Genomic DNA, 123302 nt, shown 5'->3' with positions numbered 1-123302 from the left:
CAGGGACAGCTAACACCTCCCAAAAAAAGATTCTCCCAGGCAAGAAGAAGCCAGGCCTTGAAACCACAGGGCCATTAAATGCTAATCAAGGTGATTAATTACAACATTCACACCTGCTTCAAAGAAGAGTTCTTTCTTCCTCCCTGGACCTTCTACAGATATATAAACCCCACTGACCTAGCTTCCAAGGTCCCACAGATCTCACAATCTCTGAAGGCCTCAAAGGCGGGTCCGCACCGGCCAGAAGGCCCAGCATGGGCACCAGAAGGCCCAGCGTGGGGCACATGGAGGAGCACGGGGCAGAAGGTCCAGCACCGGCCAGAAGGCCCTCCTTTTCCTCTGGGCCAGTGTGGGCCTTCTGCCCAGCACTCTGCCCAGTGCCCACACCAGCCCAAAGGAGAAGGAGGTGGGGGTGGCCTCCACAGCCTCCCGCCAGAAGTGGTGGTGCGCCACAACAAAAAGTTGACTTTGGGGCACTTGGAGGCACCTCAAGTGAGCACTCGTCAAGCGCACGTGCTTCAAGGCAGTCGCCCCACACTAATGCATAGCTGTTTGAGTCATATCTCGGTCTATTGTCAGGGGATAACACCAGAGTATTCTTCCATCTTTGAAGTCTCCGAAAGGGATGAAACTACAGCGCTTTCCAAAGATGAACAGAGGTTTTTAGAAATCATGAACTAGAAGAGAGGATAAATAACTTTAAATGGAGATTTAACGAGAAATCAGAAGATGATATTAAAAAAAAATAGGGAAATTTTGAAGGAATATTTTCAGCTGAACACGTCCCAGGAGACTTCGATTCAAGTAATATGGGATGCGAGCAAAGCTGTTATGCGAGGACATTTGATACAGCAGAATGCCAGGAAAAATAAACTGAAAAGAGAAAAATACGATAAAGTTACCGAACAATTAATTAAATTAGAAGCAGGTTTAAAAGCGAACCCCTCAGATGAGAAACTTAAACAAGATCTGGGTAACACAGATGGATTACTTAGAAACAGAAAAAAAGGATCAGGACATATTGAAACAATTCTTTAAATTTTACAAGAAATTATATACCAAGGATACAATAAATAAAGAGAGTATTATGTCATTCTTAAATAGACAGAATCTTGAAAAAATAACAGAGCAACAGCGGGAGAGACTAAATAAGGAGATCTCGGTAGAGGAAATAAAAAAGGCTATTAGAGCGATGGATTCAAGTAAAGCTCCTGGCCCGGACGGTTTTTCTGCCAGCTACTACAAGATTATGATTGAGGAAGTAACGCCACACCTCCACAAAATTATGAATGAGATACTTCAAGGTCAAAAACCTCCAGATTCATGGCAAAAGACGACTATAACAATGATAAAGAAAGAAGGGCAAGACCCAAAAGATGTGAGAAATTATAGACCAATTTCGCTTCTTAATGTGGACTATAAAATTTTTGCAAACATATTAGCCGGAAGACTTAAAAATTTTCTTAGTGATTGAATAAAGGAAGAGCAGGTGGGCTTTCTCCCCACACGCCAAGTAAGAGATAACGTTAGAACGATTTTAAACGTAATCGAGCATTACGAGAAAAATAACCAAGAAGAATTAGCATTGCTAAGTTTGGACGTGGAAAAAGCGTTCGATAATCTAAATTGGGACTTCCTAAAATTATTATTGAAAGAATTGGACTTTGGATATCAATTTACGAACGCTATAGAGGCCATATACGACCAACAGGAGGCAAAAATAACAATTAACTTGCAAGATTCGGAAACATTTAAAATAGGCAAAGGGACCAGACAGGGGTGCCCCTTGTCACCACTGCTTTTCATTATGTCATTGGAAATTCTGCAAAATGAGATTAGACAAGACTCTAGATTGAGAGGTTTAAAAATAAAGAACGAAGAATATAAAATCAGAGCCTACGCGGACGACGTGATTTGTATTATTAGCAATCCATTGGAAAATATAATAAATTGGACTGAAAAAATAGAAGAATATGGCAAATTAGCAGGTCTCAAATTAAATAAAAGAAAATCAATGGTTTTAATTAAAAATATGTCAAAAGAGAAAAAAGAAGAATTATCTAAACTTGCTGGTCTTCAGGTGGTTGATAAAATTCAATACTTAGGTTTAACAATAACAGGCAAAAATTCTCAGTTAATGAAAAACAACTACGAACAAAAATGGAAGGAAGTCAAGAAGGATTTGGATAATTGGAAACATCTAAAGTTATCTCTACTTGGAAGAATTTCAATCATTAAAATGAATGTTTTACCTAAACTGATATATCTTTTTCAGGCCCTTCCGATTATAAGGAATTTAAGCATCTTTAATATTTGGCATAAAGACATTTCAAAATTTATATGGCAAAATAAAAAACCTAGGATCAAAAGGATAAATCTAATAGACGAGAAAAAAAGGGGTGGTTTTGGCCTACCAGACTTACGACTTTATTATGAAGCTGCGGGCCTATGTTGGATTAAAGAATGGACGACTTTAAAAAGACGCAGAATCCTAACCCTGGAGGGATTTGATCTTCGGAAGGGGTGGCACGCTTATACATGGTACGATAAGTCAAAGGTAGAAAGCAATTTCTCTAATCACTTTATTAGAGCCGGCCTGATAAAAATTTGGAATAGATATAAATTGAAATTCTATACGAAAACCCCTCTGTGGGTTTCACCTTTGGAAGCCTTCCAAAGGAGAGAACTGGGTTGGCGAACATGGCCTACTTACGAGGACCTACTAACTAAACAAAAAGGGAAATTTGATTTAAAAGAGGAAAAAGATATTAAACTTTTATTTCCGAAATGCTCTTGGTTCCATTATAGACAGGCATATGATCTCTTTAGGCAAGACAAGGAAACAGGTTTTGCAGAAAGAAATGGTTTTTGGGACAATATAATGAAGACTGAGCACAAATTAATTACGAAACTATATAAAAAACTATTAGAGTGGGGTACGGAAACGGAGCAGATAAAGGAGTGCATGGTAAAATGGGCCCAAAACGTGGGTCATCCAATTCAATTAAAAAGTTGGGAGAAGGTATGGAATCAGGGCCTCAGGTATACTTATGCGTATGATATGCGCGAGAACTGGTTAAAGATGCAATATAGATGGTATATAACCCCCTATAAAATTTCGAAATGTTATAAAAATTCCTCAGATAAATGTTGGAAGTGTGAGCATCAAACAGGCACGTTTTTTTCACTTATGGTGGACATGTCCAAGAGCCCAACAATTCTGGAAAGAGGTAAATGAAGTAATACAATCAATTCTGAAGATAAAGATTAGAAGAGAACCTGAATATTTTCTACTCGGAATGTTAGATATAGAATATGACAAAGATAAAGAGATCCTGTTCAACTATCTGGTTATTGCGGCGAGAATAACTTATGCCAGGAGGTGGAGACAAAAAGAGACCCCAAATAAGGAGGAATGGCTGATTAAAGTCTTGGACGTGATGAACATGGATAGGCTTACGTACTGGTTATCTTCAAGTCAAGGTTTGCCTAAGAAAGAAACCAACTGGGACCTGGTAAAGGACTATTTAAAACAAATAAAATTTAATCCCATCTGCTGAATAAATTCAATCTTAGAATCTGATAAGGACGAAGGGGATATGGATTTGATTGACTATCAGAATTTTCTTGCAGAACCAGCCAAAGGAAGATGGAAGTCAACATTTTTCTTTTTTTTTCTTTTTTCTTCTTCTTTTTTTTTCTCTTTTCTTTTTTTATAAAAACACTATTTTTTATTAGCCTTTATTTTATTTTATTTTTTTTTCTCTCCTCTCTACTCTTTTTTCTTACTTTCTAACAAAAATAAATGTTCTCCCACTTTCGATGGAAAAACACTATTTTCTTATTAAGATATATATATAGATGTTTCTTTTTTCATTTTTTTATATATAAAACTTTGAATAAAGATCATAAATAAATAAAAAAAAAGAAATCATGAACTCTCAAGTTTCTCGGAGTCCAGAGGGAAATTGGATAGCCCCTCTGCCTTTTAAAGCAGAAAAACCCACTTTGCCAAACAACAGGCATGTGGCAGAAAAAAGACTCTGGTCACTGAAGAAGAAGATGCAGAAAGACCCCAAGGTAAAAGAGCAAATCGTTGGCTTTATGGAAGACATGTTCCAAAGTAACTACGCCGAGGTCTCTGATCAAAGTGAGGTCAATGAAGAACATTGGTTCCTGCCTTTCCATAAAGTCACACATCCCCAAAAGCCTAACAAGGTCCGGATTGTCTTTGACGCCAGTGCCGCATGCCAAGACATTTCACTTAACAATGTTTTGTTAAAGGGACCAGATCTTCTCAACAGTTTGCTCGGCGTCATCTTGAGATTCAGAGAGAAAGAGTTTGCTGTCATTGCGGACATCCACAAAATGTTCTATGCCTTTTTAGTTCGCCCTGATCATCGCAGGTACCTCAAGTTCCTTTGGTACGCGGACACTCAAAATCTGTGCGACGTTCGGGTTTTTCAGATGCGCGTACACGTCTTCGGAAATACCCCGTCTCCAGCTGTTGCAAACTATTGCCTCAAAAGAACTACAGATGAGTTTGGACACCAGTTCAGTCTAGAAGTTGCCAGCATAGTTAACCACAACTTCTACGTGGATGATCTTCTGGTTTCGTTCGAGTCCGTCCATCAAGCCATCCAAATAGTACGCGAGGTACAGTCTTTGTTAAAGGGTGCCAACATCCACCTGCACAAACTGTTGTCTAACAACAGACAAATTTTGCAAGCTTTCCCCTCGGAAGATCTAGTGGAAAGCAACGTTCATGAACTATTTAAAGAGTTAAGCTCCCAATCAAGCTTAGGACTTCTTTGGGATGTGAAGTCAGACCATCTTTCCTTGAGAGCGTCTAAATTTCAGTTTGTGAACACTAAGAGGCAAATGCTTTCTGCTATCAACGGAGTATTTGACCCCTTAGGCATAGCCTCCCCTGTCCTGATCACCGCTAAACTTCTGTTCAGGCAGGTAATTCAAGAGAAGATAGGATGGGATCAAGAGCTGACCCCATCGGTGAAAGCAGCTTGGGCAAATTGGACTTCTCAAGCTGAAGGACTGGAAACCATCACAGTTCCCAGACAATTTGTTCCCTGCAAGGCGATGATAGAACCCACCACAGAACTTCACATCTTCTGTGATGCATCGGAACGAGCCATAGCAGCTGTGGGATACATGCGGCAAAGGGACATGAATTACTGCCACGTTGGGTTCATCATGGCAAAAGCCAAAATAGCTCCTATGGGAACTTCAATACCCCAGCTGGAATTGTGTGCAGCAGTTCTTGCTGTCCAGCTCTGGCGCATCATCCAGCAAGAGATAGGAGACTTGTTTCAAGATGTCCATTTCCACACAGACAGTACAGTTGTGCTTGGTTACATCAACAACACAACCAAAAGATTCAAAGTATACGTAGCAAATAGAATTAACAACATTCTATCTAGCTCCACACCTAGCCAGTGGCATCATGTTGCCACAAATGACAACCCAGCCGACATCGCTTCTAGAGGAGCATCAGCTCAACGAGTTTTAAGATCCAGTTGGTTGATGGGTCCCCGATGTTTAGCGGATGTCTACTTCCCGTTGGTATTTTCACCTTCGGAAAGCATAGAATTACCAGAGTCTGTTCCAGAAATAACAGCCTGCAAGACCACCACTGCAATCAAGACAGGCCAAAGATCTTACCTGGACCTGCACCGCTTTGAGCATTTTTCAGAGTGGCGCAGTCTTCAGAGAGCAGTTGCTAGGCTCATACATTGCTTAGTCTGCAAAGATAGTCAGCCTTTGCAAGTTCAGGACATGCTGAAGGCTAAGGAAGTAATACTCAGGTCAGTTCAGAGGCATGAGTTTAGTCTAGAAATAGCCAGGTTAGAACAAGGGCTTAACACCCCCAGCCGGAGTTTCTTGCGTGAGCTGAACCCATTTCTGGATAAAGAGGGCATTTTAAGAGTGGGAGGGAGGTTAGCTAAGGCTAAACTCAAAGTGTGTATAAAGAACCCCATCATTGTACCCCCCCAATAGCCATATTGCTTTGTTGTTGGTTCGTCACTACCATGAGAAAATTCACCATCAAGGTAGAACTCTGACTGAGGCGACCCTTAGAAATGAAGGCCTGTGGGTGGTAAATGCTAAAAGTTTGGTCAGCAGTGTTATTTTTAAGTGTGTCAAATGTCGGCGACTCAGACGTAACTGTCAGAGTCAGCTGATGGCTGAGTTACCTCAGGACAGGACTTTGACAGACCCCCCTTTTTCCCACGTGGGAATTGATGTATTTGGTCCTTGGGAGGTTGTCACTAGGAAAACCAGGGGTGGTGTTGTAAATAGCAAGAGGTGGGCAGTTTTGTTTACTTGTTTAGTAATACGAGCTGTCCATATAGAAGTCATAGAAGGAATGGACACTTCATCATTTTTAAACGCATTGAAAAGGTTCATAGCTCTCAGAGGGCCGATTAAGTCTATTAGATCTGACTGTGGCACCAATTTTGTAGGTGCAACCAAAGAACTCAATTGTGTGTCTAGGTTTGGGAGAGACCCAAAGGTTCAGAACTTTATGAATACTGAACAAATTATGTGGACTTTCAATGTTCCCCACGCCTCCCATATGGATGGTGTTTGGGAGAGGATGATTGGTATTCGTTGCAAAATCCTTAATGCCATGTTTTTGAGTCATAGGTCATTGACGCATGATGTTTTGGTAACACTTATGGCTGAAGTTACAGCAATCATCAACAACCGGCCGCTGGTTCCTCTTACTAGCGACTCAGAGAACTTGCAGCCATTGACCCCTGCACTTATTTTGACACAAAAGGTGCCAGGATGGAAGGACATCATGTTGCCAGTTCCGGACGGAACTCACCGTGCCCTGTGGAAACAGGTGCAGTCCTTGGCCAACCACTTTTGGAAAAGGTGGAAAGCTGAGTACTTAAGCCAGCTTCAAGCTAGAAGAATCTGGCAAAGCCCACAGGACAACATTGAGGTGGACAACATTGTGTTGTTAAAGGACAAAGACTCGCCCCGCCATGCGTGGCCCATGGGCATTGCATTAAAGACCTTTCCTTGCCCGGACGGTAAGGTCAGGAAAGTTCAATTAAAGACTTGCAACAGAGGCAAAGTGTCCATTTTGGACAGACCAATTAGTGACCTCGTGTTGCTTATTGGAGATGTTTAAAGTTCTAGTGTTTGTATTGTCATATGTGCAAAGGTGTTTGTATTTTGGGGTGATAAATTCCCACATCCTGGGAATTTAAGCGGGGAGTGTTCCGTCCCCCAGGACGATGGTTTGCCTTACCTATTGGTCGTTTGTTTGTTTTCTCTCCTTTACATTTTGTTTCAGCCTCTGGCTGCAAAGGCCCAGGAAAAGTGGCTTGGAGTCTGCAAGAGCTGGCTGCAGTCTTCTTTGCAATGATTGGTCAAAGAGTACAACGTCTTAGGACCGCCCTTTTTAAACCAGGGTCTAGTCTCCATTTTGGAGCCTCTTTTTGGCTATAGTCTTCCAACGTGCTGCAGCTGTGCAAAGCTAACTGGGACAAATCATCCTCAAAACCAGGCCAATCTAAGCCTATCCAAATTAGATAAGTATTGAATTATACTGATCTGGAATAGAAAATCTAATTAGAGGAGCAAGGTTATTCCGTCGCTTCTAGAACTAATCTTTGCTGTAAAGATAGGGAAGGAAAGAGTTTCTCCTATTATAGACAGCGTGATTAGGGTGTAGTGGTTTTATAATCACCTTTGCCTTCTGGAACCAGGGATTATTCTGTAACTAAAACCTATAGAAATTTGTTTCATTTTCTGTAACTTTAAGATCTGTGCCAAGTTTACAACTTTGTATGAATAAACATCCTTTTTTTTTTTTTTGAAGTTTTCCAGACTCAGTCGTTCAATATTTTTAGGACAGCTTATAGGGATTTGCAGTTCGCCCGGATAAAGGACAGCACGTTTCAGCTTTATAGTTATTTTTTATTGTCTGGCACAAGTGGTAATGGTCAACAACAACATGGTGTTCAATTGTTCTAGAGGTTCTGGACATATGTCTTTCAATATACTGTACAAGAGTTTATCCATCTCTGTCCATTGAATCAATTTTTAAGGCAAAGCTGTTGTTATTTTTCCAGAAGTTGTGAATGACATTTGTAGATGGTCCATGTCTTTCACAGACGCACAATAGAGTTGGAAGGACAATAGCTTTATACACAAGCATCTTGGTATCCCCATGAATGTCCTGATATTCAAACCCTTTCTGTTTCATTTAAAAATGCTGCTCTCAGTGCACGGACATTGTATTTCAGCATCAACGTTGACTTTTGTGGAAAAGTGGCTGCCTAAGTAGCAGAAATGGTCAACAAAAGTTGATAGTGTCTTCAGCCTGCTTGGTTCCCTCAGAGAAGCAGACGGACACTTTCTTCCGACATGGAACCTCTCTAATTCAGTATATCTGGCCTCTTTATATCTGAGTTATATATGAGGTTTCTGCTGAGTGCATCTGGTTGTACTTCAATTACACAGCCAATTACACACCGCTGCCCCTCAACCCAAGAGTTCCTCAGCAAAAAACAATGAGTGACTCTGTGACATGTGAAAACCATAACATTTGGTATGAAATCCAAAACCTTGACAGGCAAATCCCTGGGAAAGGCCAAGAAAGAGGGCCAAATGCACTGCCCACTTACTACTGGAATTCCAGTACCTGGAATTATTGACTAAATATGAATCAAGATCTTTTATTCCCTCTTTGCTGTTGTCATTGTTGCTGATCTTTCCAGAAGGAATAAGTTCCTGACCGATCCATGGGCAGTGAGGAAAGCCTTCATCACTCACACAACAGCCTCCCAGTCGGTTTTTGGCAAATATGTAAGAGAGAGCAGAGGGATTCCACAATGAGAGGAAAGCGAGTTAACAGCCCCCTGATATAATGAGACAAAGCTGCTCTTGTGTCTCAGTTGGTTTGTGAGTCTTTGGACATTGTTCTCCATCTTTAGGGAGAGAGCTCCAATTGGGATTCAAACACAAAAAGAAGGGGGAGGAGGGTCTCTCCTGAGAAAGAGTCTGTAGGGAATTCATAGATCAGGGCTGCTGAGTCTGCATCGTAAAAGGCCACCCGACCCCCTTCGCAGTTCAGTGTCACTCGGACCCTCGTGGGCTCCTCTCGTAGAGTCAGAAGTGGGGACACACCGTTGTTGGAGTAGAACTTGTATTCACTCCCCCACTTTCCCACTCGCCAGATCCCAACCTCAGGGCCATCGGGAATGGAGCCCTTTCTCTGCACAGACTTCCTGGCAACTCCCACAGACCATCGTTTCCCATCCTTCACAAGGACTTCCCAGAAATGCCTGCCTCCTCTGAATCCCTCCTGGCCCAGCACAAAAAGGCGTTGATTGAAGCGCTCAGGATTGTCAGGAAGATTTTGCCATTCGTGTCCCCACGTCACCCGTCTGCAATCTTCAGAGAGGATGAGCCGAGGATGGGCTGTGTCTGGATCCAGAGTCACATGTGCTGTTGGTGGGGGAAAAACATCAGGGGTGGAAAAAGAAAGAAGGAAAGAAAGATGCAAATTGCTGGAGGATTCAGCTTCTATCTTGCATTCTTATAAAATGACAGGGAAATCCTCCCTTGTCTCCTCAAGTCTAGACAGGTTCAACATTATGTTACGTCCCTCTCCTTCCTAAGATTAACATTAGAATGTTTGGTGATCTGAGCATTGATTTTGATTCTGAGGACCAGGGAGCGATTCCCCGCTCAGCCATGAAACCTACGAGGGAGACACTTCCTCATCCCAGCTCTTACTCCCAATGGTATGGGGGAAGGAATTTGGACTTCTTACTTGGCATTGCAGTAGCCATGGTGGTGCAATGGGCTAAATCCTTGTGCTGGCTGAACTGCTAACTTGAAGATCTGTGAGATGGTGTGAGCTCCCATCTGTCAGCACCAACTTGTCATGCAGGGACGTGTGAGAAGCCTCCCAGCAGGATGGTAACACAAATAATCACGGAAAAACCATATACAGTAGAGTCTCACTCATCCAACATAAATGGGCCAAGCAAAAATGTTGGATAATAAGAAGGGATTAAGGAAAACCTATTAAACATCAAATTACATTACGATTTTATAAATTAAGCACCAAAACGTCACGTTTTACAACAAATTTGACGCAACCTGGGCAACGTCTCTGTAGAAGGCCGATTCTCTCACATCAGAAGCGACTTGCAGTATATTCTCAATTCGCTTCTGACACAATAAAGAAACCCTTGATATTGCAATATTATTGTATTCTAGCTAAGTATAACTAATTTCCATTAGACAGAAAGTTTTGTTTTCAGATCTAACATTGTGCAGCATGTTGTCTGACATGGGTAAAAGCTGAAAGATGCTAAATCTGAGATTTGGCTGGCATGCATACTTATTCTTTTTTTAAAGTTTTTTTTATTGTAAATAGTGCTACATAAAATTATACAAACGTTCAGAACATTTTCCATCGGTAACACATGTTTACATTCTTCTTCATTTTTCTCCCTCCCTCCCCTCCCCTCCCCTCCACAGGAACAGTTTACAAATTTTCTATATTTATTACAATTGTTCGATCATGAGGATAATCTTGTTTAATTCCTTATATTTGTCTTTCCCCTTTATTCTGTAAATTAAGTCTTTCCATTTTACCTCCCATGTCTTTCTGATTTGGCCTTTTCTATAGTAACTTTTCCTTTCGCTAATGTAGTCTTGGAGGCATGCATACTTATGATATGACAAAGTTAAAATAAAATCAGATTTGTCTAATAGTTATGTCAGTAATGGTGTGTTGCGAAAAAGGGCAAGATAAACTTCCAATAAATAAAATAGACAAACTCTCAATAGGATCCATAGAGAACAGGAAACCCCAGCTATATCAGGATATGTTAAAAATTGGAACAACATTGAAGAAATTGGAACAACATTAACAAAGATTGAGGACTTACTGAAATCCGATGGAACAATCATACAATTGGAGGAGATAAAAGATAAGTGCGGGCATGGTAATTGGCTACTATGGGGAGGGTTGTCTAAAAACTAACAGAATGGAAGAGTAAGGAAACTCCCAAAACAGATCTCGATAAAATAATAAAATGGAAAATAGAGGCCTTGTTTCCTAGAGAAACAGCTGTGGATCCGGGTGGGAGGCAGACTGTGTTGGATAATCCAGAATGCTGGATAAGCAAATGTTGGATAAGTGAGACTCTAAATTGGATAAAATCAATAAAAGAAAACATTTAAAGATTAAGGAAATGCAACGTAAAATACTTACAAAATGGTATAGACCTCCTGTGCGATTGGCTTATATAACGAGAACCTGCCCAAAACAATGCTGGCATAATTGTGGGGAAACTGGAACATACACCCACATGTGGTGGGAATGTGAAAAAATTCAAAGATTCTATAATATAATTAAGAAGGAAATGGAAGAGCTATTGGGGATAAAGATAGAATGGAACAAAACACAATTTTTGTTCAAAAATGGAAGTCAATGGGGAACGTAAAGAATGGGAGGAAATAATAAAGCACATGTTAGATGCAATTAAAGCCTCAGTTGCCCTAGGATGGAAGGATCAAAAGAAATGGGATACAAAAACTTGGTATAAATATTTAGCCGACTATTTACTTCAAGACTATATTAGTGAAAGGAAAAGCTATTATGGGACTGGACAAACCAAAAAGACCTGGGAGGCAAAATGGAAGAGTCTCATTTCCAGAATAAAGGAGAAAGCTAAATATAAGGAATTAAATAAGATTATCCTCATGATGAAACAACTATAAAAAGTATAGGAAAATTACTAAACTGTTTCTAGAGGGAAAAGGAAGGAGGGATGAAGAAAGAAAGCGGGGAAACAACATAAAACGAGATACAGGATAAGGAAGAAAATGAAATGAGTACTTTTAAGAACCTCAGACAGATGTATAATATTAAGAGCCTTCCAAGTGATAATAGAATAGCTGGTGAAATCAAGGGAAATGATTACAGGCTTGATCGTACTGAGGTATAAATATTCAATAGTATTCCTGTATCTTCATATTACGTAAGGGTAAGTCAAGGGTGTGAGTTCAAGGGGAAGAATGGGGAGGTGGCGGGACTGGGGAAAAATACTTGTACAATAGAGTCTCATTTATCCAACATTCACTTATCCAACATTCTGGATTATCCAGCGCATTTTTGTAGGCAATATTTTCAATACATTGTGATATTTTGGTGCTAAATTCGTAAATACAGTAATTACTACATAGCATTACTGTGTATTGAACTACTTTTTCTGTCAAATTTGTTGTATAGCATGAGGTTTTGGTGCTTAATTTGTAAAATCACAATCTAATTTGATTTTTAATAGGCTTTTCCTTAATCCCTCCTTATTATCCAACATATTTGCTTATCCAACATTCTACCAGCCCGTTTATGTTAGATAAGTGAGACTCTAGATAGATAAGTGATATTGTGGAATATCAAGATTGTATGTTTCTAGGTGTGTGTGTGTGTATTCCACAATAAAATAATAATAATAATAATAATAATAATAATAATAATAATAATAATAATAATAATACTGTAATGACAACAACAACAATGATGATGTCAGGAGCACTTTGCTGAGAATTTGGGGTAAATATATATCAAGATTATTTTGTTTTTATTTGTGTGCTGGGTGTTCCGTCCCCCAGGACGATGGTTTGCCTTACCTATTGGTCGTTTGTTTGTTTTCCCTCCTTTACATTTTGTTTGAGCCTCTGGCTGCAAAAGCCTAGGAAAAATGGCTTGGAATCTGCAAGAGCTGGCTGCAGTTTTCTTTGCAGTGATTGGTCAAAGAATGCAACATCTTAGGACCGCCCTTTTTACCAGGGTCTAGTCTCCATTTTGGAGCTTCATTCTGGCTATAGTCTTCCAACGTGCTGGAGCTGTGCAAGGCTAACTGGGACAAATCATCCTCAAAACCAGGCCAATCTAAGCCTATCCAAATTAGATAAGTATTGAATTATACTGATCTGGAATAGGAAATCTAGTTAGAGGAGCAGGGTTATTCCATCGCTTCTAGAACTAATCTTTGCTGTAAAGATAGGGAAGGAAAGAGTTTCTCCTTCTAATATAGACAGCGTGATTAGGGTATAGTGGTTTTATAATCACCTTTGCCTTCTGGAACCAGGGATAATTCTGCAACTAAAACCTATGGAAATTTGTTTCATTTTCTGCAACTTTAAGATCTGTGCCAGGTTTACAACCTTGTATGAATAAACATCCTTTTTTGAAGTTATCCAGACTCAGTCGTTCAATATCTATAGGACAGCTTATAGGGATTTGCAGTTCGCCCGGATAAAGGACAGCACGTTTCAGTTTTATAGTTTTTTATTGTCCGGCGGACGACACAGTTTTGAGGTAGATCAGCGGTTTTTCCGCTTGAGCTAGCTTGCACGGCTTATAGTTTTTTATAGTTTAGGAAGTTTAGTTTAGGCCGCGGCTTTTCCGCCTGAGCTCAGTCTGCATACCTAAAGACTCTACCAGCGTCTGAGGCAGTGGAGCCCGCTCTCAGACCTGAAGGAGTCAAATAGTGGGGCTCTATTTCCTTGCTATTTGGCTCGCGTGTGCGCACGTGGCCCAGTGGCTTTCTGGGTTTGCACAGGCTGTGCAGTTCCCAGCAACGTCCAGGGCTCCCTCGGCGGTAGACCTCGAGCCGCGGAGCACCAGCGACAGTTCTTTGGCTGGCTCTGAGGCGTGAAGCCCACCAGAACCAGGCTAGAACCTGGACAGGCCTGGCAACGCTGCTGCGAGTTCGGCCGGAGCACTCGGCCGGCTTCGACCTGCCTCATCGCCTGGCGGTGGTGACCTGCCTCATCGTCCTGCGGTGGTGACCTGCCTCATCGCCTGGCGGTGGTGACCTGCCTCATCGTCCTGCGGTGGTGACCTGCCTCATCGTCCTGCGGTGGTGACCTGCCTCATTGACCTGCGGTGGTGACCTCCCTTCACAGCGGGGAGGAGGCGTCTCTTCTCTCCTCCTTTCCAAAGCCAGCCTCGGTGCTCCTTCGGCGGCAGGCCTCGAGCCGCGGAGCACAAGGTGCTTGAAAATTTGGCGAAGTCGCCATTTTGGCAGTTTACGTCACTCGGGCAAGGGAGGTATCAAGTGGCAAGGTGCTGTCAGTTGGCATTTTGCAGCTTGCCTACCAAAGTTTGGTGCCAAAGGTCACAATCTTTGTAAAGTATAGTTACTTAGTGATATATATTGCTATGGTTAAGTGCTGTGAATTGTATTATATATTGAATTTGCTTTTATTGTAAATTTACTTGCAGGTATATTGCATTTGCCTTTGTTGTAAATTTACTTGCTATTAAGAATACATAATGTCTATGCAATTTCAAGATGATACAGATGGTATATCTCCTCCTGAGGCTGAAAGTAGGAATGAAAGGCCCCAAAGGATAAAGCACCCTTCAGCCAAAATGCTAGCCCGTCTAATAGACGAAAAGGAGTTCCTCCATGTGAGGTTAGGTTCGGCATGGGAGCGCATCACAACATTGATGGGCAGAATAGAGAGCTTGGGTATTACAAGGGTGCCATCCATATTACAGACAGACCTCGAAGAGACCTTCGGTCTTTGGAGGGGTTTAGTGTCTAAGATAGTCCAGGTCCTCGAGCGCATTAACGCCAAGGATTCAGAGTTAGAAATAGTGAGTGTTTTAGCTGACACTAATGAGAAAGAAAATAGGGTGAGGGCAATCCTAGCTTCCTTATGCAGCCATGAGACCAATCTTTTAAAATCACCTGCTGTGGCACTTAGTCTTAAGTCCAACCGGTCTAGCCAGGTATCTAAACTAAGGGAGCGTGCATCGTCTAAACACAGCCACTCTAGCAAGTCTTCTGCTGCTGGGAGTGCCATCTCTTCCCTAGCTGCCTTGCACATTAAGGAGGCTGCACGTCTGGAGCTACAGAGCAAGGTTGCGGAGGCGGAAGCTGATGCAAAAGCAGCTGACCACACTTTCCACCTTAAAGAGGAGGAACAGCGACTCCAAATAGAACAGGCCCAAAGGCAATGTGAAATAGAAATGCTTAGAATAAGGATGGATGCTACTGCCAAAAAGGTAAAAGCTGAGACTTTGGCCAAGGTCCTAAGTGGGCAACTCACAGAAGAAAATGTAAGTCAGTTGCCAATGCAGGACCCTTCCTCCAAGGTGCTTGTGCACCTTAATAGTTTAAACAGCCAGCTTTCTGACGAGGAACATGAAGACTTCTCTCTTCGGTCAGAACAGGGCCCTAAAGTTGCCTTCGGGTTGCCTAAAGTTCAGAGCATCATAGCGGGGAGCTCGTCTTTGCTCAGGTTGCCTGTGCCTCCTACTAAGATTCCTGAACAGTCAGCCAAACCATCAAAGCCTACCACCAATTGGGCCCTACAAGCAAGTCCAAAGGGAACCATCGGTCCATCTACAGACGATGTCATCCCTCCAAAAGACCAAAGGTCGACGCAAGGAGTATGGTGGGATTTCTCCCCACAGCAGCCAACGCCACACTTGTTCCCGTCGACGCCAGAATCCCAACTCGTCTCGATCCTTAGAAGTCCCAAAAGAGACCTCAAAGACAAGGGAGTTGAAAAGTTTTCAGACAAGCCTGAAGAGTTCCTTCTCTGGAAGGTTACCTTCAAGAGGGCAATTAGAGACTTAAAGTTGTTGCCTGAAGAAGAGCTGACCCTGCTAGGCGCCTGGTTGGGTCCAGCATCATCTTCTCAAGTTAAGAGAATATATTCAGCCCACGTAGCTGATCCCAACAAAGCCTTGGAAAAGGCCTGGGACAGATTAGACCAGCGGTATGGAGCTAGCACGGAGATTGAAGCATCTCTAATGGACAAGCTGCAAAGGTTCCCAACCTTAAAGCTCAAGGACTGCAAGCTCTTGTGGGACCTCAGTGATCTTCTTGCAGAGTTAGAGTCGGCCAAGGAGAATCCAGAGTTGCCTGGACTGCAGTGCCTCGATCAGCATCTGTCCCAGCGGCAGATTCTGGACAAACTTCCCTTTGCCCTGCAGGAAGACTGGGGGAAACAGGTTTTTAACTACAAGGAGGCCCATTCTCAGGCGTACCCACCGTTTTCCCATCTGGTCCAGTTCATCACCAGAGCGGCCAGGGAAAGGAATGATCCACAGACGGGCCTGCCCACCTTATATCAAGGGATCCATACAGGGAAGGCGCCTGAAGTGGACAAGAAACCACCTAGAGAGGCCAATAGACCTGTCAGTGTAAAGGCAGTCGAAACTCAACACAAGACTGATGAACCCAGGTCGGAGGTAAAAGAGTTGCTTTGCCCTATCCACCAAAAGCCTCACAGCTTGGCCAACTGCAGGGAGTTTAGTAGAAAGTCATACAAAGAAAGGCAACAGCTAGTTCAAAAGCAGGGAATCTGCTTTAGATGCTGTGGAGCAACTCCACACTTTGCGTCCAACTGCAAAGAAAACGTCAAGTGTGAGAAATGCAACAGCCTCAAGCATTGCACCGCAATGCACAACTCCAGTGTCATCTCCCACCCCAAAGGGAACGTTTCACCAAAAGAAAAGTCAGCAGTCGAAGACACCGACAAGCCAGTCGTACCAGAGATGCAGGTGGAGGTTTCAGCAGTCGCCTGTACAGAGCTGTGTTCTGACTCGCACCAGTACAGAGTTTGTCATCCTATCTGCCTAGCGGATGTATATCCAGCCAAGAGCCCTTGGCTTAGAAAGAGACTCTATGTGGCCCTGGATTCACAGAGCGACGCCTCCCTGGCTACTCCAGAGTTCTTCCGCATGTTTGACCTTAAAACCAAGATGGTTGACTACACTATGACTACGTGTGCAGGAAAAAAGAAGTTTCAGGGTCGCATAGCATCTGGCTTTGTTGTTTCCTCTTGCGACCAGAAGAGGCAGTTCAAGTTGCCAGACCTGATTGAGTGTTCCTCCATCCCTCGGAACAAAAAACAAATTGTAACTAGGGAAGTTGTGGAGGCTCATCCACATTTGCGACGATTAAAGAATGCCATACCTGCTTTCCGTCCAGATGTGGAAATTGCCCTTCTGCTTGGTGCGGACTGTCCGAACTTGTTCTATGTGAACGACCAAGTTAAGGGACCTCCAGGGGCGCCCATTGCTCAGCTGCTACCACTAGGCTGGACAGTTACAGGCCCAGTGTGCATAAACAAGATGCACCCACCATCGTCGTTGGACTCCAATCAAGCACAGGTGCTTAAAGGTGGACGTCCTACACTTGTGCGCAGTTGCCTAAGTCACATCTCAGTCTACTGCCAAGCAATAACTCCAGAGTATTCCTCCATTTTCAAAGTCTCTGAGAGAGACGAAGCCACAGCGCTCTCGAAAGATGAGCAAAGGTTTTCGGACATTATGAATGCTCAAGTCTCACGAAGTGCAGAGGTGAAAGCCTGCAAATCAACCACAGAAATCAAGATGGGCCAAAGATCTTGCCTGGAACCACACCGTTTTGAATGTTTTTCGGAGTGGCACAGTCTTCTTAGAGCAGTTGCTAGGCTTATACATCGTTTAGCTTGCAAAGATAGTGAGCCTTTACAGGTCCAGGATATGATAAAGGCTAAGAGCGTCATATTCAAGTCAGTACAGAGATCTGCTTTCAAGCAGGAAATAGCTAGGCTAGAGCAAGGGCTCAACATCCCTAATCAAAGTCTTCTAAATGAGTTAAACCCATTTCTAGACAAGGAGGGTATTTTGAGAGTTGGAGGAAGGTTAGCCAAAGCTAAACTCAAGGCGTGCATAAAAAACCCCATCATCATACCCCCTAATAGTCACACTGCATTGCTGCTCGTTCGGCATCACCATGAAAGGATCCATCATCAGGGTAGAACTCTGAGGCAGCCCTTAGAAATGAAGGTCTGTGGGTAGTTAATGCCAAAAGGTTGGTCAACAGTTGTATTTTCAAATGTGTTAAATGCAGGCGCCTTAGGCGAAACTGTCAAAGTCAGTTGATGGCAGAACTACCTCAGGATAGGACTTTGACAGACCCACCCTTTTCCCATGTGGGAATCGATGTGTTTGGTCCTTGGGAGGTTGTCACTAGGAAAACCAGGGGTGGTGTTGTAAATAACAAGAGGTGGGCAGTTTTGTTTACTTGTTTAGTAATACGAGCTGTCCATATAGAAGTCATAGAAGGGATGGACACTTCATCATTTTTAAACGCATTAAAAAGGTTCATAGCCCTCAGAGGGCCAATTAAGTCAATTCGGTCGGACTGTGGCACCAATTTTGTAGGTGCGACCAAAGAACTCAATTGTGTATCTAGGTTTGGGAGAGACCCAAAGGTTCAGAACTTTACGAATACTGAACAAATTATGTGGACTTTCAATGTTCCTCACGCCTCCCACATGGGTGGTGTTTGGGAGAGGATGATTGGTATTAGTCGCAAAATCCTTAATGCCATGCTTTTGAGTCATAGGTCATTGACGCATGATGTTTTGGTGACACTTATGGCGGAAGTTACCGCAATTATCAACAACCGGCCGCTGGTTCCCCTTACCAGTGACCCTGAGAACTTACAATCACTGACTCCTGCACTTATTTTGACACAAAAGGTGCCAGGATGGAAGGACATCATGTTGCCAGTTCCGGACGGAACTCACCGTGCCCTGTGGAAACAGGTGCAGTCCTTGGCCAACCACTTTTGGAAAAGGTGGAAAGCTGAGTACTTAAGCCAGCTTCAAGCTAGAAGAATCTGGCAAAGCCCACAGGACAACATTGAGGTTAACAACGTTGTGTTGTTAAAGGACAAAGACTTGCCCCGCCATGCATGGCCCATGGGCATTGTATTAAAGACCTTTCCTTGCCCAGACGGTAAGGTCAGGAAAGTTCAATTAAAGACTTGCAACAGAGGCAAAGTGTCCATTTTGGACAGACCAATTAGTGACCTCGTGTTGCTTATTGGAGATGTTTAAAGTTCTAGTGTTTGTATTGTTGTGTATACAAAGGTGTTTGTATGTTTTTGATTGGTAAATTCCCACATCCTGGGAATTTAGCGGGGAGTGTTCCGTCCCCCAGGACGATGGTTTGCCTTACCTATTGGTCGTTTGTTTGTTTTCCCTCCTTTACATTTTGTTTGAGCCTCTGGCTGCAAAAGCCTAGGAAAAATGGCTTGGAATCTGCAAGAGCTGGCTGCAGTTTTCTTTGCAGTGATTGGTCAAAGAATGAAACATCTTAGGACCGCCCTTTTTACCAGGGTCTAGTCTCCATTTTGGAGCTTCATTCTGGCTATAGTCTTCCAACGTGCTGGAGCTGTGCAAGGCTAACTGGGACAAATCATCCTCAAAACCAGGCCAATCTAAGCCTATCCAAATTAGATAAGTATTGAATTATACTGATCTGGAATAGGAAATCTAGTTAGAGGAGCAGGGTTATTCCATCGCTTCTAGAACTAATCTTTGCTGTAAAGATAGGGAAGGAAAGAGTTTCTCCTTCTAATATAGACAGCGTGATTAGGGTATAGTGGTTTTATAATCACCTTTGCCTTCTGGAACCAGGGATAATTCTGCAACTAAAACCTATGGAAATTTGTTTCATTTTCTGCAACTTTAAGATCTGTGCCAGGTTTACAACCTTGTATGAATAAACATCCTTTTTTGAAGTTATCCAGACTCAGTCGTTCAATATCTATAGGACAGCTTATAGGGATTTGCAGTTCGCCCGGATAAAGGACAGCACGTTTCAGTTTTATAGTTTTTTATTGTCCGGCGGACGGCACACTGGGTGCTGACTGTTATTTTTTAAATCTCCGGGATATTGGAGATTTCAATCTCCTTTGAGAGTGATAAAAAAGGGTATGAATAAATGTTGTTGTTGTTGTTCTTGTCATTTTATTTAACCTGTTTGGTAATAAATATCACAGTGAGCAGAATGTGAGAACATTATTTTTGGGACTACACAAGTCCTGTGGCTATGATTGTTGCAGGATTTTGGAATTTGAGAAACTTAAAAATTGACTTTTCTAAATGATGCCACATTGTCGTTTGGTCACTAAGAGCAACAGCACAGTATGGAGGTAGGCTTATTTTTAGAGTTAAAAGGGGTTAATGGCTGGGCAAAGTGTGAGCCATGGGTTATTTTTGTGATCGGTGGGCCACCCAACCAGCACTTTTTAAATACAAAATAATCTTGAGGAGGGGATTTTCCCCCATTGGAAGCTTCCTGGGCTTCTCAGAGTCAAAACACATTTTTTTCAATTTAGTTCAAAATGGATGGGTTATTTTTTTTCAAGGTCACTTGGGGTGCCATTAAGCCCATCTAAGAATGCATCTACACTGTTGAATTAATGCGGTTTTAAACTCCTGCTCTCTCAGCCTCAGAGAGAAGACCATGGTAAACCCCTTCTGAAGAAAACCTTTCTTGTTTACCTTTTCGCTGCTGAAGTCCAGATTCCAGAGAGTCTAAAGAGAGAAAGGAAAGAGCGAGACTTAGCAGGACAAGGTGACTCTCACAAATCAAGAGGAAACAACTTCAGATGACTTAGATCCTTCAACCAAGACATGGAGCGTAACTTCAACTACCGCACACAGTTATGCCTCATTTGGGAATGGTGGCATTGGTTGTCCAATGTGCGTCACTGCACTGACAAGCAATATATGGCCAGGCATGGAATACAGTCAATGCATCCCGTGCTGCAATGTGCAGGAGCCATAGCTGTAGATCAGCAGAAACATTTCATACATGGACAAGGTGACGGAGCGGAAGGGGCCACTCTTCCCTAGTTCACACTGGAAGGAGACAAAGGACGGGTTGCGGGAAAGACACCTCTGCCTCCTTCATCGCTTAGATTTGTCTCAATGGATTAATAATTAAGGCTGCTATACAGAAATGCCAGCCAACTCACAGACCGAGATTAAGACTAGTAGATTTCATTATTCGTGCACTGATTACAGCTAACTCCAAAGAGTAATCCTACAGTGGACATCCATTGCGGCCACTTAAATCAGTTTCAAACTCTACTAAGGAAAACTGGAGATTATATAGAAAGTTCTGGAACCATAGTGACACCTGGATGGTGATTACTCAAACGGCAGGGTTTTGATGCACCTGGAGAGCTTTCCATCAAACACTTTCGTGAGAGTTTCTTGTTGAGCCACCATGGTTGGAAGCTCGCTTCAAACTGCACTAGATGGGGGCAAAGTCTCACTAGAGGACCTAGAAATTCCTACAGAGAACACCTCTCTAGGGATCTCTAGGTCCTCCAGCGTGACACCATGGCCAGTATCTAATAGAGGTTGGCCACAGAGTTGCACTGGACAAAGGGGCTTAATGGTCTGGCTCCGGTGGACAAGGTTATTGTAAGGTGGTCTGGATTGGGCTGAATTCAAGGGGCTTACCATGACATTTAGGATGAATCTACACTGCCATATAATCCAGATTATCAAAGTAGATAATCCACATTATCTGCTTTGAACTGGGTTATATGAGTCTACACTGCCATATAATCCAATTCAAAGCAGATAATCTGGATTTAGAGTAACAGTGTAGTTGTGGCCTTAATGTCCTAAAAGGCTTGGGATCTTGAAAGAACCCCTCTCCCTATATACATATGCCTCTCCAAGTATTAGGCTCACACTAGCTTTATTTGGAACAAAATAAAATGTGTCAGTTTCTTAAAACCTTCATGACCTACCGTAATTACAAAATATTTATATACAGTAGAGTCTCACTTATCCAACATTCACTTATCCAACGTTCTGGATTATCTAATGCAGTCTGCCTTTTAGTAGTCAATGTTTTTGTAGTCAATCTTTTCAATACATTGTGATGTTTTTGTACTAAATTTGTAAATACAGTAATTACTACATAGCATTACTGAGTATTGAACTACTTTTTCTGTCAAATTGTTGTTAAACATGATGTTTTGGTGCTTAATTTGCAAAATCATAACCTAATTTGATGTTTAATAGACTTTTCCTTAATCCCTCCTTATTATCCAACATATTCGCTTATCCAACGTTCTGCCGGCCCGTTTATGTTGGATAAGTGAGACTCTACTGTACATGGTTTCAGGTAGTTTTAACTTTCTTAACCTGTTGTTCCTTTGTTGACCTATCTAAAGTACTTTAATCTGTTTAATGCAACCCAAAACAATAAAAATAATTTAATACAGTAATACAGATTTTATTAGTACACCAACAAAAAATTTCATGATATATCTAGTGTGTGTATATATATATAATTGTGCATATATTTATTTGGTAAAGTACATGAACAAGTTTAGGTTGGCCAGGGAATTCTATATTTATATTTCATTTTGCTTCACAACAGAAATTTTAATCCGTACGTGAAATAAAAAATTAAAGAACAATCGAAAAAAATACACAACAAAATTTTATTCATGTTTTTTTTTAAAAAAATTGGCTGTTTCTCCACCTTAACTCTCCCAACGCTTTGAAGAATTTCATTTTCCCTTTTCAGACCAATGTTACACCTCCCTGAAAATCCTTGCAGACAATCAGCCTTACCTCTGAATTGCTTCATGACACCCTCCAGAAAGGGATTTATGTCACAGATGTCCCAGATCTTCCATTTCAGGGCAGGAGGAAAAGCCACAGGGATCTCAAATTTCTCCTTTTCCTTATAACTGCAGGAAAGAGAAAAATATCACGGAAAAATATCTACATTATAGAATTCATGCTGTTTGACCCCACTTTGATTGTTATGGCTTGATGCCTGGACTTGTTGTATTAAAAGGTCTTTTGCTTTCTCTGCCAAAGAGTGATGATGATGATGATGATGATGATGATAACTTTGTGTTGTCGAAGGCTTTCATGGCCGGGTTGTTGTATGTTTTTCGGGCTGTATAGCCATGTTCCAGAAGTATTCTCTCCTGACGTTTCGCCCACATCTATGGCAGCCATCCTCAGAGGTTGTGAGGTATGGAGAAAACTAAGCAAAGAGGTTAATATATCTCTGTGAAAAGTCCAGGGTGAGAGAGGCCAGTGTGAATGTTGTTAATCACCTTAATTAGCATTGAAAAGCTTATCTGCTGTCTTCTTCCTGCCTGGACACAGTATATTATTTGAGAACACAGAAATGCTTGACCACTCCAACAACTATCCTCTCAGACTACATAGAGAAGCCATTGAAATTCACAAGCACGTGGACAACTTCAGCAGAAAGGAGGAAACCATGAAAATGAACAAAATCTGGCTACCAGTATTAAAAAACTCAAAAATCAGAACAGTAAATAAAAAGCAACACTCTGAAAACAGAGGATTTCCAGACATGAATCAACCAAGGGCAGTTAACGACTCTAAACAAAGGATGCCCCGGAGGCAGGAAGAAGACAGCAGATAAGCTTTTCAATGCTAATTATGGTGATTAACAACATTCACACTGGCCTCTCTCACCCTGGACTTTTCAGGGATATATATTATTTATTTATTTATTTATTTATTTATTTATTTTGCAGTATTTATATTCCGCCCTTCTCACCCCTAAGGGGGCTCAGGGTGGATCACATTATACATATAAGGCAAACATTCAATGCCTTAACATAGAACAAAGACAGAAGAAAAAGGCAGGCTCCAAGTTGGCCTCGAACTCATGACCTCTTGGTCAGAGTGATTTGTTGCAGCTGGCTGCTCACCAGCCTGCGCCACAGCCCGGGCCTCTTTGCTTAGTTTTCTCCATACCCCACAACCTCTGAGGATGCCTGCCATAGATGTGGGCGAAACGTCAGGAGAGAATACTTCTGGAACATGGCCGTACAGCCCGAAAAACATACAATAACCCGATGATAACTTTATTTTTGTATCCCGCCTCCATCACCCCAAGGGGACTCAGGGCGGCTTACAACATAGTTAAAATGTAACACATTAAAATTCATAAACAACATCATAAGACAATATAAAACAAAACAAAAAACACAACACAGTATAAAACAGTAATCAACAACAACCAGTGAGCATGAAATAGTAAACAGCTTTTGGGCTCGGGTGGGTTGGCTAGTGCAACTCAATGGTGAGGCCAGGGCTGTTGGATAAAGTGCAGATGTCAGATGGGAAAATGTAGAGATAGAGGCCGTACAAAATAGAGCACTCTAACCCTGGGTAAGAAACAATAGTAAAATGCAAGGACAAGATTTTAGGTCATAGCTGGGGCCAAGGTTTTCTGGGGAATCGTCTAATCAAAAGCACAGTGGAACAGAGGAAAGGTGTTCTTACCATACATCAAGGGAACCACTGACCACATAGGCAAACTGATGAAGAAGCACAACCTACAAACTACCTACAGACCCACAAAGAAAATCCAACAAATGCTACGGTCAGCGAAGGACAAGAGGGATCCTCTCTCCTCTGCAGAAGTCTACCGGATACCATGCAGCTGTGGACAAGTCTACATAGGGACCACCAAACGCAGCGCCCAAACAAGAGTCAAAGAACATGAAAGGCACTGCAGACTAATTCAACCAGAGAAATCAGCCATAGCAGAGCATTTGATGAACCAGCCTGGACACAGGATATTATTTGAGAACACAAAAATGCCAGACCATTCCAACAACTATCATGTCAGATTACACAGAGAAGCCATTGAAATCCACAAGCATGTGGACAACTTCAACAGAAAGGAAGAAACCATGAAAATGAACAAAATCTGGCTACCAGTATTAAAAAACTCTAAAATCAAAACAGTAGATGGGAACCAACACTCTGAGGGCAGAGGACAGCTAATGACTGAACAAAGGATGCCCCCAGGCAAGAGACAAAACCTTTCCAATGCTAATTAAGGTGATTAACTGAAACATTAATGCTGGCTTCCCAGTGACAAAGGACTCTTGCCACACCCTGGACTCTCCACAGATATATATTCTTTCCTTTCCTTACTTAGTTTATCCATACCTCACAACCTCTGAGGCTGCCTGCCATAGATGTGGGCGAAACGTCAGGAGAGAATACTTCTGGAACATGGCCACACAGCCCGAAAGACATACAACAACCCTGTGATCCCGGCCATGAAAGCCTTCGACAACACATTGAACATCCACGTTTTTAGCTCTTTGCGAAAGATGGAAAAGGCATGTTCCAGCCTGATCTCCCTGGGGAGAGAGTTTCAGATCCGGGGAGCCACCACCAAGAAGGCCCCCTCTCTCATCCTCACCAACCGTGCTTGTGATGGGGATGGAAGTGAGAGGAGAACCTCCCCAGAAGATCTTAGAGATCGTGAAGGTTCATAGGGGAAGATGCCTTACCCAACTACAACTCCTGTGATTCCATAGCATTGAGCCATGGCAGTTAAAGTGCAGTCAAACTGCTACAAATCCATGGCGTAGAGATATACCCACAAGATCACAGAGTTGGAAGGAGCCTCATGGGCCATCAGTTCCAACTCCATCAATTTCTGCAAGAGGAGAGGGATGTGCTTCACATGCAAATGCAAGTTTTTATGGGGGGTTAACTTACCCCTGTAAGAAGCTTCTGATGTCCTGTAAATAAGAGAAAAAAGAATTCAGGACACACATTTGAATGGAGATTATGTGCATATTTCCGAAAGTGTAGTGCTACCAGCTAACTGAAATGGCTGAAGTAAAGCTTTACATAATGGGGCATCTATTTTAGTGCCATGATTTTGCAAAAACCTTTTGGTAGAGCCACCTAAATACTGTTAAATGCAAGACTTTATGTTGCAGCATGATGGCAAACTGGATTACATCAAGGCCACACACTTCATAATAATGAAGGCAATGTTAGTGTGGTGAGGGGTCTCAGGCTGGGATTAGTTCCAGCGTCAGCCAAGGCCCGGGTGCTGGATGGCCATCAGGACCAGAGTTAGATCTAAGGATTGTATTGCATGGATCCCCTATTCCACTATAGTCATGTTATCACTGATAACAGACACATATCAGGTTGCGCACATTTGACATTACAGTTGTTTTCAATTGCGCTGTTCATGGTCCAGTGACCATACATCTAAATACCCTTATCAACCTGCTTTTCTTCATTACTGTTTATTATCTCTTTCTTCAATTTTAATTTTAATGCAATTGAGAAATTCTTGCATTGTAAAAAGACAAACATAACGATTACACACATACACACACACACATGTGGGGAAAGCAGTTTGCTTCTAGCTTCTCAATTACCGGTTCCCTACATGTAATTTTCAGGACTACAGACCAGTGCCACTCACTTCCATCATCATGAAGTGCCTTGAAAATCTGGTCGGTAGGCCTATCGTTTCTTGCCTTCCACACACATTGGACAAACATCAGATTGCATATAGAGCCAGCAGATCGATAAAGGATGCCACAGCTGCTCTGACCCACGTGGAATGACGGGAGAACTATGTGAGGATGATTTTTGCAGACTTAAGTTCTCCGTTCAGCACAATCCTCCCACATAGACTGGTGTCTAAAATTATGGATCTTGGACTGTCATATTAAATCTGTTCCTGGATTATGGACTTCTTGCCTGGACAATCCCACCTTTGTGTACACTGAACTATGAGAAGGCTGAAGTGTCACTGTCTCAGCCTCTCATGGGGACAATATGGGCCTTACCTGGAGGAGTTCACTTGCCGGCTGCTGATGCTTCTCCTCCATCTCTTGGATGAGTTTCGAGAGAGAGGAGAGTTCCTCAGAGAGTCTGGCCAGATGTTCCTCCCCTTTGGCTGAAATCTCCCTCTCAACCTCTTCCATTTTTGCCAGAAGATTCCTCTCTTGTTCTTCTAGAAACTGGTGCATGAGTTTGAATGCAGCCACAGCCTTATCCTTCTCTCTCTGGGTTTTCTCCTAGAATAAAGGAAAAGAGAAACAGGAATGAGAGGCAGAAAGAAATTGTCTTTGGGCTAAATTCTTCAGATTGCCTTGAAACGCAACTTGTGTCTCATCAGATAGAAAATGTCAATATCCAGTGGAGAAAGAGTCTTATGGAGACTTGCAAGGGCCCCCCACTGGAATGGGCTTGGATCAATATTGTCTGTAGGCTATTAGGATCTTTCAACACTCCAAAAGAAAGGAGCAGAATTCAAAACAATCTTAACAGACTAGAGAGATGGGCCGAAACTAACGAAATGAAGTTCAACAGGGACAAATGCAAGATATTCCACTTAGGCAGAAAAAATGGAATGCAAAGATACAGAATGGGGGATGCCTGGCTTGACAGCAGTGTGTGCGAAAAAGACCTTGGAGTCCTCATGGACAACAAGTTAAACATGAGGCAGTAATGTGATGCGGTTGCTAAGAAAGCCAATGGGATTCTGGCCTGCATCAATAGGGTTATAGCGTCTAGATCCAGGGAAGTCAGGCTCCCCCTCTATTCTGCCTTGGTCAGACCACACTTGGAATACTGCGTCCAATTCTGGGCACCACAGTTGAAGGGAGATGTTGACAAGCTGGAATGTGTCCAGAGGAGGGCAACTAAAATGATCAAAGGTCTGGAGAACAAGCCTTATGAGGAGAGGCTTAAAGAACTGGGCATGTTTAGTCTGCAGAAGAGAAGGCTAAGAGAAGACATGATAGCTATGTACAAATATATGAGGGGAAGTCATAGGGAGGAAGGAGCAAGCTTGTTTTCTGCTGCCCTGCAGACTAGGACGCAGAACAATGGCTTCAAACTACAGGAAAGGAGATTCCACCTGAACATCAGGAAGAACTTCCTCACAGTGAGGGCTGTTCGGCAGTGGAACTCTCTCCCCCAGGCTGTGGTGGAGGCTCCTTCTTTGGAGGCTTTTAAACAGAGGCTGGATGGCCATCTGTCGGGGGTGCTTTGAATGCGATTTCCTGCTTCTTGGCAGGGGGTTGGTCACTTCCAACTCTACTATTCTATGATTCTATGATTTATAAATGGTAGATATTTTTGACAAAGCACGTCCTTCCCTGATTGTCCAGATTCACACTCAAAGAGGTCATACTTTCTCATTTTCCATTAGGAATGCCACTTACAAGCATATCTTGGCTTTCCCGCGCTGCGTCTGCTTTGAAGGCCAGAATTTTCTCTCTCTCCTTCTTCAGAGACTCCAGAAAATTCCCAATCCGATCCTGAAAAGGTAGACAAAGCCCTTGCTCACTTCTTTTTTTCAAGGTTTACAATTTTCTAATAAAGTAATCTAGTAATCCCAAGTGCCCAATAAAGAAGTCTTGGTGGAAACGAATGAAAATCAATGTCTGAAATAGAGTCGCCAGATATCAAGACCAGGGCCGGATTATCCCATTTTTGTGGCCCATCTCCAGGTGGGAGATGAAGGTACAATTTCTTCATTGTTTTTGGGCTCAGCTCCAGACAAGATGAAAGGGCTGAATGCAAATTTCCAGCAAACCTATTAGAAGTCAGGCTTGATTAAATTGGCACACCTTTTGTCATTCCATGATTTAATGTACAAAGAATCTCCAGGGGGTGGTAATGTCTATGTATTTAACACTAGAACGTCCCCTCTGCTCTGCTTTGTATCCACATTGGGGCTGGAAGAAAGGAGGCTTTAACTCATCTCCTAAAGGCACATGTGTTAAACTCAGGCCCATGGGCTGAATCCAGCCCTCCATGTGATTTTCTGTGAGATGATGGACTACAACTCCTGTATTCCCCATCATTGTGACAAGAGCCAATTGGAGTTGCGGTACAGTAACATCTAGAAGGTCGAAGTTTCTTGTTTAGTATGGATGCCTGGGTGTGAATTGAGATACAAGGATTGTGGATATAATAAAAGGTAAGGTAAAGGTTTTCCCTGACGTTAAGTCCAATTGTGACCGATTCTGGGGGTTGGTGTTCATTTCCATTTCTAAGCTGAAGAGCCGGTGTTGTCCATAGATACCTCCAAGGTCATGTGGCCAGCATGATTGAATGGAGCACCATTACCTTCTCGCTGGAGCGGTACCTATTGATCTACTCACATTTGCATGTTTTCGAACTAGGTTGGCAGGAGCTGGGGCTAACAGCGGGTGCTCATTCCACTCCTGAGATTTGAACCTGGGACCTTTTGATTTGCAAATTCAGCAGCTCAGCGCTTTAACACACTGTGCCACCAGGGGCCCGTGGATATAATACAGTAGAGTTTCACTTATCCAACATAAACGGGCCGGCAGAATGTTGGATAAGCGAATATGTTGGATAATAAGGAGGGATTCAGGAAAAGCCTATTAAACATCAAATTAGGTTATGATTTTACAAATAAAGCATCAAAACATCATGTTATATAACAAATTTGACAGAAAAAGTAGTTCAATACGCAGTAATGCTATGTAGTAATTACTGTATTTATGAACTTAGCACCAAAATATCACGATATATTGAAAACATTGACTACAAAAATGCGTTGGATAATCCAGAACGTTGGATAAGCGAGTGTTGGATAAGTGAGACTCTACTGTACATAATATTAATATGGCATTACCACCTCAATGGTTTGTCGCATAGGTGTCGGAGCGTGCAAAGTGGTTTGAAACTGCATTTATTCTACAGTTTAGATGCCCCCAGATCCCTGAAAAGCTCAGGATCAGGGAAAATATACAGACCTGTATTATGAGGTGGAGATGTACCACAACACTTTGTGAGGAGTCCCTATTTTACCCCTATTACCTTGTACTGCTTTGATGCTTCATCCAGAGGAATCACTTTGTGTTTTTCATGCTCCTTTGACCTGTCGCACACCACACAGATGGGGGCTTCGTGGTCCTTGCAGAAGAGCTTCAGGGGCTCCTGGTGCTTCTGGCAGACACTCCCCTTCTCTCCTGCCTTCTGACTCCCCAGTTCCTTGGCAATCTCCACCAGGTTCGCCAGCTGCCAATTCCGCTTGATGTCCCCTTCCTGCACTTTCTCCCTGCATTGTGGGCAGGAGGCCTCTTTCTCCCCCCACCATTGATCCAGGCAGGATTGGCAGAAATTGTGCCCACAGGAGATGGTCACAGGCTCCTTGAAATACTCCAGGCAGATGGGACAGGCCAGTTCCTCACAGAGCTTCTTCACAGAGTCTCCAGAGGCCATGGTTGCTGAAGCTGCTCCACCTCGGAGTCAAGACAGAGTTAATGCCTTAACTTTCCTTTCTCAGACTTCCTCTTTCTGGAAAGCAGCTGTTGACTCCGCCTCTGCCCAACCTCTGGCGCTGCAACTTCTGGTCTCCCCCAATGCCTCATCCCGAAACATAAGACCCTTCCCCCTTTCTCTGCCTTCCTGGGCACCATTCAACTTATTCTCTAAGCATATAACTCTCTTGCTTAAAAGATGCTTCTTTGGTTACTGGTGTATTTCCAGGCACAATTCAAAGGGCTAGTTGTGACATATGAATCCCTATGCAGCTTAGATTCAGCCAATTCTCCCCATAAGAATTTGGCAGAGCTTTCTTTCTCTTGGTTCGTTTATATTGCATGCTCATGTTCCTCCCAATGTTGCTTAAAATCAGGAAACAAAGAGATAATACAGTCCTGGCTTGGGAGGCATAAAGGATGCTTTGACTTTAGGAGTTGTTTGGTGAGCCACCGGCACTCACCAAGAGAAGGCTGAGTACCTTGTAAATCTACAACTACAAACCCCATTAAATCTACATTGTTGATACACCCTGGGTTGCAGCAGAAAGAGAAAGACAGGCGAGAGAAAGGAATGTGGGAGACCCAGGGAAAAGGAGGGACAAGAGGGTACAGTAGAGTCTCACTTACCCAACATAAACGGGCCGGCAGAATGTTGGATAAGCAAATATGTTGGAAATAAGGAGGCATTAAGGAAAAGTCTATTAAACATCAAATTAGGTTATGATTTCACAAATTAAGCACCAAAACATCATGTTATACAACAAATTTGACAGAAAAGTAGTTCAATACGCAGTAATGCTATGTAGTAATTACTGTATTTACAAATTTAGCACCAAAATATCACAATGTATTGAAAACATTGACTACAAAAATGCGTTGAATAATCCAGAATGTTGGATAAGCGAGTGTTGGATAAGTGAGACTCTATTGTATAAGCAGGTACTTGGGGGGCAGGGGGGGGGATGGCAGTCGCTTTGGAGGGTCTTCATAATCTTCCTCTGGATTCCCAGGGGGAAGGACCTCAGTTCATTGTGACACTGGACTTCCTAATTTCTGGTTGCGAACATTGTGCTTCCTTCCACAGACATATTACCCACAGCACCTAGGATTCACTTTTGGGCTCCCATTCAAGTCCTTAACAGGTATGGCACTGCTCAGCTTCCAAGATCAGATGATAATCTGGTGTCACTCAATACAGGCAAATGGGATGATATCTTGGCAAATATTTACAATATTTTGCCTATATATGTAATGTGCAAGTTAATTATTGTCAGACGTGGTAACATCTGTGGTGTAGCCTTCCATTTTGTTATCCTTTTTTAAAAAAGAAAGAAAAAGAGAAAAATATTTTTTCAACTGAATTAGCCTACAGACAGACTGCCTCCTGTGAATCCCACACTGCTAAACATATAGACATGTTGATGTCTTATTGATGTGAAATTGCTTTTTGTTTTATTGCTGTTATTGTATTTTTATGTCGGGCATGGCCCCATGTAAGCCGCTCCGAGTCCCTCCGGGGAGATGGGGCAGGGTATAAAAATAAAGTTGTTATTATTATTATTATTATTATTATTATTATTATTATTATTATTATTATTATTAAAGGCCCACTTGCTACAGCATTTGTGACTTGCATCTCTGGTTGCAAAAGCTGGACAGTGAAGAAAATCAACTCTATTGAAATGTTTTGGAGGAGCTTCACAGATGCCACAGGCAACTCAAGATGCAAACAAATGTGTCTAAATCTGGACAGAACTCTCCCTAGAAGCCAAAACGTAAGTACTGTATTGTAGACATATCAGATCAGGATAGGAAAAGAGGGAGACTGCACGACTGGTGGATAGATTAAGGCTGAATTTACAAGATCTGCTCCATAGTGTATAATATTACATGTAATAAATAATATATAATTAATATTATTGTATTATTATTAGTATTATATTGCATTACATTATAATATTATTATGAATATTACATGTATATACAATATATTAATTATTATTTATTATTGTAAAGTATATTGTATATTGGGCCCACAGTGTCTTAAAGCGCTGAGCTGCTGAACTTACAGACCAAAAGGTTCCAGGTTCAAATCTGGGGAGCGGAATGAGCGCTCGCTGTTAGCCCCAACTCCTGCCAAGCTAGCCGTTCAAAAACATGCCAATGTGAGTAGATCAATAGGTACCGCTCCGGCGGGAAGGTAACGGCACTCCATGCAGTAATGCCGGCCACATGACCTTGGAGGTGTCTACGGACAACGCTGGCTCTTCGGCTTAGAAATGGAGATGAGATGAGTCGGTTACGAGTGGACTTAACGTCAGGGGAAAACCTTTACCTTACTATATTGTACATTATATACTATACACACACACACACACACACACACACACATATACATACACAAACACACATACAACACTATATTAGCATAGCATGTTACTGAGGGGAGGGGCCTTCCAGCTGATGGCACAGAAGACAAGATGGAAAATATACACATCAAAACAATAAAACTTTAATTAAAAAAAGAAAGAAAGGCAATGGGAGATCTCAGGAAAGTCACACTCTCTCAGCCTCAGAGGAAGGCAAGGGCAGACCTCCTCTGAATAAACCTTGCCAAAAATACCACATGGTAGGTCAGAATCAAACGGAGGCCTCATATTTGTTGCATTATTTATTGACTGGAGTCCAGGTGGCCAGGAGGCTGGAGAAAGAGAAACGTAGTGTATCCTAGCCCACACAGAGTTAGGTCTGATTGATTAAAATTCCAGTACCTGGAATTATTGACTAAATATGAATTTGGGTCTTTTATTCCCTCTTTGCTTTTGTCATTGTTGCTGACCTTTCCAGAAGGAATAAGTCCCTGACTGATCCATGGGCGGTGGGGAAAGCCTTCATCACTCACACTCCAGCCTCCCAGTCAGTTTTGGCAAATATGTAAAGAGAGAGAGCAGAGGGATTTCACAATGAGAGGAAAGGGAATTTACAGCTCCAGATCTATGCATGAAAAGCTCCTCTTGTGTCTTTGTGTGAGTCTTTGGACATTGTTCTTCACCCTTAGGGAGAGAGCTCCAGTTGGGCTTCTTCATTCACATAAAACAGGGGGAGGAGGGTCTCTCCTGAGAAAGAGGCTGGAGGGTATTCATAGATCAGGGCTGCTGAGTCCGCATTGTAAAAGGCTACCCGTCTCCCTTCACAGTTCAGTGTTACTCGGACCCTCTTGGGCTCCTCTCTCAGGGTCAGACGTGGGGTCACACCGTTGTCAGAGGAGAACCAGTATTTACTCTCCCACTTTCCTACTTCCCAGGGCCATAGGGAACCGGGCCCTTCCTCTGCAAAGACTTTCTGGCAACTCCCACAGACGATGCTTTCCCATCCTTCACACGGACTTCCCAAAAATGCCTGTCTGCTCTGAATCCGTCCTGGCCCAGCACACAAAAATGTGGATCAAATCGCTCAGGATTGCCAGGAAGATTTTGCTTTTTCTCTCCCAATGTCACACGTCTGTGATCTTCAGAGAGGATGAGCCAAGGATTGGCTGTGCCTGGATCCAGAGTCACATGTGCTGTTGATGGCAGAAACAGATCAGGGATGGAGGGAGAAAGGAAGGAAGGAAGGAAGGAAGGAAGGAAGGGAGGGAGGGAGGGAGGAAGAAAGAAAGAAAGGTAGGTAAAATATAGATAGACAGACAGCTTCCATGATATATTCTTATCAAATGACATGGAAATCCTCCTTCATCCCCTCAAATCTAAACAGATTGAACGTTATATCCCTCTCCTTCTTAAAATTAACATTTGAATGTTTGGTGATTTGGGATTGGATTGTGATTCTGGAGACCAGGGATCAATTCCCAGTTCAGCCATGAAACCCACGCGTATAAAGCGGGGTATAAATACAAATAATAATAATAATAATAATAATAATAATAATAATAATAATAATAACAACAAGAAAACTCATGACCATTCATCATTCACTGCACCCTCGCAGTGATGTTGACCGGCTCTATCTGCCTAGAAGATCAGGGGGCAGAGGACTCTTAAAAATAAAACAAGCAGTCAAAGAAGAAGAACATGCCCTGGCAGAATATGTAAAGCAAAGTGAAGAACCTTTGATTGAAGTCAAAAATCAGAAACTCCTCAAAGCAGACAAAAAACCAGTACAAGAAAACTACACTACAAACTAGAGCTGACAGCTGGCACAACAAAACATTGCATGGAAAGTTGTGGAAGGAAGCTGACGAAACCATTGATCATATCCTCAGCTGCTGTAAGAAAATTGCACAGACTGACTACAAACAGAGGCACAACTATGTGGTCCAAATGATTCATTGGAACTTATGCCTCAAGTACCACCTCCCAGTAGAAAAGAACTGGTGGGATCACAAACCTGCAAAGGTAATGGAAAATGAACATGCAAAGATACTGTGGGGCTTCCGAATCCAGACTGACAAAGTTCTGGAACACAACACACCAGACCTCACAGTTCTGGAAAAGAAAAAGGTTTGGATCATTGATGTTGCCATCCTAGGTGACAGTCGCATTGACGAAAAACAACAGGAAAAACTCAGCCGCTATCAGGACCTCAAGATTGAACTTCAAAGACTCTGGCAGAAACCAGTGCAGGTGGTCCCGGTGGTGATCGGCACTCTGGGTGCCGTGCCAAAAGATCTCAGCCGGCATTTGGAAACAATAGACATTGACAAAATCACGATCTGCCAACTGTAAAAGGCCACCCTACTGGGATGTGCATGCATCATCCAAAAATACATCACACAGTCCTAGACACTTGGGAAGTGTTTGACTTGTGATTTTGTGATATGAAATCCAGCATATCTATCTTGTTTGCTGTGTCATAATATAATAATAATAATAATAATAATAATAATAATAATAATAATAATAATAATAATAATGGAACTTTGAAAAAGGAGATGGAGGGCCTGATTCTGGCAGCCCAAGAACAAGCCATTAGAACCAATGCCATCAAAGCCAAAATTGAAAAGTTGATGACAGATCCCAAATGTAGACTCTGCAAGGAAGCAGATGAAACAATAGATCACATCCTCAGCTGCTGCAAGAAGATCACACAGACAGACTACAGCAGAGGCATAACACCGTTGCTCAGATGATTAATTGGAACTTGTACCACAAATACCATCTGCCTGCGACAAAGAACTGGTGGGATCACAAGCCGGAAAAGGTTACTGAGAACGAACATGACAAGCTACTCTGGGACTTCCGAATTCAGACAGACAGGGTTTTGGAGCACAATACTCCTGACCTCATGATCGTGTTAAAAAACAAAATATAGATTGTCGATGTTGCAATCCCAGGGGACAGCAGGATTGAAGAAAAACAACTGGAAAAGCTGGCACAATATGAGGATTTAAAGATCGAATTACAAAGACTCTGGCACAAGGTGATCCTAGTGGTGATCGGCACACTGGGTGAAGTGCCTAAAGACCTTGGCCTTAAACACAATCAGCGCTGACAAAATTACCACCTGCCAGCTGCAGAAGGCCACCCTACTGGGATCTGTTTGCATTATTCGCTGATACATCACACAGTCCTAGAACTTGGGAAGTGTCCGACGTGTGATCCAATACAACAGCCAGCAGAGTGTCTGCTGTAGACTCATCTTGTTGTGTTAATAATAATAATAATAATAATAATAATAATAATAATAATAATAATAATAATAAATGTCATTTTTATCTAACCTGTGAGCAAAATTATTTTTGGGACCACACAATCCCTTTGGCTGTGATTATTGAAGGATTTTGAACTTGGGAGACCTCAAAAACAAAAGTTTCTAAATTCAGCTCAGGAGAGGTGGTCGAAGAGGTCTTTTTACCCCCACCTGGCCTTTTATAATGACACCACACTGTTCTCTTGGTCACTAAGGGCAACAGGGCTATGCGGAGGTAGACTTGTTTTTAGATTTAAAAGGGGTTAAGGGGTCGGCAAAGTATCGTCCATGGCTTATTTTTGTGATCGGTAGGACGGGTTTTCCCCCAATTGGAGGCTTCCTGGGCTCCTCAGGATCAAAACACGTTTTTGCAATTTTCTTTTAAAAGTATGATTTTTTTCCCCAAGGCCTCTCAGGGTCAAAATGCCAATACGCCCCTCTGAGCCTTCCACTGTTGCCCTCGGCTTAGATTGTGGGGCATAGCAAGATGCAGGATTATTTCTAAGGACAATAAGAGAGGAAATTCACCAAAGAGGCCCTCCTGTTCAAGAGAAAGTCTAATCTCATCTAGGGATGCATCTACACTGTTGAATTAATACAGTTTTAAACGACCATGGCTCAATGCTATGGAATCCTGGAAGTTGCAGTTTCACAAGATGTTTAGCCTTCTGCTGATGCTTCACCAAAATACAACTCCCTGGATTCCACTGTTTTAAGCCATGGCAGTTAAAGTGGTGTCAACCCACATTCATTCTACAGTGTAGATGTCACCTGAGAGAAAGGGAGAGGGTTTGTTTGTTTGGTTTGCTTGGCTTTGCTGTATCTTGCAGGAGCATGGTTAAGGCTGAGTAAAAAGATTCAGGAGAGTCTAAAAATAAAAATAAATAGCGATAACTCCAGCCTGATTTCTCCCTAGAACCCAAGACAAGTAAACAAAGATGATTGTAATTTGAATCAGCATTGGACTGAGTTGGACTAGGAGGGCTCTTGGAGACCAGGGTGCGAATCCTGCCTCTGCAATGGCAAACCCCTTCTGAAGAAAATCTTTCTTGTTTACCTTTTTGCTGCTGAAGTCCAGATTCCAGAGAGTCTAAAGAGAAAAAGGAAAGAGATAGACTGAACAGGACATGGTGACTCAGAAATCAAGAGGAAACGATGCAAGACTGCCGAGATCCTTCACACAAGAGATGAAGCGTAACTTCACCTGCACCCAGTTATGGCTCATTTGGGAATGGTGGCATTGGTTGTCCAATGTGCATCACTGCATTGTCACGCAATGTATGGCCAGGCATGGAACACAGTCAGTGCATCCTGTGCCGCAATGTGCAGTCTCCATAGCAGTAGATCAGCAGAAACATTTCATGCATGGACAAAGGTGACTGAGCGGAAGGGGCCACTCTTCTCTAGTTCACACTGGAAGGAGACAAAGGACGGATTGCGGGAAAGAGACCTCTGTCTCCTTCATCCCTTAGATATGTCTCGATGTATGAATAATGAAGGCTGCTATATAGAAATGCCAGCCAACTCTCAGACCGATAGATGTCATTATTCACGAACTGTTGACAATGTTCTCTCTCGGAATCATCTGGCTTTCCGGTATGACTCGATGGTCAGCTACCTCAAAACAACTCAAAACAATAAAATAATACATCAATACTGATTTTATTAGTACACCAGCCAGAAATCACATGGTATATCTGGTGTGTGTGTGTGTTTGTGTGTGTGTGTATGTATGTATTTGTGTATATATTTATTTGATGAAGTAAATGAACAGGTTTAGGATTGGCTAGGGAATTCTATATTTATATTTAAGTTTGCTTCACAGATGAAATTTTAATTCACATGTGAAATAATTTTTTTAAAAAAACAATAGAACAGAATAGACAATATGGTTCTCTTTCAAGTTTAAAATAAAATTGGCTGTTTCTTGAACTTAACTTTCCCAATTCCTTGAAGCATTTCATTTCCCCTTTCAGACCAATGTTACATCTCACTGAAAAACCTTGCAGACAATCAGCCTTACTACTTAATTGCTTCATGACGCCCTCCAGAAAGGAATTTATATCACAGATGTCACTGATCTTCCATTTCAGGGCAGGAGAAAAAGCCACAGGGATCTCAAATTTCTCCTTCTATATATATAAAAGAGTGATGGCATCACGGCAATTCACAAAACAACAAAAGTACAGGCCCCCCAACCTCAACATTTGACAACACAACCCATCATCCACGCCTCAAGGTTGATACAACAAAAAGAAAAGAAAAATAAAGTCCTAATTAGAGGGAGAGCAATAATTTTTTTTTATCCAATTGCTGCCAGTTTAGAGGGCTAATCTCTGCCCACTTGGTTGCCTAACATGATGTTTTGGTCCTTAATTTGTGAAATCATAACTTAATTTGATGTTTAATAGGCTTATCCTTAATCCTTATTATCCAACATATTCGCTTATCCAACATTCTGCCGGCCCGTTTATGTTGGATAAGTGAGACTCTACTGTACTGTATTTACAAATTTACCACTAAAATATCACAATGAATTTAAAACACTGACTACAAAAACATTGACTATGAAAAGGCAGACTGCGTTGGATAATCCAGAACATTGTATAAGCAAATGTTGGATAAGTGAGATTCTTCTTTAATATGAAATAATTACTGGGATAGAATAATGCAGAACAATATAATCTCTAAAACCAGGACAGTAAATAAACAGGGGAATTCCACACAGGAAACAATCAGGGCCAGCTAACACCTCCCAACAAAGTATTCCCATCATCAAAGTCTGGCAAATCCTCGGTTTTCTCAGGGCCACAGACAGTAGAAGCACATAAAATATCGCAAACAACACCACTCTGAAAACAAGGGAATTCCAGACAGGAAACAATCAGGGCCAGCTAACACCTCCCAACAAAAAATTCACTCAGGGAGGAAACAGCCAGGCTTTAAAGCTGCAAGGCTATTACATCCTAATCATTTTTCCTAATTGCAGCATTCATACTTGCCTCCAACAAACAAAAAAAACCAATCAGAAATATTGTATATTCACAACCTTTAGGAAATAATATCCCCTGATGGCGCAGCGTGTTAAAGCGCTGAGCTGCTGAACTTCTGGACCGAAAGGCCACAGGTTCGAATTGGGGGAGCGGAGAGAGCCCCCACTGTTAGCCCCAGCTTCTACCAACCCAGAAGTTCGAAAACATGCAAATGTGAGTGCATCAATAGGTACTGCTCCGGCGGGAAGGTAACGCTGCTCCATGTAGTCATCCCACATGACCTTGGAGGAGTCTACGGACAACGCCAGCTCTTCGGCTTAGAAATGGAGATGAGCACCAACCTCCAGAGTCAGACACGACTGGACTTAATGTCAGGGGAAAGCTTTACGCTTTACCTTAACTACCTCCAATTCCTCAATACTTTATTTCCCAGAACAACAGACTTCACCACAGCAACGCGTGGCCGGGCACAGCTAGTTTCATTATAACTGCAAGAAACAGAAAAATATCACACGTTGCATCTTCAAAAGAATTAATGCTGTTTGACACCACTTTCAATGTCATGGGTTAATGCCATAACAATGCCAAAGAGTGCTGATGCCTTACCCAACGACAACTCCTAGGATTCCATAGCTCTGAGCCATAATAGTTAAACTGCTATAACTCCATGGTATAGAGGCATACCCACAAGATCACAGAGTTGGATGGTGTCTCATGGGCCATCAGGTCCAACTCCACCACTGAACCCCAGACACCAATTTCTGTAAGAGGAGAGGGATGGGCTTCACATGCAAGTTTTTATGGGAGATTAACTTACCCCTGTAAGAAACTTCTGATGTCCTGTAAATGAGGGAAAAAAGAATTCAGGACAGGCATTTGCATGGAGACTAGGTGCACATTTCTGAAACTGTAGAGTTTCCAGCTAACTGAAATGGCTGAAGTAAAGCCAGTCCCTCCGCAAAGAGGGATGGTTTTACATAATGGGCATCCACTTCAGTGCCATGGTTTAGCAAAAGCCGTCGGATGGGGGTATTGGGTGGCAACCTGTGCTGGACAGGGTTTCACTCCCCCTGAAGTCACAGGTCCGCAGTTTGGGGGTCCTCCTGGATTCAGCGTTGACGCTTGAGGCTCAGGTGTCGGCGGTGGCCGGGAGGGCTTTTGCACAACTCAAACTTGTGCGCCAACTGCGACCATACCTCGTGAAGTCTGACTTGACCACGGTGGTGCATGCCTTAGTTACCTCTAGACTGAACTACTGTAATGCGCTCTACGTGGGGCTTCCCTTGAAGACGGCTCGGAAATTACAACTGGTCTAACGCTCGGCTGCCAGATTAATAACCGGGGCGAATTACAGGGAGAGATCTACTCCCCTGTTTAAGGAGCTCCACTGGCTACCGTTCATTTTCCGATCCCAATTCAAGGTGCAGACCATCATATATAAAGCCCTAAACGGTTTGGGACCCACCTACCTTCGTGACCGTATCTCCTACCATAAACCTGCCCGATCTCTGCGATCGTCAGGGGAGGCCCTCCTGTCGCCACTGCCTTTATCCCAGACCCGCCTTGTAGGAACAAGGGAGAGGGCCTTTTCTGCTGTGGCCCCCCGTTTGTGGAACTCATTGCCCATTGAAATCAGGCAAGCCTCCACTCTTTCAGACTTTAGGAAAGATCTTCCGATGTGCTTTTGGAGAGTAACTGTTACACGCTTTTTTGTTACGCCCCCCATTATTTATCCTCTAGTCTGTCTGCTATCTTTTCCCTAGTTCCCTGTGGTTTTATTCTTATCCTTTTCTCACCCCGAGTTTTAACTGAGTATTCATGCGGCCCGCCCTGTTATATTGCTTTTTGGATTTTGTGTTGTGCTGTATATGATCCTTTATTGTATTGTTGTAATTGTATTATGATATGTTGTTTTTATATTTTGTTATATTGTATTTTTCCCGGGCATGGCCCCATGTAAGCCGCCCCGAGTCCCCATTGGGAGATGGTGGCGGGGTATAAATAAAGTTTTATTATTTATTTATTATTTTGGTAGAGCCACCTAATACTGTTAAATGCAAGACTTCAAGCTCCAGGATGTTGGAAACGGGAATACTTGAAGGCCACACACTTCATAAATGCATGATGAAGGCAATGTTAGTTTGGTGAGGGGTCGCAGGCTGAGGTTAGTTCCAGCTTCAGCCAATGCCCTGGTGCTGGATGGCAATTGGGACCAGAGCTGGATCTCAGGATTGTATGGCATGGTCCACATATTCCACTACAGTCATGTTATAATTGATAGCAGATACATACTAGGTTGCGCACATTTGATGCTGCAATAGCTTTCAGTTAGGCTGTTCATGGTCCAGTGCCCAAACATCTAAATACCCTTGACAACCTGACTTGCTTCACCACCACTATTCCTGCATTTTTAATATTTTTTTTTGTGCACTTATTTATTTATTTATTTATTTGCTACATTTATATACCGCTCTTCTCACCCTGAAGGGGACTCAGGGCGGTTTACAAATATATATACATACAATATATTATATTATACAACTATATCGCAATATTATTAGTAATATTGCATGTAATATAAATATACAATTATAATAGTGAATTATAATTATTATTACATTGTATAATATTGTATTATTGTATTGTATTATTACACTTGAGCAATTCTTGCATTTTAAAAAGGCAAACATAACTATATATATACACACACACACACATACTATGTGAAGCTACTTTTTGCAGAGTTCAGTTCTGTGTTCAACACAATCCTCCAAATAGACTACTGTTTAAACTAATGGATCTTGGACTGTCCTATTCAATCTGTTCCTGGATTATGTCTATCTTGTCTGGACATTCACAATTTGTGTACACTGAAGCATGAGAAAGCTGAGGTGTTGCTGTTTTGGCCTTACCTGGAGGAGTTCACTTGCCGGTTGCTGATGCTTCTCCTCCGTCTCTTGGATGAGTTTCGAGAGAGAGGAGAGTTCTTTGGAGAGTCTGGCCAGATGTTCCTCCCCTTTGGCTGAAATCTCCTTCTCCACCTCTTCCATTTTTGCCAGAAAATTTGTCTCTTGTTCTTCTAGACACTGGTGCATGAGTCTGAATGCAGCCACAGTCTTATCCTTTTCTCTCCGGGTTCTCTCCCATAATAAAGGAAAGGAGAAACAGGAGTGAGAGGAAAAAAGAAACTTTCTTTGGGCTGAATTCTTCAGATTCCCTTGGAAAGAGACTTGTGTCTCTTCATGTAGAAAATGTCAATATCCAGTAGAGAAAGAGTCTTATGAAGACTCAGAAGGGCCCGCCACTGGAATGGGCTTGGATAAATATTGTCTATTTGGACTTTATAAATGGTAGATATTTTTAAAAAATATCTTTGTCCAGATTCACATTCAGAGAGGCAATACCCATTTTCCGGTAGGAAAGCAAATCCTGTCTTTCCCGCACTGCGTCTGCTTTGAAGGCCAGAATTTTCTCTCTCTCCTTCTTCAGAGTCTCCAGCAAATTCCCAATCTGGTCCTGAAGAGGAAGACAAGTCCTTGCTCACTTCTTTGGTTCAAGGTTTACAGTTTTTATATTAAAGAGCTTTGCACAATGCCTAGCAATCCCAAGTGCCCAATAAAAAAAGTCTCAGTGGAAATGAGTGAAAATCAATGTCTGAAATAGAGTCGCCAGATATCAAGACCTGGGCTGGATTATCCCATTTTTGTGGGCCATCTCCAGGTTGAGATAAAGGTGCACACCTTTAGTCATTCCATGATTCAATGTACAAAGACTCTCAAGTGGGTGGAGATGTCTATGTATTTAGCACCAGGTCGTACTCTCTGCTCTGCTTTGTATCCACATTGGGGCTGGAAGAAAGGAGGCTGGATCCTTTAACTCATCTCCTAAACTCAGGCCCATGGGCCGAATCCAGCCCTCCATGTGTTTTTCTGTGGCTGTCCTGATGCTGGAAAACAACTCCTGTCTTCCTCATCATTAGACACCATGACAAATGCCAATGGGAGTTGTGGTACAGTATCTAGAAGGCTGCAGTTTGTTCTGTTTAGTCAGGATACCGGGGTGTGAATTGAGATACAAGGATTGTGGATATAATGCCTGATTTTCACATGATGGCCTTTAACCTTTCCCAAACCTCAGAGGCACAAATGCTTTGGGGTTGCAATTCCCATTATCCTCAGTCTGACATAGTGGAAAATATTGACCTGCTAACCACAGAGCTATATTGTGGGGTGGAGTTACACCACAACACCTTGTTAGGAATGACTATTTTACCCCCTCCTACCTTGTACTCCTTTGATGCCTCGTCCAGAGGGATCACTTTGTGTTTTTTATGCTCTTTCGACCTGTCGCACACCACACAGATGGGGGTTTCGTGGTCCTTGCAGAAGAGCTTGAGGGGCTCCTGGTGCCTCTGGCAGACTCTCCCCTTCTCTTCTGCCTTTTGCCTCCCCAGTTCCTTGGCTATTTCCACCAGATTCGCAAGCTGCCTATTTGGCCTGATGTCTCTTTCCTGCACTTTCTCCCTGCATTGTGGGCAGGAGGCCTCTTTCTCCTCCCAGCATTGATCCAGGCAGGATTGGCAGAAATTGTGCCCACAGGAGATGATCATCACAGGCTCCTTGTAATACTCCAAGCAGATGGGACATGACAGTTCCTCACAGAGCTTGTTCGTGGAGTCTCCAGAGGCCATGGCTGCTGAAGCTGCTCCACCTCAGAGTCAAGACAGAGTTAATGGTTAACTTTCGTTTCTCAGACTTTCTCTTCCTGGAAAGCAGCTGATAACTCCACCTCTGCCCAACTTCTGATGCTTCAACCTCTGAGCTCCCCCAATGCCTCTGCGTTTGGGAAACTGAACATGAGATCCTTCCCTTTGTCTGTCTGGGCACCATGCAACAGTTCTCTAAGCATATAACTCCCTTGCTTGAAAATGCTTCTTTGGTGAATTTCCCGGCATAATTAAAGGCCTAGTTGTCACCTATTAAACCCTATGCAGCTTAGGTCCAGCTTATCTAAAAGGCCAAATCTCCCCATAAGAACTTGGCAGAGCTTCATTTCTCTTGGCTCATCCACACACATGTAATGTGCAAGTTATGGATTGTCAAGCCTGGTAACATCCGTGGTATTGCATTCAATTCTGTTTTTCTTTTTAAAAATAATAATAATGAGAAACTATTTTCTGAACTGAATCAGACTTTAGACCAGGCATGGGCAAACTATATGTGCCACCCTGGGCACTTATCTCAGGCCCGTCTCATTTTCCCTGTCCTCTTGGCACAAGGACATGGTAGCTCACCTCATCCTTATGCCAGAAAGATGGGGAAGGAAGGCATGTAGCAGCTGAGAGCCTTTTGGAGCACTCTCAGCCACCGTTTGTCTCAACCTCCTCGTAGTATAAGGACTATAAGTATAAGTATAAGGACATTCTTATGCCAGGAGGACAGCTCGAGAAAGGCATGTGGCAGCTGAGAGCCCTCCAGAGCACACTCAGCCACCACCCGTCTTGCCCTCTTCCTGGCATAATGCCAAGAAGACATCCCAAGTATTGGGGAGGAGGATCGGAAGGAGGATCAGGGCAGTCCCCACCTGGCGTGTGCCTCCCCCCTAGCCTGGCCCTCCAAGCTGGGCCCACAATCTGTCCCCAATGCAAAAAGGTTTGCCCATGCCTGCTATAGACAGCCCGCCTCTTGTAGATTCCTCATTGCTGAACATATAGACATTGGAAAGTTCTACCTGCCATAGCATTTCTTTTTTTTTTTTAAATCATTTTTAATTTTTATCATAATTCAATATATTCCTTATACATCGTTTGTTTAACAGCAGACACATAATATTCAATACAAGCTACCATTCTTTAACTTTTGGCATCGACTGTTATTTTTATGCTTATACATATTTTCTATCCCTTACCACTGTGTTCCCCTGCCATAGCATTTTGAATTTTATCTATGGTTGCGAAGGCTGAACAATGAAGAAAGCGAGCAGGAAGAAAATCAACTCAACTGAAATGTTTTGGAAGAGCTCCACAGATACCACAGACCACTCAAGATACAGTAGAGTCTCACTTATCCAACACTCGCTTATCCAACGTTCTGGATTATCCAACACATTTTTGTAGTCAATATTTTCAATATATCATGATATTTTGGTGCTAAATTCATAAATACAGTAATTACTACATAGCATTACTGCGTATTGAACTACTTTTTCTGCCAAATTTGTTGTCTAACATGATGTTTTGGTGCTTCATTTGTAAAATCATAACCTAATTTGATGTTTAATAGGCTTTTCCTTAATGCCTCCTTATTATCCAACATATTCGCTTATCCAACATTCTGCCGGCCCATTTATGTTGGATAAGTGAGACTCTACTGTACACACAAATGTGTCCCAATCTGGATTGAACTCTCCCTAGAAGCCAAAACAAAGGTACTGTATTGTGGACATATCGGATCAAGGTAGGAAAAGATGGAAACCGCATTACAGGTGGCTAGATTAAGGCTGAATTTACAAGATCTGCTCCATAGAATCCTTCTCCAGTTTGACACTTTTATTTCATTTGTTTTAATCCAAACTAAAGTTAATTTGGAAAGTCACACAGAATCCCTTGGTCCTCCAGTGTATTTTTTGTGTGTTGAATTTCTACTGGAGACTTCACAAAGAGCCACACTGGAGGACCTAAGATTGCCAGAGAGAAGACCTCCTTAGGAATCTTTAGGTCCTCCAGATACACCACAGAGTCATGCAGGAGACCTAGAGATGACTAGAAAGGAATTCTCTCAGGTTAAAAAAGAGCTTTTTATTTGCAGCTTTCCTCCAGTCAAAGGGCCCTGCACACTGAACTCCAGCATAGGGAAAGCTGATAGAATGTAATGAATTAGACATTTAATAGTACAATAGAGTCTCACTTATCCAACATAAACGGGCCAGCAGAACGTTGGATAAGCGAATATGTTGGATAATAAGGAGGCATTAAGGAAAAGCCTATTAAACATCAAATTAGTTTATGATTTTACAAATGAAGCACCAAAACATCATGTTATACAACAAATTTGACAGAAAAAGTAGTTCAGTACACAGTAATGCTATGTAGTAATTTCTGTATTTACGAATTTACCACCAAAATATCACGATATATTGAAAACATTGACTACAAAAATGCGTTGGATAATCCAGAACGTTGGATAAGCAAGTATTGGATAAGTGAGACTCTACTGTATTTATTTATTTATTTATTTCCAACATTTGTATCCTGCCCTTCTCACCCGATGGGATTACAACTTTTTATTTTGAAACTAGAGTCAGATTCAATACATTTCTACCACTTCTGATTCCACAGCAGTGATTGTATGGCATGTATGTGTTTACGTGTAATTTGGGCAAAACTTCTCAAGATAATGGAAAGAAGGATTTAAATAGGAAACCTCCTGAGAAACAGATATTATGTACCTTTCTCATCACTATCAGATCTGAGTGTAGCCTTTCCCTCTGGGGAGTTGCTTGACTTGGCTTTAGTCTATAATTGTGAAAATGCACCTCTCCTTGCATTACAGGAGCCAGTTTAGGGAGCTTTGGGGGTTTATAGCCACAATCCAATCAATTAAATTGTTTCTCCTCCCTTGCATGGCCATTTCAAGTCACACTCTCTCAGCCTCAGAAGAAGGCAATGGCAAACCTCTTTTGCTGTCATGGCTCTCTCTTGAATTTCCAAGGAAGTCCCCAGAGGCCCCCATGCCATCATGAAGACATTTCACAAAGGCCTGTCAATTGTCTCCGCCTGGTATGTCAAGGCTGGGAGAGGATTCTAATAAAACCATTGTTATTCTGATAAGTTGTAGAAACCGTGAGAACCTGGAAACAATAAAGAGGTGAAGGGAATATGGAGGGTGGCTGAGAGCGTAACTTGGGGTCTTTTCCACAGAGTTAGAACTGACTTTCTGGTGAATCTGCTTGACTTAGAAATAAAGAGTTTGTTTCCAGTTTTTCAAAGACTGTGAGTGAATTCCTATTCCAAAAGGTCTTGACTTTCTGAGATTTGTACAAGTTCTGCCACAAAAACCCAGTTGTAGGCCCTCCTTGGGGTCCCCGTAGATCAGGCACAATCTGGTTTCTATGTCACTATAGAAAGGGACTGAGGACCTTGCCACACAGCTGAACAAAATCCCACATTATCTGGAATCTATAGCAGTGTGGACTCAGATAACACAGTTCAAAGCAGATATCTTGGGATTTTCTGCCTTGATATTCTAGTTTACATGGCTGTGTGGAAGGACCCTGAGAAAGGACTGTCAGCCTTTCCTTTCACTAGACGTCCTCTCACAAGCAGCAGTTGTTTTCTGTCCATATTGTCAGGTTGGTTCTTCTTATTAGCACTTAATGGTCTCTCTTGATTTAGGAGGGAACCCAAGAGGCATCTATACCAGGCCACTTTTTGGAGACATCAAACATGCAATATATAGTGCTATCAGTAGGACTAGGCTCTTGTTTCATGCTCTCTCATGCAGGCTTAGGCTCAGACAGAAGGATATGAGACAAGACCATAGAATCATGGAAGAGACCCAAGAGCCACATAGTCCAATTCTATTCTCCCATGCAGGAATACACAACTGGACACAGTATTCCAGGTGAGCAAAATAGTGTGGTACTATTACTTCCCTCAATGTATATAATACTTAGGTGGTTCGAGCATGATGGTCTTCCAGTTGTGGGGTCTTGAGGATGGACTCTTAGGTGGCTGAAGAGACCTATTCTTGATCTGCATGTTCTCCTGCAGTGAGGACATCAGTTTTCAAGTGGAAGGCGGTCCCGGTAGGGTTGGCATGACACTCCTTCCTCTTGGCACGTTTCTCCCTTAAGCCCTCCATTCGCGCCTCTATGAATTCTGCAGCATTGCTGGTCAAAGCTGACCTCCAGTTAGAGCATTCAAGGGCCAGGGCTTCCCAGTTCTCAGTGTCTATGTCACAGTTTTTAAGTATGTATATAATGTACTGCTATTGATGCAACCTAGAAATCACTTTGCGTTGTTTTAGCTGTTGCATAAAACTCAAATCAGTTTCACCTTGTGATCTGCCTAGACTCCTAGACACCCTTAATATGCACTGCATTCCATACAATCTGCTCCAATGGCTTCATGTATACGTTAGACAGTGTGGTCGGCAGAACTAAGTTCGGAGGTATTTTGCAGTCAAAAGGAATGAGCAGGAGTTCCCCAGTGCTAGAAAGGAAGGAAGTCACTGTAAACCCACCCCAGGAAGCACCTTCCTCTCTGCACATTCCCCCCTTTCGCCCACTGTAATAAGGGATACCATTCAGACAGGGGGTGGGGGGAGATCTCTTTCTTGATATCCCAACACTGCCACCATTTAAATATGTAGGGAGGGAGCGACTGAGGGACTTCTCAGTAAGGGTTTATTTCAAAATCCCAGCCACTGCCAATGACAGACACATAAGCGTGACGCATTACACATGACAGACACATAAGTGTGTGTGAGGCAACGAGGCATCGAGGGGAGAGTGATGGAGGAAACCCCACAAACTCTGTGAATTGCAGTTCACACCTGGAAGACACCATATCTGTCTCTGTGTCCCCTCTCTTTATATGATTGTTACTGGATTTAATTTTAAATTGTCTGTATAGGTCTCTTCAATATGTTCAGCCCCAAACCTGGAGCCACCAAGCAGCTCCCAATCTCTCCTCACAGGCCACTCCAATGTAATCTCTGGCCGACTCTCATGTTTGTAACCTCCCTCCTGTAACTTGACACAAGACCTCAATATATATGTTGAAACAAAGAAGTGTTTATGTATGGATTCTTTTGCACATAACGCGTATCTTGTAACAGAGCTCTTTACTTCAGTTCCACTTGGATATAATAGATACTATCTTTCACTTGCTTGGATACATAAAATTGTTATTATGTAACTTTCAGAACACTTTAACTTAGTTCATCTTGGTAATGCACTCTCTTCTCTTTCAAATGTATATACCAGGGGTCCCCAAACTAAGGCCCGGGGGCCGGATGCGGCCCTCCAAGGTCATTTACCTGGCCCCCACCCTCAGTTTTATAATATAATATTTTTATATCAGTTTTAATAATATAATATATTGTAGATACATATAATATTGATAATAATCTTATGTTATACAATATAATACTAATAGTAATACCATATAATAATATTAATTATATGTTATATATTACATATTATATAATAGTATAGTGGTATAGTTCAATATAGTAATATATAATGCTAATATTGTGTTATGCTAATCATATAATATATTGTATGTACATACAGCTGCTCTGAGTCCCCTTCGGGGTGAGAAGGGTGGGATATAAATGTAGTAAATAAATGCAGTAAATAAATAATTAATTTTAGACTTAGGCTCGGCCAAAGTCTGACATGACTTGAAGGCACACAACAACAACAACAACAATCCTAATTAACTTGACTATCTCATTGGCCAGTAGCAGGCCCACACTTTCCATTGAAATCCTAATAGGTTTAGGTTGGTTAAAATTGTTTTCATTTTTAAATATTGTATTCTTTGGTTGTTGTTGTTGTTGCACTATAAATAAGACATGTGCAGTATGCATAGGAATTTGTTTGTATTTTTTTTTCAAATGATAATTCGGCCCCTCAACAGTCTGAAGGATTGTGGACCGGCCCTCTGCTTAAAAAGTTTGGGGACCCCTGGTATATACAGTAGAGTCTCACTTATCCAACGTAAATGGGCTGGCAGAACGTTGGATAATAAGGAGGGATTAAGGAGAAGCCTATTAAACATCAAATTAGGCTATGATTTTACAAATTAAGCACCAAAATATCATGTTTAACAACAAATTTGACAGAAATAATAATTCAATATGCAGTAATGCTACATAGTAATTACTGTATTTACAAATTTAGCACCAAAATATCACGATGTATTGAAAACATTGACTACAAAAATGTGTTGGATAATCCAGACTGTTGGATAAGTGAATGTTGGATAAGGGAGACTCTACTGTATTTCTCCTCAGCCTTTTGACTGGGTAACTCATGCCTTATAGCCACTCCTTAACATCAATAATTTAACTGAAACTTTGTCTCAAAAGACTCTCTTTCTCTCCGTTTCACATAACTGAGGACTTAGACTTAAATTGGTCTCTTTTTACTTCAGTATAACCATGGAAGCTACAAACTTAAACACAGATCTCTTCCTTCTAGCTCACCCAGCTAGAAAATTCCAAAAACTTTCAAAAATCTTCCCTCTCTTTCCTTCCAGCTAGCTCCGCCCCTTTCTTGCTAGCCACTCTCATATGGATACATTTCTACTGCAGTGGCTACGTTACCACGGTGACGCATCTACCAATCATAAGTAGCCAACTCCTGCCTGCCTCTGCCATAAAACCAACATTAAATAACATAGATAAAAACTCCATTATAATTAGGTTTTCCATTACTCCCACTATTTGTGCCTCTTCAAAATCCAAAGAACTGTTAGTAACACCTGACCTCCAGTTCCAATGCTCGAGGGCCAGGGCTTCCCAGTTCTTCATGTTTATTCCATTTTATTAACAGTTAGCATTAATCCCATCTTTATATCTCTCTCACTGTCTACTAACATTCTGTTATCCATTCTTGAGCTGAGAGTGACGTAACTCCTTTGGGAGACAGTGATTGAGACCAGGTGGCCAGTCCAGCAAAGTAGATGGCGGAGGATCACGGCTTGGGTGCTGGTGGTCTTTGCGTCTTCAAGAATACTGACGCTCTTCCACCTACCTTCTTCCCAAAAAATTTGCATGAGGTTTTAAAAAGTATTTAAACATTTAATCTGGTGCAGATACGCAGAAAAGGGCACCACATAGCCATATGCTTGAATATGGACGTTAACCATTAGATAAACATGTATAATGCATACATTTACCATTCTTGTGACTGTGCCTTATCCTTTTAATTGACTCCCCGTTGTCACTCAAGGATTACTACATACAGATTAGAAACCATCCTTTACTTTATACTTTTTTTATCTAACATTTTCCACTTATATTGTTAACAGTGAATGTTTGTTTGTCTTTGTTCTATGTCAAAAGGCATTGAATGTTTGCCTATATGTGTAATGTGATCCGCCCTGAGTCCCCTTTGGGGTGAGAAGGGCGGAATATAAATGCTGTAAATAAATAAATAAATAAATAAATAAATAAATAAACATTCCAAACTCAATCAGAAATAAAGCTCCTCTTGTGTCTCAGATGGTGTGAGTCTTTGGACATTGTTCTCCATCCTTAGGGAGAGAGCTCCAGTTGGCCTAATAACACAGAAAAGAACGGGAGGAGGGTCTCTCCTGAGAAAGAGGCTGGAGGCAATTCATAGATCAGGGCTGCTGAGTCTGCATCGTAAAAGGCCACCCGACCCCCTTCGCAGTTCAGTGTCACTCGGACCCTCTTGGGTTTCTCACTCAGATTCAGAGTTGGGGACACACTGTTGTTGGAGTAGAACTTGTATTCACTCCTACACTTTCCTACTCGCCAGATCCCAGCATCGGGGCCATTGGGAAAGGAGTCCTTTCTCTGCTCAGACTTTCTGGCAACTCCCACATACCATGCTTTCCCATACTTCACAAGGACTTCCCAAAAATGCCTGCCTCCCCTGAATCCCTCCTGGCCCAGCACATAAAGATAATTAGTGAATCGCTCAGAATTGTCAGGAAGAGTTTCCCTTTTCTCTCCCAATGTCACACGCCTGCGATCTTCCGAGAGGGTGAGCCGAGGATGGGCTGTGTCTGGATCCAGAGTCACACGTACTGTTGGTGGTGGAAACAGATCAGGGAGGAAGGAAGGAAGGAAGGAAGGAAGGAAGGAAGATGGATAGACATGCAGAGAAATGTAAATTGCTGGAGAGTTCAGTTTCCATCTTATATTCTTATCAAATGACATGGAAATCCACCCTCATCTCCTGAAATCTAGACAAGTTCAACGTTGTGTCCCCCTCTTTCTCAAGATTATCATTTGAATGTTTGGTGATTTGAACATTGGATTGTGATTCTGGACACAAGGGATCACTTCCCAGTTCAGCCATGAAGCCCACGGATATAAAGCGGGGTATAAATACAAATAATGTCATAATAATAATTATTATTATTATTATTATTAATTGTGGTTTTCTGGCATTGTATATTTCTGCCGCTTCTGTGACTGTTCATTTGTATTTTGATTCCGTAGCCCACTTGTCGATGGATGTCCAGAATCAGCAGCATCCACCGCGGTCCTTTTTATCCTGGGCAACGACCGAGCCAGTATAGACTTCGTTTTGGTTTGATTCTCCATAATGCTAATGGGTTAGGTGCTCTTGGTTCCATTCCTCAGCTGAGACCTTTCTGGCTTGGTTGGACCTTGGTTACACTACTGCCAGCATAGCACTCAGTCATCATTGGAGTAGTTAAAAGATCATTGGAGTAATTAAAAGCCGAAAGATCTCAGTCGGCATTTGGAAACAATAGGGATTTGCGCGCATCATCCGAAAATACATCACACAGTCCTAGACACTTGGGAAGTGTTCGACTTGTGATTTGGTGATACGAAATCAAGCATATCTATCTTGTTTGCTGTGTCATACAATAATAATAATAATAATAATAATAATAATAATAACAACAACAACAACAATAACAATAATAATAATGTCATTTTTAAACCTGTTTGTTAACTAATATCGCTGTGAGCAAATTGTGAGAACATTATTTTTGGGACAGCACAAGCCCTCCAGCTGTGATATTTGCAGGATATTGAACTTGGGAGACCCCAAAAACTGACGTTTCTAAAATCAGGTCAGGAGAGGTGGTCGAAAAGGTCTTTTTACCCCCACCTGGCCTTTTATAGTGATACCACACCATTCTCTTGGTCATTAAGGGCAACAGTGCTGTACAGAGGTAGATATATTTTTAGATTTAAAAGGGGTTAATGGGTGAGCAAAGTGCCGCCCATGGGTTATTTTTGTGATCGGTGGATCACCCTATTTTTAAATATGTACAGATTAACCATTAGGAGGCTTCCTGGGCTCCTCAGGGTCAAAACACATTTTTGCAATTTTCTTTTTAAAGTATTATTTCCCCCGCAAGGACCCTCGGGGTGCCAAATGCCAATACGCCGCTCTGAGCCTTCCACTGTTGCACTCGGATTAGATTGTGGGGCATAGCAAGATGCAGGATTATTTCAAAGCACAATAAGAGGAAATTCCCAAAGAGGCCCTACTGTTCAAGAGAAAGTCTACACCAATCTAGGGATGCATCTACATTGTTGAATTAATGCAGTTTAAAACTACCATGGCCTAATGCTATGAAATCCTGTGAGTTGCGGTTTCACAAGATGTTTAGACTTCTGCTGATGCTTCACCAAAATACAACTCCCTGGATTCCACAGCTTTAAGCCATGGCAGTTAAAGGGGTGTGAACCCACATTCATTCTACAGTGTAGATGTCACCTGAGAGAAAGGGAGAGGGTTTGTTTGTTTGGCTTTGCTATATCTTGCGGAAGCATGGTTAAGGCTGAGTAAAAAGAAAAATAAATACAGCTAACTTAAGTCTGATTTCTCCGTAGAAGCCAAGATGAGTAAACAAAGATTATTGTAATTTGAACCAGCATGACGCTTTAGTGACAGAGTTGGATTAGGAGGACTCTTGGAGACCAGGGTGCGAATCCTGCATCTGCAATGGAAAGCCCTTGGGTGGCCTTGGGCAAGTCCCGCTCTCTCAGCCTCAGAGGGAAAGCCATGGCAAACCCCCTCTGAAGAAAATCTTGTTTACCTTTTAGCTGCGGAAGACCAGATTCCAGAGAGTCTAAAGAGAGAAAGGAAAGAGAGAGACTGAGCAGGACATGGTGACTCTCAGGAATCGAGAGGAAACAACTCAAGACGGCTGAGATCCTTAACCCAAGAGATCAAGCGTGACTTTACCTGCACCCAGTTATGCCTTATTCAGGAATGGAGGCATTGGTTGTCCAATGTGCGTCACTGCATTGACACACCATGTATGAACGAGGCATAGAATACAGTCAATGCATCCTGTGCCGCAATGTGCAGGCGCCACAGCAGTATGTCAGTACTGTATTTCATGCATGGACAAAGGTGATTGAGCGGAAGGGGCCACTCTTCCCTAGTTCATACTGGAAGGAGAGACACCTCTGCCTCCTTCATCGCTTATATATGTCTCAATAGATGAATAATGAAGGCTGCCATTTAGAAATGCCAGCCAACTCTCAGACTGATAAGACCAGTAGATGTCATTACTCATGGACTGATTACAATGCTCTCTCTAGGAATCATCAGGCTCTCTGGTATGACTCGATGGTCAGCTACTTCCAAAGAGTCATCCTTGAGAGGACATCCATCTTGGCCACTTAAGTCAGTTTCAAACTGTAATTGGAGATTAAACATGAAATCCTGGAATCACTTTTTGACCAGGATGGTGATTACTCAAGCAACAGGGTACAAATGCACATGGAGAGCTTTCTAGTGGAAGTTTCTTGTTTCGCCACCATGGTTGGAATCTCGCTTCAAACTGCACTAAATGGTCAGTGTAGATGGGAGCAAAGTCACAATAGAGGACCTAGAAATTCCTACAGAGAACACCTCTCTAGGGATCTCTAGGCCTCCAGTGTGACACCATGGCCAACATCCAATAGAGGTTGGCCACAGAGCTGCACTGGACAAATGGGCTGAATGGTCTGGCTCCGGTCTGTCATGGTTTGCAAAGGCACTGTGCTGTGTGTTTTAACTGGAAAATGAAGTGCATGAAGCCGACTGGCTGAGCCTGCAAAGGACCTGGGATTGATTTGATACTACAGTAAAGCCCCGCTAATCTGAGCCCCACTAATCCGAGTGTCCGTATTATCTGAGGCAAATGTCCTCCCCTGCTCGCTCTCTCTCTCACTCACTCACCCTGCTGGGTCCCGGTGCTGCCAGAACCCAGCCGGGTGAGTGAGCAAGGGACAGAGGGCAGGCGAGTGAAGGAGGGCGGAAAAGGCCTTCCCTCGCTCGCTCGCTCGTTCACCACACCAGGCCCCAGGGCCTCCCTAAATGGGGCGCTGGGTGGAGCTAAGAGTGCCTCTTCCCTTCACCCAGTGCCTGGTGGCCATTTGGGGAGGGCTCGGTGCGTGTTGCTAGGCAGCAAGCATGCACCAGAGCTTCTCTAAACCGGGCCTCCCTGTTATCCGGGCAGTTCGGTTACCCGAGATTGGGCCCACCCCTTTATCTCGGATAACCGGAACTCTACTGTATTTCTGTTCTGCTGCTGCAGAAGGGTCTGGACAAGTTTTTCGGTGCTGACTGAGTAGTGCTGATGAAGAGAACAATGTACTCGGAGAGAGGCCTTGCTGCTGAGAAAAGAGGGTGAAGAACCAGGACTGTATTCTTCTCTGAAGCATCAGAGGGACATTGTAAATACTACTGTTTTTTGATCTCTTGGAATTAGTAAAGTTCCTGTATTTTTGTTCTGCAAATCTGAGTGGCAGGTTTATTGATGTTATTGTTCTGCAGGTGACTGTGGATCACGGGCATGCGTAGGAGCTTCCATTTATTATCATCAATCCATAATACGGTGGACACAAAGGGATGAATCTTAACACACAATAGGGTTCTCTCAGGTGTTGGTTGGTTAGTAGACTTCTCCCCAGGTCACATTAGAAAAGGAATATCACTGGATCCTTGCAGAAGAGGGCCTGAGAAGCACTGGACTCAAGTCCCAAATAGATTATTGTAAGGTGGACTACATGGGGCTGAATTCAAGGTACTTGCCATAACATTTAGGATGGATCTACACTGCCCTATATCCCAGATTATCAAAGGACATCACCCACATTATCTACTTTGAACTGGATTATATGAGTGTACACTGCCACTAATCCAGTTTAAAGAAGATAATCTGGATATTGTATGGCAGTGTAGAAGGGGCCTTAGTTCCCTTAAAAGGCTTGGGATCTTAAAGGAGCCCCTCTCCCTATATACATATGCCTCTCTGAGTATTAGGCTCACACTAGTTTTATTTGGGACAAAACAAAATGTGTCAATTTCTTAAAACCAATTCCAAAATATTTATATACATCGTTTCAGGTGGTTTTAACTTTCTTAACCTGTTTTCTTTTTGCTGACCTACTTAAAGCATTTAATCTGTTTAATACAACTCAAAACAATAAAATAATTTAACATATTAATACTGGTTTTATTAGTATACCAGTCAAAAATCTCATGGTATATCAGGCGCGCGTGTGTGTGTGTGTGTGTGTGTGTGTGATAATATATATATATATATATATATATATATATATATATATATATATATATATATAATGAAGTACATTAACAGTTTTAGGTTGGCCAGGGAATTTGATATTTATATTTCATTTTGCCTCACAACAAAATTTTTAATCCACATGTGAAATATTTTTTTTAAAAAACAATAGAACACAACAGTTCACAATATAATTTTGTTTCAAGTTTAAAATAAAATTGGCTGTTTCCTCACTTGAACTTTCCCGATGCCTTGAAGTATTTCATTTCCCCTTTTAAACCAATGTTACATCTCCCTGAAAATCCTTGCAGACAATCACCCTTACCTCTGAATTGCTTCATGACACCCTCCAGAAAGGGATTTATATCACAGAAGTCCCAGATCTTCCATTTCAGGGCAGGAGGAAAAGCCACAGGGATCTCACATTTCCCCTTTTCCTTATAACTGCAGGAAAGAAAAAAAAAATATATCACAGGGTGTATCTTCTAAAGAATTAATGTTGTTTGACACCATTTTGAATGTTATGGTTTGATGCCTGGACCTATTTTGCAAGGCCTTTTGCTTTCTCTGCGAAAAAGTGCTGATGCCTTACCCAACTACAACTCCTATGATTACATAGCACTGAGTTATTACAGTTAAATTGCTATAATTCCATGGTTTAGAGAGGTACCTAAAAGATCACAGAGTTGGACGGGGCCTCATGGACCACCAGGTCCAACTCCACAATTGAACCCCAGGCACCAATTTCTGCAAGAGAGGGATACTCTTCACATGCAAATCCAAGTTTTTATGGGAGATTAACTTACGCCTGCAAGTAGCTTCTGATATCCTGTAAATGAGGGAGAAAAGAATTTAGGACAGACATTTAGATGGAGACTTTGTGCACATTTCCAGAAACTTAGTGTTTCCAGCTAATTGAAATGGCTGAAGTAAAGCTAGTCGGGTGAAACCGCCCTCCCTCCACAAAGAGAAATAGATTTACATAATGGGGCATCTACTTCAATGCATGGTTTTGAAAAAACCTTTTGTTAAGCCACCTAAATACTGTTAAATGCAAGACTTCAAGTTCCAGGATGTTGGGAAACTGGATTACTTCACGGCCAGGAACTTCATAAATGCATGATTTAGGCAATGTTAGTGTGGTGAGAGGTCCCAGGCTCAGGTTAGTTCCAGCTTCAACCAAGTCCTGGTACTGGATGGCGATCAGGATTAGAGTTGGATCAAAGGATTGTATTGCACGGGCCACGTATTCCACTACAGTCATGTTAACATTGATAGCAGATACATACCAGGTTGCGCACCTTTGACATTGCAGTTATTTTCAATTGTGCAGTTCATGGTCCAGTGACCATACATCTAAACACCCTTGTCACCTGTCTTTCTTCACTACTGCTATTCCTTCATTTTTTAATTTTATTTTTTGTGCAGTTGAGCAATTTGTTCATTTTAAAAAGGCAAATATAACTACAAAATATATTTTAAAAGAGGAAAGCAGAAATTTTGCTTTTAGCTTCACAATCTCTTTCTTAAATGGTGGCGCATAGAACTGGACAGAGGATTATTTCACATGAGGTCTGACCAATGAAGAAGATAGTGGGGCTATGACTTCTCTCAATCTAGACACTGTACTCCTATTGATGCTGCCTAGATTCATATTGGCTTTTTAAGCTGCTGCATCACACTATTGCCTCATGTTCAGCTTGTGGTCTTCTTCTTTGGCGGTCTTCAAAATAGAAGTTGGATTGGCACCTTTCACGGACTGCTGCAATTTGTATTTCAGCATGGTAGAATACAGCATGGCAAACTAAAGAGAATGGGAAAATACACAGACCAATTAGATACGATCTCACAAATATTCCTAGTGAATATGCAGTGGAGATGAAGAATAGATTTCAGGGACTAGACTTTGTAAATAGAGTCCCAGAAGAACTATGGAACAGAAGTTCACAACATTGTTTAGGAGGCGGCAAAATTACATTCCAAAGAAAAAGAAAACCAAGAAGGCAAGATGGTTGTCTGCTGAGACACTGAAAGTAGCCCAAGAAAGAAGGAAGGTGAAAGGAAACAGTGATAGGGGGAGATATGTCCAATTAAATTCGCAATTCCAGAGGTTAGCCAGGAGAGACAAGGAACTATTTTTAAACAAGCAATGCAAAGTGGAAAAAGACAATAGAATAGGAAGGATAAGAGACCTCTTCCAGAAAATCAGAAACATTAGAGGGAAATTTCAGGCAAAAAATTTCTCCCTTGGGGAGAAGAGTGGTATATAAAATAAATAAATAAATAAATAAATAAATAAATAAATAAAGATGGCAAGGATCAAACAGATGCTGAAGAGATCAAGAAAAGGCCGTGACAATATACAGATGATCTGTATAGGAAGGATAATAATATAGAGGATAGCTTTGACAGTGTGGTGAGTGAATTAGAACCAGGCATCCTGAGGAGTGAGGTTGAATGGGCCTTAAGAAGCATTGCTAAAAACAAGGCAGCAGGAGACGACAGGATCCCAGCTGAGTTGTTTAAAATCTTGGGAGATGATGCTGTCAAGGTGATCCATGCCATATGCAGGGACGGTCCAACTGCAAGGCGAACTTGGCACTTGCCTTAGGCGCCATCGTACGGGGGGTGGGGGGTGGCAGTTGAAACCCCCGGAGGATGGCGCCACTCCCCACCTCCTTCTCCTTCGGGCCTTCTGGCGGCCGCGCTGGGCCTTCCGGCTGGCGCGGACTCGCCTTCGCGCCGCACGGGCCCACGTTTGGGCCCTTCAGATATTGTAAGGTCTGTGGGAACTTGGAAGGTAGGTAAGTTGGATTTATATATCTGTAGAAGGTCCAGCGTGGGAGAAAGAACTCATCTTTGAAACAGATGTGAATGTTGTAATTAATCAACTTGATTAGCATTTAATGGCCCTGTGGCTTCAAGGCCTGGCTTCTTCTTGCCTGGGATAATCTTTTTTTTTTTTTTTGGGGGGGGGGGGGGGTAGCTGTCCCTGATTATTTACTGTCTGGATTTCCCATTTTCAGACTGTTGTTCTTTATTTATTGTCCTGATTTTAGACATTTTTTTTAATACTGTGGGCCAGATTCCCTTTCGATGGCCTTTTAATTATCTGCCTTGATATTCTGGGTTATATGGCTGGGTGGAAGGACCCTCAGGGCTCTTCCACACAGCCATATAACCCAGATTATCAAGGCAGAATAACCCACAATATCTGCTTTGAACTGGGTTATCTAAGTCCACACTGCCCTATATCCCTGTTCAATGTTTGGTGCTAAATTCGCAAATATAGTAATTCCTACATAACATTACCATGTATTGAACTGCTTTTTCTGTTGATTTGTTGTAAAACATGATGTTTTGGTGCTAAATTTGTAAAATCTTAATGTAATTTGATGTTTAATAGGCTTTTCCTTAATCCCTCCTTATTATCCAACATTTTCGCTTATCCAACGCTTTTATTTTTCAGTGATTGGTTTGGGGGGGGGGGGTGGTGGCAAAATTCTGTTCGCCTACACTGGAAAATTACCTAGGGCCAGCCCTGACCATATGCCAGCAAATATGGAAAACACAAGAATGGCCATCAGTTTGGAAAAAATCAATTTTATCCCCATACCAAAAAAAGGGAAACTCTAAAGAATGCTGAAATTGTCGTACATTGGCACTCATTTCCCATGCCACTAAGGTAATGCTCAAGATCCTGCAAAGCAGACTCCAGCAATACATGGAGCGAGAGTTGCCAGATGTCCAAGCTTGGTTTAGAAAAGGCAGAGGAACAAGAGACCAAATTGCCAATATCTGCTGGATAATGTAGGAAGCCAGGGAGTTTCAGAAAAACATCTACTTCTGCTTTATTGACTATTCTAAAGCCTTCGACTGTGTGGATCATAATAAACTGTGGCATGTTCTTGGTGGTATGGGGATACCAAGTCACCTTGTCTGTCTCCTGAGAAATTTGTATAAAGACCAAGTAGCCACAGTAAGAACAGATCACGAAACAACAGACTGGTTCAAGATTGGGAAAGGAGTGCGGCAGGGCTGTATACTCTTCACCCTCCCTATTCAACTTGTACGCAGAACACATCAGGCGTGTGCGAGACTTGACGATTCCAAGGCAGGAGTTAAAATTGCTGAAAGAAACATTAACAACCTTAGATATGCAGATGATACCACTCTGATGGCCGAAAGTGAGGAAGAGCTGAGGAGCCTGATCACCAAGGTGAAAGAAGAAAGTGCAAAAGCCGGGCTGCAGTTAAACATCAAGAAAACCAGGATTATGGCAACCAGACTGATTGATAACTGGCAAATAGAGGGAGAAATGTGGAGACAGTGACAGACTTTATATTTCTAGGCACGAAGATCACTGCAGATGCAGACTGCAGCCAGGAAATCAGAAGACGTCTACTTCTTGGGAGGAGAGCATTGGCCAACATCGATAAAATAGTGAAGAGAAGAGACATCACACTGGCAACGGTCCTCATAGTCAAAGCAATGGTATCCCCCATAGTAACCTATGGTTGAAAGAGCTGGACCACAAGGAAGACTGAGCGAAGGAAGATAGATGCTTTTGAAATTTGGTGCTGGAGTAAAATTCTGGGAGTGCCTTGGACCGCAAGAAGATCCAACCAGCCCATCCTCCAGGAAATAATGCCCAGCTTCTCACTGGAGGGGAGAATATTGAAGGCAAAGTTGAAGTATTTTGGCCACGTCACGAGAAGACAGGAAAGCTTGGAGAAGACCGTGATGCTGGGGAAAATGGAAGGAAAAAGGAAGAGAGGCCGACCAAGGGCAAGATGGATGGATGGTATCCGTGAAGTGACTGGCCTGGCCTTGAAGGGAGGCGGCGACGGCCGACAGAAAGCCCTGGCATGGACTGGTCCATGAGGTCACGAAGAGTCGGAAACGACTGCGTGAATGAAGACGAAGAATGGCAGAATAAGGCTGGCCTAAATGGGTCTGGATTAGATAGCCCTTTGGTTCATTTCCAACTTGAGGATTCTATGATTCTAAGGAAATGTTACAATTTTGAGCACAATCCTAACAACTTTCTGTTGCAAGGTTTCATCATTTCACATAACAGGCTGAGTGTCCCTTCTCTGAAAAGCCTGCAAACAGCAGTTTTTTGGATGTGTTGTCAAAGGCTTTCATGGCCGGAGTCACAGGGTTGTTGTGTGCTTTCCAGGCTGTATGGCCATGTTCCAGAAGCATTCTCTGCTGACGTTTTGCCCACATCTATGGCAGGCATCCTCAGAGGTTGTGAGGTAACAACCTCTGAGGTTGCTGCCATAGATGTGGGCGAAACGTCAGGCAAGAATACTTCTGGAACATGGCCATACAGCCTGGAAAACACACAACAACTCAGTGTTTTGGATGTTTTCAGATTTTGCGAAACCTATACATTTGCATATCGATATGTAATTTTATGTACTCAACATATATACATAGCCTGAAGGTAATTTCATAAAATTTCATAAAATATTTTTAATAAATGTGCCTGAAAAAAGTTTGTGTACACTGAACCATGAGAAAGCTGAGGTGTCACTGTCTCAGCCACCCAAGGGGACAGTATGGGCCTTATCTGGAGGAGTTCACTTGCCGGCTGCTGATGCTTCTCCTCCATCTTATGGATGAATTTCGAGAGAGAGGAGAGTTCTTCGGAGAGTCTGGCCAGATGTTCCTCCCCTTTGGCTGAAATCTCCTTCTCCACCTCTTCCATTTTTGTCAGCAGATTCCTCTCTTGTTCTTCTAGAAACTGGTGCATGCGTCTGAATGCAGCCACAGTTTTATCCTTCTCTCTCTGAGTTTTCTCCTAGAGTAAAGGAAAGGAGAAACCAGAGTGTGAAGTAGAAACAAACTGTCTTTGGGTAAATTCTCTGCATTCACTTGAAAAAAGACTCATGTTCCGTCATAGAGAAAATGTCAATATCCAGTAGAGAAAGAGTCTTATGAAGACTCAGAAGGGCCCTCCACTGGAATGGGCCTGGATCAAGGCTATTAGGACTTTATAAATTGTAGATATTTTTAACAAAGCACTTTCTTCCCTGTTTATCCAGAGTTGCACTCAAAGAGGCAATACCCATTTTCCAGTAGGAATGCCACTTACAAGCAAATCCTGGCTTTCCTGTGCTGTCTCTGCTTTGTAGGCCAGAATTTTTTCTTTCTCCTTCTTCAGAGTCTCCAGAAAATTCCAAATCTGATCCTGAAGAGGAAGACAAAGTCCTTGCTCAATTCTTTTGTTCAAGATTTACAGTTTTTCTAATAAATAACATTACAAAATGCCTAGCACTACCAAGTGCCCCAATAGAGAAGTCCCAGGGCACTTCCATACAGCCATATAGCCCAGAATATCAAGGCAGATAACCCACAATATCTGCTTTGAACTGGGTCTACACTGCCATATAATCCAGTTCAATGTGGATTTTATACAGCTATGCGGAAGGGGCCTCAGTGGAAATGAGTGGAAATCAATACCTGAAACAGAATTGCCAAATATCAAGACCTGGGCCAGATGATTCCATTTTTGGGCCATTTTCAGGTGGGAGATAAAGGTACAAATTCCTCATTTTTCTGCGCTCAGCTGCAGACAAAGCGAAAGGGCTGCATGCAGATTTCCAGCAAACCTACTTGAAGTCAAGCTTGGTAAAATTGGCAAACCTTTAGTCATTCCATGATTCAATGTACAAAGGCTCACAAGGGGGTGGAGATCTCTATGTATTTAGCACCAGGAGGTACCCTCTGCTCTGCTTTGTATCCACATTGGGGCTGGAAGAAAGGGGGCTGGATTCTTCAACTCATCTCTTTAAGGCACATTTGTTAAACCCAAGGCCCACGGGCCAAATCCAGCTCCCCATGTGATTTTCTGTGGGATGCTGGACTAGAACTCCTGTATTCCTCATCATTAGACATGATGGCAAGAGCCAATGGGAGATGCGGTACAGTAATACGTGGAAGGCTGCAGTTTGTTGTTTAGTCAGGATACTAGGGTGTGAACTGAGATACCAGAATTGTATGTGTAATGCCTGATGTTAATATAATGTCCTTTAATCTTTTCAAAGCCACAAGTATTAATGGGTTGCAATTCCCATTATCCTCAGTCTGGCATGGTGGATCATCAAAAGTGGTGGGAGTTGTCGTGTGGTAGTTGTGATCCTTGAGGAAAATGAGTGACACCCAGTCTTAGGAAATAGGGACTTCACTTCACTTGGACCTTGGGAGCATAGATCAGAGAGCTGGAAGGGAGCAAAGGGCTCTCAAGGCCAACTTCATCCTGCCATTCAGGAACACACAGTCAAAGCGTTGCCAGAGAGAAGGCCATTCAGCCTCTCACAACCTCTGAGGATGCCTGCCATAGATGTGGGCGAAACGTCGGGAGAGAATACTTCTAGAACACGGCCATACAGCCCGGAAAACATACAACAACCCTGTGTTCCCGGCCATGAAAGCCTTCGACAACACATTCAGCCTCTGTTTAGAAATCTCAAGAGGATGAGCTCCATCTCAAGAGGAAGAGATCCCCATGCATCTATTCTTGCCATCAGGGGAAGTCCTTCCTCATGTTCAGGAGGAATCTCTTTTCCTGTAGCTTGATTCTATTGCTCCATGTTTTAGGATGTGTTTACATGCAGAATTAACACAGTTTGCCACTACCTTAATTGCCAGGGCACAAGGCTATGGGATTCTGAGAGTTGTGGTTTGGCAAGGCACCAATACTTTGGAAAAGAAGGCTGAAGACTTTGTAAAACTACCACCTCAATGGTTTGTATTGTAACATTGGTGCTGGAGCATGTAATGGTATCAAACTGCATCAATCCTACAGTTCAGAAGCTGCCCAGCTCCTTGAAAACTTCAGGGTCTGGGAAAACATTGATCTGCCAGCCACAGACCTTTATAGTGGGTGCACTCAACACCTTGTTAGGAGTCCCTATTTTATCCACTCCTACCTTGTACTCCTTTGATGCCTCGTCCAGAGGGATCATTTTGTGGTTTTCATGCTCCTTTGCCTTGTCGCACACCACACAGATGGGGGCTTCGTGGTCCTTGCAGAAAAGCTTGAGGGGCTCCTGGTGCTTCTGGCAGACTCTCCCCTTTTCTTCTGCTTTCTGGCTCCCCAGTTCCTTGACTATCTCCACCACGTTCGCCAGCTGCCTATTGGGTCTGATGTCCCTTTCCTGCACTTTCTCCCTGCACTGTGGGCAGGAGGCCTCTTTCTCCTCCCAGCATTGATCCAGGCAGGATTGGCAGAAATTGTGCCCACAGGAGAGGCTCACAGGCTCCTTGAAATATTCCAAGCAGATGGGACAAGACAGTTCCTCGCTGAGCTTCTTCACAGAGTCTCCAGAGGCCATGGCTGCTGAAGCTGCTCTGCTGTGAAGACAAGACAGAGCTAATGCCTTAACTTTCGTTTCTCAGACTTTCTCTTCTTGGAAAGCAGCGATGACTCCGCCTCTGCCCAACCTCTGGCGCTGCAACCTCTGAGCTCCCCCAATGCCTCAGCCTTCCATAAACTCAACATGAGACCCTTCCCCCTTTCTCTGCCTTCCTGGGCACCATGCAAGTTGTTCTCTAATCATGTAACTCCCTTGCTTAAAAATGCTTCTTTGGCTACTGGTGTATTTCCAGGCACAATTCAAAGGGCTAGTTGTGACCTATGAACCATGCATCTTAGATCCAGCCTATCTAAAAGGCCAAATCTCCCCATAAGAACCTTGTGGAGCTTTATTTCTCTTGGATCATCCACATTTGCATGCTCACATGCCTACCAATGTTGCAAAAACTTTCAGATGGACAGAAAAGAAAGAGATAATAGGGTCTAGGCTTGGGAGGCATAAGGGGTGCTTTGACATTAGGTGGTGTTTGGTGTGCCATCGGCACTCACCAAGAGAAGACTGAGTACCTTGTAAAACTACAACCCCTGTGAATCCATAGCATTGAGCCATGGCAGCTGAAGTGATATGAGGCTGCATTAAATCTACAGTTGAGCCGAGTCCTACATGCGTTCTTTTGTGATGGGGAGCTTCTCTTGGCTTTAGTCTATAATTCTGAGATTGCACCTCTTTTTGTTTTACAGGAGCCAGTTTAGGGAGCTCCAGAGTTTATAGCCACAATCCAATCAGGTAAATTGCGTCCACTCCTTCGCATGGCCGTTTCAAGTCACACTCTCTCAGCCTCAGAGGACGGTAATGGCAAACCTCTTTTGCTGTCATGGCTCTGTCTTAGTTTTCAAATTAAGCCCCACGAGGTCCCCATGCCATCATGAAGACATTTGACCTGTCAATTGCTTCCACCTGAGGCATCAAGGCTGGGGGAGGATACTAGTCAAAACATTGTTATTCCAATAAGCTATAGGGACTGTGAGAACTTGTAAATAGAAGGGACTAGGGAGGGCTGCTGAGGGTATAACTTGGGGTATTTTCCACAGTTAGAACGGACTTTCTGGTGAATCTGCATGAGTTTGTTTCCAGCTTTTCAGGCTGTGAGTGAATTCCTATTCCAAAGGGTCTCCAGTTCCTGACATTTGCACAAATTCTGCCCCGAAAACCCTGATGTAGGGCCTCCTTGGGATCCCCATAGCTCAGGCACAAAGGCAGACTTCAATGACAAAGTCCCACTTTCTCAGCCTTTGAGGGAGGAGGTGGCAAAACCCCATGAATGACTCCTGCCAAGAAAACCCATGATAGAGTTATTATAGGTCAGAAATTATTTGAAGGCACACAACACCAAATTGGTCTTCTATTGAAATTAAGAAAACACACGGCATATGAAAATGAGATCTGCTAAGAGATTTTGCCTCTTTAGTTTAAAAAGTGATAGACCTGTTGATTTCTGCAGTTTATGCGGGAGAGCTGCCATTCTTGACATACAATTGCACAGCCCAGGTTGAGGCCTAAATTATTCTCTGAAGCTGAAATGTGGTTTGACAGTCGGACTTTGACTCTGGCGACCAGATTTTGAATCCTGACCCAGCCAGGGAATGCAGTGGGTGACCTCAGCCACATTGGAAGGCAATGACAACCCCCCTCTGAACAAACCTTGCCAGGAAAATCCCATGGTGCGATCTCCACAGACCAGAAACAAATTGAGGTCTCATAACAAGCAAAAATTTTCATATTTGCTGAACTATTTATTGACTGAAGTCCAGCTTCCAAGGAGGCTGGAGAGAGAAAGGAAAGAGAGAGACTTCGCACAACATGGTCACTCTCAGAAATCCAGGAGGAAACAACACAGGAGGGCTGAGATCCTGCACCCAAGACACATAATGTAACCTGCACAGAGTTATGTCACATAGATTAAGATATTCTCTCCAGAAGTCTTTAAGCCCTCCACCTCTCCAAGAAATTGGCTGTAGAGTCATGCCAGGGGACTAGAGATTCCCACAGGGAACACCTCTCTAAGAATCCCTAGGTTCCCCAGTGCAACTTCTTAAATCTTATTCAGAACGAGGTGTAAGAAGTTCTATGTGAAGGAGAACCTTTCATCCACTTTCTGATTTTTTTCTAAGTTCTTTGCATCAGTTGGGAATCAGACTGCTAGTCTCTGGGAAAGGAATTTCAGCCTTATCAGTTTTCCTTGCACTAGCAGTCCTCTCACAAGCAGCAGCCATTATCTGTCCTCCTTGTCAAGCTGTTTCTTCTGGCTTATTAGCCCTTAATTGCCTAAAAAAGATAAAGGTTTCCCCTGACGTTAAGTCCAGTCATGACCGACTCTGGGGGGTTGGTGCTCGTCCCCATTTCTAAGCCGAAGAGCCGGCGTTGTCCGTAGACACCTCCAAGGTCATGTGGCCGGCATGACTGCATGGAGCGCTGGTACCTTCCCACCGGAGCGGTACCTATTAATCTACTCACATTTGCATGTTTTCGAACTGCTAGGTTGGCAGAAGCTGGGGCTAACAGTGGGAGCTCATTCCGCTCCTGGGATTTGAACTTGGGACCTTTTGGTCCGCAAGTTCAGCAGCTCAGCGCTTTAATGCACTGTGCCTATCTTTTGTTTTTCTCAAGTAGGAGCAAACCCAAAAGGCTTCTATAGGAGGCCACTTTTTGGAGACATCAAACATGCAATATACAGTGCTATCTGTAGGACGAGGCTGAATGTCCTCATCTTCAAACAATTTCTGCTTCAGGCTGTTGTGTGTTTTCCAGGCTGTATGGCCATGTTCCAGAAGCATTCCCTTCTGACGTTTTGCTCACATCTGTGGCAGGCAACCTTGGAGGTTGTGAGGTATATTTCTGCTTTTTGCTTCATTTAAAAAAATGCAGCACTCAGTGCACAGACGATGAATTTCAGCATCAACGTTGACTTTTGTGGAAAAGTGGCTGTCTTAATAGTGGAAATGGTCAACAACAGCTGAAAGTGTCAGTTTCCTCAGAGAAGCAGCCGGACACTTTCTTCCGACATTCCCCGTTTCAGTTCAAGGCTGGTGAGGCAGAGCTGTATATCTGGCCTCTTTATATATATCACCATTATATATGAGGCTCTTGCTGAGTGCATCTGATTGTGCCTTCAATTACATTGTGCTGCCCCTCAACACAAGAGTTCCTCAGCAAAACCAATGAGTGACTTTGTGCCATGTGAAAACTAGAACATTTGGTGTGAAAACCAAAAGCTTCACAGGCAAATCCAACCTACATCCCTGGGAAAAGCCAGGAAAGAGGACCAAATACACTGCCCACTTACTACTGGAATTGAAGTACCTGGAATTATTGACTAAATATGAATCTGGGTTTTTTATTCCCTCTTTGCTGTTGTCATTTTGCAGATCTTTCCAGATGGAACAAGTCCCTGACCAATCCATGGGCGGTGGGGAGGGCCTTAATCATTCACACTCCAGCCTCCCAGTCAGTTTTTACAAATATGTAAAGAGAGAGCAAGGAATCCACAGAGAGAGGAAAGAGAATTAACAGCCCCCGATCTACGCATATAAAGCTCCTCTTGTGTCTCAGATGGTGTGAGACTTTGGACATTGTTCTCCATCCTTAGGGAGAGAGCTCCAGTTGGCCTACATGGCACACAGAAAAGAACGGGAGGAGGGTCTCTCCTGAGAAAGAGGCTGGAGGGTATTCATAGATCAGGGCTGCTGAGTCTGCATCGTAAAAGGCCACCCGACCCCCTTCGCAGTTCAGTGTCACCCGGACCCTGTTGGGCTGCTCACTCAGAGTCAGAGGTGAGGACACGCCATTGTTGGAGACGAACCAGTATCTTCTCCCAAACTTTCCCACTCGCCAGATCCCAGCATCAGGGCCAACGGGAAAGGAGCCCTTTCTCTTTACAGACTTTCTGGCAACTCCCACAAACCATGCTTTCGCATCCTTCACAAGAACTTCCCAAAAATGCCTGCCTCCTCTGAATCCCTCCTGGCTCAGCACGTAAGAATGTTGATCGAATCTCTCAGGATTGTGAGGAAGATTTTAGATTTTCTCTCCACATGTCACATGTCTGAGATCTTCAGAGAGGATGAGCCTAGGATGGGCTGTGCCTGGATCCAGAGTCACATGTGCTGTTGGTCGGGGAAACAGATCAGGGATGGAGAAAGAAAGAAAGAAAGAAAGAAAGAAAGAAAGAAAGAAAGAAAGAAAGAAAGAAAGAAAGAAGATAGATGATGTAAATTACTGGAAATGTGCCGTCCGCCAGACAATAAAAAAAACTATAAAGCTGAAACGTGCCGTCCTTTATCCGGGCGAACTGCAAATCCCTATAAGCTGTCCTAAAATATTGAACGACTGAGTCTGGAGAACTTCAAAAAAGGATGTTTATTCATACAAGGTTGTAAACCTGGCACAGATCTTAAAGTTGCAGAAAATGAAACAAATTTCCATAGGTTTTAGTTGCAGAATTATCCCTGGTTCCAGAAGGCAAAGGTGATTATAAAACCACTATACCCTAATCACGCTGTCTATATTAGAAGGAGAAACTCTTTCCTTCCCTATCTTTACAGCAAAGATTAGTTCTAGAAGCGATGGAATAACCCTGCTCCTCTAACTAGATTTCCTATTCCAGATCAGTATAATTCAATACTTATCTAATTTGGATAGGCTTAGATTGGCCTGGTTTTGAGGATGATTTGTCCCAGTTAGCCTTGCACAGCTCCAGCACGTTGGAAGACTATAGCCAGAATGAAACTCTAAAATGGAGACTAGACCCTGGTAAAAAGGGCGGTCCTAAGATGTTGTACTCTTTGACCAATCATTGCAAAGAAAACTGCAGCCAGCTCTTGCAGACTTCAAGCCACTTTTCCTAGGCTTTTGCAGCCAGAGGCTGAAACAAAATGCAAAGGAGGGAAAACAAACAAACGACCAATAGGTAAGGCAAACCATCGTCCTGGGGGACGGAACAGGAAAGTTCAGCTTCCATCTTACGTTCTTATAAAATGACAGGGAAATCCTCCCTTGTCTCCTCAAATCTAGACAGGTTCAATGTCCCCCTCCTTCTTAAGATAACATTTGAATGTTTGGTGATTTGAGCACTGGATTTTGATTCTGGAGACCAGGGATCGATTCCCAGTTCAACCCACAACACTTTATTAGGAGTCCCTATTTCACCTCTATCACCTTGTACTCCTTTGATGCTTCATCCAGAGGGATCATATTGTAGTTTTCGTGCTCCTTTCCCTTGTCGCACACCACACAGATGGGGGCCTCGTGGTCCTTGCAGAAGAGCTTGAGGGGCTCCTGGTGCCCCTGGCAGACTCTCCCCTTCTCTTCCACCTTCTGGCTCCTTAGTTCCTTGGCTATCTCCACCAGGTTCGCCAGCCTCCAATTCCGTTTGATGTCTCCTTCCTGCACTTTCTCCCTGCATTGTGGGCAGGAGGCCTCTTTCTCCTCCCAGCATTGATCCAGGCTCCTTGAAATACTCCAAGCGGATGGGACAGGCCAGTTCCTCGCAGAGCCTCTTCACAGAGTCTCCAGAGGCCATGGTTACGGATACTGCTCCACTGCAAAGACAAGACAGAGTTACTGCCTTAACTTTCGTTTCTCAGACTTTCTCTTCCAGGAAAGCAGCCGTGTGTCTTTGTGCTTTTCCTTTGGAAGACGGACCCACAGCACACCTGGGAGAAGAGAACCTGACAATTTGTACCGAATCACCTACTCTCTCTAGCTCCTACCTACAGCAACATGGACGGAGGAGAGAGAGAGAACCAATTCGAATATTCCCGGGGAGAAGAAGCTAGCGCTGATGGAGAAATGAGGGAAGAACCCCACAGCCTCTCGGACGAAGCAAGCTACGATGGAGGAGAGAGGGAAGAATCTCACACCTCCGTGGACGCAGCCACTTCCCCCCCAACCATGGACACACAATGGAGGGTCACACCAGCAGGGCCGGAGAGGCCACACAGAGCTGAGCGGCCACCGCTGGGGAGCTTGGCAACCCCCACCCGACGGACAGTCAAGGAATGCAGGAGATGAGGCAAGAAATAGCACAACTGAGGGAGATAGTCCGTTCCCTGATCCTGGCACAACAGGGCAGCCCCAGGGGGCAGGACGCCAGCTCCGGCCTTCCAGCGGCCGCTCCTTTTCCTCAGGTAACTTCCCCCGGCCTTTCCACGGCAGCCCCTTCCCCCTATCGACAAAGGACTGGGGGAGAGGGGAGCAGCGGGGCCGGCACTACAGAGAGGAGAGGAAGATGCGAGTCACCTTTGATGGAAACCCAGAGAAACTGCCTTTCTTTTTGACGAGGGTGGCTGCCTTCATGAGCAAGTGGGAAGGCTCTTTCCCAAACGAAATGGACAAGGTCCAACATGTGGCTGACCACCTCGAAGGAGCAGCCTCTGAATGGCTCCTGGTGCTGTACGACGTGGGGGCACCGGAGCTCAACAACTTGGATGCCTTCATGGGGACATTGAGATCCCGCTTTGAGGACCGCCTGCGGAACCAAAAAGCCAGGGCGAAACTGAAGAACCTGAAGCAAGGCGCCCACTCTGTCCAGGACTTTGCTTTGGAATTCAGAAGGCTGGCCTCCCTGCTCCCTGAGTGGAACGAAGCCTACAGAATCGATGCGTTCAAGGAGGGCTTGAGGCCAGACCTGGTGGAATGGGTGCTGGCCAGGGAAAACCCAGACACCCTGGAAGGATGGGTGGACGCGGCTGGCCAGGGGGAGGTGCTGAAGGAGGAAATCAAAAGCTTCCGCCAAAAACAACCCCCCCACCCAAGCCGGAAGCACCGCGGGTAGAAGCTGTGCCCCTTCTAAGAACAGGGACAGGCTTGATCCGGCTGAAAAGGATTGGAGGTGGAAGCTGGGCCTGTGCCTATGGTGTGGAGGTGAGGTCCATTTGGCCACCTCCTGCCCAGGAAGCGGGAAGAAACCTGCAGGACACAGAACAGGAGAAGGCCAGCACAAAGCCAACCTCAACCCAGGGAAGAAGACCAGCGCAACAGCACTGGCAGCGAAGCAGCAGAAACGGCCGGAGACCCCCCGCAACGGACCCCAAGATGACTCCTCTGGCAGCGAACAGCTCTCGGGAAACGAGGCTTGCCTGGATTAAAGCGCGCCGGCGTCCAGGCAGAAGGAAGGAGGCGCGGAGCTTCGGGGGTTTATCGCCACAATCCAATCAGTGAAATTGCATCCACTCCTTTGCATGGCCATTTAAAGTCACACTCTCTCAGCCTCAGAAGGCAGCAATGGCAAACCTCTTTTGCTCTCTCTTGAATTTCAAAGGAATTCCCAAGAGCCCCCATGCCTTCATAAAGACATTTCACAAGGGCCTGTTTTTCAGGCTGTGAGTGAATTCCTATTCCAAAGGGTCTCCAGTTCCTGAGATTTGCACAAGTTCTGCCACAAAGACCCAGTTGTAGGGCCTCCTTGGGGTCCCCACAGGTCTGGCTCAAAGGCACAATGACAAAACTCCACTTTCTCAGCCTTTGGGGAGGGAGGTGGCAAACCCCATGAATGACTCCTGCCAAGAAAACCCCATGATAAGGTTATTATTGATCAGAAATGATTTGAAGGCATAAAACTCTAAATGGGCCTTCTTTTGAAATAAAGAAAACACACAGCATATCAAAATAAGATCTGCTAAGACGTTTTGCATCGTTTCTTTAAAAAGTGACAAATCTGTTGATTTCTACTGTTTATACAGAAGGGCTGTCACTCTTGACATGCGATTGCACAGCTCAAGTTGAGGCCCAAATGATTCCCTGAAGCTGAAATGTGGTTTGACAGTCGGACTGTGACTCTGGAGACCAGGCTTTGAATCCTGACTCAGCCAGGAAAGGCAACGGGTGTCCTTGTGATCGAAGGTGACCGATGATTTAAGGAATTCATAGTTTTGACAAGGACATCAGGCTGGATGTCTTGGTCAGTTTGCAAAGACCACAATAACAATAACAAGAACCTTTCCCATGTTAGATAGTGTGTACATTTTAATCAAGGCTTATGTCCTACATTTCATATATTTATAGCAGAAGGTAACCCACTCTCTTTGCTTCGTTCCAAGTTTCAGGGTACTCCAACCTGGCCCCTTTGCCTGCCTGGGCTGGAAGGGAAATCCTGGGATCCCCTTCTAAAGAAGTTTCCGCCATAGGGGTGGAAGCCTGGACAAACGGCCATGGAAATCATGTGTTTGTCTCCCCAGCCCCATGGGATGTTGGATTTATCTGGAAACTCTCCCCAGATCTGGGGCTCACTTGCGTGTCGCTATTTCATTTCATTTCATTTACAGTATTTATATTCCGCCCTTCTCACCCCGAAGGGGATTCAGGGCGGATTACAATGAACACATATATGGCAAACATTCAATGCCAACAGACAAACAACATTCAGTTTTAGACAGACACAGAGGCATTTTTAACATCTTTCCAGCTTCACGATTCCGGCAACGGGGGGAGCTGTTGCTTCACCGTCCATTGGTGGCTGTTCTTCCTCATTCTTTTCCTCGTGAGCAGTTTTATGGTGTTGTAGATTAGTTAAATTAGCCTCCCACATAAAGCGTACCTAAATTTTCCCTACTTGACAGATGCAACAGTCTTTCAGGGCTGCTAGGTCAACAGCAAGCCGCGGCTATTTTTTTTTTTTTAATGGTCGGAGGCTTAACCCGACCCAGGCTTCGAACTCATGACCTCTCGGTCAGTAGTGATTTATAGCAGCTGGTTACTAGCCAGCTGCGCCACAGCCCGGCCCCTATCATAATATTATATTAATTGTTTCTTATTGCCAATATTATTTCCTTGTGCAATGTCTTTCCCTCCATGTATGTACAGTAGAGTCTGGAAACGCCTATTAAACATCAAATTAGGTTATGATTTTACAAATGAAGCACCAAAACATCATGTTAGACAACAAATTTGGCAGAAAAAGTAGTTCAATACGCATTACTACATAGCATTACTGTGTATTGAACTACTTTTTCTGCCAAATTTGTTGTATAACATGATGTTTTGGTGCTTAATTTGTAAAATCATAACCTAATTTGATGTTTAATAGGCTTTTCCTTAATCCCTCCTTATTATCCAACATATTCGCTTATCCAACATTCTGCCGGCCCATTTACGTTGGATAAGCGAGACTCTACTGTATCTATTTTTGTTTTCTTGGATTGTGTTTTATTTCCTATATATTTATTATTTATTTATTTATTTACTACATTTATATCCCGCCCTTCTCACCCCGAAGGGGACTCAGAGTGGCTTACAAAGAATATTTACATACAGTGTATGTATGTACATTAGCACAGCACACTTGCACTATATACCAGCATATTGCACCACACCATTATACTGTAATATTACCAGTAATATAATGAATATTACTGTATTATTAGTAGTATTATATTGCATTACATTATATTATTATCAATATTACATGTATATACAATATATTATTTATTATTTTAAAGTAAATTGTATATTATATACTATATATATATATATATATATATATATATATATACACACACACACACACACACACACACACATATATATATATACAAAACTATATTATTAGCACTTTACTGAGGGGGGGGGGCTTCCAGCTGATGGGAAAATATACACATCAAAACAATAAAACTTTAATTAAAAAAAAAGAAAGGCAATGGGAGACCTCAGGAAAGTCACACTCTCTCAGCCTCAGAGGAAGGCAAGGGCAGACCTCCTCTGAACAAACCTTGCCAAAAATACCCCATGATAGGTCAGAAACAAATTGAGGCCTCGCGACAAGCAAATCTTTCATATTTGTTGCGTTATTTATTGACTTCAGTACAGATGGCCAGGAGGCTGGAGGAAGAGAGACATAGTGTAGCCTAGCCCACACAGAGTTAGGTCTCATGGATTAAAATTCCAGTACTTGAAATTATTGACTAAATATGAATTTGGGTCTTTTATTCCCGCTTTGCTGTTGTCATTGTTGCTGATATTTCCAGAAGGAATAAGTCCCTGATCCATCCATGGGTGATGGGGAAAGCCTTCATCACTCACACTCCAGACTCCCAGTCGGTTTTTGGCAAATATGTAAAGAGAGAGCAGAGGGATTTCTCAAGGAGAGGAAAGAGAATTAACAGCTCCAGATCTACGCATATAAAGCTCCTCTTGTGTCTCTGATTGTGTGAGTCTTTGGACATTGCTCTCCATCCTTAGGAAGAGAGCTCCAGTTGGCCTTCTGAGAACACAGAAAAGAACGGGAGGAGGGTCTCTCCTGAGAAAGAGTCTGTAGGGAATTCATAGATCAGGGCTGCTGAGTCTGCATCGTAAAAAGCCACCCGACCCCCTTCACAGTTCAGTGTCACTCGGACCCTCTTGGGTTTCTCACTCAGATTCAGAGTTGGGGACACACTGTTGTTGGAGTAGAACTTGTATTCACTCCTACGCTTTCCTACTCGCCAGATCCCAGCATCAGGGCCATTGGGAAAGGAGCCCTTTCTCTGCACAGACTTTCTGGCAACTCCCACAGACGATGCTTTCCCATCCTTCACAAGGACTTCCCAAAAATGCCTGCCTCCCCTGAATCCCTCCTGGCCCAGCACATAAAGATAATTAGTGAATCGCTCAGAATTGTCAGGAAGATTTTGCCACATCTTTCCGCACGTCACCCGTCTGCGATCTTCAGAGAGGATGAGCAGAGGATGGGCTGTGTCTGGATCCAGAGTCACATGTGCTGTTGGTGGTGGGAACAGATCAGTGGAGGAAGGAAGGAAGGAAGGAAGGAAGGAAGGAAGGAAGGAAGGAAGGAAGGAAGGAAGGAAGGAAGGAAGGAAGGAAGGAAGGAAGGAAGGAAGGAAGGACGGAAGGAAGGAGAGAGAGAAAGAAAGAAAGAAAGAAAGAAAGAAAGAAAGAAAGAAAGAAAGAAAGAAAGAAAGAAAGAAAGAAAGAAAGAAAATGTGTTGTCGAAGGCTTTCATGGCTGGGATCACAGAGTTGTGTTTTCTGGGCTGTATGACCATGTCCCGGAAGCATTCTCTCCTGATGTTTCACCCACATCTATGGCAGGCATCCTCAGAGGTTGATGTATATACCTCACAACCTGTGAGGATGCCTGCCATAGATGTGGGCGAAACGTCAGGAGAGAATACTTCTGGAACATGGCCATACGGGCCACAACAAACCAAAGAGAAAAGATAGATAGACAGATGTACATTGCTGGAGGGTTGAGCTTCCATCTTACATTCTTATAAAATGACAGGGAAATCTTCCCTCGTGCCCTGAAATCTAGACAGGTTCACCAATATGTCCCTCTCCTTCTTAAGATTAACATTTGAAAGTTTGGTGATTTGAGCTCTGGATTGTGATTCTGGTGACCTGGGATCAATTCCCAATTCAGCCATGAAACCTAACAACAACAACAACAACAACAACAACATTTTTTATTTAACCTGTTTGTTAATCACTGTGAGCAAAATGTGAGAACATTACTTTTGGGACAGCACAAGCCCTCCAGCTGTGATATTTGCAGGATACTGAACTTGGGAGACCCCAAAAACTGATGTTTCTAAACTCAGCACAGGACAGGGGGTCAAAAAGGTCTCTTTACCCCCACCTGGCCTTTTATAATAATACCACACTGTTCGCAGTGCTGAATGGAGGTAGGCTTATTTTTAGATTTAAAAGGGGTTAATGGGTGGGCAAAGTGCCGCACATGGCTTGTTATTGTGATTGGTGGATCATCCCACAGGCACCTTTTAAATACAAAATAACTTTTAGGAGGGCTTTCCCCCCAATTGGAGGCTTCCTGGGCTCCTCAGGATCAAAACAGGTTTTTGCAATTTTCTTTGAAAAGTATGATTTTTCTCCCAAGGTCCCTCAGGGTGCGAAATGCCAATACGCCCCCTTAGCCTTCCACTGTTGCTCTCGGCTTCGATTGTGGGGCATAGCAAGATGCAGGATTATTTCTAAGAGAGGAAAATCACCAGAGAAGCTCTGCTGTTCAAGAGAAAGTCTAAACTCATCAAGGGATGCATCTACACAGTTGAATTAATGCAGTTTACAACTACCATGGCTCAATGCTATGGAATCCTGGGAGTTGTGGTTTCAGAAGATGTTTAGCCTTCTGCTGATGCTTCACCAAAATAAAACTCCCTGTATTTCACAGCTTTAAGCCATGGCAGTTAAAGGGGTGTCAACCCACATTCATTCTACAGTGAAGATGTCACCTGAAAGAAAGGGAGAGGGTTTGTTTGTTTGATTTGCTTGGCTTTGCTGTATCTTGCAGGAGCATGCTTAAGGCTGAGTAAAGAGATTCAGGAGAGTCTAAAAAGAAATATAAATAGATCTAAATCAAGCCTGATTTCTCCCTAGAAGCCAAGAGGAGTAAACAAAGACAATTGTAATTTGAATCAGCATGACACCTTAGTGACAGAGTTGGACTAGGAGGGCTCTTGGAGACCAGGGTGCGAATCCTGCCTCTGCAATGGAAAGCCCTTGGGTGGCCTTGGGCAAGTCCCACTCTCTCAGCCTCAGAGGGAAGGCCATGGCAAACTCCTTCTGAAGAAAATCTTTCTTGTTTACCTTTTTGCTGATGAAGTCCAGATTCCAGAGAGTCTAAAGAAAGAAAGGAAAGAGAGAGACTGAGCAAGACATGGTGACTCTCAGGAATCGAGAGAAAACAACTCAAGACGGCCGAGATCCTTCACCCAAGAGATGAAGTGTAACTTCATTTGCACACAGTTATGCCTCATTTGGGAATGCTGGCATTGGTTGTCCAATGTGCATCACTGCATTGACACACAATGTATGGCCAGCCATGGAATACAGTCAATGCCTCCTGTGCCGCAATGTGCAGGTGCCATAGCAGTAGATCAGCGGAAACATTTCATGCATGGACAAAGGTGGCTGAGTGGAAGGGGCCACTCTTCCCTAGTCCACACTGGAAGGAGACAAAGGATGGGTTGCGGGAAAGACACCTCTGCCTCCTTCATCGCTCAGATATGTCTTGATGTATGAATTATGAAGGCTGCTATATAGATATGCCAGCCAACTCTCAGACTGAGATGAAGACCAGTAGATTTCATTATTCATGAACTGTTGACAATGCTTTTTCTAGGAATCACCAGGCTTTCCAGAATAAATCAGTGGTCAGCCAAAGAGTCATCCTACAGAGGACATCCATCCTGACCACTTAAGTCAGTTTCAAACTATAATTGGAGATTACCAGTTACCAGGAGATTATCTGGATGGTGACTGATTACTCAAATGACAGGATACAAATGCACATGGAATGCTTTCTTTTGCACACTTTAGTGGAAGTTTCTTGTTTAGCCACCGCGGTTGGAATCTCGCTTCAAACTGCACTAAATGCTCAGTGTAGATGGGAGCAAATTCGCACGAAAGGACCTAGAAATTCCTTCAGAGAACACCTCTCTAGGGATAACTAGGCCTCCAGCGTGACACCATGGCCAATGTCTGATAGAGGATGACCAAAGAGTCACACTGGACAAATGGGCTGAATGGTTTGGCTTCTGTGGACACAAAGGGATGAATCTTAACACACAATAAGGTTCTCTCAGGTGTTGACTGCTCCCCAGGTCACATTAGAAAAGGAATATCACTGGCTCCCTGTAACAGAGGGCCTGAGAAGCACTGGACTCGAGACCCAAACTGACAATTGTAAGATGATGTATGTAGGGCTGGATTCAAAGTGCTTGCCATAACATTTAGGGTGGATCTACACTACTATATATTTGAAATTATCAAAGAAGAGTTTCCTCACTACCATAGTCTACACTGCCATATAATCCAGTTCAAAGCAGATAATTTGTATTTTTATGGCAGTGTGAATAGAGCCTTAGTGCCTCTAAAAGGCTTGGGATCTTGAACAAGCTCTTCTCCCTATATACATATGCCTCTCCTTTGAGAACAATGTTATAACTCCCCGAAAATCCTTGCAGACAATCACCCTTACCTTTGAATGGCTTCATGATACCCTCCAGAAAGGGATTTATATCGCAGATGTCCAAGATATTCCATTTCAGAGAAGGAGGAAAAGCCACAGGGATCTCAAATTTCTCCTTTTCCTTATAACTGCAAAAAAGAGAGAGATAAATATCATGGGGTGCACCTTCTATAGAATTAATGCTGTTTGACACCACTTCAAATATTATGGCTTGATGCCTGCACTCGTCATTTTACAATACCTTTTGCTTTCTCTACGAAAAAGTGCTGATGCCTTATACGACTACAACTCCTATGATTCCATAGCACTGAGACATTACAGTTAAACTGCTATAATCCCATGGTATAGAGGCGGACCCACAAGATCACAGAGTTGGATGGGGTCTCATGGGCCATCATATCCAACACCACCATTGAACCCCAGACACCAATTTCTGCAAGAGGAGAGGGATGCACTTCACATGCAAATCCAAGTTTTATGGGAGATTAACTTACCCCTGTAAGACGCTTTTGATATCCTGTAAAAGAAGAGAAGAAAGAACTCAGGACAGGCCTTTGCATGGAGACTCTCTGCATGTTTCTGAAGATGTAGTGTTTCCAACCAACTGAAATGGCTGAAGTAAAGCTAGTCGGGTGAAACAGCCCTCCCTCCGCAAAGAGGGGTAGATTTACATAATGGGGCATCTACATCAGTGCCATGATTTTGCAAAAGGCCACACACTTCATAAATGCATGATGAAAGCAATGTTGGTGTGGTGAGGGGTCCCAGGCTGAGGTGAGTTTCAACTTCAGCCAATGCCCTGGTGCTGGATGGCAATAAGGACCAGAGTTGGATCCCTGCATGTTATTGCATGGGCCCCCATAATCCCCTATAGTTATCATTGACAGCAGATACATACCAGGTTGTGCACATTTGACATTGCCGTTTTTTTCACTTTGGCAGTTCATGGTCCAGTGACCATACATCTAAACACCCTTGTCAACCTGCCTTTCTTCACCACTGTTATTACTGCATTTTTGAATTTTATTTTTTGTGCAATTGAGAAATTTTTGCTTTGAGAAAAGGCAAATATAGCTATAAAATATAAATATAAAAAGGGGAAAGCAGACAGTTTGCTTCTAGCTTCTCAATTACTGGTTCGCTACTGGTAATTTTCAGGACTACAGACCAGTGCCACTCGCTTCCATCATCATGAAGTGCCTTGAAAATCTGGTCTATAGGCATATCACTTCTTGCCTTCCGCACACGTTGGACAAACATCAGTTTGCATATAGAGTCAACAGATCAACAGAGGATGCCTTAGCCATCATAGGCCATGCTCCTCTGACCCACCTGAAATGATGGGGAACTATTATCCAATTCATCCAATTCACCATGGAAAAAGAAAAGGAAGGAAAACTGCCATTTCTAGATGTTCTGGTCATCCGCAAACCCAATCAACAATTGGGTCACACAGTTTACAGAAAACCTACACACACAGATATATACCTTCATAAAAATTCCAACCATCACCCAAGTCAAAAAAGGAGCACAATCAAAGCCCTGGCAGACCGCGCACAAAGAATCTGCGAACCTCACCTCCTCCAAGGTGAACTAAATCACCTAAACTGGGCTCTACAGGCCAATGGAGACTCCACCACAGACATCAGAAGAGCTGCAAGGCCAAGAACAAGCCATGAGAGTCAAGACAAACATCCACCCAGAGGAAAGGTGTTCTTACCATACATCAAGGGAACCACTGACCGCATAGGCAAACTGATGAAGAAACACAACCTACAAACTATCTACAGACCCACAAAGAAAATCCAACAAATGCTACGGTCAACGAAAGACAAGAGGGATCCTCTCTCCTCTGCAGGAGTCTACCGGATACCATGCAGCTGTGGACAAATATATCACCAAATGCAGCACACAAGGATGAGTCAAAGAACATGAAAGGCACTGCAGACTCACTCAACCAGAGAAATCAGCCATAACAGAGCACCTGATGAACCAACCTGGACAAAGTATATTATTTGAGAACACAGAAATGCTGGACCACTCCAACAACTATCATGTCAGATTACACAGAGAAGTCATTGAAATTCACAAACATGTGGACAACTTCAACAGAAAGGAGGAAACCATGAAAATGAACAAAATCTGGCTACCAGTATTTAAAAAACTCAAAAATCAGAACAGTAAATAAGAAGCAACACTCTGAGACATGGGAACTAGGGGCAGTTAACAAAGAATGCCCCCAGGCAGAAAGTAGCTAGTAGATGTAGCCATTCAATGCAAATTAGGGTGATTAACTGGAACCTTTACGCTGGTCTCCAACTGATTATCTGACATAAGCTAGCGAGCAGATTGTTGGATAATCGGAACTGTCGAATAATAGGGAGGGTGGCAGAAGAAGGAGCCTCTTCCCCTGTTGCTGGAGAAAAGGCTCCTCCTCCTCTTTTCCCTCGGCAGGTTGACTCTGGAGGAAGAGGAGGAGGAGGAAGAGGACAAGCGGTGAGGGCAGTGTCCCCACTGCTCCTTTGCTTCCCGCCCGCCCATCCACGCTCATTGACTCACTCACCGGACCGGGTCCCGGCAGCAAGGGCAAAACCAGGACCTAGCCTGGTGAGTGAGTGAGTAAGCGAGAGTGAGGGTGGGCAACAAAGGCCCTCCCTCCCTTGCTCACTCACTCGCTGACCAGGCCGGTCCCGGCAGCAATGGCGGCAGTGGCATGAGACCCAGGACCTGGCCTGGTGAGTGAGCAAGAGAGCAGGGGGAAAAGGCTGCAATCACCTTTGCTGCGCTGGCCCAGAGGGGGTGAGCAAGCGAGGGAAGGTGTCCTGGGCATCGGATAATATAGTGTGTGGATAAGCGGAAGTCGGATAAGCGGGACTCTACTGTATGTGAGGATGCTTTTTGCAGACTTCAGTTTTGTGTTCAACACAATCCTCCCACATAGACTGGTGTCTAAACTTATGGATCTTGGAGTGTCATATTCACTCTGTTCCTGGATTATGGACTTTTTGCCTGGACGATCCCACCTTTGTGTACACTGAACCATGAGAAAGCTGAGGTGTCGCCGTCTCAGCCCCCCATGGGGACAATATGGGTCTTACCTGGAGGAGTTCACTTGCTGGCTGCTGATGTTTCTCCTCCATCTCTTGGATGAGTTTCGAGAGAGAGGAGAGTTCTTCGGAGAGTCTGGCCAGATGTTCATCCCCTTTGGCTGAAATCTCCTTCTCCACCTCTTCCATTTTTGCCAGCAGAATCTTCTCTTGTTCTTCTAGAAACTGGTACATGAGTCTGAATGCAGCCACAGCCTTATCCTTCTCTCTCTGGATTTTCCCCTAGAATAAAGGAAAGCAGGATCAGGAATGAGAGGCAAAAAGAAGCTGTATTTGTGTCTCTTCATACAAAAAATGTCAATATCCAGTAGAGAAAAGGTTTTACGAAGATTCAAAAGGGCCCTCCACTGGAATGGGCTTGGATCAATATTGGCTGTAGGCTATTAGGACTTTATAAATAGTAGATATTTTTAACAAAGTACTTTCCTCCCTGATTTTACAGAGTCACACACAAAGAAGCAATACCGATTGTCCAATAGGAATGTCACTTACAAGCACATCCTGGCTTTCCCGTGCTGCATCTGCTTTACAGGCAAGAATTTTCTCTCTCTCCTTCTTCAGAGTCTCCAGCAAATTCCCAATCTGATCCTGAAGAGAAAGACAATGTCCTTGTTCACTTCTTTTGTTCAATGTTTACAGTTTTTATAATAAAAACATCAAAAAATGCCTAGCAATACCATGTGCCCAATAAAGAAGTCTTAGGACCCTTCCACACAGCCATATAACCCAGTATATCCAGGCAGATAACCCACAATATCTGCTTTGAACTGGGTTATCTGAGTGCACACTGCCATATAATCCAGTTCAATGTAGATTTTATACAGTTGTGTGGAAGGGGCCTCAGTGGAAATGAGTGCAAATCAATTTCTGAAACAAAGTTGTCAGATATCAGGATCTGGACCAGACGATTCCATTTTTGTAGCATGGAATTTCTTCATTTTTCTTAGCTCAGCTGCAGGCAAGAAGAAAACAATAAAATGGGCTTCTTTGCTTATGTCAGTAGTAAAAGGAAGAACAAAGAGGTGATAGGGCCTCTGCGAGGAGAAGATGAGGTAATGCTAACAGGGGATATGGAAAAGGCAGATGTTGAAAAGCTGGAATGTGTCCAGAGGAGGGTGACTAAAATGATCAAGGGCCTGGAGAACAAGCCCTATGAGGAGCGGCTTAAAGAGCTGGGCATATTTAGCCTGCAGAAGAGAAGGCTGAGAGGAGACATGATGAGGGCTATGTATAAATATGTGAGGGAAAGTCATCGGGAGGCGGGAGCAAGCTTGTTTTCTGCTGCCCTGGAGACTAGGATGTGGAACAATGGCCTTAAACTACAGGAAAGGAGATTCCCCCTGAACATTAGGAAGAACTTCCTAACTATGAGAGCTGTTCAGCAGTGTTGACTCTCTGACCCGGGAAGCTCCAAGAAAGCAAATTCCACCATGGATCTATTCTTGCCATCAGATAGTCTTTCCTAACATTCAGACAGAATATCTTTTCCTGTAGCTTGATTCCATTGCCCCATCTTTTAAGATGTGTTTACAATTTGAATTAACATAATAGCAACAGCAACACTTTATTTGTACCCCGCCCTATCTTCCCTGGGGGACCCAAGGCGATTATAGTTTGACACCACCTTAGTTGCCAAGGCACAAGGCTATGGGATTCTGAGAGTTGTAGTTTGGCAAGGCCAACAATACTCTGGCAGTAAAAGCTGAAGCCATGTAGTGGTGTCAAACTGCATTAATCCTACAGTTTAGATCCCCCCCTCCCGTACCTGAAAACCTGAAGGCCTGGAGAAATATTTAATTACCAGCCACAGATCTCTATTGTGGAGTGGAGATGCATCACAGCACCTTGTCAGGAGTCCCTATTTTACCCCCTCCTACCTTGTACTCCTTTGATGCTTCATCCAGAGGGATCACTTTGTGGTTTTTGTGCTCCTTTGACCTGTCGCACACCACACAGATGGGGGCTTCGTGGTTCTTGCAGAAGAGCTTCAAGGGCTCCTGGTGCCTCTGGCAGACCCTCCCCTTCTCTTCCGCCTTCTGGCTCCCCAGTTCCTTGGCTATTTCCACCAGGTTTGCCAGCTGCCTATTTGGCCTGATGTCCCCTTCCTGCACTTTCTCCCTGCATTGTGGGCAGGAGGCCTCTTTCCCCTCCCAGCATTGATCCAGGCAGGATTGGCAGAAATGGTGCCCACAGGAGATGATCATCACAGGCTCCTTGAAATACTCTAAGCAGATGGGACAGGCCAATTCCAAGCACAGCTTCTTCATAGAGTCTCCAGAAGCCATGGCTGTTATTGCTGCTCCACTGCAGAGACAAGACAGAGTTAACAGTTTAACTTTCGTTTCTCAAACTTTCTCTTCCAGGAAAGCAGCTGTTGACTCCGCCTCTGCCCAACCTCTGGCGCTGCAGCCTCTGAGCTCTCCAAATGCCTCAGCCTTCGGGAATCTGGACATGCGACCCTTCCCTTTCTCTGCCTTCCTGGGCACCATGCAAAGTGTTCTCCAAGCATATAACTTCCTTGCTTAAAAAAGCTTCTTTGGCTACTGATGTTTTTCTAAGTACAATTAAAAGGGCTAGTTGTGACCTATAAGTAATCCTCATCAGCCACTCTCACTGTGCACAACGATGACAGTTTAGAGCGACACACATCCTCTGAGTTGAAGACTGTGTAGTGTAGCCCCATTTACTACCGTGACTCGTGTCTATAAAGTTAATCTTTTCCCCTCTCCGTTTGACCTTGCTGTTTCCCTATTCTTCTTTTGATCTCTCCTTTCCCTCAGTGTAACCCTCCGTCGATGACCCAAGTTCAAGACTATGTAGCATTGCCCCAGTTAATATGGTACTTAGTAGGCTGTCCTGTAATATTATTATTTCCTCTCTGTTGTGCTTTTGATTCCCATTCTGATTTATCTTCCCTACCTGTTGTATCTATTTGATGTATGTCCTATTTGTAATAGATACTCCCTAAATCAGTTTTGATTATTGCCCAGATATTATCCTATATTGGATCTTTAATGCCTGGATGATTGTTTAACATCTTAACTATGCCGATTTTACCATGTTTCCCTGAAAATAAGACATCCCCAGAAAATAAGACCTAGTAGAGGTTTTGCTGAATTGCTAAATATAAGGCCTCCCCCGAAAGTAAGACCTAGTAAAGTTTTTGTTTGGAAGCATGCAGGATTGGTAAATGTACATACCATAGATTGTTGTACATGGAAATAAAGGTAGTATGAAGAAATAATAAAAATATGATAATAACTTTATTCTTGTATTCCATCTCCCAGAAGGGACTCAGGGCAGCTTACACAGGGACAAGCCCAACAACAATTTACATACGAAAAGAAATTTAAAACAGTAATTTAAAAACAGTATAGCAATAAAAAATAATACAGAAATTCTTGAAAGGATTCACAGTTTGGTAATGCTGGTTTGTGATGACAACTACTGTACAATAGATAATACATTTTCATTTTTTAAAAATTCAACCATCAATGTGAATTCTTCTTTGTGGAAAAATAAGACATCCCCTGAAAATAAGACCTAGCACATCTTTGGGAGCAAAAATTAATATAAGACACTGTCTTATTTTCGGGGAAACAGGGTAACTATGACCAGTTTAAATTGTTTTTAAATTGTGTTGTCTGATGTCTAAATTGTTATTTTATGATTTTATGTGATTATATTGGGCTTGTTCCCTGTGTGAGCCGCCCCGAGTCCCCTGCTGATGGAGGCATCATACAAAAATAAATTTATTGTTATTATTTTATTATGACACAGCAAACAAGATAAACATGCTGGATTTCGTATCACAAAATCACAAGTCAAACACTTCCCAAGTGTCTAGGACTGTGTGATGTATTTTCGGATGATGTGCACAGATCCCAGCAGGGTGGCCTTTTGCAGTTGGCAGATCGTAATTTTGTCAATGTCTATTGTTTCCAAATGCCGGCTGAGATCTTTTGGCACGGCACCCAGTGTGCCCATCACCACCGGGACCACCTGCACTGGTTTCTGCCAGAGTCTTTGAAGTTCAATCTTGAGGTCCTGATAGCGGCTGAGTTTTTCCTGTTGTTTTTCGTCAATGCGACTGTCACCTGGGATGGTGACATCAATGATCCAAACCTTTTTCCTTTCCACAACTGTGATGTCTGGTGTGTTGTGTTCCAGAACTTTGTCAGTCTGGATTCGGAAGTCCCACAGTATCTTTGTGTGTTCATTTTCCACGACCTTTGCTGGTTTGTGATCCCACCAGTTCTTTGCTGCTGGCAGGTGGTACTTGAGGCATAAGTTCCAATGGATCATTTGGGCCACACAGTTGTGCCTCTGTTTGTAGTCTGTCTGTGCAATTTTCTTACAGCAGCTGAGGATATGATCAATGGTTTCGTCAGCTTCCTTGCACAGTCTGCATTTTGGGTCATCAGCTGATTTTTCAATCTTGGCCTTAATTGCCTTTGTTCTGATGGCTTGCTCCTGGGCTGCAAGGATCAGGCCTTCTGTCTCCTTCTTCCGGGTCCCATTCGTGAGCCAGAGCCAGGTCTTCTCCTTATCAGCTTTTCCTTCAATTTTGTCAAGGAACTTTCCATGCAGTGTTTTGTTGTGCCAGCTGTCAGCTCTTGTTTGTAGTGCAGTTTTCTTGTACTGGTTTTTTGTCTGTTGTGTTTTGAGGAGTCTCTGATTTTTGACTTCAATCAAAGCAGGTTCTTCACTTTGCTTTACATATTCTGCCAGGGCATGTTCATCTTCTTTGACTGCTTGTTTTACTTGCAAGAGTCCTCTGCCCCCTGATCTTCTAGGCAGATATAGCCGGTCAACATCACTGCGAGGGTGCAGTGAATGATGAATGGTCATGAGTTTTCTTGCTTTTCTGTCCAAATTGTCCAGTTCCGCCTGTGTCCAATTTATAATGCCAGCAGTATATCTTATGACAGGTATGGCCCAGGTGTTTATGGCCTTGATGGTGTTTCCTCCATTGAGCTTGCTTTTGAGAATTTTTCTGACCCTTTGTGTGTATTTATTATTATTATTATTATTATTATTATTATTATTATTATTATTATTAAAACAATTTGTTGCTCTCTTCTCATTTTCCTCCCTTTCCTCAGTGAAAACATCCCTCTGTACATTATAGGAAACACCGTAATAAATGAGGCAATGCCACACTTACTCCAACTAGGGGATCAATGAATGTTTTCATCGAGTAAAGGGAAAGAGCCAAAAGCAGGAGGCAGAAGAAAGACCAGACAGAACCAGAAAAAACTACCATTGCAGGAAACAGTAAAAAGCACCATAATAAATGGGGCAAATCTACACAGTCTCTGCTGCTCATAGGGGGAACCCTCACAGGTTTTCTGTGTTTAAAAGAGATATATTCTTCCAAACCTATTACCATATTCCTGTTATGGGTTTTGTAGTTACCTAAATGTATTGTCAAGGAAGGTTTTGTAACCTGTCGTCCTGGAGCTTTCTGCTGCTATCTGCTGTTTTTCCAAAACTGTCCATTTGCAATCAGGCATTCTGCTGTCCTTTTCTGACATTTGCCTTTTCCTTTCCTCAGTGGAAAGAGTGGCTTAAGTTCAAGACTTTGTAACAGTACCACATTTAGTACAGGTGCTTCATATTATGTACTGTACCGCTATTTATTTCCGTCTTGTTTCAAGCTTTTTGTTGCCCTCTTCTGCTTTAATAGGGTGCTTGGTTCTGTGTCCTGTAATATTAACCTTTTCTTTCTGGGTTTGAGCTTTCTGCTGCCCTCTTATCATTTTCCTCACTTCCTTTTCCCAGTGAAAACCTCATTCAATCCCCTGCACTACACATTACAGGAAGCAGTACAACGTACCGTAATAAATGAGTCAATGCTATACAAACTTCAATTGGGGGATCAACTAATGTTTTCACTGAGGAAAGAACAGAGGAAAAAATCACAGAGGGCAGGATGTTTCGAACCACCATAAAAAAGAGGGCAACAGAAAACTTGAACCGAAAGGGAAGAGGATAACCTGACAGTACATAGTATGGAGCACCATAATGAAGACAATCCCTATGAGGAACAGCTTAAGAGCTGGGTCTGCAGAAGAGAAGGCTGAGAGGTGGCATGATAACAAGTTTAAATATTGGAAAGGATGTCACACGGAAGAGGGAGCAGGCTTGTTTTCTGCTGCCCTGGAGACTAGGATTCAGAGTAAGGTAAAGGTAAAGGTTTTCCCCTGACATTAAGTCTAGTTGTGTCTAACTCTGTGGGTTGGTGCTCATCTCCATTTTTAAGCCGAAGAGCTGGCATTGTCCATAGACACCTCCAAGGTCATGTGGCTGGCATGACTGCATGGAGCTCCATTACCTACCTGTTGGAGTAGTACCTACTGATCTACTCACATTTACATGTTTTCAAACTGGTAGGTTGGCAGAAGCTGGAGCTGACAGCAGGAGTTTACTCTGCTCCCCAGTTCGAACCACCAACCTTTCGGTCAGCAGGTTCAGCACTCAGCGGTTTAACCCACTGCGCCACTGGGGGTGCCTAAGGATTCAGAGTAATGGATTCAAATTACAGGAGATTCCCCTGAACATTAGGAAGAACTTTCTGACTATAAGAGCTGTTCAACCATGGAACTCTCTGCCTCGGAGTGTGGTGGAAATTCCTTCATCGTAGGCCAACTCCCAGAAATCCCGGCGGGTAAACCGGCCGGGATTTCTGGGAGTTGGGAGGCCAAAACACCTGGGGACCCACAGGTTGAGAACCACTGCTGTAAGCTGTTAAACAAAGTCAGGGGTGCTTTGATTGTGCTTTTCCTGCATGGCAGAATGGGGTTGTACTGGATAGCACTTGGGGTCACAGAAGCAGCTAGCCACTTTCTTCCAACGTGGAATCTCCCTACTGTGGATGCAAAGTTGTATACCTGGCCCTTTTACCTAGGCATCTAGGCCGGGCTGTGGCGCAGCTGTTGAGCAGCTGCCTTAAATCACTCTGACCATGAGGTCATGAGTTCGAGGCCAGCCCGTGGTGGGGTGAGCACCCGTCAATTAAAAATAAAAAATAGCCCCTGCTCATTGCTGACCTAGCAACCCGAAAGATAGTTGCATCTATCAAGTAGGAGATAAGGTACCACTAAAGTGGGGAGGCAAGATTAACTAATTTACGACCTGGAATGAGGAAGTGCCGTCAGTGTGGATGATGAAGCAGCTGCTCCCCCCTGTGGCCAGAATCGAACATCCCCTCAGAAGAACGTTAACTTGCCTCTGTGTGTGTCTCTCAGTCTCTGTTTGATGTGTTTATGGGCATTGAATGTTTGCCCTATGTGTGTTATAATGTGATCCGCCCTGAGTCCCCTTCGGGGTGAGAAGGGCGGAATATAAATACTGTAAATAAATAAATCTGCCTGTGTGCATCTGGTTTTGTGTCAATTGTACAGAGCTGCCTCCCAACCCACCCAGTACAAGAGCTCCTTAACCAAAACAGTGTGTGACTCTTAGCTGAAATCCTGCCATGTTTTCTTGAGGTATATCACGCTATATCTCTATCACTTCAACTGTTTCTACTTATATATTTGTTTCTACAGCTATGCATGTATACTTGATGATAGGTGTTGTGTTTTCAAACATGCGGATATCTCTTGCTTTAGTAAAGGCTTGTGGGGAAAGCCCTCCTTGGCTAAGAATGCTTGACTAGGTTCAACAGATATATGATGCAGCTGTTGAGACTGAAACAAAGTTTCACTTTTGTTTTCATGGGAGTATAATACAGTGTGTGGTTTAGGGGGCTCTGCTGACATCAAAGGCTGCATGCAGGGATTTCCTCTCGGCTGGGAGAGGATGGCCATGGTTGGTTTCTGACAGGAATAATTGTCCAGCTTTGAGTCATAAAGGTGGAGTTATAAGAGTTAAGTGTCTGGAGTCTCTAGGGTCCCAGAAACAAAGGGTGGTGATTTCTGCCACCAGGGTCTAGACTTGGATGTATATTGTGAGTCCTTCTCTTTAGCCCCAAGAGGCTGATGATATGTACACACACCTGTGGTTTATCGCTGATCGGTGCCAGGAAAGTGTCCATCCTCATTGTCCAAGCACAATGGTGGGGCAATCTGCCAGGGTTGGGAATTCTTCCAGGGAACAGCTGGACTTGTTGTTGTTGTTGTTATTATTATTATTATAAACACAACACGATTAGTACACATCAAACAAGATCACTATGCTGGCTGTTGTATTGGATCACACGTCCGACGCTTCCCAAGTGTCTAGGACTGTGTGATGTACCAGCAAATAATGCGTGCAGCTGACAGATGGCAATTTTGTCAGTGCCAATTGTGTTTAAGTGCTGGCCAAGGTCTTTAGGCACTGCACCCAGTGTGCCGATCACCACTGGGACCACCTTTACTGGTTTGTGCCAGAGTCTTTGCAGTTTGATCTTTAAATGCTTTAAATTATTATTTTTTGAAACACAAGAAGATGAGTCCACAGCAGACACTCTGCTGGCTATTGTACTGGATCACATGTCAGACACTTCTCAAGTGTCTAGGGCTGTGTGATGTATAGGCGAATAATGCGTGCAGATCCCAGTAAGGTGGCCTTCCGCAGCTGGCAGATGGTAATTTTGTCAGCGCCAATTGTGTTTAAGTGCAGGCCAAGGTCTTTAGGCACTGCACCCAGTGTGCTGATCACCACTGGGACCACCTTGATTTTTTTTATTATTATTATTATTATTATTATTATTATTATTATTATTATTATTATTTTATTGTATGACACAGCAAACAAGATAGACTTGCTGGATTTCATATCACAAAATCACAAGTCGAACACTTCCCAAGTGTCTAGGACTGTGTGATGTATTTGTGGATGATGCTGCAGATCCCAGTAGGGTGGCCTTTTGCAGTTGTAATAATAATAATAATAATAATAATAATAATAATAATAATAATAATAATAACTATTCCAATGCTCATGTAGTCCCCTAACAGGTCAGGCAGAGGTGATGATCTCTTATGCTTGTCAGGATACATTTTATATACTTTAAATAGAATAGACAGAGAGACAAGAATATAAAGTAGACATAAAGAAATCAAATATAGATACCTTTTATTAAGGGTCGAAACAATATCGAAGGGAGCTGCTGTGAGTCGCCTGCCAGCATTCTTCTGGATCAAAATAACTATATAGCGCAAATATGAAGAAATATATTTAAATACATATTAATGTTCTCTTGCCCTTGAGGAAACTAAAAATTACAGGGGTGGGGGCGCCGTGTTCAACAATATTTGTACAAATGAGACATCTTGTAAATGAGCCCCAAGTCTGAACCCAAAATTCATTGATATTTCATATAACTTAATACTATATTTATTCCCTTCAAAGATACACTTTCCATCAATATAAAAATTCTAAAAATGGAATAAATCTCAGAACTGCAGGTGCATCTTATGTATTCTTTTGTTGGTGGTGGTACTAAAATTAGTATGCATCTGATGGTGTCTTAAAATTGAGCCCCACATAATTTGTGTCCAGGTTACTTATAGGATTGCCTTCTCCCGTGCAATCTGCCCAAACATTGGGGGCGGCTACTCCATCATCCCAGAACCCAACTGGCAACTATCACCCACCTAAAAGATATTTTCATCGGCCGGTCCAAGACTGTGGAATGATCTGCTGGAAGAGCTCTGATAGCTTAATGATTTTTCAGAATTTTAAAACAATCTAAAGACCTATATCTTCTGGCAGGCTTACCCAGCCAGAAAAAGTGGGAAATTCAACCCATAACCCTGAAAACAAAGGATATGAAGAGTTTTCATCTTCAGGGAGACCAGAGAGGTCTTGGGAGCTTGTCCCACACTTTGCCCACCACTGCTTCATAGATATCTCAGGTTAGTTTATGAACACTATTTTTTTTTTCTTGTCCTGTGCCTTCAAGTCAATTGACTCGTGGGGAACCTGTCATGAGGCCTTTTGAGCAAAATGTATTGCTTTCTCCTGAATATAGCTATGGGAAGAGGTATGCCGTGATGTTCTCCCCTTCAAGTGCCAAAAGAGGCCTAATGCTTAGAAAGCCTTAGAAAACATCTGATACGACACACTAACATTATCATTTGAGTACCCAGGAAATGGCAAGTTTCAGCACTAAAATTTCAGCTGAAGAAGGCAAACCAGGACAGATGGCAAAACTGTTCCCATGTACAGTATTTAGCATTCAGTCCCTTCCAGTAAGGTGTATTAGTTCCTTCAGCTGTCCCTCCCTGGTCTCCTGGAGTGCTACTATATCAAGGTTAAAGTGCCTCAACTCCCTTGCAATACTATATGTTTAGGGCATTCAGGGTGTCTGCTATCCAACAATGTCAGCATGTTCCAAAATTCATTTGTCTTTTTTTTTTTTACAAGTTGGTGACCCCTCTAGATGCAGCAGTCCAGTCAGGAAGAAATAAGAGAGGCAGACTATGTTTAGGGTATCTTTTCTAGCCCCCTCTACATATGGGGTGAACAGAGTGAATCCTAAATAGGGATGCTCAGTCAATAATACAGTTGCTGAATTGGTCAATGGCCTTGGGCCTTGAGTTAGATCAACTGAATCCATATGCACTGTCCATGGCTAGGAGCTTCCAACAGTCCTGACCCTGTTGCCACTCACTGATTTCCATTGGACTTTTGCTATTTTTCTTTTTCTTGGGAGATGTCTGTGTGTGGATTTGTGTGGACATCAGTGCATAGCAAGTAACAGTATTAAAAGAGAGAGGTTTTGATCCAGTTTTGAAACAATAAGGAATAAAATTTAGAAAATCAGAAAAGTCCACAAATCAATTCTACATTGACCCAAAATGCAGACCAGATCTGGGTTTCCGAGATGCTTCCACTTGACCCCATGGGAGAGAAGCAACAAGAACAATGTAAGTGCCATGTTGTGGTTGGGGCCTGCCATGGCACGTAGAGAAACACGGGCTGACGTCCCCTGTCCCTGGGATACCTGAGCCCGGGAAAGGGAGACTGTTGTAAACACTCCACTTAGAGGAATAATTCCAAAACAAATAGCAGAATGTCAACAGTCCATAATCAAAGCACAAAGTCTAAACAACAACTGTTAAGAGTAAGTAAATTCCATAATCCAAAATTCAATTACTGAAATTAAGCTGGAGAATTAGTCAGGTCAGGAACAAATGACAACCAAGGACTGAAATGCTAAGCATCTGAAGAGAAGCAGAATCAGGAAACAAATTTCACAAGAAACTTTCACACTGAGCCTCTTTATCCTAAGATCTCAGCTGTTGCATGTTGAGTGCTTGTAATCTTGCACACCTGAGAAACTCTGCACTCCAAAGGTGGAGGTAAGGTTAACACCTCATTAAACAGTTCTGATGCATTTGTCTCCACTTGCTCAGCTACTGCTGAAAGTTAAGCTATGATGAGGAGACTGCTGAGAGCTGCTGACCTTTGCTTCCTCTGTTCGTTCTTCCAGTCACTCGTCATCCTTGTTATCAGAGCTGGCAATGGCAGAATCTGTAGTGTTTCTACCTAGTGTGAGTTCTTTGATGTCTATGTAGACTTCCGCTACGAGCAAAGCTCTTTCCACATTCCAGGCATGTGTAGGGTTTCTCTCCAGTGTGAGTCCTTTGATGTGTACGCAGATGTCCACTGTAAGTGAAACTCATTCCACACTCCTGACATGTATAGGGTTTCTCCCCTGTGTGAGTTCTTTGATGTAAATATAGATCTCCGCTCTGAGTGAATCTCATTTCACACTTGATACATTTAAAAGGTTTCTCCCCTCTGTGAATCTTTTGATGTCTATGTAGACTTCCACTCTGTGTGAAACCCATTCCACACTCCATGCACTTATAGGGTCTCTCCCCAGTGTGAGTTCTTTGATGTGAATGTAGATGTTCATTCACAGTGAAGCTCTTTCCACACTCCAGGCATTCATAGGGTTTTTCCCCAGTGTGAATTCTATGATGTCTTTGTAGATGTCCACTGTCACTGAACCTCATTCCACACTCCATGCATTTATGGGGTTTCTCTCCAGTGTGAGTTCTTTGATGTTTATGTAGATTTCCATTCTGAGTGAAGCTCTTTCCACACTCCAGGCACTCATAGGGTTTCTCCCCAGTGTGTGTTCTTTCATGTAATTGCAGACGTCCCTGCTGACTAAAGCCCTTTCCACATTCAGTACATTTATATCCTTTCTCCTGCATGTTGACAGTGATCTGTACATTTAACCGCAACATGGATGCTTGACTATTCTTTAATTTCTTTCTGATCCGAAATGATATTAAGAGTTCAATTAGATCAGCACCTTGAGGGGATTGCTTCTTTTCTTACAACTCTTTTCCTTATTGCACTTTTGGTCTCCACATTCCACAATATCCACTAAATGCTAGTTTGTTTCACATCATGCCTTCATAGAATTCATTTCCCTGGTCAAGAAAAATGAAGCAAAATATTAAATATGAAGCCCCAAAAATCCTTTGCTTCCAAGATTATCCTCTTTTCCCTTCATGGGTCATTTTGAAAATGTAAATACCAAGAAATGCAGGTGTGAATGGTCTCAAGGGCATACACAGGTCACAGCAAAGATGTATAAACAAGAAGAGATGGAACAGAAAGAAAGAAAGAAAAAAGAAGGTAGGTAGGTAAGAATGAATGAATGAAAAGGAACTTCTAATATTAGAGAGCCACATTGATTTCATTGGGTCAATTCCAAATGTGACTAAAGGAACAGAAAGCAGGTGGCAATCGATTAAACCCTTGTGCTGGCTGAACTGCTGACCTGAAGACCTGAAGGTCAGTAGATGGAATCTGTGAGATGGGGTGAGCTCCCATCTGTCAGCTCCAGCTATGATATGAGAGAAGCCTCCCACAGAATGGTAACACATCCGGGCATCCCTTGGGCAACATCCTTGAACACAGCCAATTCTCTCACACCAGAAGCTACTCCAATTCACCTCTGACATGATAAAAAGGTAGAAAGATATAAAGCAGTGATAATAGCTTGAAATGAATTTCCAGTAAATACTAAATGGTGATAGACATAAGGATTTAGTTAGTGATTATCTATGAATTTCTGGGTTCCCTCTAGACTACAAGGTCCATTCCTTGACTATCCCAAATTAGACACTTGCTCCCACCATGTTCTCCTGTTTTCCCACTTGGCTAAGTCAAAACCACATTTTATCATGTTGGGAAGTTCACAAAATTAGTTTCTTCATTTGAGCCCTTCACCTTCCCAGTTAAGCTATGCGATGGGATCCAAGTACAACCATAGTTCAATCAATAGAGTCTCCTTCCTGCCCCCTTTTCTTCTTTGTCCTTCATTCCAGGGGAAAGTTTTCAGCGGCTGAAGGAGATCTTGAGAAATGCAGGTTATTATTATTATTAATTACTAAAAATGAAAAAAATGGTCTGAAAGCCAGGAATCCTTCTGAGGAGCAGGTTAGGGAGCTGGGTATGTTTTGCTCGGAGAAGAGAAGGTTGAGAAGGGACATGTGAGCCCTGCTCAAATATTTAGGATGTTGTTTTGAGGAGGGAAAAGCGTATTTTCCTGCATAGGCTGGATGGCCATCTGTCGGGAGGGCTTGGAATTGAGACCAGGAAGGTGATTGAGACGTTATAAAAGAGGCTGCAGACCACATGTCAAATGCAGACAGATTAGAGACTACTTCAGATCTCAGATCACACACTTGCTGTTTTGTCATAAGAGAGATGCCTTGGCTGGATGGCACAGAGAATTATCTCAATCATATCTGAAACTGAACTGATAAATTTTGTACCTGTGTATGCTGAACACTTGAAATTTATAAGTAAACCATATCAGTTATTTTTATCCAAATCTACTTCATTTTTGTCTCTTGAGTGCATGATATAAAACAAGTTGTTTTATGGAAGAGTATATATTTTTGGGCAGCCCCCAGTAACTCAACGGGTTAAACTGCTGAGCTTCTGAAGTTGCTGACCGAAAAGTTGGCGGTTTGAATCTGGGGGGGGGGGCAGGATGAGCTTCCACTGTTATCCCCAGCTTCTGCAAACCTAGCAGTTCGAAAACATGCAAATATGAGTAGATCAATAGGTACCGCTGTGGTGGGAAGGTAATGGTGCTCTGTGCAGTCATGGCAGCCACATGACCTTGGAAGTGTCTATGGACAACGCCAGCTCTTCGGCTTAGAAATGGAGATGAGCACCAACCCCCAGAGTCGGACATGACTAGAATTAATGTCAGGGGAAAACCTTTACCTTTACTTATATATTTTTGTGCAACTGAAAAACACTTCTAAAGCTGTTTTTAAGTACTGGCAAAATCTCTATTTTCCTAACAGATCGGAGATAACAGGTTATTCAGTCTAACAACTGAAACTATTGCCTTGAAGAATTATATCTGATTGTATACCATGAGAGAAGATTCTACTCTAAATGGGATTTTTGGCTCTTCTCCTAAAGGTCATGCTTTTCTTTTAAAAGTTATAATCTCCAAAAGGTGTTTTCCCAAAAGGTTATGAATACCATTTTCAAAAAAGCTTGGCGAAAATAAGGCTGAGGGAAAGGGTTGTGAGAGCCATATTTAAATATTGGAAAGGATGTCACATTGAGGAGGGAACTGGCTGTTCCCTGTTTCTCTGGAGACACAATGGAGCAGTGGATTCAAATGGCAATAAAAGAGATTCCAGGGTTGTTGTATGTTTTCCGGGCTGTATGGCCATGTTCCAGAAGTATTGTCTCCTGACGTTTCGCCCACATCTATGGCAGGCATCCTCAGAGGTTGTGAGGCATGGAGCAACTAAGCAAGGAAGGTTAATATATATCTGTGGAAAGTCCAGGATGTGAGAAGAACTCTTTGTCAGTTGGAAAGCCAGTGTGAATGTTGCAGTTAATCACATTGATTAGCATTGGAAAGGTTCATCTCCTGGCTATTTCTGCCTGGGGGCATCCTTTGTTCAGAGTCATTAGCTGCCCTTGGAACTCTTCTGTTTTCCGAATGTTGCTTCTTATTTACTGTTCTGATTTTTGAGATTTTTAATATTGGTAGCCAGATTGTGTTCATTTTCATGGTTTCCTCTTTTCTGTTGAAGTTGTCCACATGCTTGTGGATTTCAATGGCTTCTCTGTGTAGTCTGACTGCAACATTCACACTGGCTTTCCAACTGACAGAGTTCTTCTCACACCCTGGACTTTCCACAGATATATAAAAACCTCCCTTGCTTAGCTTCTCCATGTACCTCACAACCTCTGAGGATGCCTGCCATAGATATGGGCGAAAAGTCAGGAGAGAATACTTCTGGAACATGGCCATACAGCCCGGAAAACATACAACAACCCTGTGATCCCGGCCATGAAAGCCTTTAACAACATGAAGAGATTCCACATAAACAGAAGGAAGAGCTTCCTAAGAGCAAGAGGCTGGGACTGAAGGAGGCTTTGCCCTGCTTTGCTTTCATTTCCCAGAGAAACAGGGGACATTATTGGGGTCCAGGACTAAAGCTTTCAGCCAGCATTTTCTTTCCAAGAAGAGCATATCTTCCTTTGAACGGGAAGGTCTTTTTCTTGCTGGGACTGCATCCATGAGGACCCTCCCATCTCTAGGAATAGCCCCCCTTTTCTTCCTGCTCTTTCCAAATGCTGTCCCTTACCTCTTTCCTTTGTTCCTCCCCCTTCTTTGGTTTTCTTCTCCCAAATATGACAAAGGCGGAAGCATTTGCCATGAAGCCTCTCTGGGAAGCTGAGCTTTTCTCTGACTGAAAGTCCCCTCCTTCCCTCCCTTTTAACTCTTTCATCTCCTCAATGCTACCCCCCCTCCCATCCTCCCCAATCAGAAACTCCTGGAATCCCATAATAGTAGGAGCCCCCGGTGGCGCAGTGGGTTAAACCCTTGTGCCAGCAGGACTGATGACTTGAAGGTTGGGTTGCTGACCTGAAGGTTGCCCGTTCAAATCCAACCCGGGGAGAGCATGGATGAGCTCCCTCTGTCAGCTCCAGCTCCATACAGGGACATCAGAGAAGCCTCCCACAAGGATGGTAAAAACATCAAAAGCATCAGGGCGACATCCTTGCAGATAGCCAATTCTCTCACACCAGAAGCGACTTGCAGTTTCTCAAGTCACTCCTGATATGGAAAAAAAATCCCATAATAGTCCCCCTTCACTGGAAGTCAGCTATTACCAACAGAGCCATGGATTTTGGGAAGGCAGGAATTGAGAGTGAAAGGGAGAAATGTTGTTCCTTATTCCAAGAGGAATAAGGAACCTCAAGCAAACCCCTGTCTGGATGGTTTTCCATCTGGAAATATATGTTCTTATTATGAATGATCATGCAGATGGAGCCTCCGATGGCCCAGGGGATAAAAGCCTTGTGACTTGAAGGTTGGGTTGCTGACCTGAAAGCTGCCAGGTTTGAATCCCACCCGGGCAGAGTGCGGATGAGCTCCCTCTTTCAGCTCCAGCTCCATGCGGGGACATGAGAGAAGCCTCTCACAAGGATGGTAAAACATCAAAACATCCGGGCGTCCCCTGGGCAACGTCCTTGCAGACGGCCAATTCTCTCACTCCAGAAGCAACTCCGGTTGCTCCTAACACGAAAAAAAAAAAATCATGCGGATTCAGAATAGGTTTTCATTGACCCACTGAATCAATCAGGGCCAGCTAAGACCTCCCAAAAAGGATTCCCCCAGGCAGCAACCTGCCAGACCTTGAAACTGCAAAACCATTTAATGCTAATCAAGGTGACAAATTGGAACATTAATGCTTGCCTCAAGCAGACAAGAGTGCTTTCTCCCATCCTGGACATTCCACAGATATATAAATCTCACTTACTTAGTTTCAAAAAGACCCCTCAACCTCTGAGGATGCCAGCCGTAGATATGGGCGAAACGTCAGGAGAGAATGCTTCTGGAACATGGCCAGGAAAATTCACAGCAACCCAGTGATTCTGGCCATGAAAGCCTTCGACAACCCACTGCCAAGACTTTACCCTTGAAAGATAATCCTACTAGCGAAGAAGGATCCCTGATAGAATAGTCCCTCTCAAGGCAAAGGCTGGGAGCAGACTGTGACCCCTTCCTTCCACACAGTTGGATAAAATCCCACATTTTCTGCTTTGAACTGGAATATATGGCAGGGTGGACTCAGATAAATCAGTTCAAAACAAGACATTGTGGGATTTTCTACCTTGATATTCTGGGTTATATGAATGTATGGAAAGGCCCTGTATCAGCCATTGATACAGGTAAAGCCTCCAAGAACTGAGCCCTGCCAAAGAGATACAAAATCCACACTATATATCTATACAGGGAAGGAGAGATACAAACTGAAAACTAGAGAATACGCATCTTTGACACTCCTGAGATCAGGCAGCAGACAAAGCTTCTAAAAGGCATGAGCTCCCCCTGCTGGAGCATCTTAATTCAGCTGCTGTTCTTGAGAAAAGGGGGATTTTTGAACTCGTTTCCCAGTTTCTTCAATATTGGCCAAGCAGGCTGTGGCTTCTGGGAGCTGAAATCCAAAGGCCTGGAGGATCCACCTGTCATTGCCCGGCCCTATCCTTCTAACTCCTGACTCTCTAACCCTGACCCAAAAAACAACTGCCTATCACTAGAAAAGCTTTTGATAAAATAAAACAACAAACAATATATATGCGTGTGTGTGTGTGAAAATATGTATGATTGTATCTATGTGTGTATATACTATTTTCCAAGATAGCTTCCAGTTCTAGAGAGCACTGTGCACCACATCGACGATGGATTTGGACCAAATTTGGGACACAGACCCACCATGATCAACAGAAAATACTGAAGGGGTGTATCATGGATAATAGGAATTGCAATTCACCCAGGGAAAACCTTCAGAGAACACTGTGAATTCCACCGACTATGGATCTGGACCAAGCTTAGTACACATTTACCCATCATTACTAACTTTTAAGTATTAGTGGGTTTTTTTGGGAAGGATTGACCCTGGACGATGAGAACTGTAATTCTCCCACATCCAGAGTGCAGTGTGAACCTCACCGACAATGGATCTAAACCAAACTTGGCACACAGACCCAACATGGCCAATTTTAACTACTGGTGCAGTTGCTAAATTTAAATGCAACGTGGGCATGGAAACCTACCTCTTTTTTACACTCCCAGTATATATTAGAAAACCTTTTACCCGGGCTAGATTTGAGCAACTCGACATTAAATCTAAGCTAGGCAGACGCTAGAATATCCCTTATACAAAGAGAACCTGTAGGTGCCGCAAGGCAGATGCAGAAGTGGAGGACTCAGAACACTTTTTCTTAAAATGCCCCTATTACAACAAGATTCGATCTTTCTATTTAGAGCCTCTGCTTGAGAACCACACTCATATAGAGAACAAGGAGAAACTGCACATCCTTCTACGGGGTTCAGATAAAAACTCTATTTTAAAACTGACCCTTTTTACACAAAAAGCGCTGGCCATCCGCGAGAAGATGGAAGCGGACAGCTGTGATAATAATGCCAATAACAAAACCCAAATTTAAATTTTACTATGGACAAGCCACTAGTTTTACTTACCCTTGTCCCCGCTTAAACCTTATCTTAAGGGAATAATTAATCTTAATTTTAATCTTTTTATTCTGTACTTGCACAACTACCAAGGAGTGGGTTGGTAGGCTAGTAAGCCAGGATGCCTTCTTTTTACATGGTTTTACTGTTTTACATGATTTTACTGTATGTATGGGTAAGGGTGTACGTTTTGTATGTTTTACATGTTTTGATATGGTCAAAACTGACTAATCAATAAAGAGTTGTTGTTGTTGTTACTGGTGCAGTTTAATAGCGAGGACAGATGATCAGGGGAGTTGTCGTCTACCTAAATCCTTATTCATTTTCTAATGGTGAAGGGACCATAACCCAGAAAATAGTAAACTTTTGCATATATAGCTTTGCCTCTGCATATATCATATTAGCCTGAATAGTCTTGCAGCTTCAAAGCCTGGCTGCTTCAAAGCCTGGGGGAATCCTTTGTTGGGAGGTTTTAGCTGGCCTTGATTGTTTCCTGCCTGGAATTACTGCTGTTTTTTGAGTGTTGCTCTTTATTTACTGTCCTGATTCTAGAGGGTTTTTTAAAATACTAGTGGCCAGATTTTGTTCATTTTCATGGCTTCCTCCTTTCTGTTGAAATTGTCCACGTGCTTGTGGATTTCAATGGCTTTTCTGTGTAGTCTGACATGCAGAATATGAACAACCCAGAATCAAAGCACAAAGTCTAAGCAACAACTGATAAGGGTAAGCCAATTCTGTGGTCCAAAGTTCAATTACTAAAGTTAAGCTGGAAAATTGGTCAGGTCAGGAACAAATGATAACCAAGGTCTGAAATGCTAAGCATCCAAAGAGAAGCAGAGTCAGGAAACAATTGCCACAAGACTTCAGACCAAGCCTTACTATCCTAACATCTAAGCTTTATTTATTTATCATGTCAGAAGCGAACCAAGGGTACAAGTTGCAAAGTATTTGAAAACACAAGCAATGTTAAAAAAAAACTTGGCATTATATGAAGTGTCCTTTGACCAGAAGCTGGCCACTTGGGAGTGCCTCTGGTGTTGCTGTAAGAAGGTCCTCCATTGTGCATGTAGCAGGGCTCAGACCGCATTGTAGTAGGTGGCCTGTGGTTTGCTCTTCTCCACACTCGCATGTCATGGACTCCACTTCGTAGCCCCATTTCTTAAGGTTGGCTCTGCATCTCGTGGTGCCAGAGTGCAGTCTGTTCAGCGCCTTCCAAGTCGCCCAGTCTTCTGTGTTCCCAGGAGGGAGTCTCTCATCCGGCGTCAGTCACTGATTGGGATTCCGTGTTTTAGCCTGCCACTTTTGGACTTTCGCTTGCTGATGTGTCCCTGCGAATACTTCTGTAGATCTTAGAAAACTATTTCTTCATTTAAGGCACTGGTGTGTTGCATGTTGAATGTTTCTTTCTCTGCTAATCTTGCACACCTGAGAAACTCTATACACTTTTTTCTGCATTACAAAGGTGGGAGCATATTTAAAACCTCATTAATTGGTCCTGATGTATTTGGCCCAGCTTGCTCAGACCTCTGTTTAGTGATTGCTCAGACCTCTGGGTAATGATTTTTATGACTTGTTTTTATTGTTATTTGATCTGTTTTATTGCTCTGTTTTATTGTTGTTGACTGGGCTTGGCCCCATGTAAGCCGCCCCAAGTCCCTTCGGGGAGATGGGGTGAGGTATAAAAATAAAATTGTTGTTGTTGTTACTGCTGAAGGCTGAGCTATGGCGAGGTGACTGCTGGGAGCTGCTGACCTCCACTTCCTCGCTGGTCCTTCCAGTCACACCTCATCCTTGCTATCAGAGCTGGCTATGATAGAAGCTCCTTTCACACTTTAGCCATCTATAGGGTTTCTACCTATTGTGAGTTCTTTGATGTCTATGTAGATTTCCACTACGAGCAAAGCTCTTTCCACACTCAGGGCATGTATAGGGTTTCTCTCCAGTGTGAGTCCTTTGATGTGTGTATAGATGTCCACTGTAAGTGAAACTCATTCCACACTCCTTACATGTATAGGGTTTCTCCCCTGTGTGAGTTCTTTGGTGTAAATATAGATCTCCACTCTGAGTAAACCTCATTTCACATTCAATGCACTTATAAGGCTTCTCCCCTGTGTGAATCCTTTGATGTCTATGTAGACTTCCGCTCTGTGTGAAACTCATTCCACACTCCATGCACTTATAGGGTCTCTCCCCAGTGTGAGTTACCTGATGTTTATATAGATGTGAATTCTGACTGAAGCTCTGTCCGCACTCCAGGCATATATAGGGTCTCTCCCCAGTGTGAGTTCTTTGATGTGAATGTAGATGTTCATTCACTGTGAAGCTCTTTCCACACTCCAGGCATTTATGGGGTTTCTCTCCAGTGTGAATTCTATGATGTCTTTGTAGATGTCCACTGTCAGCGAAGATCTTTGCACATTCCATGCATTTATAGGGTTTCTCTCCAGTGTGAGTTTTTTTATGTTTATGTAAATGTCCATTCTGAGTGAAGCTTTTTCCACACTCCAGGCATGTAAAGGGTTTCTCCCCAGTGTGGGTTCTTTGATGTGATTGTAGATGTTCATTCACAGTGAAGCTCTTTCCACACTCCAGGCATTCATAGGGTTTTTCCCCAGTGTGAATTTTCTGATGTCTTTGTAGATGCCCACGGTCAGTGAACCTCATTCCACATTCCATGCATTTGTAGGGTTTCTCTCCAGTGTGAGTTCTTTGATGTTTATGTAGATGCCCATTCTGAGTGAAGCTCTTTCCACACTCCAGGCATTCATAGGGTTTCTCCCCAGTGTGAGTTCTTTCATGTAATTGCAGATGTCCATGCTGATTAAAGCTCTTTCCACATTCAGTACATTTATATTCTTTCTCCTCCATGTTGAGAATGATCTATATGTTTAACTGCAATATGGGTGCTTGACTATTCTTTTTTTCTGATCCAAAGTGAGTTTAAGAGTTTAGCTAGATCAGCACCTTGAGGGGATTGTTTCTCTTTTCTTTTCCTTATTGCACTTTTGGTCTCCAAATTTCACAATATCCACTAGATGCTGGTTTGTTTCTCATCATGGTAGAAATGGCTTCATAGAATTAATTTCCCTGGTCAAAAAAAAAAGGAAGCAAAGAATTAAATCAGTCTTGAACCTTCTTTATCTTCAAGATTATTCTCTTTTTCCTTCATGGATCATCTTGAAAATGGAAATACCAAAAATATGCAGGTGTGGAGGGTCTCAAGGGCACACACTGATTGCAGCAAAATCATCATAGATCCATAAACAAGAAGAGATAGATCCAGAAAGAAAAAAAAGAAAAAAAGACCGAAGGAAGGAAGGAAGGAAGGAAGGAAGGAAGGAAGGAAGGAAGGAAGGAAGGAAGGAAGGAAGGAAGGAAGGGGATCTTCTAATATTTGTGAGCCACATTGATTGAATTGTGCCGATTTCAAATGTGGCTAAAGGAATAAAAGGCAGGCAGACAGGCAGACAGACAAAAATGATTCCGTTAGCTGCCCCTGATTGATTATGTCTGGAATTCTTCTGTTTTCATAGTGTTGGCACAACCTGGACACAGTATATTATTTGAGAAAACAGAAATGCTGAACCACTCCAACAACTATCATGTCAGACTACACAGAGAAGCCATTTAAATCCACAAGCATGTGGACAACTTCAACAGAAAGGAGGAAACCATGAAAATGAACAAAATCTGGCTACCAGCATTTTTTTAAAAATCCAAAATCAGAACAGTAAATAAGGAACAATACTATGTAAACAGAAGAATTCCAGACATGAATAAATCAGGGACAGCTAACGACTCTGAACAAAGGATGCCCCTAGGCCAGGACATGAAGGTTGGAAGGCCATTTAATGCTAATCAAAGTGATTAATTACAACATTCACACTGGCCTCCAATAGACAAGAGTTACTTTCCCCACCCAGAACTTCCACAGATAGATAAACCTTCCTTGCCTAGTTTCCCCATATACCTCACAACCTCTGAGAATGCCTGCCATAGATGTGGGCGAAACGTCAGGAGAGAATATTTCTGGAACATGGCCAGACAACCCGAAAAACACACAACAACCCTGTGTCTTTCCTTTCCAAGAAGAGCACAAAGAGGCCAAGGGACAGAGTGAGGACAGCATATCTTCGGGTTTTTTTCCGTGTCAGGAGCAACCGGAGTTGCTTCTGGTGTGAGAGAATTGGCCGTCTGCAAGGACGCTGCCCAGGGGACGCCCGGATGTTTTGATGTTTTACCATCCTTGTGGGAGGCTTCTCTCATGTCCCCGCATGGAGCTGGAGCTGATAGAGGGAGCTCATCCGCGCTCTCCCCGGGTGGGATTTGAACCTGGCAGCCTTCAGGTCAGCAACCCGACCTTCAAGCCACGAGGCTTTTATCCCCTAGGTCACCATATCTTCGTTGATATAGTGGGAGGTCTTTCTTTTTCCTGCCGGGATTGAATCCATGGGGTTCCCTCTCATCTCTAGGAATAGCTTCCCTCCTCCTCCTCCTCCTCTTCCTCTTTCTTTCCTTCCTTACCTCTTTCCTTCCTTCCTCCTCCCCAGATTTTCTTCTCCCAAATATGTCAAAGGCGGAAGCATTTGCCGGAGCTTTTCTCTGACTGAAAGTCCCCTCCTTCCCTTCCTTTTAACCCTTTCCTCTCCCCACAAGCACAGATTTCCCATGGCATCCCATAATAGTCCTCCTTCATTGGAGCTCAGTCAGCTATTACCAACAGTGCCATGGATTTCAAAGAGTCAGGAACAGAGGGCGAAAGGGAAAAATGAGCCAAGACGAAGAAGGAGCATCAAGCAAATCATTCCCGGGACTATGAGTTGTCGAAGGCTTTCATGGCCGGAATCACTAGGTTGCTGTGAGTTTTCCAGGCTCCAGAAGCATTCTCTTCTGACGTTTCGCCCACATCTATGGGTGGCATCCTCAGAGGTTGTGAGGTCTGTTGGAAACTAGGCAAGTGAGGTTTATAGATCTGTGGAATAATGTCTAGAGTGGGAGAAAGAACTCTTGTCTGCCTGAGGTAAGTGTGAATGTTGCAATTGGCCAGCTTGATTAGCATTGAATGGCCTTGCAGCTTCAAAGCCTGGCTGCTCACTGCCTGGGGAATCCTTTGTTGGGAGGTGTTAGCTGGCCCTGATTGATTCATGTCTGGAATTCCTCTGTTTTCCAAGTGGTGTTCTTTCTTTACTGACCTGATTTTAGATCACTCTAACAACCACCATATCAGACTATACAGAGAAGGCGTTGAAATCCACAGGCATGTGAACAATTTCAACAGAAAGGACTAAACTATGAAAATGAACAAAATCTGGCAACCCGTATTTTAAAAACTCTAAAATCAGGACTGCAAATAAAGAACAACACTCTGAAAACAGGGGAATTCCAGGCATGAATAAATCAGGGACAGTTAACCATCTAAAAAAGGATTGTTTGGGGGAATCCTTTGTTGGGAGGTATTAGCTCATGTTGATTGATTCCTCCAGGCAGTAAGCAACCAGACTTTGAAGCTGAAAGGCTATTCAATGTGAATCAAGGTGGCCAATTGCAACATTCACACCTGCCTCAAGCAGACAAGAGTCCCTTCTCCCACCCCAAACATTCCACAGATATATAAACCCCACTTGCCTAGTTTCCAACAGACCTCACAAACTTCTGAGGCTGCTGCCATAGATGTGGGTGTAATGTCAAGAAAGAATGCTTCAGGAACATGGCCATACAGTCCGGAAAACTCACAGCAACTCACTCTTCATGGTCAATTAAAGACCTACTGACAAGAGGTCAGTAGAATCAATTAAAGATTCTACTGACCAGACTCTACCTTGGGAAGATAATCCTACTCAGCCAAAAGGGATCCCAGAGAGAATAGTCCCTCTCCAGGCAAAGGCTGGAGCAGACTGTGAGGCCGCGGCTGTTGCCTCTCCATATTAGCAATTGATGTGGAGGGGCCTTTGCCAGGAAAACCTCCAAGAACTGGGCTCTGCCAAAGTGATACAGAAACCAAACTATGTATCTATACAGGGAAGGAGGTATAAAAACAGAAAACTAGAAACTACAACAGCAGAACAAATTATCCAGATAGTATAACAAAAGAAAAACATTTAACAATAACACCATACAAGGCACACCAACAGATACCTGTGTTATTACCCTATGTTTTAACCTGGTCTTTGCTGTCATTATATTGCATTATTTGCTTTTAATGTGTTTTATCTGTTGAATTTGCTGTTTTAAATGTATTTTACTTTGCTTTTTACTTATTTTTGGGTTTGGACCTGTGTAAGTCACCCCAAGTCTCTGCGGGGAGATGGAGGCATGATAGAAAAATAAAACTGTTGTTGTTGTTGTTGTTGTTGTTGTTGTTGTTGTTGTTGTTGTTATTGACACAAATACATAGTATGACACAGCAATGATATCTATATGCTGGATTTCGAACACTTCCCAACACTGTGTGATGTATTTTTGGACGATGTGTGCAGATCCCTTTTGCAGTTGATAGATCGTAATTTTGTCAATGTTTGTTGTTTCCAAATGCCGGCTGAGATCTTTTGCCATGGCACCCAGTGTGCCGATTACCACCGGGACCACCTGTACTGGTTTATGCCAGAACCTTTGCAGTTCAATCTTGAGATCCTTATAATGGCTGAGTTTTTCCTGTTGTATTATTATTATTTTGTTGTATGACACAGCAAACAAGATAGACATGCTGGATTTCGTATCACAAAATCACAAGTCGAACACTTCCCAAGCGTTTAGGACTGTGTGATGTATTTTTGGAATTATTATTATTATTATTATTATTATTATTATTATTATTATTATATACCTATATTCACAAGTTTGTCAGACAAACACATATGCCTGTGCTTCCCTCCCCTTCCCTGCCCCTGACCCCCTCTGCTGCTCTGCGATTGGGACCAATTTATTCCATTTGCTTCCCAAAAATGTGAGTCCAGAGGGGATGGAGTGCCAGGAGGAAGAAGGCTTTGTGGGGAGCCCTCTCCGCTTTTCTGAGATTCGGCGCCAACTGCAAGCGTACCTCGAGAAGTCTGATTTGGCCACGGTGGTCCATGCTTTAGTTACCTCCAGATTGGATTACTGTAATGCTCTCTATGTGGGGCTGCCCTTGGAGATGGCCTGGAAACTAGAAGTGGTACAACGATCGATGGCCAGGTTGTTAACTGGAGCGAATTATAGGGAGCGGACAACTCCCCTATTAAAACAGCTCCACTGGCTGCCAATTAGTTTCTAGTCCCAATTCAAGGTGCTGGTTATAACCTACAAAGCCCTAAACATTTTGGGTTCAGCATATCTTTGCGATCACATTTTTTGCTTTGAACTTGCATGAGCCTTAAGATCTGCTGGCCCTTCTCTCGCTCCCACCTCCGTCACAAGTGCAGTTGGCATGGACAAGGGAGAGGGCCTTCTCAGTGGTGGCCCCCCGGCTCTGGAACTTCCTCCCCAGAGACACAAGTTTAGCGCCCACCTTGGCCACCTTCCGGAAAGATTCGAAAACGTGGTTCTTCCAATGTGCCTTTCACTAATCGGTTTAACATTTTAACTTGGCCTTTCAAGCCCTACTTAATGTCTAGCCTTTTGCACTTTATCACCAACCCTGCCCCTGGGGTATATTGCACAAGACCTGGCCTGCCTTTTAGCCCTGACCATATCTAGTGGGCTCGGCTACTGGTATCAGTTGTTATGTTTTAATGATGGTTTACATGTTTTTATGTATTTTATGTACATGTACTTTATGATGTTGTATTTTAATTTTTGTTTCACTGGGCTTGTTCTCCATGTAAGCCGCCCCGAGTCCCTTTGGGGAGATGGGATGGAATATAAGAATAAAGTTATTATTTATTTGTGTACTTATTTATTTGCAGTATTTATATAATGCCCTTCTCAACCCCGAAGGGTACTCAGGGCGATTCACAGTGTTGGTAACAATTCAATGCCCTTGATAAAAAACAGTATAAAACATCAAAGTTGACCTGACTCTATACTTCTCAGCTTGCCTTCACTAATTACTGTTGACTTTGACAATAGCTCATAGTTATATCAGTTTGTGTTTTGCAATTCTTGGCTGAACTTTCAAAAAGCTAAAACTTTAAATTTCTTTATTAACAAACTATGGCCTTTGGCGTACTTTACTACTGTTTATTTAATCCTCAGCCCTGATATCAGGACTTATTACATGACACTTGTGCCCTCCAGGAATACCCTGGCCAACTATGACTCTTTTTCTCTGGCAGCATTTGGTGGAGGGCTACCCCAGAGACTTTCAGGAGCACAGCAGCCTGCAAGGAACACTTGGCCACCATCCATCAGTACCTTCCTGACTTCTTCTTTGATAAGACCCCAAAACCAGGAGGCTTTGGTTAGAGAGAGACTGCTGCACACTTTCACTGGGATGGTGGCTGTGTGTTTTATGTTGCTTCTCCTCCCAGGCAATAATGCTCCTCCATAAGACCTTGTGGGGAAGGTCAGGATGGGAGAGGATGACCCAAGCAGGAGAGAAATCCCATTGTTCCCCCATCTTGCTTTGGCCAGACCTCACCTGGGGATCCAACCTGGGACCAATTCTGGGCGCCAGTGTCCAAACTATGAGACATGTGCCTCTGTACTGGCCCAGTGTATTCAGAGAGCTGCTCTGATGGATGACAAAGATTGCAAAAGGTGGAGTGATGGCTATAGTCTAGCCCAATGAGCAAGCAAACAGAAGGCTGCCCACATCAGTCCAATCCCATTTCAGTCCTCATTGGAGCCATTCAGTTCAACCACATTTCAGCCCTCCCGACAGATGGCTATCCAACCCCTGCTTGAAAAGCTCCAGAAAAGACACCCAAGGATGCATATTCCACTGCTGAACAGCTTTTAATATCAAAAAATATTCATTGTGTTTAGATGGAATCAATTTTCCTGCAATGCCTCCAACTGGTTCCTCATCCTTGCTTCACCCATGCCCTCTCTCCTTTTCTTTTGAGTTAGAGGGCCATGAGAAAAATGGGGCTGGAAGACAAGATCTCCTTAGCTGGCTGGAGAGACATCTGCTTGACCCCCACTGCTTTGCTCGCCTGTCTCTGGGTCTTCTTCATAGAAGGGAAAATGCCAATGGCAGGAAGGAGTGCTGGAAGGCGCTGGTCACAACCCTGATTTTGAGTCTATTTGAAATAAGTAGTAAATCATATATTTTAAACACTATAAATAAAAGTTTTTCATCATGATTGTGTTCTCATATACTTTGTTACTACAATTTATGTATATGCATCTTTTATGTAGGGTTGGTTTAACATTTGGTTTGCGAGTAAGATTGAATTACTGTATTGCGAAAAAATACATGTCTGAAAAATGTCTCACTACATGAAATGTTTCAAAAGCTCTGTCTCAAGAGTCTCTCTCTGGTGTCAAATACAGTGTTCCTCCACTACTTCGTGGTCCACTTTTTGCGGACTTGCTGTTTCGTGGGGAAACGGGGGTATATTTAAACATTATTTTAATTGTTATGTGAGCTTTTTCCTGCTTGCAAGCCCCGGGGAGCTAGTGAACCCTTCCCTATCAGCACCTGCTGGGCCCTTGCTCTGGGCCCGTCACGTTGCTCTGGCTGCTTCCCTGCAGCCAGGGAAGAATGCTAATGTGGGATTTGTGTATTGGTAGTGTTTAAATGCAATTTGTGTCTTGCCTGTATTGCATACTGATTGCATCATCCAGAGTGGACTATAGTCTGGAAAGAGTTAATTGTTAAGAAGCTGTGATGACCTTGATGTGTGGCTGGAACAGGGAGTATTCAGACACAAGTGTGTGTGGATTACTGATTGCATTCAGTTCTGATTTGAGTCGAGTGCTGTCTGCCTAGAGTGAGAGTCAAGTCCTGTGTTCGTCTTTCGTCTTCAAGTCTGTTTGTCTTTATTATTACTGCTTACAATAAAACTTTGTATATAGTTTTACCATCGTCTCTGATGTCTCTTCGTTCTGCGTTCCACTGATTCCCTCCAACTACTGCTGCGCTGCAATTACTCTGACAAAGAAATGCTGCTCCAGCCGGATGAGTGAGCAAGGGAGGGTGGTGAGAGAGTGAAGGCCAGCAGTGGCAGCAAAAACCTTGAAGAGGCAACCAGGTCCGACTTCTGCCTCCGCTCTGCCACCTCTTCCGAGTCCTCCACGTTTCCCGGCGTGGCCTGGCTGGAGCGGAGGCAGAAACCAGACCTTCCTGCCTCTTCCAGGCTTTTGCTGCTGCCGCCGGCCTTCACTCTCTCATCCACCCTCCCTCGCTCACTCATCTGGCTGGAGCAGCGTTCTTTCTTCCCTGGCTGCAGGGAAGCAGTCAGAGCAACATGACAGGCCCGGAGCAAGGGTCCAGCAGGAACCGGTAGGGAAGGGTTCACTAGCTCCCCGGGGCTTGCAAGGGGGAGAAAGGCCACATAAAAATTAAAATAATAAATAAATATTAAAATTAAAATAGTGCACCTATTTCGCGGATTACTACTTAGGTCCTGGAACGGAACCCTTGCGATAAGCGAGGGAACACTGTACCACCCTTCCCTCCAATGTGAGTTCTACTTTATGAATGTAGACCCTCACTCTTAGTGGAGATCTTTCCACACTCCAGGCATGTATAGAGTTACTCCCCAGTGTGGGTTCTTGCATGTGAATGTAAACCTTGACTCGAAACAAAACTCTTTCCACACTCCGTGCATGTAAAGGATTTCTCTCTGGTGTGAGTTCTTTGATGTCTATGGAGATGTGAATTCTGACTGAAGCTCATTCCACACTCCAGGCACGTATAAGGTTTCTCCCCAGTGTGGGTTTTATGATGCGAATGTAGATGTCCACTGTCACTGAAACTCTTTCCACACTCCAGGCATGTATAAGGTTTCTCCCCAGTGTGAGTTCGATGATGTCTATGGAGATGTGAATTCTGACTGAAGCTCACTCCACACTCCAGGCATGTATAAGGTTTTTCTCCAGTGTGTGTTCTATGATGTGAATGTAGATGTGAATTCTGGCTGAAACTCATTCCACACTCCAGGCACATATAAGGTTTCTCCCCAGTGTGAGTTTTGTGATGTGAATGTAGACTTGCAGAGTGAGTAAAGCTCTTTCCACATTCCAGACATATATAAGGTTTCTCCCCAGTATGAGTTCTCTGATGTCTATGCAAATGTGAATTCTGACTGAAGCTCATTCCACATTGCAGGCATGCATATGGTTTCTCCCCCGTGTGGGTTCTAAGGTGTGAATGCAGATGTGAATTCTGACTGAAACTCATCCCACACTCCATGCATGTATAAGGTTTCTCCCCAGTGTGAATTTTATGATGTGAACGTAGACTTGCAGTGTGAGTGAAGCTCTTTCCGCAGTCAAGACATTTATAGGGTTTCTCCCCAGTATGGGTTCTGCGATGCTTTTGTAGAGTTCCACTTTCATTAAAACTCTTTCCACACTCCATGCATGTATAGGGTTTCTCCCCAGTGTGGGTTCTTTCATGTGAATGTAGACTTTGTGTTATGATTGAGCCTCATGGCTCTGTTACTGACAGACGTGGGCGTAAGACTCCTCGAGAGTCAGATACTCTCGAGGAGCGAGAGAGAAAAAGACTGCGAGACATATTTGCAGCACCATCTGACGAGGAGTCTTTCGAAGGGTTTACGGAGAGAATGGAGGAGGGGCTGGTTAGCTCAGAGGAGGATGAGATGGATTGGACTCGGGTAAGGGAGGAATTGGGTGCCACTGGCCATGATGGGGCAGAAGATGAATGGGGACCTTCAGGATTAGACCCATGGCTTAGCTGGAGGGATGGGACGGGATCCACAGCTGGAGATGCTGCTGGGCGCAGTCAGAGGTGTTCCAGCTCTGACGAGGAAAGTGATGAGGAAACGCCCGGGTTAAGGAGGACAGCTGACAGTGATGAAGATTTGTAACTGGCATAAAATGGGGCTTGAGAGCAATTGCAAATTGCGTTGGGCAAGGTAATCTGGGCAAACGCTTGGGATCCGTGTGTGTGTGGGACGCTTCCCTGAAGACTTGTGTGCTTTCCTGTGCTGAGACGTAAGTTGATTGGAATCCAGGGTCAGACGGCGGGAGGGATTGTGTGGGCATTTGTTTGTGCAAACCTGTGCTTACTCTTATTAGCTTGACCTTCCGTCGTCTTCTTGACGGACGCCATCTCCTGCTTTGAGAACTCGGACTGAACTGACCACGGCTTGTCTTCCCCCCTTCTTGGACTTGGAAAAACTACAAACGTCTGCTTCTGGCTTTGATCTACGGAACGGAACTGGTCTACTCAACTGCTACAATCCTTGGCTGATTTACTCGTGTTGGAGATCCTGTCTGCTGTGTGTGTGGGGGAGCGACGCAAGTTACTCTAAGCACAGTGTTGGCAGCAGAGAGGAATCTGCTGCCAATTAGTTGCATTCTTTGTATCTTTTGTTCTTTGGCTTTCGTTTCGTTTATACCCAGGCTGAAGCAAGCAGTTTTGTTTTTACCCGGATTAAACTCCGGTTTAATCCGGTTTATCTTTTGAACATTTACTTTTGTCCCTTTTTGCTCCTAAAGGCAAAAACTGCCTGGCCCTTGTGTTTTACGGGCATTTTTGAGTTCTGTAATCTAATAAACTCTGTTACTTTGAACCTTGTGGCGTTCTGTCCTTGACACTTTGACTCCAGGTGAAGCTCTTTCCGCACTCCATGCATGTATAGGGTTTCTCCCCAGTGTGCGTTCTATGATGTCTATGGAGATGTGAATTCTGACTGAAGCTCACTCCACACTCCAGGCACTTATAAGGTTTCTCTCCAGTGTGAGTTTTGTGATGTGAACGTAAACTTGCAGTATGAGTGAAGCTCCTTCCACATTCCGGGCATTTATAGGGTTTCACCCCAGTGTGAGTTCTTTGATGTGATTGTAGACTTCCACTCTCAGAAAAGCTTTTTCCGCATTCCAGGCATGTATAGGGTTTCTCCCCAGTGTGTATTCTTTGATGTTTAAGTAGATTTCCACTGTCAGTGAAGCTCTTTCCACATTCTATGCATGAATAGGGTCTTTCCCCAGTATGACTTCTTTGATGTCTATGTAGGTTTCCACTCTCAACAAAGCTCTTTCCACACTCCAGGCATGTATAGAGTTTCTCCCCAGTATGAGTTTTTTGATGTTTGTGTAGATTTCCACTCTGAGTAAATCTCTTTCCGCACTCTGGACATGTATACGGTTTTTCCCCAGTGTGACTTCTTTGATGTTTATGGAGGTTTCCACTCCGAGTGAATCTCATTCCACACTCCAGACATATATAGGGTTTATCCCCAATGTGAGTTTTTTGGTGCAAATATAGAGTTCCACGCTGAATGAAGCTCATGCCACACTCCAGACATGAAAAGGGTTTCTCCCCAGTGTGAGTTCTTTGATGTGATTGCAGACTTCCTTTCTGACTGAAGCTCTTTCCACACTCCTGGCATTTATAGGATTTCTCGCCAGTGTGAGTTCGTTCATGTATCTTCAGATTTCCACGCTGAGTGAAGCTCATGCCACACTCCAGGCATGAAAAGGGTTTCTCCCCAGTGTGAGTTCTTTGATGTGATTGTAGACTTCCTTTCTGACTGAAGCTCTTTCCACACTCCTGGCATTTATAGGGTTTCTCGCCAGTGTGAGTTCGTTCATGTATCTTCAGATTTCCATGCTGAGTGAAGCTTTTTCCACATTCAGTGCATTTATATGCTTTCTCCTCCATGCCGACCACAAGATATGTATACTCTTCTTTTTTTATCTGTAGGTGAAGTAAGTATATAGCAAAATTGGCATGTTGGGACAATTTCTTCTTCCTATATTTTGTTTCCTTACATTTCCTGATATTTTTGTCTTTTGAATTCCTCAATATCTATTGCATGTCAGCGTGTTTCTCATCACATCAGAGGTGGATCCACAAAATTGTCATTTCCCTGTTCAGGAAGGAAGCAAAAGATCAGGAATGAAACTCAAATCTCTTGTTTACTACCAAGACCCTCCCTCCTTTTTCTGCCTTCAATAGGTCATGCTGAAAATGGAAATACCAAAGTTTTTGGCTAACTGCTACAGGGGTAAGGAAGGCTTGCATGTCATCTACAAAACAAAAGTTGCAATCTGTAGTGCTTGCCAAAGAAGTTAGCATTTTCTTTTCTGGATTGTTGTATGTTTTCCGGGCTGTATGGCCATGTTCCAGAAGTATTCTCTCCTGACGTTTCGCCCACATCTATGGCAGGCATCCTCAGAGGTTGTGAAGTGTGGAGAAACTAAGCAAGGAAGGTTTATATATAATATTGGAAAACTATATTCCAATATTCCTCACAACCTCTGAGAATGCCTGTCATATATGTGAGTGAAACGTCAGAGGAGAATATTTCTGGAACATGGCCATACAGCCCGGAAAATGCACAACAACCCAGTGATTCCGGCCATGAAAGCTTTCGACAACACAAGTGAACAAAGGCACTTGGTGATGGAAATGTGTGACTGTATCTAAAACAACGTATCTACTAAAACTATAGAAAGGGAATAAAGGGAGAAATTATCATTTTTTGGGTGAGGGGGTTTGTCTGTGAACCTATCAGCAAAGTTATCCCAGAGTCATGTATTCCCAGCAGGGTCTCCCATGGATGTAGGTTTATAGGAGAGGAACCAGAGGAAGAAAGACTCCAAGATCTCAACAGCAGAGGAAGTGGATGATAACAAGGTATACGTAACAGCAGATGTGAAGGTGGACAAAGGCTGCAACAAATGAGAGGCCACTAATTGTCATGTTATTCAGGCAACTGAATCAAAACCTCTCTCTGTGAAGGCTAGTTGCTGTGCACCGATATCCACAATTTGAACACAAATGTCTTCTAAGACAAAGCAAACTAACAAAAATCACATGGTGATCACCGAGTGGTGATGGGGGCAGGACTATGAAATCCCAAATCCCCTAGCTACAGATTGGCACCTGAGCAGTGCATATGGATTCAATCATTCTAACTAAGATCCGATGTAGCACCTGAATGAGAAAGATGAATACACCAAAAGACTATCAGAAAAGACATGGTGAAACATCTCTCCAAAGCACCCATAAGCATTGATGTACAACTCTCATCCCTCTGAGTTAATCTTTCCAAAAACCAGCAGACTACTATCATAACTGCCTACACATCCACATTAGATGCCAACAAAGACATCAAGGAAAAATTCTTCCAGTTAGATATCATCCTATTTGGGATGCCAAAGAAGGACACACTTATGAATTTAATGCAAGAGTTCGGCAAAAAATTGACCTGTGGCCAGGAACTAAAGGGGAAAATTGGGTTGGAAACAACAACTTGAATGGTATCCTACTCCTGATCAAATGTGCAGAATACAATCTTGTCACCACCAACACCCTCTTTCACCAGAAAATTAAAATATAATGGAAGTACTGTGATGTCTTAGATGTGGGTCCCCAGGTGTTTTGGCCTGCAACTCCCAGAAATCCCAGCCAGTTCATCAGCTGTTAGGATTTCTGGAAGGTGAAGGCCAAACCATCTGGGGACCCACAGGTTGAGAACCACTGTCTTAGACTACATAATTATACATGCTAGAGACTGCCATGATGTATTTCTCACATGAGACATGACAAGTGCTGATGACTACTGGACAAATTACCAGATAATTTAATCCACAATGGCCATAAAGATTGCTGCCAAATGTAGACTCCAAGTAAGTATGATAAGGTGTAAAAAGCACCCTTCTCCAAATAACACTTGTATTTTCTTTTGCATCAGACCTCAGTGGAGGTGGATGCATGTATGTTGCTGTTTGGACTTCCATATAGAAGTATGCTTATGGACTTCAGTGAGTACAAAGACCATGGACTATTGATTACGAATGATACCCTGTGTGCTCAACATCCTATCTGCAACTGAACTTCAAAAAGAAATATGCCTGTATGGTGAATTAATACAAGATGTTTATGAGTAAACAAGATATGTTATTTTTCAAAGAAGACTTTGTTTTTTTAACTCTGGATGCATACATTAATTTTAAACTAAAAGGTTTTAAAAGGAGTGTATATGTTTTGAGCAATTACAACTGCAATTACAATTACAACTGCAATTTCAACTTGAACCCCCAGTGGCACAATGGGTTTAACCAGTGATTCTCAATCTTCCTAATGCCACAACCCCTTAATACAGTTTCTCATGTTGTGGTGATCCTCAACCATAAAATTATTTTTGTTGCTACTTCATAACTGTCATTTTGCTACTGTTATGAATTGTAATGTAAATATCTGATATGCAGGATGTATTTTCATTCACTGGATCAAATTTGGCACAAAAAACCTGATACGCCCAAATTTGAAGACTGGTGGGGTGGGAGGGGGATTGATTTTGTCATTTGGAAGTTGTAGTTGCTAGGATTTATAGTTCACCTACAATCAAAGAGCATTCAGAATTCCACCAACAATGGAATTGAACCAAACTTGACACACAGAACTCCCATGGCCAACAGGAAATACTGGAAGGGTTTGGTGGAAGTTTTGGAGTTGTAGTTCACCTACATCCAAAGAGCCCTGTGGACTCAAACAATGATGGATCTGGACCAAACTTGGCACGAATACTCAATATGCCCAAATGTGAACACTGGTGGGCTTTGGAGAAAATAGACCTTGACATTTGGGAGTTGTAGTTGCTGGGATTCATAGTTCACCTACAATCAGAGTCCCTTGAACCCCACCAATGATCAAATTGGGCCAAACGTCCCACACAGAACCCCCATGACCAACAGAAAATACTGGTCTTTGGCGACCCCTCTGATCCCCTTGCGACCCCCAGGTTGAGAAACGCTGGGTTAAATCCTTGTGCTGGCAGGACTGCTGACCTGAAGGTTGGGTTGCTGACCTGAAGATTGTCAGTTCAAATCCAGAGTAAGCGTGGATAAGCTCCCTCTGTCAGCTCCAGCTTCCCATGTGGGGACATGAGAGAAGCCTCCCACAAGGATGGGAAAAACATCAAACATCCAGGCATCCCCTGGGCAACATCCTGGCAGATGGCCAATTCTTTCACACCAAGTGACTTGCAGTTTCTCAAGCCGCTCCTTACATGAAAAAAATTCTACTTTTAAGAAACAACCATCCTCTTCTAGCCAAATATATATATATTTGTAGTAGCATGTCTTTGCCCTTGGCAGTTCAAAGACATGGTTCTTCAGTTTAACAGCCGAGTTACCCGTGTACTCGAATGCTTGTGAATATCACTTGTTCAAGGGGTTGACTTCTAACAAGGTCATGCCTTTTCTTGGATTTCAAAAGGTGGTCTCCTCTCCACATATTCATGGAGATTCACATTTGCCAAAAGGATATGACATAATTTTTTCCCATTTCAACAAGGTGATGATTGCAATTTATTTCCAAAAGGATATAGTACCAGAAGAGACCTCATGGGCCATCCAGTCCAACCTCCTGCCAAGAAGCAGGAAAATCACCTTCAAAGCACCCCTGACAGATGGTCATCTAGCCTCTGCTTAAAAGCCTCCAAAGAAGGAGCCTCCACCACACTCTGGGGCAGAGAGTTCCACTGTTGAACACCTCTCACAGTGAGGAAGTTCTAATATTCAGGTGGAATCTCCTTTCCTGTAGTTTGCCCAGAGACAGGGTGCAGTTATTTTCCAATACATTTTCAACCCTTCCTGATTTTTTTTCTGGCTACTGTTCCTCCTTTGACGAGGCCTGAGGCCCCTGAGATGTACAACTCTCAGGGCCCAAGGGGTCTCTGCCCGTGTCTCCCTCGTTTCCAGGAGGAGAAGGAGGAGGCGGGCAGGGGCATCATCGGGGGACCAGGGACAGGGCTTTCCTTCCGGAGGAGCATCAGCCAGTCAGCCAGGGCGAATCCTCCTCCTTGGCCAGAGTCTGGCACTCAAAGGCCAAAAGCGGGGAGAAGCGCGCTTTGAAAGGAGGGCAGGGGATTTGCTTGGAAGGAAGGGGCGCAAGGGACGGAGAGTCACCAAAGGCGGAAAGGAGCCTCTGCATTGAAGGAAAAAGACGCTTTTGCAGCCCTTCCTATGTCCGAGACTTTCATAAATGGGGCCTCCTCCCATCTCCAAGACCAATCCCCCCCCAACGCTGCCCCTTCTCACCTCCTTCCTTGCCAAGAGGCTTGCTTTCTCTCCTCTTTGTCTCCTCCTCCTCCCGCAAGGCTCCTTCCTGCTCTCCTGCTGGTCCCTCTCACCGAAGACTCCCCTTCCCTTAAAGGCATCCCATAATATTCCCCCCCCCCCTCAGCTGCCGCTGTTGCTTCTGGATCTCAGCCACTGATGCAAGCACAATGTGTTGTCCAAGGCTTTCATGGCCGGAATCAAGGGGTTGCTTGCTGAGAGTTTTCCGGGCTCCAGAAGCATTCTCTCCTGACGTTTCGCCCACATCTATGGCAGGCATCCTCAGAGGAGCCTCCGATGGCCTAGGGGATAAAAGCCTCGTGACTTGAAGGTTGGGTTGCTGACCTGAAAGCTGCCAGGTTCGAATCCCACCCGGGGAGAGTGTGGATGAGCTCCCTCTATCAGCTCCAGCTCCATGCGGGGACATGAGAGAAGCCTCCCACAAGGATGGTAAAAACATCAAAACATCCGGGCATCCCCTGGGCAACGTCCTTGCAGACGGCCAATTCTCTCACTCCAGAAGCAACTCTGGTTGCTCCTGACATGAAAAAAAAAACCCTCAGAGGATGTGAGGTCTGTTGGAAACTAGGCAAATGGGGTTTATATATCTGTGCAATGGGAGAAAGAACTGTCTGTTTGAGGCAAGAGTGAATGTTGCAATTAATCTCACCTTGATTAGCATTGAAAAGTTTTGCATCTTCAAAGCCTGCAAAGCTGGGAAGTAGCAGTTAGCAATGAAAGGACCAAAGCAGTGACATGTCCAGCCCATTCCCTGTTCAGATATCAGCCAGCACGCCGATGCCTTAAATCAAATAGTTTTCTAAGATCTACAGAGATACTCGCAGGAACACCTCAGCAAGTGAGAATCCAAAAGTGGCAGGCTGAAACCCAGAACCTCAATCAGTGGCTGATGCCAGATGAGAGACTCCCTCCTGGGCGACTTGGAAGGCGCTGAACAGACTGCACTCTGGCACCATGAGATGCAGAGCCAATCCACAACATGCAAGTATGGAGAAGAGCAAACCACAGACTGCTTACTTCAGTGCAGCCTGAGCCCTGCCACATGCACAACGGAGGACCTTCTTATAGCAACACCAGAGGCACTCCAAGTGGCCAGCTACTAGTCAATAAATACTATATAATCAATACTATAAAAGTTACATACCAAATTGTATCTCTAGAAAATACGCATTAAAATACACAAGCAGAGATCAAACAAAAGACACACATTTAAAATTTATGTTTAAAGACTGTCAGGGTAGGCCTGCCAGAAAAGATAGGTCTTTACATGTTTTTTTAAAATTCTGACAGCTCATTTAGCTGTCCTTCCAGCTGGTCATTCCACACTTGTGGGGCAGCCAATGAAAGTTGAAGTTGATCAGAGATTTCTCCATAATGATCATCAATATCTCAGCTAATCTTTGTCGGCTCCTCCCATCCCTGGGCATAAAACATTATCCACCATGGTTATCATATATTGTAGTAATCTTGCAAATTAGATAATCATCTAGTACTCCTAACAAATAAAACTCTAATTTTATTGCGAATGTAAACTTAACAATTTTTTCCAGCATCATATGCATTTGAGTCCAATGTTTCAGGGTCTTTCTATAAGACCATCATATATGATAAAATAGAACATTGTGCTCTCATTTACAGCATTCAGTAGGTTTGCCTTTTTACATGTTAAAGCAGAGTTAAAGCACCTGTTAGTGTGTCAGCTATAATATGTAGGTGTGCCATGTAAACGTAATGAAAACATTTTGCATTCATATGACAAAAGCAATAAATTATATATTTTAAAAATCATAAACGAAACGTTTTCATGACATATGTTGTGTCTTCATACATTTTGTTATTACAGTTTATGTACATGTATCTCTTAGGTAAAGGCAAAGGTTTTCCCCTGACATTAAGTTTAGTCGTGTCCAACTCTGGAGGTTGGTGCTCATCTCCCTTTCAAAGCCAAAGAGGCGGCGTTGTCTGTAGACACTTCCAAGGTCATGTGGCCGGTATGATTGCATGGAACGCCGTTACTTTCCCGCCGGAGCGGTACCTATTGATCTACTCACATTTGCATGTTTCGAACTGCTAAGTTGGCAGAATCTGGGGCTCACAGCGGGAGCTCCCCCTGCTCCCCAGATTCAAATTGCCAACCTTTAAGTCAGTAAATTCAGCAGCGCAGTGGTTTAACCCACTACGCTACTGAGGGCTCCTTAAATATATTTCTTATAAAGGTTTAAAAAATCTCCGATTTGTGAGTAAAACTGAATTACTGTGTCGCAAAATGATGCCGGTCTGAAAGATGTTTCACCAACATTTTGAAATGTTTCAAAAGCTCTATCACTGCTCCCAGGATTTGTAGTATATGACTGTCAAATGTAAACCCTTATACCTTCCATGGGAGTAAGTGTAGTCGTCATTACTGCAATATACATTCCACCTGATACTAACATAGCTCCAGGATTTTTATATAATGTCATTGAAACCAGCAGAAAAAGCAACTGGTTGTTGTGCATATTATAGCGGGGGACTTTAACCATGCCAACTTAAAAGCAGTTCTATCAGCATGTTAAGTGTGTTACCAGAGGAGCAAATGTGTTGAATAAAGTGTATACCAATATTGGCTACAGGGAGCCCCGATGGTGCAGCGTGTTAGAGCGCTGAGCTGCTGAACTTGCAGATTGAAAGGTTGCAAATGTGAGTAGATTAATAGGTACCGCTCCGGCGGGAAGGTAACGGCCCTCCATGCAGTCATGCCGGCCACATAACCTTGGAGGTGTCTATGACAACGCCGGCTCTTCGGCTTAGAAATGGAGATGAGCACCAACCCCCAGAGTCAGACATGACTGGACTTAACGTCAGGGGAAACCTTTACCTTTTTAAAAATAAAGAACAACACTCAGAAAAGAGGGGAATTTATGCCTAGAAATGGACTTTATTACAGGCACATTGATGGCTGGTTTGAGATTGTTTTTATTTTATCACAATTGCTATGTTGTTTATGATTCTTCAATGTGTTGTCGAAGGCTTTAATGGCTGGGATCACAGGTTTGTTGTCTGTTTTCTGGGCTGTATGGCCATGTTCCAGAACATGTTCTGGAACATGGCCATACAGCCCGGAAAACAGACAACAACCCTTTATGACTGTTGTTGTTTTATTCTGTTTTATGATAGTGTATGTATTTCAATGAAATTATATTCTATGATGTTGACCAAGCTTGTCCCCATTTAAGCCACTCCGAGTCCCTTTGGGGAGATGGAGGTGGGATACAAAAATATTATTATTATTATTGACACAATGACATTGTATGACATAGCAAACAAGAAAGATATGCTGGATTTTGTGTCACAAAATCACAAGTCGAACACTTCCCAAGTGTCTAGGACTGTGTGATGTATTTTCGGATGATGAGCGCGGATCCCAGCAGGGTGGCCTTTTGCAGTTAGCAGATCGTAATTTTGTCAATGTCTATTGTTTCCAAATGCCGGCTGAGATCTTTTGGCACGGCACCCAGTGTGCCCATCACCACCGGGACCACCTGCACTGGTTTCTGCCAGAGTCTTTGAAGTTCAGTCTTGAGGTCCTGAGTTTTTCCTGTTGTTTTTCGTCAATGCGACTGTCACCTGGGATGGCAACATCAATGATCTAAACCTTTTTCTTTTCCACAACTGTGATGTCTGGTGTGTTGTGTTCCAGAACTTTTCCACAACTGTGATGTCTGGTGTGTTGTGTCACAAAATCACAAGTCGAACACTTCCCAAGTGTTTAGGACTGTGTGATGTATTTTCGGATGATGAGCGCAGATCCCAGTAGGGTGGCCTTTTGCAGTTGACAAATCATAATTTTGTCAATGTCTATTGTTTCCAAGTGCCGGCTGAGATCTTTTGGCATATTATTATTATTATTATTATTATTATTATTATTATTATTATTATTATTTCCAGACAGGAAACAATCAGGGCCAGCTAACACCTCGCTACAAAAAGTAAATGTTTAAACAGAATTAAACTGAAAAGGCCTTCTCTTGCTTCTCCTCCAACTGAGCTTGTGATAGCAGTGGGACTGAGAGAAAGGCCTCCTATCAGGATCTGGACAGGTTCTTACAGGGAGAAATGATCCAGGAGCTGAACCATATAAGGTTTTAAAGGTCCTAACCAGTTTCCAAATACAGTAGAGTCTCACTTATCCAACACTCGCTTATCCAACGTTCTGGATTATCCAACGCTTTTTTGTATTCAATGATTTCAAAATATTGTGATATTTTGGTGCTAAATTCGTAAATACAGTAATTACTACATAGCATTACTGCGTATTGAACTACTTTTTTTGCCAAATTTGTTGTCTAACATGATGCTTTGGTGCTTCATTTGTAAAATCATAACCTAATTTGATATTTAATAGGCTTTTCCTTAATGCCTCCTTATTATCCAACATATTCGCTTATCCAACATTCCGCCGGCCCGTTTATGTTGGATAAGTGAGACTCTACTGTATGTTTAAATAAAACACATCCTTGCTCTGGATTAACAGCTATTTCTTAGGCTGCCCTGTTGGAGACATGCTCAGGAAGGCTGCCCAAAGGAGCTGGGCTGAAGGCTGCCTAGAGTAATGCAGGAGCATGGAGCCAGCAGAAATGGTAGGTTATACAGGCTGAGCATTTTTTCCAACAATACATTCCTTCCTCCTGCTCTGCCTCTTACCTTTCTGCTTTCCCTTCCCACTTGTCTTTACATCATTTTACCACACGACGACAGCAAAGCCAAAGGAAAGGGAATCCACTCCACTAATTAACTTGAGAAGGTCTGAGTTGCTGTGAGCTTCATGGCCATTCAGTGCTAATCAAGCTGGTTTATTGCAACATTCACTCTTGCTCTAGATAGAGAAGAGTTTCACCCTGAACATTCTTCAGAGACATATACACTCCACTTGCCTCACCTTCAACAGACCTCCAAAGATGCCAGCCAGATGCAGGCAAAATGTCAGGAGAGAATGCTACTAGAATACGACCATACAGCCTGAAAAACTCACAGTAACCCATTGATTCTGGCCATGAACGCCTTCAATAAGACATTGAGATGCTCTGTTTACTTAAACCGGGCACTTTCAAACTGCGCTTTCCAGCTGTTTGGTCCTCCAATCCCCAGAAGCCTTGGCCAGCTTGTTAAATGGCCAGGAATTCTGGGAGTTAGAGGTCCAAATAGCTGGAGAGCTGCAGTTTTGAGATGCCAAGTTTATTTTCATTGAGGGCCACATCAGCCTTATGGCTGCCTTCAAAAATCCATTGAATCCATGAGCACAGAATCATGGATACAGAGTGCAAACTATATGTATATGTATATGTATATGTATAGGAGCCTTTGGTGGCTCAGTGTGTTA

At 43.2% G+C, this 123302-nt stretch overlaps 5 protein-coding genes and 1 pseudogene across 5 annotated transcripts; all 6 read right to left on the bottom strand.

The window, feature by feature from the left end:
* Positions 1-7469: 7469 nt before the first annotated feature.
* Positions 7470-30388, bottom strand: LOC100562075 (zinc finger protein RFP-like). Its single transcript, XM_062973633.1, has 7 exons — positions 29518-30388; positions 27888-27983; positions 26505-26735; positions 25408-25430; positions 22468-22586; positions 20368-20400; positions 7470-9486 (listed from the first exon to the last, which is right to left on the bottom strand). Exons 1-7 carry the CDS (start codon positions 29920-29922, stop codon positions 8969-8971), a joined length of 1425 nt encoding a protein of 474 aa, XP_062829703.1. The 5' UTR covers positions 29923-30388; the 3' UTR covers positions 7470-8968.
* A 2067-nt stretch (positions 30389-32455) lies between these two features.
* On the bottom strand, positions 32456-43382 carry LOC100561880 (E3 ubiquitin-protein ligase TRIM11-like; annotated as a pseudogene).
* Positions 43383-44407: 1025 nt separating this feature from the next.
* On the bottom strand, positions 44408-64338 carry LOC103278076 (zinc finger protein RFP). The gene is made up of 7 exons (XM_062969312.1): positions 63848-64338; positions 62011-62106; positions 61398-61716; positions 56714-56736; positions 56233-56392; positions 53427-53459; positions 44408-51428 (listed from the first exon to the last, which is right to left on the bottom strand). Exons 1-7 carry the CDS (start codon positions 64250-64252, stop codon positions 50911-50913), a joined length of 1554 nt encoding a protein of 517 aa, XP_062825382.1. The 5' UTR covers positions 64253-64338; the 3' UTR covers positions 44408-50910.
* Positions 64339-74055: 9717 nt separating this feature from the next.
* LOC100565302 (zinc finger protein RFP) lies at positions 74056-83686 on the bottom strand. The gene is made up of 7 exons (XM_062973624.1): positions 83199-83686; positions 81814-81909; positions 81313-81543; positions 78709-78731; positions 78224-78342; positions 76831-76863; positions 74056-74984 (listed from the first exon to the last, which is right to left on the bottom strand). Exons 1-7 carry the CDS (start codon positions 83604-83606, stop codon positions 74464-74466), a joined length of 1431 nt encoding a protein of 476 aa, XP_062829694.1. The 5' UTR covers positions 83607-83686; the 3' UTR covers positions 74056-74463.
* Positions 83687-100681: 16995 nt separating this feature from the next.
* LOC103278131 (zinc finger protein 436-like) lies at positions 100682-104423 on the bottom strand. Its single transcript, XM_008105916.3, has 2 exons — positions 104327-104423; positions 100682-102889 (listed from the first exon to the last, which is right to left on the bottom strand). The coding sequence occupies exon 2, from the start codon at positions 102668-102670 to the stop codon at positions 101654-101656; it is 1017 nt and encodes a 338-aa protein (XP_008104123.2). The 5' UTR covers positions 102671-102889; positions 104327-104423; the 3' UTR covers positions 100682-101653.
* A 5626-nt stretch (positions 104424-110049) lies between these two features.
* On the bottom strand, positions 110050-118451 carry LOC103278130 (zinc finger protein 850). Its single transcript, XM_062969311.1, has 3 exons — positions 117905-118451; positions 112435-113724; positions 110050-111294 (listed from the first exon to the last, which is right to left on the bottom strand). Exons 2-3 carry the CDS (start codon positions 113514-113516, stop codon positions 110418-110420), a joined length of 1959 nt encoding a protein of 652 aa, XP_062825381.1. The 5' UTR covers positions 113517-113724; positions 117905-118451; the 3' UTR covers positions 110050-110417.
* Between the last annotated feature and the right edge of the window lie 4851 nt (positions 118452-123302).

This window comes from Anolis carolinensis, chromosome 2, assembly GCF_035594765.1.
Source record: "Anolis carolinensis isolate JA03-04 chromosome 2, rAnoCar3.1.pri, whole genome shotgun sequence".
Lineage (NCBI taxonomy): Eukaryota > Metazoa > Chordata > Lepidosauria > Squamata > Dactyloidae > Anolis > Anolis carolinensis.
This window is presented reverse-complemented; position numbering and strand designations above follow the sequence as displayed.

Excerpts from the sequence above, each read along its gene's own strand:
- LOC100562075 (XM_062973633.1), bottom strand. The coding sequence starts at position 29,922 with ATGGCCTCTGGAGACTCTGTGAAGAAGCTCTGTGAGGAACTGGCCTGT. Across the intron at positions 27,984-29,517 it reads AAGCATCAAAGCAGTACAAG|GATCGGATTGGGAATTTTCT; the intron begins GTAATAGGGGTA and ends CTACCTTTTCAG. Across the intron at positions 20,401-22,467 it reads TGTCATGAAGCAATTCAGAG|ACTCTCTGGAATCTGGACTT; the intron begins GTAAGGCTGATT and ends TTCTCTCTTTAG.
- LOC103278076 (XM_062969312.1), bottom strand. The coding sequence starts at position 64,252 with ATGGCCTCTGGAGACTCTGTGAAGAAGCTCAGCGAGGAACTGTCTTGT. Across the intron at positions 56,737-61,397 it reads CACAAACTTTTTTCAGGCAC|GATATCAGAAGCTACTTGCA; the intron begins ATTTATTAAAAA and ends CCTCATTTACAG. Across the intron at positions 56,393-56,713 it reads ATCAGAAGCTACTTGCAGGC|AAGATACACCCTGTGATATA; the intron begins GTAAGTTAATCT and ends TTAATTCTTTAG.
- LOC100565302 (XM_062973624.1), bottom strand. The coding sequence starts at position 83,606 with ATGGCTTCTGGAGACTCTATGAAGAAGCTGTGCTTGGAATTGGCCTGT. Across the intron at positions 76,864-78,223 it reads TATCATGAAGCCATTCAAAG|ACTCTCTGGAATCTGGACTT; the intron begins GTAAGGGTGATT and ends TTCTTTCTTTAG. Across the intron at positions 74,985-76,830 it reads TGGACTTCATCAGCAAAAAG|CACATGTGACTCTGGATCCA; the intron begins GTAAACAAGAAA and ends CACCACCAACAG.
- LOC103278131 (XM_008105916.3), bottom strand. The coding sequence starts at position 102,670 with ATGGAGGAGAAAGAATATAAATGTACTGAATGTGGAAAGAGCTTTAAT.
- LOC103278130 (XM_062969311.1), bottom strand. The coding sequence starts at position 113,516 with ATGGAGGAGAAAGCATATAAATGCACTGAATGTGGAAAAAGCTTCACT. Across the intron at positions 111,295-112,434 it reads CAAAGTGTCAAGGACAGAAC|TCTACATTCACATGAAAGAA; the intron begins GCCACAAGGTTC and ends CATAACACAAAG.